The sequence below is a fragment of the Anabrus simplex genome, chromosome 13, assembly GCF_040414725.1.
Source record: "Anabrus simplex isolate iqAnaSimp1 chromosome 13, ASM4041472v1, whole genome shotgun sequence".
Lineage (NCBI taxonomy): Eukaryota > Metazoa > Arthropoda > Insecta > Orthoptera > Tettigoniidae > Anabrus > Anabrus simplex.
Window position 1 is genome coordinate 91,658,599 of NC_090277.1, and position 144,179 is coordinate 91,802,777.

Here is a 144,179-nt window from a genome sequence, read left to right on the forward strand (position 1 = left end):
AGTAATCGCCTCTTTTCGAGGATCTTTATATCAATTTTATAATCACATCTGTATTAACAGTAGTTTCCTTTAATGTTCTAAAGGTATTGTTCTTTAATGTTTTGTATTTCGCAATGTTTAATGCTATATATTGTGCTATTAATTATTGAAATTTATTTTTTGATCTGCCGGTAATTAAACTGTGTCCTTGTGGCCATCCAGAATGACTGTAAAGTACAATAGTTGAGTTTCTCAATAAATATACGAGCTGTTACCGGCGGCCTTTCTCGCGTGGAATTCGTAATTTATTAAAAGTAATCGTTCCTCAGCACTGCAATAAGACATTATATGAAAATTCCCAAAGGTATAAAAACTATGAATACAATGAGTTTTATTTACTCCAGAACCCCATGAAAAGCATTCAAGGCCAATTTCGGCCCTCCCCCCTTTCGCCTTAAATGGATTTTATAAACATAAAAATATAGATTTTTCTTTATTCTTAAAGGAGATTACAAATACCAGTTTTTACGTCTATAACATATAAAGTTTTTGAGATATACTCATTTTAAAAATTCACGCCGCTTTCCACGTCTGTCGCAAGTTTGGTCTTAGAGATATACGTATTTTCATAAAGAGTATTCAACCCCCTTTTCACTTGTTTTTACCCCCCTACCCCATACGTGGATTTTCCGAAAACAAAAAGTACGTGTTTATTACTTTTAAGGAGATTGCAAATACCAATTTTTACGCCTCGCAGCTGTTCAGTTTTAGAGATATAGACATACACATTTTAAAAATTAACCCCGTTTCTCACCCCCTTAGCGACGGAACATAAAAAAAAAAATCGTTCCTTAGTGAGCACCTGCACTCTGGTATGAATGTATCCCCAAAATGTAACATCTTTATGTCCTGTAGTTTTGGCTTGGCGATGATAAATCAGTCAGTCAGTCAGGACATGCTATTTTATATATATATAAACATATAAACCACATCATACTCCCTTTTCATTCATTCATTCATTCTCTGTTCTACCTTAATCACTTTCTACTTATCTCTTCCGTAGCTCTTTCTTTACATCAGTTTCACCCTACTTCCTTCCCTCTCTGTCTTCCCCCATCTATCTGACCTACCCCACTCCTTATCTCCAGACCCCAACTTCTCTCAATTCCCGACCTCCATCACCTGTTTCCTTTTAAGAACGATCTGTGCTCGCGGTAGCACTTTAAGACCGGACAAATGTCTTCTTACTCCGAGTTGACAAGTCGATTTCTTGGTCCATTAGCTGGTCCACTCAATCACTGATGCTTCGTAATCGGAAATACCTTGGTCGCTGCTATTTACTTCGACAACTTACAGCCAATGACTTACTCAAGAAAGTTCACAGAAATCTGCCACCGTCACGTGAAAGAGACAGAAATAAATGCTCTTGGTATCGCTCTCCTTTTCAGCATCTCTTACAACTTGGACAGACACCTCCAAAACACTCAGCTGGCCATTATTTCGTCTGTTATATCGAGCTTCTCTTCTGTTAATATTGAACTCGGAAAGAAGTTAACATAGAAGAATGAGGTGTATTAAACATTTTTTCGCACCAATGGAAATGAATAATGAAAGGAAACATAGTACCAGAAACAATTTTTCCTTAACAATATGTCTAAATATTTAGAAATAATATAAACCTATGCTATTATATAATTAATTATTCAATATGGCGATGTATCATGACCACCATTTAGCCGTTTCCCTGATAATTTCCAAACACATGAATATTTTTCTATGATTCGTCCTCTATTACGATTAGTAATGTTGTAGTTAAAAAATGTACTAGAATCAGAAAAGTCCATCAAGTACAAATATTTATTTCATGAAGTTATTTTCTAGTAGTCAATATTTTAATTAATTTTCATTTTCAAATCTGTTTAAAACTTAATAAATGAAGCTAGCCCAATAATTCTAGTACATCTTCCCTATGAAGTATACACACATGAAATATTTCATCTTAGTGTCTTAAAAACTTTCAGTGTTATCAGGAAAATGGTTCTGAAAAGCAAAAGTTACGAGAAACGAACACAAACGTACAGATAAACGTTGACAGGGCTTCACGTGTTTGGTCATAACTCCCAAAGTATTGGAGGTATCAACCAAAATTTTGCACTGTCATAAAGAGAAAAGTTACATTACAAATGAAAAAATTAACTGAAAAATCGTATTTTTGGCTGGTAAAAGGTGTTGGTCCCCCCCTTAATGCAATTGGCAGACATTATCAGTATAATTCAGGACGACCCAAGTAGGACGCTATTACTTTATACAGATAACAATGTGGTAGGATCCTCAAACGAACTCAACATTGATAGAACTAGAAAAATAGATGCACGAAAATCACTTTGAACTAGCTTTTTAAGGTTAATTTCAAACGACATTTAGGAAAGGCGGAAAATCAACTCTTAAATATATCTTCACGTTGTACAACGAACCATTGAAATGAAAGGGCGTATGGCTTTTAGTGCCGGGAGTGTTCGGGGAAAAGTTCGGCTCGCCAGATCCAGGTCTTTTGATTTGATTCTCGTAGGTGACTTGCGCGTCATGATGAGGATGAAATGATGATGAATACGACACATACCCCAGCCCCCGTGCCAGCTAAATTAACCAATTATGGTTAAAATTCTCGACCCTGCTGGTAATTGAACCCGGGAACCATGTGACCAAAGGCCAGCGAGCTAACCATTTATCCATGGAGCCGGACAACGAACCACTACTCGTAGTGATGAAATTCAATTACCAGGGTATATTATCCTAGACTTCAGCAAGATCATTCAACTATCATATACAAGAGAAGTCAGGCAAAGCCACCAGAGTCATCAATAAGATCAAAAATATAACGGCCCTATATCGTACTATAGCTTTGACACTGTTCCATGTGTCCATTTCACCCATCGTGACATATGATTTAGACATAATATGGGATCACTTCACAATCAATTATCTCTAACGAATAGTGTGTGTGTGTCAAGTCGCGATTCTAAAAATATGCCCTAAGAGTTGGAAAAAGGGCTCCTAGAAGATTAGTTTACGAGCTAGCGAAAGAATCTTTCTAAGCAGACAACTTAGGGCGAAATTATCATTGCCAGCTACAGGACCATCTATACACCTCCTAGAGTGTATACAAGCAAAGAGGAGTGGGATCGATAAACACTTTTATATTACTGACGCCATGGTGGACAGAACGTGGACAATAAGATGCGTTCAATCAGGTCATTCCACTGGCCGGTTGACAAATGTGTGTGAGTACGAAGCATCATCTAACGACGCGCCAAGAAAGAACAAAATCTGTCAGTGAATACATTAAGAATTAATGTCCATTCGGGGATTCGTTTTCTTTTGAATTTCAATAAAGGATGTATATTATTATTAACAAGCTGTTACTTTCAAGAATAAACTATCATTCCGTACAATGAAAAAAAATGAAATGGCGTATTGCTTTTAGTGCCGGGAGTGTCCGAGGACAAGTTCGGCTCGCCAAGTGCGGGTCTTTCGATTCGACACCCGTAGGCGACCTGCGCGTCGTGGTGACGATGACATGATGGTGAAGACAACACATACACCCAGCCCCCGTGCCAGCAAAATTAACCAATGATGGTTAAAATTCCCGACCCTACCGGGAGTCGAACCCGGGACTCCTGTGACCAAAGGCCAGCACGCTAACCATTTAGCCATGGAGCCGCACATTCCGTACAATATGATCAGCTAAAATATCTACAAAGTTATACAGTACCGGGAGTAAACGGATGGAATTTTCGAGTTAGAGTTTTGATTGTCCTTATCCCGCTCATAAGGGTTTTATTATTGGGGTGTCACCTTCTGTTACGCTGTTCCAGAAAATCTACTTACTTTACTGTAGCGATTCAGCGAAAGGGAAGTTAATGGTTAGTGAAAACGCAAGAATCAACAGAGACTATCGTCAGCAATTGTATAACACAAAATATATTACGTATTTCACACAAACAGTACCTAAAAACTAGTAGCGAAAAAAGGTTAGTGAACTCCTGGTCTTACGTGTCTTGTACGAACTGGTCAGCAAAATATTTTGTGGCTTATATATGCATTATTATAAAGAACCGCTGAGATATCGAATTAAGTTTAAGAGTTATAATTTTTCATTTTGAGAATCTATAAAAAAAACACCCCACTTTTGAGTGTAAAGGCCATCCTGTCCACTAAAGTACAGAAATATATGCTACTTTATTTTTTCTAAATAACCATTCAATAGAGTGTATATTTGCATAAAAGTGCCTAGAAGTAAAATAAAATTCTGAATGTTGTTTAAATCAGAAGAGTATCTTCATTTAGGTACAATGAACTTAGAAAAGCTTCCAAAACATCACTATTCATTAAACATTCTAAGTACACAGGTTCGAAATGTACAAGGACATAAATGTGGCAGTTTTAACATTGATGGGAAGGGACAGTCCAGTACCCGTTAAATATATGAAGTGAATTTCCCGCCAATTGATACTTAATCACATATTTTAGATAATGCATCGATATTTTAAACGACTATTGTAATGCTTATAACTTACCACTTTTGAGAACTGCTTGTTAGGCATTCACAGAGTCCTGAAACAATGAAAAAATAAGTTAGACTCTCCAACATTTTTCAAGACGGACAAAATATAAGCCAGGGTTAACGCTAAATATGAGAAACAAATGAATGAATGAAAAATCACTGTGCCTCAGTCCTAAAAAGCATGAATGAAATACAGTTAGATTGATGCTTTCACGGCCCGCGTTAATAGATATGATTAGGGCTCGGTATTCTAGGTAGAAATATACATAGTGTAACATGCGTTTTTGGGGTGCTAATAGGTCATACCCCTAACATTTATGCAAACCTCACAGCAGGACCGTTGTGCGGTTGGAGTATACTTGTTACTGGCCTCAGTAGGATTGTATTCTAACCTATTACTGCCTACAAATCCGGGCTCTAAATATGATAATCTGCGAAAACCTACTGGGGACTTCATTTATACTGTTGAGAGTGCTAAGCTATGCTTGAGAATTGCTGTGGGCTGTAGTTAATTTATTCAGCCATTTTCATATCGTTATCGGAACTTATTATACAGTCGAAACCGTTTATTGCGACATCCCTTTAACAGACGTATTGGATATAACGGCGAAATCTAACGTTCCCGTCTAAATCCTATACAAACACTGTATCTTAAAAATCACTTAGTACGATGTCGCTTATTACGACATATCTTATAAAACGACCTATTTTGATCACAGTAGGTTTTCGCAGATTATCATAGAGCCCGAATTTGTAGGCAGTAATAGGTTAGAATACAATCCTACTGAGGCCAGTAACAAGTATACTCCAACTGCACAACGGTCCTGCTGTGAGGTTTGCATAAAAGTTAGGGGTACGGACTATTAGGACCCCTACACAGAGAAGTGTAGCGGCCATAACGTCCAATATTGATTTTTGCTGTGAAGACGTCACAAAATAAAAGGAAGGTATTTAATATCGAAGAAATTCACACATAATATGGCGATTAGAAAATAGGGAATCAAGTGTCAGCATCGCGAAGGATTTGGATGTGTATCACACTTAATGATTTCTACCACTTGGAAGGACAGAAAGAAAATACAGGCTCTTTTCGAAAAAAAATTCTTTAAGCATCAAGCATGTCAGAATATCTACGCACAACGATATTGAAGAATATTCACTTAGACGGATTAAATAGCAAAGAACAAATAATAAATCAATCACTACTGATCTCTAGTTAGGGCAGTCGCACAGGTTGCAGATTCCCTATGTGTTGTTTACCTATTCTTTCCTTAAATAAATAGTATTATTATTACTAATATACTAATATTAAAGCGGAAGACAATGAATTTCCTCTCAGTGCAATCCCACAAATACCGTGAATGTATTTCAGTTACGTTTTTTGAAGTTTTAACTTAAATCTATTAATTAACCATTAGAGATATGACACTTTTGCAACAAAACAAACAATTTTGAGCGGTTGTTGGCTATAACGATCGGTGATTGGCGGTCCCTTGTGAGCCATTATAACCGATTTTGACTATTTATATTCCGTGTTCTTATCTTTTTAATATTGTGTACATAGGTGATGATTCATATTTAGTAAGTTTTTATTTCATATGTCATTTTACATCATTAACCACCATAATCCTTGCTCATAAATTCACTCAAAGAACAGGTATTTTAGCTAGCTACCTATAAATCAGACGAGGAACAATCTTCCTCTTCATACTGTGAGTATTGTTCACTAATATCATCATCGACAATAATCACGTGATTTATGTAGGCTGTTTCATGTAATTTGTTTGTTTGCTCCACTTGCCATTTTGATGAAGTGGGTTACATTGATTAGTGACAGAACACTGTGAGGTGTCGACGAACGCACACAAAAATACGTCGCTCAAATACAAAGTACTTCATTGTGTGACTTTTCTTTTCAGTACAAACCCTATCAATGTTAATTCAAATGGTGACAGCACATTATAACACGCTCCCAGCTCACAAATATTGCCACCGTAAAATGCTTCAATTCATCTCCTTTCAGGGAATGAGAGCGCTGCACGCTTTTTTCCCATAAAACAGGAATTAATGCTGATGCACCATCTGGCGGCCATGGTCGTTAAGTCGTGGAAATCTATACGCCGTGGACAGCCAGCTCTCTCAAGCTTGAGTATCAGCCCATCGTTTCTTAGTTCGATGACTGGGTGTCCTTTCAACCCCCTTGCAACACAGGTTGAAACTAACATAGCCGACTTCCACTCGTTCACTGTCAAATTCCACGCAACGCTCGAAATAGTTTTAATGCTGTACGAGATTTCAACGCTTGGTGAAGCGTGAAGCTGTAATCGATAGCTAATTCTCCATGGCATATAATTTATCGCTTTGGCTGCACCTTACCCGATAGCCGTGTTCAATTCGTCGCCAAGTCAGAAATTTTTATCTAGATCTGAGGGCTGGTTCGAGGTTCACTAAGCCTATGTGAATACAATTGAGCAGCTAACTGAGGGTGAGGTAGCGGCCCCGGTCTATAAAACAAGAATAACGGCCGAGGGGATTCGTCGTGCTGACCATACGACACTTCATAATTTACAGGACTTCGGGCTGAGAAGCGGTCGCTTGGTAGGCCATGCCCCTTCGGGGCTGTTACGCCATGGGGTTTGGTTTTGATTTTTAAATATCACTCGCGTTACTGCGAAGTACAACAGTGCTCCAAAAATTGTTCACCTAAAATTCCCTTTGGGGAAATCAAATGGTCATAAATATGCTGCCGAGCAACCATGCAGACTGTGATGTGAAGTACTGATGGATAGCCACGACATACAGATCCACGGCCTGTGCAGCCTTCAGGTAACAACATGTGACATATTTTGTCACATGACATTATTACGTTACACAAATTTTCGAATGACCCCCTCCCCCCAGCTCTAAGACATATTTATGTCAAAGAAAGATAACAAGAGCCCTCATTGTTGTCGTATTCCCCCTCGTGTTGGATTTTTAATACTATGGCCGTTATAGAGTTACGGTGACGTCTTTTAGGGACCACAACGGCGTACATCAGGTTGATTACCTCAACAGGTCAGCGGTAATGAATGCTGCCAGTTTTTGTAACACGCTGGAGCGTTAGCGGGTAGCAATTCGCAGATAACAAGCTGGGCTTCTTTCAACACGTTTCGTGTTGCTCCACGACAATGCCCGGCCACACGCAGCCAACATCAGGCGTGAACTGTTACGGCGCTTTCGACGAGGTACTGAACAATCCTTCTTAGAGTCCGGATATGACACCCACTGATTTCCTTCTCTTGGTAGTATTGAATAAACAACCTTAGTCGTAATCGATTGAATGATGATACGGCTGTTCAACATGTCGTCATCACCAGGCAACAGGGGCTGGACGTACAGTTCTTACCTTTCACCATCAATTGGTGTTCCTTAGGAACATATGCTTCGAGCAGAATATTTATTATATTAAACAGTAATATGCAGACACCGGATTTTTAGGCAGTAATAGGTTAGAAAGCAGAGTAATTTGGTTATTGGGAAGTGTTGACTAGTCCATTCTTCCATTATGTAGCGAGAGTAACATAAATCCTAGGGGTTTTGATGGGCCATACTCCTAACGTTTATGTAAAACTCATAGCATAACAGTGGTGCAATGTACACTATACTTGTTTCCTGTTTCAGTAAGTTTAGATTCTATCCCGTTAGTGCCTAAAAATGCGTGCCATGTTATTATTTTTCAGTGCCCTGCTGCTGTTTAGTCTTATATCTACCTTCCAAATGAAGGGTTTTTTGAAGCTATCTTGTATTAACAATTCACATCGACCGATATAAAAGGACGACGTACGAAAAATCTTTCAATTTCTTTTCAAATATTGTACGAGAGCTCAACGCTTGGTCATGCGCGAAGCTCTAATCAGTACCTAATTCTCCATCGTATAAATATCTCTCTGCCTGCCTCGAACAAGACTCTCTCTCTCTCTCTCTCTTTCTCTCTGAGTATCGCATTGCAAAGAACTTTCTAGTTTCTTTCATAAATGATGCAATTTTGTGCGATTTTGGTCTTCCAGACGATAGTTCTCCATGGCAACGTACTGATTTTTCTTATTTTATCAACACCCATATTTTTTCAACTTGTCCTCGATACCTTTTGCCATAAACGTTTCCTCCGAAAATTAGTCTTTCCAGGCTGTCATCATTCCTCCTTTCCCTGGCGATCCAACACAGTTCCTATTTAAGACGAAGGGATCAACAGATTACATTCGTGGCCTGAATATTAGTTTGTAATTCGAGATCATTGTAAATATTATTTTTAGCTATGTAGCCATACCAAACCAAACCATTCCCCGTGGCACTACAGCCCTTGAAGGGCCTTGGCCTACGAAGCGACAGCTGCTCAGCCCGAAGGCATGCAGATTACGAGGTGTCGTGTGGTCAATGTAGCCATACGCTAAATAAATAAATAAATAAATAAATAAATAAATAAATAAATAAATAAATAAATAAATAAATAAATAAATAAATAAATAAATAAATAAATAAATAAATAAATAAATAAATAAATAAATAAATCTTCGTTATCCTTCACCAAAGAATTACAGGGTTCTGTGGCATAGACTGTCTTGTATTACAATTTCCTGGAGGAAGGAATCATTTGTTCGCCATGCTATTCGCAACATCCTTCTCCAGCTCCACATTTCGAAGGCATTGAATCTGTTTCTATCCTCAGATTTTATGGTCCATTTTCCACGTGAAGATCGAGAAGTGAGTGACTAGTCTTTCCTTCGTATTGACTGTAATAGCTCTATCTTGCCGTATCTTTAATTTTGTCGTATCCATACGTCCCAGAAAGATGGGACGCTTGATTTCTCTCTCACAGCTGCCAGTATACGTGAGTTGGATAAGTATATTCTCGTGCCGTGACCAATCGCCCATCAGTGACATCGGAAGAGTACCTCGTTTCCATGATGCTCAGACAACTTTCTGGCTATCGTCTGTATGCCATCTCTTCCACGATTTTTGCCGTTCATATCTTCTAAATGTTGCCCATTGTAGATTTTCTACTCTTCAAATTTACAATACCAATAAAAGGGAAGTGCAAGCCATGCTATTGATGACCGACGTTCTTGGAGGGCATGCCACTTGAAAAATAAAACGAAGCTCAACATATAAAACTGAATTTACTTAAAGTAATCTGTAATGGATTTTTAATTCCATTTTGTATCCAATTTCTACATGAACATACCGGACTATTATCACTGCTGTTCAGATCGGAAGGGTCACTAATCACCGACGAGCAGTTAAGAGAGTGTTGAAAGTACTTCTACACCAGTTCTTCTCCAATTCATTCAATAAAATGTACTTCCGTTTGGTTTTCTATACACCATAGGTATATACAGGTGTGAAATAATGGGCACTATGTTATAATTAGAGCTCGAATTTGCAGGTAGTAAAAGGTTAGAACGCAATCTTACTGAGAGTAGTAACAAGAGTACTCCAAACGCATAACAGTCCTGCTATGAGATTTGCATAAACGTAATGCGGTATGGCCAATTACAGTAGAACCCCTAGAATTTATGTTATTCTTGGTACATTTCGGAACAACGGGCTAGCCGACGCTTCCCACTAGACAAATTAGTTTCATTCTAACCTACTGAAAATCCACAGCCTGTTTTTAGTCATGCGACCGGCTCAAGAATGGAATGACTGACTGACTGACTGACTGACTGACTGACTGACTGAATGAATGAATGAAGCTCCATCTAGTGGCGGGTACAGGAGGGTTATAGCAACTGAGGCTTTCACTGGCGGCGTTACAAATCATACCATTGTTTTCCGGGCTTGTAGGCCGTGGTCTAGGAGGATGTGATGGTTCCGGCATTATATCAAAGGCTGCGTTCGGCGTTATCAAGGGTTCCGACCGACTTCGATATCAGGGAAGCTCATAGTGGAATGAAGTGGTGATGCAATTCCATCTCATATAAGGCAAGCTACGGGCCTGTGCTCGTCTATTGCCCCGCCATGCTTGAGGAGCGGTCGCTGATTGGCTTTTCTTCGGCCAATGATTAAAGCATTGAGGAGCCCGATGTACGTCGACCTGTCTTGGAGGAGGCAGGCAACTGATCACCCGTTGCTTTATCTGGTCCGTCACGACCATTATGTCGGCTGCCGAAGCCTGTCGCACTCCGCTGGGGCAATGATTAATAACTGGTAGATTAAATGAAATGAGAGTGGAACGTATTGTTGGAATGAAAGATGACAGGAAAACCGGAGTACCCGCATAAAATCCTGTCCCGCCTCCGCTTTGTCCAGCACAATCCCATATGGAGTGACCGAAATACGAACCTCGTAACACAGCAGTTGGAGGCTGGCGCGCTGCCGCCTGAGCCACAGAGTCAACTGCATTCTAACCTATTACCACATAAAATGCAAGCCCCAGTTACAACCCTGTGGCACTCCCAACTTGAACTTTACTGTGTGTTCATTTAACTGGCCTTGTTTTACCACTTTGTTTCGACTTCATAAATAAAACTACCCATCATCCTATTTCTCATTCTTATACGTTTATAGGATTCTGTTATTACTCGATATGTTATTCAGAAAGTTGCCGTTGTTGTCGTGCAGATGACATTCCCGAATATATTGTGGAATTAAACTTGAAAAGTAAATTGATATGTACGGAGTAAATAACACTGCAGAGGTTCATAAACGTATTTAGGATTGCTTAATAACGTTAAACAGCATAGAGACAAGTAATATGAATTAATTACGAAAGACAACTGAATTTGTGCCATGCACTTGTTATGGTTCCTTTGCGCTGGGGTAAACTTTACAGACTTGGCTATAAAGTACTTTAATATACCCTCAGCTATTTAACCATCCACTTAGTGTCTTCATGTACCACAGAAATGGAGAGAGTATTTCAATGGGGAGCAGTTTAAGAGGGCTCACAGGATTTCATTATCTTCAGGAATAGTGTTAATGCAAGAAACTCATAAATGTGGTAGCTTTCATGGTTTTTTTTGTTACTGTTCCTTTGAACATAATATTTACAAGATCTGATATATCTTAAAATATAAGGGCCCATCTTGTCCAGGTAGCTAGGATCTAATTCATTCATTCGGAAATTCAATTCAGAAATTAAATTAAAACATGTGATGAGGCACATACCACTGATATTTCCAGTAACATCTGAAAGGACTACCTGGAAAGATCTGAATGAAAAAAGGAACTGTCTAACCAAGGGGTGCGAAAATAAAAAAATAATTCTAAGAGCCACTAAAATTTCTTAGGCACCAGACATAAATTTTTAAAAACAATTTGCTTACCTCTATAATATTAACCACTTCAATCTCTCACTTCACTCTTAAATCACGTAAACCACTCTAGACACTTCATTTAATGGGCACAAATATAGTAAACTCCCAATCAGTGCTTAGACCTACTATATAACTGAGAAAATCTGCCGCCAGGACCGAAGATTTAGCTTGCCGATGTAATGTTTACCATTTGTCACGAGATACATCGAACGCCCATATCGGTTCAAGTCAATCTTCAGTTAAGGCCAATGCTCATAACCGATTCTAAACCTTATAATACGCTTGAAAGACGACAGTAACAACAACAAAAATAAAATAAAAAAACTTAGGAACGAATTTTCCTGTCGAGATTTTTTAAATGCCATAAAATTAACTTCTTATGCGTTATTTCCAGAGTGGAAATAAATTAAGAAAATATTACGTTGCCCTCATATTGGAATTTAGTAGTTACAATAAGAAAATTTGAACATTTCAGACGGCTATACATTTATTTTCGTCCACATGGCGAGAGAGCGACTAGGATTTGTCCAGCCCTGGTCCAACTATTACAATCTACAAATTCCTTGCATAACGTTTCATGTCGATTTCCTATAAATTAGTTTGTAAATGCTTTGGAAAAATATGTATCAATTTCAAACATTCTGATCGGTAATCGATTTGCAGGAGAGTCGACAATCGAATTATTGCCCTCTTTCCAGACATCCACTTGCTAGAGAGCGACCACCACTGGCTGGTCGGTCATAACTTCAATCACTAAATAGAACTTTGACTTTCACTGCAAAGTGGCTAACTTATACAGACTCAGGGGACACAAACTAATAATGACTTTCCCCGGTGTGTTAATATTTAACTCGCCCAAACAGCAGGCTATTAATTTGCTAGGTCAAGAGTTATATCCAGCGGTACAATTTAGATAATGAACGAAAGTTACATTAACAGGAGCGGGAGAACTGTGTATTTCATGCACAATGTATTAACTAACTTACAAATAACAAAACTAACATTAAATTTACAACACCGCCCAGCATTGTGTGAACTACCAACCAATTAAATTTCAGTTCGGAAATGAGAAATAGGTGATTAAATAGACCCAGGATTTTTGTGAAGTAATAGGTTAGAATGCAAACTAATTGCATTATTAGGAAGTATCATCTAAGCCGTTCCTCCGTAATATAGTGAGAGGAACACGAATTGTAGGGCTTCTAATATAGCAAACCCCTAAGGTTTATGCATACCTCATAGCATAACTGTTGTGCGGTTGGAGTATACTTGTTGCTCGCCTCAGTAAGTTTGCATTCTGACCTATCGCTGCATAAAAATTCGGGCTCTATTGATTACATTTTCCAGAAGGCAGCGAAATACGTTCTTTTACCGAAGAAGACACTTGAGTATTGACCCAGGCGGTGGAAAATCCACCAAGCGGCGTGATAGCCCAGTGACAATCACTTGCTTATCAGCAGGACAGTAGTGGTTCGAATACCGGCAAAAGCTCGTGAGATTTTTGAGGTATGAAATAACGTACCAGTAGATCGAAAACCCTAATGGTCCTTGTCTTACCAAGCTTAAAATCCTGCAGATTATGAGCTGTCACGTGATCAGCGTAAGGAGTCCTCTCACCCATTATTCCTGGCTTTCCAAACCGGGGCTGCTATCCCACCGTCAGAAAGCTTTTCAATTATAATCACGTAGCCTGAATGGAATCCGAACCAGCCCTCAAGCCCAGGTAAAAATCCCTGACGGAAGGGAATCGAATCGGGGGCACCTCCTTGGCTATGACCATGATATTAATGGTCAAAAAAGTGGAAGTCCCTTGACTAAAATCACTTCAACAGTCGAATAATATTGGAGGTCTTCTGCCCATAATCATGATATCAACAATATGGAACAAAATCAATGTCTAGTGGGTAAAATCACTATATCAACAGTAGATTAAAACAATAAGTGTTATGGATGAAATCAAGATATCAACAGCATAATATAACTCGAGATCTTCTGCCCTTAATCACGATATAAACAGTCGAAAATCCTGGAGGTCTTGTGGATAAAATTGCGATATGAAAAGTAGAATAAAATTGGAGGTCTTGTGACTATAATCACGAAATCACCACTCGAATAAATCTCGACTTCTTGTGGATAAAATGACGATATTCGAACAAAACTGGAATCTCTGTGGTTAAAATCACAATATCAACAGTCAAATATAACTGTTTATCCTGTGGTTACAATTTCGGTATGAACCATCACATGAAACTATAAGCGTGCTTTACAGAATATATCCACATCGAGGTCAATCCAATTCTTAATTATGAATATGGATAACCAGAAAATAAACTAATTCGGAAAGTCTATTAGAACATAATATATCGCATGAAACAAGTCGAGACAATTGTCTTCACGAGGATCGAAAATGTAAATTCTGGAACTGGGTAGGAGCTAAGACGACAAGGAGCTTGAGTGAAGTACTCGAGGTAAAAGAAATGTGATGTGGATTACCATATTGAGAAGATCGGGGGGCTGGACCTCACAAAAAGTAAAAGATAAAAATGTGTTCCGACGAGTGTTCGCAAGTGGCAGCACTTACCATCCTTCTGCTATCCAAGGGCGTCGGTTAACCTACTGCAAGTAAACAGAAAGAGAATATAGGTTAGAAGACAAAAAATGAGGCAGGCTGTGTCGGAACGCGGCCGTAAGTTTTTCTTTCACTACCCTCGAATACATCGTGTGAACAGAGAGAGTTCAAATAAAGACAGAAGTTAAAATAAACTATGTATAATTTCGTTATCACAACATTAATTTTTTCCAGTCTTACTTTTTACAATTTGCTTTAAATAATTTATGCGGGAAGAATTAAGGAGGACATAAAATGCCAACTAGGACAAGCACAAGAAATTTTCTCACTTCGAAGATTGATGTAGGAATTAGAAAGATGTTTTGAAGGGTTTCGTCTGGAGTACGCATTGTATAGAAGTGAAACGTGGACAATAACTCGTTCAGAAATAAGGAGAATAGAAGACTTCGAAATGTGGTGTTACAGAATAATGCTGAAGCTGAGAAGGGTAGATCGGGTTACGAATTACTGAATCGAATTGGTGATAGGAGATCGATTTGGTTAAATTTGAAGAGAAGGACAGATAGAATGATGGGACACACCTTAAGACACAAGGACTTGTGCAATTGATTTTTGAGGGAACTGTAGGTGGTAAGAACGGTAGGGGTGGACCAAGGTATGAATAGTACAAGGATATTAGAGCAGATGTAGGATCTAGGAGTTACGTAGAAAAAACAGTTTAGCACAGGATAGGGTGACATGAAGCGCTCAATCAAACCAGCCTGTGGAATGACGACTCAAATATAACAAAAACATTTTGCTTTACGTCGCACCGGCGATGGGATAGGAAAGGGCAAGGAGAGGGAAGGAAGCTGCCATGACCTTAATCAAGGTACAGCACTTTCATTTTCCTTTTGTGACAATGAGTAACCATGGAAAACTATCTTTAGGCTTGCAAAAAGTAGGATCCGAACCCGCCGTCTTGGCGGAGAAATCATGTTTTTCATTACTAACAATCAGTGCTATTATATCACGTACCATTATTAATACCAATACACGGATCCTGCATAATAGAAGAGGAATCTAAGCAGGACATACCTGTCAAACACCGCGTGGTGCCAAATTGACACCGGCACGAAGTCCAAAACACAAAATATGAAATTTCCTTCGACTCACCAAATACAAGAAAATTGTTCGGAATTAATTTTTCTGCAAATCAGAATTATATTTCTTCGTCACAATGTAAACATCAAATGAGCAAACCACGTCGTATTGTAACTAAAAGGGCTCGGACTTTTAGGCAGTACTAGGTTAGAATGCAAACTAATTTAGCTAGTGGGAAGCGTACACTTGCCTGTTGTTCCGTAATGTACTTAGAGTAACATAAATTCCAAAGGTTCTAATAGGCCGTACCCCGAACGTTTATGCAAACCTCATTGCAGGAGCGCTGTGCAGTTGGTGTACACTAGTTACTCGCCTCTGTAAGAGTGCATTCTAATCTTTCACCATCTTCAGTTCCGGCTCGAGTAATTATAACCAATACGCTAAACTAAATTCTTACAGATAAAGCAGCATTTTCTCTGGCTCGATCACGTGAACAAACACTTCAAAACATTCACGCCACACTGATCAACCCCTTGAACATAACATTTATGATCACAGCAAACAAAAACAAAATTGAACACAAGGGTGAAAAATACTCCAGCGGCTGATCACCTGGACGTTCACCGTTGATTTGTCCGACTCGTTGGCTGAACGGACAGCGTATTAGCCTTCGGTTCAGAGGGTCCTGGGTTCGATTCCCGGTCGGGTTAATTGGTTAATTCCAATGGCACGGTGGCTGGGTGTATGTGTAGTCTTCATCATCATTTCATCCTCATCACGACGCGCAGGTCGCCTACGGGAGTCAAATAGAAAGACCTGAACCGGGAGAGCCGAACCCGTCCTGGGATATCCCGGAACTAGAAGCCATAAGACATTTCATTTTATTTCACCGTTTATTTTGAAGTCGACAGTGAGAAAAAGGCTCCACCCGCACGGCAGTTAAGAGACGCATCTCTTGCATATCATAACGACCAGTAAGAGAAGAACCATCAGGCTTAGAAGGAACACTCTAAAACGGCAGGAGATTCAATGCATTTTCAAGTTCTGCAGTCATTGACTAAAAACAGGGATAAAGAATTTAATGATCGGGAGTTCAGGAAGATATGTAAAAAAAAAATCGTCAGTCTGCCACGTAAATCGGGAGAGCTGGCACGTATGACAGGATAAACCGAGCAGGAAGCTAATATGCTAAAACAGTAAACCACGACGTTCGGGTAATGACTCAGAGAGAGTTAAATATCCGACAGTAGCATGGGTTTCAGTGCCGACCACCCCGCTAAAATTCTTTAATGTCTTTGTCATCAGAACTAACATCGTTCCAGCAATCTCGGAAGTTTATTTCGTCCCCCCACCCCCAAACACAAGCAGATTTGGCAGACTTCCAGAATTGTTCCTTGTAACCTACGAAGCTACACGCACAACAAAACTTTCTGATGATACACACAGATTACCATCCGAGAAAAGAAAAAATGATAAACAAAAGGTAGTCCAGAATAGACAATAAGTGACTGAATTTGATAACCACACAAGTTTTTTATAGATTCCCACCTTTGCCAACAAACTAAGTCTTCACTTTGTAGTTGTGTAAAACATCTTGTATGAATAGTAGTAATACTTAAAATTTCTAAGGGCGATTTGCCCCTGCAACTTATTCATTCTTTGCTACAGTAGTACAGTGCGTATAGCAGCCACTGATGTTTGTTGCGGAAAGAAAAACTGTAGGCCTATTCATATTACGAGGGTTCATATAAATGACGGACTGGTTCTTTTCACAGATTTTTTAAAATTCCATTTCAACGTTTACATGATCTTTTTCAAAGTAGTCCCCTCCTACATCAATGCACACTTTATAGCGTTTCTGCCAGTCCTTGAACACATGCCTCAGGTCCCTGTCAGGTCCTTGATAATCGTCTCACTTTTCTTAATAACTGCTTCAGAGTTCTCTAATAGAATGCCCCTAAGCTGTGCTTTTATTGATGGGAATGAAAATAAATCACAGGTTGCAAGATCAGGAATATAAGGTGGATGCGGTACACAGGTAATGTTGAATCGAGCTAGAAACTGCATGACTTCATTTGCGACGTGAGTCCGTGCAGTGTCATGATGAAGTCACCACCCAGTCCGAGGAAGCTCTGGTCGTTCGTTTGCAATGTGCTTCCTCAGTGTAGCCAGTACTGACGTGTAGTAACAGTAGTGTGAGTCCAGCTCCGCGGGGTAGGGGGCAACGCGTCCGCCTGTCACCCGGCGGCCCCAGGTTCGATTCCCGGCCGGGTCAGGGGTTTTTAATTGTAAAATGATTAATATCCCTGGCCTGGGGACTGGGTGTGTGTGTCGTCCTTATTTTTCCTTCCCTCACATTTCCAAATGCAAGCACGACCCTAATATATGGTGCAAGTAGGGGCAAAAAATATTTTTAGGTCGACCCCCCGAAAAAAAATAGCATTTAAAAAAGAACAGTAGTGTGAGGGGGAACTGCACGCTGGTAAATCATTCCATCACAGTCAAAAAAAGTGATTACTTTCCATGTAGACGGAACAACGTTTCCCTTTTTAGGCGATTTCCACACTGTTCTGGCTTGTTTTCCTTCAGGATCATAATGATGCTTCAGCTTTTCGTAAGTTTCAGTGGCTGAGTGGTTTAAACGAAAACAGAACTTGATGGCGATATACTGCTCCTCTCGCGCCATCTCCATTGTCTGGTATGCGAAATTCTCGTAGCCTTCGGACATTATACGTAAAATCCCACTCTTTTCAAATATTGATGTTACAGATAGGAAACTATCACGGAAGCTACAGGAAGAAGTCAAATCTCAGTCTTTGTTGATCAGCCTTCGTGCATGCCATAACACCTCCATCATAGTCGTTAAATTCCCTGAAATACATCGGTGATTAGAAAAAAGTTAAAGCATTTTTTGTTTTTAAGACTTGGAAACAGAACATCACGATCTTGTTCGAAGAAAAGTAGTCTTTCAGAGACTCATTGAAAAGTGATCGATTTCATACGTATTAATACGTTAAATTGTCTATCTTACCTATTAGCAAGTATAATAATAAATAATAATAATAATAATAATAATAATAATAATAATAATAATAATAATAATAATAATAATATTATCTATAAAATCAAAAGCAAGGTTTTTTATCCACTATACAAATCTATACGCCTCCACTGATCAGTAGAAAAAATTGCACAAAGACTGACGTGGTACTGGTAGTTATTTCATCAAAGATTTTATAAAAATAAAATTGATAATAACAAGTGATACACGGGTAATGGATTTTATGTGTTGACGCCATTTTTATACCAAAATTCTTAATGGATTAACTAGACAAACGAAAGGCACTGAACTTAAATTTAGATTTATTTTCTGGAAAATTGACCTCAATTCCAATTGCTTATACGCATCATACTTTTAAATGTATAAAATTACGAATTGATATCAATTATTATTTATACCGTTTGCCCTCCTACCTCTACCACCTCGAGGGAAATGTCGCGGAGCGTGAGATACAACTGGGAAGGAGGACCAGTCCCTCACCAGGGCAGCCTCACCTGTTATTCTAGACAAGGAAGAGGGAAGGAAGGGCCCGTTGCCTTAAGTTAGGTACCATCCGGGCATTTACTTGGAGAAGAATTGGGAAGCCACGAAAAACCACTTCGAGGATGGTTGATTTGGGTATCGAACCTCCTATATTCATTTCAAAATCAAATCAAAATCAAAAATCAAAATCTCTTTATTTGCAAATGAGGTGTCTTCCTCGGTGGCAAATGGTACACTAAAATACATTATTGTCAAGCACTAAATTTTAAATTAACAGGAGACGAAGAAAATTTTCCTAGAATACAATATTATACAATTTACGCTAATATTTTTTTCTATTAAACACATACATCATCCTTAATAAATTTATATTGTTTACAAAATTCTACTTATATCTTACAAACATAGTCAACTCATATACAGTACGGTATGCGAAATTCTAATAATACTATACAACTGGTATAAGATTAAAATTAACATTGAATTTATTTACATATTTATATTTTACCCATTTTGGAACCTAAGGAGCATAACGACCTGCTGCGTCTTAACCAGAGCCCCTCTTGCCACCACTTTTCAGAGTTCCTGAAGGGCCTTCACAGCTACCGTAGCGGTCCCAGGGCCCTCGAAGTCCCCACTGTACTTCACCTCTACAGGCAGTCCCTTACTTGGGCTGTCCAAACTCCTTAGACCAGGGGATGGAATTAATTTAATCACACACATTTTTTATTTACAATATCCTGCACTGGTCGAATGCCCTCTAACATTTAATTTATTATTTCTCTTGTTGTTTATTCTCTTCTTGAATATCTGTACAGATTTTGGAAAAGGATCAAACACTACCCCTGGTAAAATGTTCCACTCCTTCACGCCCTTCCCAATGAAAGAAAATTTACCCCAATCGCTTCTGCTAAAATTCCTTCTAATTTGGTACTTGTGGTCAGTTCTAACAATATAATTATTTTCCAACTGAAGCCTCTCACGGATATCTCTCCATGCTTCTTCTCCTGTATAGACTCTGTATAATCCTATAAGTCTAGTTTTCTCCCTTCTCTTACTCTTACTTGGCCTCATGGCGCTGAGTGGACCCCGTTCCAGTCGTCGCACAACCTTTCAGGTTTTTTGGCATAGCTGGGTATCAAACGCGGAACTCCGGGGGTGGCAGGTAATCACACTAACCACTATACCACAGAGGCGGACATCGATATCAAGAAATATTCTCAAAATCGCTCATTTCACTGGTACCACAACCAGTAAATAAATCTTCTGGCGTATTGTATTTCTGGTACAAACAGAAATATTGGTTAGTAATCGAACTGGCAGTGCAGTAGAACTAGATTAAAGGTTTGATTATCTTTGTGGATGGAAGTGCTGTCTTATCTCGGGTGAAGAAAGAGCTAATACCAGAGATTATCATCGTTTCATTTCCGGAACAGCGGCCCCACTTAATGGAGCAATCGTAACGCCGGAGTGATATTATCAGACTCGATCTGGGAACAGTAGCAGACGGGTTATTCTCCTCACTTGGAGGGAAAAAGTGAGACTGAAGTGTCTAGACAAATACCTACGAAGCGTACTACAACAGGTGCATGGCTATATAAGACGATAATCAAGTTATTAGAATACATAGCATAAATGAAGTTATATTCGTGATAAATTATTGAGTAAGTACCATGAACTTCCCTATTGTAGACTAAGCACTTCAACTTGACTACTAATTCCCTGTGTTCTCAATAGATGTCTAGCTACTTGCATTTGTCTTTATCGATCTAGGGGACACATGACAATTAATCAAAGCATTATCACGAAATTATCTGTATCACCGACATGCCTCCCTTTACCCTAACTGTTATTTCATACTATGAAGTAATTGCCTTCCTTCCGTACTGAAAAGTATACGGAAAATGGCACTTTCAGTAAATCTGTCCTTAGACAGGTATCAACTGGATGTTCTCCATTTCTCTCTGTCCTGGGCATCTTCCTTCATTTGCTTGTAACTTCTTCCTCTCTTCATATCTGTCAGCATTCCAAACTTTCTTCTTCCTCTCTATCTCTTTTCCTTCAACTTTCCCCTCCATGATTCTCTGTAGTATGCAATTTCTATGTAATATGGGACCAATCTAAGACGTTTTCCTCTTCTGTATCATGATCATGAATTTTTCTCTCCTCTCCTCTCCTACCCTGCTCGGTTCCTCCTCATTTCTCACTCCATCAGTCCATTTTACTTTCTGCGTTCCTTTTTTATGTCCCATGAACTACTTTGACGGTTTTAGGAAACACCGAGGTGCCGGAATTTTGTCGTTCAGGAGTTCTTTTACGAGCCAGTAAATCTACCGACACTAGGCTGACATATTTCAGCACTTTCATATACCATTGGACTGAGCCAGGATCGAACCTGCCAAGTTGGTGTTAGAAGGCCAGCGTCTCAACCTTCTGAGCCACTCAGCCCGGCTATCATATACAGTATAAGTCCGCTATAGCGAGTACGGCATACAACGAGCACCCCGCTATAGCGCCAGTTTTTGTCTGTCCCTTCATAATTCCTATATTAAAATATGTATTAATTTTTACGAACTCTTTTATAAGAAATCCCCCTTCAATGGTTGAACTCCGCTTCACAGTAGTTCAAACACAGGCAGTGAGTGAGATTATGAATCAGCGAAAACCAAACTTAACCTTGTTGAATTGTGAGCACTGTGGTTCCTCACCAGCCTATATGAAAAATGGCGTCTCTACATTCCCAGCTCGAGTAATCTTTCTCCATCACAATACTGACTAATGTATAGGTGTATCCATTTCCAACAGATAAATATCGCATGACCATGTGTACGAATCTGTTAGCTTACATGACTGTCCATTGCTTCAAATAATATTAATTTTTATATTTTATTGCCACATAACTCCCATGTACACACCTCTCATACCTTTCTTAGCAACACACACATAAACAAAAGTTACTGCGGCATCAAATATGTGTAATTGTCATAGTGAGGTTCCAAATTATGTACAATTCAAAATTTAACTTACAATAAGTCAATTCACCATTATATGAAATAATACTTATATATGCAGCAGCCACAGAAAGTAATCTATTACGTAACGATCTGAAATTTTGCGAGATTTCTAAACCAGTAACGTAAACGTATCACAGAAAAATATCAAATTAATAACTGGAGAATGTATCTACTAACTAGCTTGAAGGTAATCTTATTCGAAGAGGCAAAATAAAGTTAACTCTACTCTGTTACAATCTGAGTTCACTGTTATTTATTTTTATAGCGCATTCCGCGTTAAGGAAACAGTACGGCTCTTATAGACTTACAAGGAGTGAACACACCCCCTCTAAGACACACATAATTCCTCGTGATTAAGGGATATTATAATGTACCTTGTAATGTATTATGAAAGACAGATAAAAAGGATGAGGCATATTTTCCCCGAGTTATTAAAATACCTACATAACATTTTCTTTTTCATAAATAAATTTGTAGGGAGGAAGCTCAATGGCGGTAACAGCCATCGCTTCGTTGCCATTCTTCATTTCCCTCCTGCTCTGGCAGTCCCTCACTCTGAACGGCCGGCAGCTCACTTCTGTAGTGAATCCATCTACAGTTTTTATTTGTTGGGTGTGTATTTCTAGGCTTTAAATTAGTGCGTAATCGTCTTTCGTTGAGTTGAGAGTTATGCGATAAGCCTACGTGTGTGTGATTTATTTCTTTAATTTTAATACTGTGATCTTTTGTAGAGTCATCTACAGTATTTATTTTCTTGCCTGGAGAAATTTATTTAATACATTTAAGTGCATTCGTCACACTTCGAGCCAATAAAAATTATTTGTCTGTTTTCTCCACCAATGTTCCTTACACATTCAATGCTGAGGTTTTTTATGAGCCGTAATTTACCTCCGATTAGGTATAAACAAAATATAGCTCCAGTAAACCCCCCTCCCCTATAGTTCATCAAAATAATTTGTAGGTTAGTTTCTTCCGCTTTTTGTCTTGAACCAAAAACTGAATTTTACAGATTTATGTGCCACTGTTCTTCCGTGATGGTATTGGCAACCCTGAGCTATAGGAACAATGCATAGTCCTAAATGAGAAGAGTAGGAACGTGAATGGAATAACCTGAGATATTTAAATTTAATTTGTAATGTTTGGTTTCATTCACGCATCATTTATTCTTACATTCACTTAAGTCAACTGTACGTACTCTGGAGATTTCACTGTTCTAATAATTTCTAAACAGGACTTCTCATATAATTTTGATGTTCACTTGATCCGTACAGAATTATCTTCAGTTGATTCTGCGTGTTCCACTTTTAAACAAAGGAACCTCTGCGTGTGTAGTTCAGCTCGTTACGTACGTATTTCCCTCTTCACCTTAGCGGTTGTAATCAACAAAACATCCCTCTCCTTCCAAATCTGCGGATCCACAATTTTACTCTACCGGGGGCTAAGCAGTCAGCCATTCTTACTCCTTTAAACACGTGTTTAATTTAAAATATGTATGTGGAAGTTCCCCCGTTTCTCTCTAGACTAATGAGGAAAGAGGAGTCTGGCTGGTGCTCGTACATTCAGACTGCATAATACCTCCCTTATTACTTTTTAAAAGTCTACCTTCGTTGTGAGAAACAGCCCATTGTCTAGTCCATTATTCCAAACTGGTATTACCTTTATCACACTCCGAACAAATCGTCAACAGCTAATTTTATACATTTTTCATTGTCCAGGATAAGACACAGAGTGTGTGCCACTTTGTTTTGTGTAAAGGTAATGACATCTATTTATAGTTTCCTACCCAGCGTGATCTCTGACGATATTTCAGATCAGAACTTAGAATACTAGAGTCTGGACTAATGAGACAGTTGAGTTGTGGCGTTCTTGCCCGTCATAATCCTCCTCCTAATCTCTATATCACAGCTGTTATTATCATTCCACGTTACAAAACTTGAGAAACAATTCCTATTCCTCTGGAGACAATGAGTTTGCTAACCTTACAAACACACTGCCATTTTCAGGACAAGAACCACGCCCTGGAGTCACAGTTGTCTCACCCGAAACCATAATTTAGGCAACTAATTAAGCATGTCTACATGTTATTTCCCATTTTGTCCATCCAGAGTAGAACATTAATTTTCCCTATTAAATATCACTTTGTATGGTATTTTTTTGTAATCAAATTGTTCGTAAAATAGGATTCGTAATTACCGTGTTTCCCATTAGAACGATTTGCTAAATATATGATTTTCAAATTATTCCCCTTAAATATGAAAATCAACAGAAAATTATATGTCGATGTTTAATGACTCCTCGATATCGGTATATTATTTTCTCAATCTTCAACGGAAAGGATTAATAAGCCACTAGGGAAAATACTTATCGCAGATTACTTTCGAGAAACAGATTTTTCGTCATCAATCAACAATTCATGAATCATCAAAGATCTTCATATTTGGCTGTCGGCCAGGTGGCAGATTACTTACTAGCTGTTCATCTAGCCTTTCTTTAAACATTTCTAAACAACTTGGAAAAGTATCTAACATTTCCCTTGGTAAATTATATCACTACCTCACTTCTTGTAATACAAATTAAATTTACCCTACGTCATCCTTTTGATCTTTCTTACTTTTCTTACGTTTGAAAGCTCCACTCAACTGTCTTCATCTACCAATTCCATTCCACGCCATCTGTCCATTGTCAACTCGGAACATACACCTTGGTTGAGCATCTCGTCACCTTACTCACAAGTCTTCCCAGCCCAAAGTTTGCAATATTTTTGTAACACTACTTCTTTGTTGTAAATCACCCAGAACAAATCGTTCTACTTTCCATCGGATTTTTTCCACTTCTCGTATCAAGTAAGCATGGTATATGTCCAATACACTGACGAAACAATACTCTAAATGGGGTCCTACCAGAGACTTACACAACTTCTCATTTACAACCTTACTATAACCTCTACATATCTCCATTAATATATTATTACCTCTATGATAGTCATTCCTTATATTACCACCTAGGTCATTACAGTCATCGCTATGAGGCACTAATACCCCCATAAACACAGTAATTAAAACAGAGAGGACTTTTCCCCTTGCTGAAACTCACAACCTGACTTTTCACCACTTTTTTCATCATATCATTTTCCGCTTTCCCTTTTACAACATTGTACGGATCCCCATGCGTTTGGTCACTACCCTGCAACTCTTATACTACTCTATAGAATATAACATCATCCCCAAATAGCCTTAACTGTGATTCTAGAATTTTACCGATACCATTTGTACATATACGAAAACGAAGGTCCAATCATAGAGCCCTGTGGGAACCCCTGTCAATTATTGCAGGATCAGATAACAATCTTCATTTACTCAAATTCCTTGAGTTCTATTTTCAATGGACTCTCCTTCAAAGTTATCCTTGACATCTTCAACTGTCACATCTCTAGCATCACTATCACCTACTTGGTTACTGCATTCCAGACAATCATTCAACTCAGTGTACTGTGTGGTTTGATGTTCCACTTCACTACTCATTACGTTAGACTTGTCTTCCGAAGGACCACAGCTTGAACACGCCATCTCTGCAGTTCAGTATCGCAAATTACGTTCAAATAATCTATCGTTTTACTTTCAACAGTTTTAAATGGCATTTACATTATCAGTAAAGAAAAATGTTTTCCCTCGAAGCGTATAGTGGAGTTATATGACACACACATAATTCAGAATAAACAAAGAAAAATGTCCGTCTGGCTCTCCAACTCTCACTCAAACACGGAATGTACAGTGAATGTTTTTTACGCGTGCGCACACATGGTCTTAGAATAGCAGGATCACCGGGTGAGTTGGCTGTGTGGTTAGGGGCGCGCAGCAGTCAGCTTGCATCTGGGATATAGTGGGTTCGAATCCCACTGTCGGCAGCCCTGAAAATGGTTTCCCGTGGTTTCCCATTTTCACAGCAGGCAAATGCTGGGGCTGTACCTTAATTAAGGCTACGGCCGCTTCCTTTCCACTCCTAGACCTTTCCTATCTCATCGTCTGCTCGGTGCGACAAAAATTGTATTGAAGTGAATTGAATAGCAGGATCAAGGGCGACCCCACAGTGTGGTACTAGGATCCATCCCAACCCATCATCCAATTCCCTCCGTCCGTCCATCCGAGCTCTTATGCTATGTTCGCCATAGATATCTAGGTATATACTGAAAAGCACTGGTGATATTACACACCCTTGTGGTACACCGCTGTGAGTCTTGAAGTCTTCAGATACGTTACAATGAATCGTAACACTTATGATATTCAATTCATAGAGGCAATTTATCAGCGAGGCAATATGTATTGCAACTCCTATAGTACATTTTCCCAAATGAAATAATCATGAATAAATATTCGCATTATCGAAAATCTTATTTTCCATGTAATAATTCACTTTTGTAGTTCATAGTAAAATTGTATTATGTACTGAAAAGTAAATAATGGCATGGAGGGATTCAGTGTGGGGAATTTTTTTTTTTGCTAGTTGCTTTACGTCGCACCGGCACAGATAGGTCTTATGGCGACGATGGGACAGGGAAGGGCTAGGAGTGGGAAGGAAGCGGCCGTGGCCTAAATTAAGGCACAGCCCCAGCATTTGCCTGGTGTGAAAATGGGAAACCACGGAAAACCATTTTCAGGGCTGCCGACAGTGGGGTTCGAACCTAATATCTCCCGAATACTGGATACTGACTGCACTTAAGCGACTGCAGCTATCGAGCTCGGTATGGGGAAATTTAGTACGCATTTCCCAGCCGATAACATTGACTTAACGTCAGCTATCTGCCAACGGCCGCTATCTCACCGTCAGCTACCTCCTCAATTGTAATCACCTAAGCTGAGTGGACCTTGAAAGTGCCCTGATATAGAAATAAAATTCATTTAGCTGGCCGGGAATCGAACCACGGGCGTCCGGTTAAAAATCAGACATGTTATACCTAAACCGCTTGGCCGGCTGAAAACCGCATGCTTCTTACGTTTTCAGGAACAATAATACATAAACACTAAAATAATACTCACGAAATATATTACAGCACTCTAATCGTGGTTGATGTTATTTATTTTCTTTATTACACTTTTAAACTGCTTCTTCTCTAATGGTAGAACTTTAGTGTCCATAAATATTGAATGCCATATTTGACGATTACAGTCATTTTATAGTTGAAATCGAAATGTTCAGAATAGTTTCTCGTAACGACATATTCTAGCTATAAGCGTACCATTTCAAAATAATGTCCTCTTAAAAAGTTTGAGCCGGAAGCTATGAGACAAAGTCATTTCGCTCGATTTAGAATTTGTCTAAAATAAAAAGGGCAAGCTAATAGCAATCTGGTGAGAAAGTTGTTTTATGTTACTGCTGTAAAGTTTCTGACGTGAATTTTATTATTTCTTCACGACGATTCACGTTTCTCTGTGACGTAAGAAATGGAAGAACCTCACTGAATGGATACAAAGCACAAGAGGACGGGTCATAAGCCGAAAGTTGGAGACGAGACATTTGATGAGTGGTAATCAAGAAAGCCTTGTGGAAGAGAAGAAAACTGTACTGATATAGGCCTAGAATTTTTAAGCAGTAATAGATTTGAATGCAAACTGATCCGGCTATTAGGAAGTGTCGCCTAGCCCGTCATTCGGTAATGTAGCAAAAGTAACATAAATTCAAGGCGTTCTGATGGATGAGCCCCTTATGTTTTAGCAAAACTCATAGCATAAAAGTTGTGCCGACTAAAGTATACTTCTTAATCGCTTCAGTAAATTTCATTTGTAACCTATCACTGCCTATGTATCAGGGTTCTAGTTATCACTGGGGATGGGAGTTCGAACACCGAACGCAATATTTAGTGAACTAACAAGTACAACTGCATAACATTCCTTCAATGTAGTCGCAAGTAAAGTCTATTACCTTTTTCCAAAAGTCGGGGAGCCATTGGGGACCGTTGGCGAGGGGTTCTCTGTCCCTACTGTGTGACGTACAGATGCCACGTCAGGGAATCGGCGTCCTCGGAGGGATTGTTTTAACTTTGGAAAAAGATCGGAGTCACAAGGACTCATGTCCGGTGAGTACGGAGGGTGTTCCGAGACCCGCACGAAACGCCTTGACCTGTCGTGCAACCATCCTATTCTCGCCGCAGGATTCACTTAATCCCCGATAATATTCCGATGCACTTTTGCCACGGGCAACCGTGATTTTAATCCACGAACGCTGATCCCCTTCTGAAAACATATCTGAGAACGGTGAAATCGGCACTCTTCACTTCACTACCACACAGCAACAACACTTCCAACTGGATGCCCGTCAAATGCACACTGTACACCGACATTTACATATCCTATTTGCGCATGCCCGAGTGTCTGGACTATATTACTTACAGCCCTAGTATTAACCTGACTTTCGCTTGAGGCGCTGGCCTTGTGACCCCAACTTGGCAGGATCGATCCTGGCTCAGTCCGGTGGTATCTGAAGATGCTCAAATACGTCAGCTTCGTGTCGACAGATTTACTGGCAAGTAAAATAACTCCTGCGGGACTAAATTACGGCATCTCGGCGCCTCCAGAAACCGTAAATGTAGTTAGTGGGACGTAAAGAAATTATTATTATTATTATTATTATTATTATTATTATTATTATTATTAAATTATGAATTATTGTCCCTTTGCTACAACATGGATTGGTAAAATTTTACGAAACATTGTATTCGATTTGATGATAAGAGAGATTATAATCTTAACTGTAAGTGTTCGAAAAAGAATAGTGTCAAATATCCGTTTGGAAAAATCAAATAATCGTAAAGTATTTTAATAAATTAGAACTCAAATTAATAACGATTAAGTTTTTTCATCTAACGTATCGTATTCGACCTAGATCTGTGTGGAATATAGGGTCAACGAGTGTAAGATTGCCTGGTGTGAAAATGGGAAACCACGGAAAAACATCTTCAGGGCTGCCGACAGTGGTGTCGAACTCACTAACTCCCGAATACTGGATACTGGCCGCACTTAAGCGACTGCAGCTATCGATCTCGGTCCAAGTGTACCATGTTCTGTTGAATAACGTGTGTTATCCACATATGATTGTCTTATTTCTCATAATTATGTCTACGAAATCCTCAAAGTTCTGCGGCCGTTACAACTGTAGTGACAGCCTACCGTCAGTTAGGTACCATCCCGGCATTTGCCTGGGGGAGAAGTGGGAAACCACGGAAAACCATTTCCAGGATGGATGAGGTGGGAATCGAACCCAACTCTACTCAGTTGACCTCCCGAGGCTGAGTGGACCCCGTTCCAGCCCGCGTGCCAATTTTCAAATTTCGTGGCAGAGCCGGGAATCGAACCTGGGCCTCAGGGGTTGGCAGTTAATCACACTAACCACTACACCACAGAGGCGGACCGCTTGCCTTGTCTTTTCTTAAATAATTGAAAGAAGTTGGAAATTTATCGAACATCTTCTTTGCTAAATTATTCAAATCCAATTTAAATTAATATAAAGGAATACTTGCCCCGATTTCTCCTTGTGAATTCTATCTTATTCTTCGTACTTTGCTACTTTAAAGAACCACCATTCAAATTTATTCGTCTGATAATATCATCCTCGCCATCTCTCCACTGAGACCTCGGAACATACCGCTTTGTCGAGCAGCTCTTCTCCTTACTCCCAAGTCTTCCCAGTGCAGCCCAAAGTTTGAAACAGTTTCGTAACACTGCTCCCTTCTTGGTAAAACATTCGGAAAATTTCTTACTGCTTTTCTGTGCATAGCCGGCCTCGTGGTGTAGGGGTAGCGAGCCTGTATCTTAGCCGGAGGTCCCGGGTTCGATTCCCGGCCAGGTCAGGGATTTTTACCTGGACCTGAGGGCTGGTTCGAGGTCCACTCAGCCTACGTGATCAGAATTGAGGAGCTATCTGACGGTGAGATAGCGGCCCCGATCTAGAAAGCCAAGAATAATGGCCGAGAGGATTCGTTGTGTTGACCGCATGACACCTCGTAATCTGCAGGCCTTCGGGCTGAGCAGCTGTCGCTTGGTAGGCCAAGGCCCTTCAAGGGTTGTAATGCCATGGGGAGATTTTTTTTGCATCTTTTCAGTTCTCGTGTCAGGTAATCCTCGTGAGCTGGCCATACACCGGAACCATACTCTAATTACGGTCTTACTGGAGGTTTAGACGCCCTCTCCTTTATATCCTTACTATAACTCCTGAATAATCGCATAACCATATCAAGGGATCTGTAAACTTTAAATAAAGTTGATTTTTTTGCTATTTGCTTTACGTCGCAGCGACACAGATAGGTCTTACCGCGATGATGGGATAGGAAAGGCCTAGGAGTTGGAAGGAAGCGGCCGTGGCCTTAATGAAGTTAATGAAGGTGTGAAGATGGGAAACCAAGGAAAACCGTCTTCAGGGCTGTCGCCGACAGTAGAATTCGAACCCACTATATCCCGGATGCAAGCTCACAGCAGCGCACCTCTAACCGCACGACCAACTCGCCCGGTGTTTATTTATTTATGGTTCATCCGTTGGTTTAGAGGAAAGACTCTGTAGGTAACATTGTCATGGTCTTGAGATGAATGAACTTTTTCTTGGCCATAACTGAATCAGAAATCAGTTTGTGATTTCTTCCAAAGTAAATATTGCAATGGAGCTTTCCTAAGGATATGAGACAGAAAAAGAATATTTTGCACTGAAGCCACACATAACTCAACTTCAGCCAAGAGTGCACCCCTAAACCCACTACATTATGAATGGATGTCATTATACTAGCCGTTATGAGGTGATCCTACTTTGTAAGTCGTAGAAATAATAACTTAGTTTATTTCATTATTCTACAAAAATAGTCCTTAAAACATACAGATTGAACGTTTAAATGCTCCTAGAAAGGCTCACTGTAGCGCAGTCTCTCGACCCCTTGAGTTAGGCAGACCACTTTGCTGGTGCGCTACTCATAACTATACGATGTGAATACGAACAGAACTTGTGTGTTACTTAATCAGTCGCGTTATGTGCGAGACGACTGCGTGCAAGGTCTGCCTGTCTGCTCGTGAGATAAGTACCTGCCTCTGTGTTGTAGATGTGGCGGAAATGAAGTGCACTCAAGCGTACAGGTCTGTGGACTCTCACACTTCAGAGGACTACGACACCATGAACAAAGGAAAGTACATAAAGATGCAAAGGTTGCTTGATCTTCCATATTATAAAGCAGAATTTTTGTACGTCCATATGCCTGTTCCTTATACAAATCCATACCTTTCCACTAACCTGAATCAGATTTGGTTTACTTACCTTTAAGGAACCTTCGGGTAACACCAATCAACAAAAAATGTGAAGAGCCCTCTCAATTCCCTCCCTTGGGCACAATAACATAGGCTAATATAGACCTAGACGAAATATTGTATTTGTCGTACAAGGACGAGACTAAGCTCAATTTAAGTCTCATAACGCGCAGAACAAAGCTCAGAGAGACACTACTGGCCCAGAAAATCAAGCTTTAAGAGCCTAAAACCATCCGTTATGGAGATATTGGCATCAAACTACCCCGCTCTAGGAATAGTATGAGAAATGACCAGCCGTAACCCGACAACGTCAACTCAAGGATTCTATAGTAGAATACAGGTGTGAATGTAGGCTAGACCAAGGAGATATTCTGCTACACATGCTGTATGACTGTCTGAAAAGAAGCACTGTGGGGGTAAACCACCCTAGGGGTGAGGGTGGGGAGGGAGTTGCGGAGTTCGGCAGATGTGAGTAGTGGTGATGAAGAAAATTGTCCAATCTCTCCTAGATTCGTTTAATTAACGAGAAACAAAATCATATTTAATTAAAAGTTGAAATTAAACACATAAGAATAAGTCTAAAGCAACAAAACAGTTATTAAGATATCAGTTAACCTGACACAAAAATCTAAAAAAATCGCTTCACACATAATTACCTTGTAATGAAAAAGAAAATTCACAGCCTGTTTCCAGTCATTCGACCGGGTCAGGAAGGTACTGAACGAAGCCTCCATCTAGCGGCTAGGATAGAAATTGTGCCGGCTGCAGAAGCCTGTCGCTCTCCTCTGAGGCAAAGATTAATGACTGACACATGAAATGATATTGGAGTGTGTTGTTCGAATGAAAAATGACAGGGAAACCCGGAGTACCCGTATAAAAACCTGTCCCGCCTCCGCTTTGTTCAACACAAATTTCACATGGAGTGACCAGGATTCGAACCACGGAACCCAGCGGTGAGAGGCCGGTGCGCAGCCGCCTGAGTCACGGAGTCTAACTAATAGGTAATAAAATACCTAAAAGTAAACAATCGAAGTGCCCGGGCAGCTCCGGGTAATATAGCTCTAGTATTGATCTAAACTGGAGGTAGCCATTAATTTATACAGCATTCTAGTTTCATACTAGGGATCGGATTTTGTGACAGAAATAGGTTAGAATGCAAAGTAATTATCCTAGTGAGAAGCGTCGGCTAGCCCGTTGTTCCGAAATGTACCTAGAGTAAGATAAATTTTAGGGGTTCTAGTAGGCCGTACCCCTAACGTTTATGCAAACCTCACAATAGGACCGTTGTGCGGTTGGAGTAAACGTGTTACTCGTCCCATTAAGATTACATTTTATCCTATTATTGCCTTAAATTCGGGCTCTATACATGACGTGCCCAAACATATATGTAGTTTAGGAATATATTTCTGGCTGGCTTCAAAATTCCCGCTACCCTGTACAAACGTGTGCAACACGTTTGTGTAGACTTCGTTGTCTTTTTTCAACTGGTTAATGACCCAAGGAGCTGTACCACTTGTTCCTGGAATGTCAAAGTGTATCTCTCCTCATAAAGCGATAAAAGAATTAGGATATTTTCATGAAGTGGCGTTTGCAATTCTGGAAAGTTAGAGTATTTTTAAAATGTGAATCGACCACTTAGGACAACCCTATAACTTCATTTCTTTCTTTTTTCTGTGTGTAGTTCCCTCTGTGTTCAATGTTCTTTCGTGCGTTCTTTTTCTGTCCAGACCTTAACCTCTTGAGTCCAGAAGTGTACATATGTACACCTTCAATTTTTATTTTATTTCGACACATTTAGGTTAGATTTTTATGTTTGTGCCGTGTGCCACACGTATGTTTACCTTATTAGTTCCAAATAAAACCACTAGGAGCCCTATATACCGGTTCAGCTGTGAGCCAGACCACATGGAATTTTACATTTGGCCAAGATGGCTGCTAGAGAGCACAGCAAGAGAAGTAAGTACCGGTAAAAATTATATTTAACGGCATATAAATGAAATAACTATTGGAATACGTTCAGTTATATTTAATAATTGAAAACACATAGTATTTAATGTGTTGAAGTTAATATTTTGGTATGTTTTTATCCGGTAAAAATGAGGTGTACATTTGTGCACCTCAGGTCCCTACAACAATATTCTCCCTCTTTGAGGTTATAATTTTTTCCTATGTTTTCTGCATCATTAACCAGTGTATTACATTTACAGGCATCCTTACTACAGATGCATTAGTAGATTTACTGAATAACAGTGATGCCGAACTGTCGGACACAGATGATGAGTTATTTGAGACAGCAATTATAGAAAACTCATCGACAGACTCTGAATCAGGAAATGAAGATAATGTACATTTAACAGCTGCTACTACACCACTGCAAGTAAACACCCATTTGATGAAGTGGAAAACAACAAGGTATGTTCAAAATATTCTATATTTTTATATTGAAGGAACTCTTCCCATTATGTAAAGCATGCGCATGTACTTGTAAATACAAAATGAGTGTAGGCCTAATTTACGTTTCATAAATGGATGTTAATTCACACTAATTTGGAATGCTTTTCAGAATGGAGAGAAAGGGGCCTGAACTTGAAGAGGAACTGGAGGTCCATGAAAATGGTCCTAAAGGAGTACAAGAGGCCTTTCATGAATATCTGCCAACTGCTTTTTGGGAATTGTTGGCTGAGCAAACAAACCTGTATTCAGTGCAAAAACGTGACTTGCGCTCTGTTCAGACCACAGCTGTAGAATTACTACAGTTTACAGGGATTCAGATTTTGATGGGTACTCTCAAGCTACCACAGGGAAAACTATACTGGAGCAGGGAATTAAAAGTGCCTTTAATTTCAGAATGTATGCCTCGAGATAGGTATTTTGAACTCAGGAATTACCTGCATTTCACAGACAACCTAGCTGAGCATGACCTGTCTGATGAACTGTGGAAAATTAGGCCAATGATAAATATTGTTAGGGATAAGTGTCTGACGTTGCCAAGGCCTGCACATCTGTCGATTGATGAACAGATGATACCCTTTTCAGGAAGGTGTAGTTTTCGCCAGTTCGTCCCCTCAAAACCTAACCCACTTGGACTAAAAACATTTTGTCTTGGGAGCTAGAGATGGATTAGTATTAGACTTTTGTATATATCAGGGGAGAGGAACTGTTTGTGAAAATGACATGAAAGAGCTTGTTTTGGGTGGCAGCATTGTGAAACTGTTAAGTGTAACAGTGCCAAAGGATGGACATCATGTCATTTACACTCACCGTTTCTTTACCAGTATGAAGTGTGCAGAGTTCTTGATGAGTAATGGCATTCATCAAACAGGAACTGTCTTGAAAAACAGAATTGGGCCTGTGGTTAGTAAGCTGAAAGGTGACAAACAGTTGCAAAGAGGGGAGTGGGATGAGAAAGTTAGGGAAGATGGAAAAGTTTGTGTTCTGAAATGGAAAGACAACAAATGTGTTACATTTTTGTCAACTTGTGTTGGAAGTGAGCCACAGGCCACATGCATGCGTTGGTCCAAACAGGAAAAAAAAGAAAATTGAGGTACCACAGCCAGCAGTAACAAGGAGTTATAATCCAAACATGGGGGGAACTGACCTCTGCGACAGATTGTTGGCATACTATAGATGTACTGTACGAACAAAAAGATGGACAGTACGAGTCTTCAACCATTTTGTAGACCTTGTCCTTGTCAACGGCTGGTTAATGTACAGAAGGGCCTGCTGGAAATCAGATATCCCTAAGAGAAAACAAATGAGTCTCTTACAATACCGTCTCCATGCAGCTAATGCCCTGATGAGATCTGAAACAATTTCACAGTCAGTCAGATACTCACCGAGAGGACTGCACACTGTTGGCATTGAGGATTGTGCACAAAGGGAACAGGAAGAACAAGAACCAGCCTCTAAATACCGTAAAGTGATATCACAGCCTATTCCGGAAGTCAGATTTGATATGTACGGACATTTTCCCAAGTATTCAAATGACAGCTTTCCATCCAAGTGTAGGTTCCCAGGATGCAAGTCCAAATCAAGAATCATGTGTGTAAAATGCAATATGTACTTGTGTGTCCTCAAGAACAACTGTTTCATGAAATACCATGTTAAGTAATGATGGAGCATGTAATTACAATGTAATATGTACAGTATGCTTGCATTTTTCAAGTATTTTTAGAATTATAGGTTGGTTTTGACACTGACGTCATGGTTATTGAGGAACATCTTGCTTGTTATTACATAAAGTCCTCATGTCAAATTTATACCTTCTATTTTTAGTTTAAGGCATTTATGTAATTTTGTGATTTAATCTGGGTGTAAATGTACCATACTTTTCAACATTAATAAGATATATGTATAATTTTGTTAAATATTTTTATGTAATAAAAACCTGAGGTGTACATATGTACACCATCAATTTTGGACACCCTATCAGTAGAATATTTTTTCTGGAATTTTTCTCAACATCTCTGATTCCCTATTATCCACTCTAGTGAATATCACTGTCAAAATCCAAATTTTTGTCTCCTGGGACTGAAGAGGTTAATGGTCTCCTTAGTTCTTCCTTCGGCTTGAAACCCAATTATTCAGCATGTTCCCAAATTTATTTTTAACATTTAGAACTCCGATAGGTCCATCTTCTTGGCTGAATGGTCAGCGTTCAGGCCTTTGGTTCAGAGTGGTCCCGTGTTCGATTCCCGGCTGGGTTGGGGTTTAATCGCGTCTGTTTAATACTTCTGGCTCCGGGACTGGATTTGTGTTTGCGCAACACTTTCATTTTCATGTTTAAAAACCGCCATACTACCAACTAGGAACACGCAATAGCGATTACATCCCTCCATATAGGGTTGGCGTCAGGAAGATCATCCGACCGCTAAACAGGGTCAAATCCACATCTGCGACACAGTTCGCACCCGCGGTGTGGGAAAAGCGGAAGAAGATGATTTGGAACTCCGATAAGTTTTAACCTTTCCATTTCCTTAATCCATTCTGTAGTAGTCTTAATTTCACCATAAGTATGTGTTTGATATGTCCTTTACCGTTAATTTGTGCAAATGTCCGAGATTACCATCTCCTTCTGGTGAAATTTCCATCCACCTTTAGTCTGCGCAGCGCCCATAATTTTCCTGAGGGTTATCTTTATCAAAGATCTCTTCTCCAAATTGTACGAGTTCATGAACAGGCATTCAGGAATTCTGCTTTGACCACGGCGCTGTGGTGTTTAATTTTGACACCCCAGGATATGCAATTCTCCTTGTATATGCTTTCTTGTTAATCTATATACTCTCTCTCCATTTTTTGAGTTCCGATCTTCCACTGCGGCTTCTTCTATTCAATTCTCCTGTATCGTCCCACCAAGGTACTTGAACTTCTTGTCGGTTTCGCGACGTTTGGTAGGCTGCGTTGAATTCCGTACATCTTTCTCTGAGGGAGGTGCCGTTTCTATCATTGGAATTAACCCATTTATCGAGATACTGGAAGCGATCAACTCACCAAATCGTTCGAAGAATGTTCATCGAAAGCCTTTCTTCCTGGTGCAAATTATCGAAGTACTTGTCCTTCATATACGATATCTGCAGTCCTGTCTTCACCGACCTTCACGTATAGAACTTGTACAGAATGTATTTGAACCTTTGAAAAACGCAAAATGATTTCAAATGTCTCACGAAGTTAAATTGTGTCACACTTAAAACGGAATATATTAAGCAACGTGTTTTAACAACCAAGTCACATACTGCTTAAGTTCGTCATTTTAAGGGTGTAATTACAGCTGAAAGTAATAAGTTATAAAGGAAAAGAAACAGAAAAATTATTAGTTATGAGAAAGTTCACACAAATTTTCAGGTCGTAAATTTATATGAAGGAACTGATAATTTTTATTTTCCCTTTAATCTGTCATTATATATCACAAAGAAAAATCGTAGAAATATTTTTTGTAAAAATGTGCCATTGGGTCTCGAAGGTATACAGTATGATTTCCAAATAAGTACTCTTTTTGAGATATGGTAGGTTGTGCCTAGGAGGTAACTTCTAACATAAAAAGCATGCCATCCCTGGTGAGATATGGTAATGCTACATGACGCCAATTTTTTTTCTCCGTAACCTGGTGGGCAAGCAACCTGTGATGCTGGGGTATCCATCTCGATAATATTGGATTCCCTCCCATGGTCACTCTCGATTTCCTCCAGAACAAAAACATTTAAATATTCCTGTTTTCTCCTCATTAGAAAGGATCAGAAATATTTAACTACGCCCATTCATATCCATGCCGCCTCTACGCAATGCGTTGTAGTCCGCAGTTAGTTCTTAGAAATCGGTATCACAGCATCTTTCGTTGCCAAGAACTTCCTCAATCTCACTTTTCATCGTTCTATGGCACGTTATTCTACTTTCTATGGCCATTCCTATGTTTACTTTCCTTTCATTTGAAACACAAAAAAGTAAGTAATCAGTAACTGGTAGAAAGATTATCACTCTGTCAATTTAACTCCCGTTTCCACAATTCAATATTCCGATCTAGCGTACCACTAAAAATAACAAGTTTTAAATCATTTTCGAATCTTATTATAGGCGATTTGGGACATTGATAATTAAGTATTGCCTTAATGAGTGTGTATGTGTGTGAATACTGTATTATTAAATCAATGTTTTCTCTCTCTGTCGTCAAAGGCTTCGTGAAGTACTTGGATGAACAACGTGTGAACATGAATTTACCGCACCCCTCTAACTCTTATCACACACATCACCTCAGACATATGAATCCTTGCAGGAGGAAAGTTGAGAAAATAAACGCTGACACTGTCATTTTAAGGTAATAACCTTGTCGGAGGAACGAATACCTTCATTGTGAGGCACATTAATTTTCGTATCAGATAGTTCCCAAACTGTCGTGGCGGTGTGGATCTCGAGTCAGAGCAATATCAGGGAAAAATCCGATAATACTTCACCTTGAACCTAGACCCACTGCTACTTTACTTCAGAGAGCTATTGACGATATAGACAACATAGCCACGAGAGGCGTTCAGCCACTTGCTACTGGTCAACCCAACTCCCCTATGTGATCCATTGTTGTACCGCACACAATTTCGTGCATTTATATGTGACTCTAGAGATGGATGGCGAGCACTGGATAATAGATTACCGCAAGGCTCGGTGCTTGGTCCTAAACTCTACACATTTTACGTGAGTAATGTACCTCCGGCAGAGTTAATGAAATTGCATTATGCGGATGACTTGTCGTCCCCGTTTAAGAGTGATGGACTTGGGGAAAGCGACCTGACGCTGAAATCTGTCTTCACCATTTTAACAGAGTTTAAATTGATTAGGATCCTATAAAATGGCTTTCACCGTAGAGGGATGGCATTTTAACGAGTGGAACTCCTGGGAAACCATTAGCCAATATAATAGTTGCCAACAATTTGTATAGTAATTCAATAAAAACAATTTTATTTTTAAAATATATGAATGCTTGGTATTTAATGAGTACTGAGATTTATTAGAAAGGGATTCCCAGCTGTTTGAAGGTTGCTTCTCGGATAGCTGAGTGGGTTCCTGAAAAAAAATTAGAGCAGTTTATACTCTGAAAGGAAGAGTACTTCCAAATCATACCGTCAATCAATTCTAGAGGGAGGTTTGCATGCTGCAAATCCCATGATTCTTGTACATATCCCCTCATTTCGTTAAACCTTCTCTTAAATAATAATAATAATAATAATAATAATAATAATAATAATAATAATAATAATAATAATAATAATAATAATAATAATAATAAAGGTCGGAATTTTATGCGGTAATAGGTTCGAAAGAAAATTTACTGAAGTCAGTAGCCAGTATACTCTAATCTGAACAACGGTTATGCTATGAGTTTTGCATAAACACTAAGGATTCGGCCCATCAGAACCACTAGAATTTATGTTACTCTCACTACATTACGCAAGAGCGGCCTAGATGGCAGCTCCTAATATCCAAATTAGTTTGTATTCTAACGTATTACTGCATAAAAATCCGGGGAATCACGATAATAGCAATAATAATAATAAGAGTAATAATAGTTGTACGTCTCGCAACATACTTTTATGATTTGTCGAGGAAGCCGAGGTGCTAGAATGTTGCTCCATAGGACGTATTTGCGTGCCAGTAAATTCGCCGACACGAAGATGACATTTGAGAAGCCTCAAATACCGCCGGCCTGAACCGGGATTGAACCCACTAACTTGAGCATAGGTGACCAGCGTTCTACCGTCTGAGCTACTCAGCCCGACAACTATAGTCTTCTTTCTTGTAATAATGTCCATACGTCTGTATATGAATTTTACCATGTTTGGTCAGCTGTGGAATTCTCTTGAATGCACTGAAGTGTGGAACTTTCTGAACGATCTATGCTTGGCTACGGGTTTTAGTTCAATTTACTGTGTTTTTACTCAAAGTAGGGTGCGGATGGAGTGCACATGCTATTAATAAAGCCATAAATACAGGCTTCCTTATCGCAGCCATAAGAATTCTACGCTACATAAAAGATTCATTACAGCAAACAACATTATTTTCCGCTGATATGTTTCAGAACTGGAGACACTTGGCTGAGATAAGTACTTCAAACGGGGAAAGAACACCGGAAAATGGCACCAAGATTGTTTCCTATGAATCATTAGTAGGACGCTCTGTCATAACGTGGTAATAAAGACGTCAGGATGCCATTAAAATGGATTTACCACCATCTAGATGTGGCATCCCACAATACAGGCCCAGGAGAAACTTATTCATAACCATGTTTGAGCAGTAATAGGTTAGAATGTAAAGTAATTTGGCTGTTAAGAAGTATCGTCTAGCCTCTACTTCTAGTAATGTACCAAGAGTAACATAATTTCCAGGGTTTCTAATAGGCCTGGCCCCTTATGTTTATGCAAGTCTCAAAGCAGAACTGTTATCCGGGCTAGCGTATACTTGTTATTCATTTTAGCAAGTTTTTCTTCTATTCTATGAATGCCTAAATATCCTCATATCTTTTAACATCGATTTGTTTATTTATATACTCCTGGATTACTGGTGAAGAGTCTATCTGCGAATCCTAAGAACGCGGTTTCATACCCGACAAGGACAGTCGAATGTTTGAAAGGTGAAAAAGAGTCCATACAACAATCCGTGTTGTACGATGACTGCTTGTAAAATAAGCCAGGTAACATAGTCGCTTTTTGCCCCGTCAAAATTAATGAAAATATCAGCAATAGGTCCGGTTTCTCTGCCATCTCGTGCAGTGCAACAGAACGTCGAAATTTATTTGTATGTAGACAAAATTGCAACAAATAAATATATATCTTCCCAACAGTAGCAGAGGCCGTAAGATGTTATTAATATTATCATTATTATTATTATTATTATTATTATTATTATTATTATCACCATCACCGCAACGTTGTCTCTAACTAAGCAGCACGATCGAAATTATTTAGCATATAAATTTACTCTCTTCTATTAGCAGAATCTCTTCTTCCTGTCACTGTCTTCTTCTGTTCCTCCATAAATGCAGTGGTGTTTCGAAACTTGGATTTGTCAGCAAAATGTTTGTTGAACAAACGTTCTAGAGCTAGGTTTGTCCCATAAATTTTCACCTGCTGTGCTGATTCCTTGAAGGTCCAATGTCGATTATCCAATTATTATTGACTTTTGGTGAGTAGACATAATAAAAATATATTTATTAAGTATTTCCTTGTCTTTTCATTGAATTTACAAATAAAACTTCAATAGTCATTTTTAATATTGTCTGATATTTTCTCAGAATGCTGGTATAATTCAGGAGACTTCCTTTTCATCCAGACTCCTGCTATGCATACTGGGCCAAAGGTTTTCCTTTCTGGTTATATTATTATTGCATTTTGTTAAAGGCGTTTAGTTGGATGTGAAGTACATGCTGAAGTAAATACGAATGAAAGAAGTGCCACAGTCAAAAAATCACTGGAATAAGCTGTAGATTAAAAATTATAAAGGATTGAAAATAATGGACCATGAGAACACGACAAATAGGAGATAAGAATCCTTCCCAACATAATGGGCCCAATAATTGTGTATGGGAAGTATAAGTAACGGGAAAGGGGAGAACTGCACCGGAAAAAACGAAGGACTGATGGATTCGGTAAAGAAATGAAGACTAAAATTCTACCGAAATCTCTTCAGAATGGATGAAACAGATTAACAAAAAATGTTTCGAAAATCTAGACAATATAAAATGTTCAAGATCAGTGGTTGGATGGGGTTTAGGAGGCCCTCGATAGGATTAGATTAAGGCAGGAAAATATTTCAAACCGTGGGTGACCCATTACTAACTTTCAAGTGTTTCGGTGGATGAACGGAAGAAAGGAAACAGACTGCCCGAGAACGTATTCAGCGACTTTGGGCTGCGTTAAAGGATGTGTGTAATATGCTATTTACTTAACGTGGTATAAATTGGGCTTTAAGCATTAACAACGAAATACATAAAAACACACAAACATAAAAAATGAATAAATAAATCGAAAGTTTAAAGAGGTGTTGGAAATGTGTAAGTTTCGAAGGGATTTATTGAAGGAGAAGGTGAATGCTGATACATGAGTATCGAAATAATCAGCGATATCAAAAGCTAAGAAAACAAATACTTGGCGCCTTTCTAAAAGAGACCAATTGGTTCATCTTGAATACAGATGCGAGTAAGAGAACCAAACCAAACCAAACTCCATGGCACCCCAGCCTTTGAAGGGCCTTGGCCTACCAAGCGACCGCTGCTCAGCCCGAAGGCCTGCAGATTACGAGGTGTCGTGTGAATCTTCTCGGCCGTTATTCTTGGCTTTCTAGACCAGGGCCGCTATCTCATCGTCAGATAGCTCCTCTATTCTAATCACGTAGGCTGAGTGGACCTGGAACCAGCCCTCAGGTCCAGGTAAAATTCCCTGACCTTGCCGGGAATCTAACCCGGGGCCTCCGGGTAAGAGGCAGACGCGCTACCCCTACACCACGGGGCCGGCTCGAGTAATAGAACGATATTCCTAAATACATACATGCGGACTTTGCCATCGATTACTAATTAAATACAGACAATAATTGGAGCAGAAAGAGAAGAAATGTTCGAAATACGATGTCGCAACAGAATGCACAAAGTGAAATTTGACACGAAAAAGGAAGAGATTCATAGGGTATATCTTGGGACACTCTCGACTTGTGCGGTTAATTTTGAAAAGGTATTGTAGGGATTAATAATTGCTTGTGGCTTCCGTAGAGCTCTAGTGTAGTTCTTTCGAGTTCACACTGCACATACATACGACCTGTGCGTCTTCACACACACGCACACACATCCCCCCGCGCCAGCGAAATTAACCATTGAAATGTAAGTTCCCTGACCCAGCCGGGAATCGCAACCGGGACTTCTAACTCAAAGGCCAGCACGCTAACCATTTAGTCATGGAGCCGCGCAGTGTAAGGAGAAAGGATTTAAAAGGGAGGTTGAGTCATTTAGTATGAGAAAGCCGATATATTCGATCTAAGCTGCACTAGTTTAATCAGTCGTGAAAATAAAAGGCATCAATGATTTGACGACGGAAAGAGAAGATTGAGAAGAAGACCTGTCGGAATCTTTTCCCGCAGAGGTTTCCTTCCGTGCCAAAATCTAAATCCAACAACATGACGCTGTCGTATTTGGGTACCTTCTTATACTACTGCAATGAGTTGGAATGTAACCCATCAACCTGGGCTCAAAAAGCCAGCGCACTACCGCCCGATCCTTTATTCCTGGTGAGAAGAATAGTAATGAAAAAGTATTATTATTGTTATTATTATTTTTACTATTATTCGCATCTATAAAGAAAGAACAACAAATTACCCATAACGTGGAACCAAGTCTACCAGTATTGTGACGACAGATGAGAGGATAATTGGGTTCCAATCCTACACTCATTTATCCTACAGTGGGCTTACCGTGATTCTACTCATCTCCAGTTTGTGCGGAATGCTGGGGCAGGATCTGTAAGTAGGTAGTCCCCAGTCAATACCCAATAGCAACGCCAATTAATAACAAAGAACCACCATGACACATCCAAGTCGAATAAATAGTCCGACGGAATTCAGCTGCACAAATTAAAGGTGAACATTGGTTATGATATCCAAAACAAAGTAAGTGAAGCATAATGACTAGAGCCCGGATTATAGTCTACCTTCACAACGATTATGCTATGGGGTTTGCATAAACATTAGGGGTACGGCCCATCAGAACTCCTGTAATTTATGTCACTCCTGCTACATTATAAAGAGCGGGTGGCCGACACTTCCTATTAACCAAATTTAGTCTGCAATCTAGCCTGTTACGGCATGAAAATCCGGGATTTATTTAATGACAATGAACAACATTCCTCTTTAAAGTAAAACTAGCTCACATGTTTTCACTATAGTATAATACCAGCTTTATGCCTCATTCGACAAGAGCGTTTCTCTCTCCACCACGCATTCATCTCTCCACGTTCCTCTTATTAAACTGCAGTCTTCCCAAGAGCCAGGAAATATTCCCAAGTCACGTTGCTCATAATTTTGCGATTTAGAATCTCTTAGCTATGGAAGCTTAGCTTAAATCCGCTCCGTTATCAGTCACGTTTCGAAGAGCGAGGCTCTATCCCTTAAAGGTTGGGAATTGAAAATATGACTGGCATATTTATACTCAAGGAATTTCAAGCAAGCTGACGGATGGCTTTTATAGTTCTGTAAACCAGTGCCATGAATGATGATGATGTTTGTTTAAAGGGGCGTAACATCTAGGTCATAGGCCGCTAATGGTACAACATAAGACGAAATATAATGACAATTTAAAAGTCAAATTTCATTCTCTGACCAGAATTCAAAACGTGATAATGAAGAATGAATGGATTAATATGAATTTAAAATAATCAGTGGATCATAAAATAATAGTATTTCTGACCAAGGGACTGCTTCTAAAGCACAGTCCGGAATCGATGATGCTTGTAGTCTAAAGGGGTCTAAAATACAGGTCAACGGCCCCTCATAATGGTACTTATCGCTAGTAATGTAGAAACATGGTATTTCTCATGTAGCGGAACTAATCAAACGTAGTATTTATACACATTATGGTACTACTCACAAGTATTGTACGTAATGCAGACATGTGGTGTTTCTCACGTAATGGCACCACTCATAGGCAACGTAAACCCATGGTGTTCCTCACCTAGTTGTACTAATCACGGGTGCCGGTATTCGCGTGGTGTTCCTCACAAGTGGGTACTAATCATAGGTAACGCAGACCCACGGTGCCGCTCATATAGCGATACTAATCACAGGCGACGCCCAGACTCGTGGTGTTTCTCACATAATAGTACTAATCACAAGTAACGTATGCCAGTGGTGTTCCGCGTGTAGTGGTATGAATCACAGGTGCTGTAAACCCATATTAAACAACCCATTCTTGCTACTAATCACAAATGGTTTCCTGGTTCTAATTCAATAATTCCGTGGTCACTCCTTGTGGTCGCCTCTTACGACAGGCAGGGGGATACCGTGGGTGTATTCTTCGTCTGCCTCCCCTACCCACAGGGGGTGAACCATACATGAAGGGCGAGTTATTTTCAGTTCTAGTGGGATGCAGTTTTATTCGGAATGTGGCCCTTTTATGGCCCGTACTTCGGTTTCATGGTCGAGTGAGCTTCTGTTCGTACGGGGCCCTGATTTGGATTCCCTGCTGAGACGAGGATATGAATTTTAAACGATTATTTCTCTAGCTCGAGTACTAGGCTTTTGTGTTTTCCCCAAGATCGCTAGATCTCAAACACCCTCCACAACACTACCGACATGAATAACGAGTCACCGCTCAAATCTGACGTGTTCGTCCAGCAGTGAAACCGCTAGCAAGCAGACCGACTTCATCCGTCCTCTGGACATCTGATGCATAAATCCATTCTGATATTGCGTGTTTAAAGGGAGCCTAACATCTAGGTCATGCGCCCCTAACTTTACGAGATGAAGCGAAATGGAATAATAATTAAAATTTAACTAGAATTTAACAGATGCTGAAAAAAATTATTACAAATTTAAAATAATTACTGGATCTAATTAGCAATGCTTAATTCTCTTATAAAATTAATTAAAATTTGATTAGAATGTATTTAAATGGAGTAAGGGATTGTCTTTGAAACGAAATCACACGCTTCATCAATTTAAAAGTTTAAAACGTAAAAAAATCACTTTAAAAGTGCACAGAGAGAGAGAGAGAGAGAGAGAGTCAATAGAATAAAAACGTAGTTAACAAAAAATAAGAATTTAAAACAATAGATATTTCACTTTTAAACACAATAAAACAAACCGGGCGAGTCGGCCGCGCAGTTAGGTGCGCGCAGCTGTGAACGTGCATCTGCGAGATAGTGGGTTCGAACCCCACTGTCGGCAGTCCGGAAGATGGTTTTCCGTGGTTTCTCATTTTCACACAAGGCAAATGCTGGGGCTGTGCTCTAATTTAGACTACCACCATTTGCTCCTACTCCTAGGTCTTTCCTATCCCATCGTCGCCATAACACCGATTTGTGTCAGTGCTGCGTAAAACAACTCGTAAAAAACAATAAAATAAACTACTATACCTCATGTCGAGGTCTGCTCGTCATCTCGGAGAATGAGGGAGATGGTACTCGTAAATATTTGTCTACGGCCAGGTTCACGCACTCCATAAGGTTGTGATCACGGTAAGATGACCGCTGCAAGTACACACCTGGGGAGTTTCACCCGTCAGTAAATAGGAATGCGTTACTAATTACTTCTCTCAGAGAAACACGAAGGGAAGTCTTCCATATTTAATCGTTCTCAGCTTTTTGGAAAGCAGCGTGGCCTGCCACTCCACAAATCCGTTCTAATGGCATGCGTACATTAAGTTCTGTAGCTGCATAGACTCCAACTGGTACGCGTATGAATGTTCCTTCAAACGAAACATTCACTTCTCAAGAAAACTGCTCCAATTCGAGGTTCATCATTTGCAATCAGTGGAAGGAAATTTCGAAGTGGTTGCAGCAGTCTTGCACATGGTAAATGAGAAAAACAAAATGCAATGAGTTTGAAACTGTGTATGTAACGGCACTAAGTTTCAACAAACCTATTTTGAAGAAATTGTCCAGTTTCTAGGCCTTTGATATAACGCTTCCTCGATAGTTTCATCTAACAATATCAGCTGCTTTTCCTTTAGAGACTGCTTTGTCTCTAAGCTTACTGTGTTGTAACCATGGATTATATTTATATCCGTTAAAGTGTAAATTAGTGTCGTAGCCAAGTCCAGTGACAGGATTCTCGGGTACCTGGACAATTTCGGGGTCCTGTTCCCTAAATTTCGGTATACATTACCCTACCCCAACCCTCACTTAACTTAGATCAGAACTGCGAATTTCCATGTTTTAATTATGTCATTTGCCTTACGTCCCAATAACTACTTTTACGGTTTTCTGAGACGCCGATTTGCCGGGATTTTGTCCCTCAGGAGTTGTTTTAGCCAGGATCGAACCTGCCAAGTTAGAGTCAGAAGGCCAACGCCTCAACCGTCTAAGCTACTCATCCCGGCACTTGCAGGTTTTTTCTTTCATAACCAATACTTACCTGATTATCAGACCGCGGGGGCGGAGTTTACACCAAAAAGTGGCGGTAATAATGGTTTAAAATTTGTCCAAAAGTTTTATCGATACAAACGTGGTGTATTTGTGATGCTAATTTGATGCAAAAGCGATAAAAATGGATGCACCGATTTAACACCAATGGAAAACTGCACCGTAATTACACCACAAATTTGTACCATTTGTATAACAATAAATTTGGTGCAAGAGAAGCGACATTTTACACCATAGTTACAGCAAAAATAAAGTATATTAGTCCGACAATTTTTGCACCAACTTCGTGCCTGAAGTACACCAAAATTGTCTTTTGAACTTCTTTACTTTCAACACCACGGTTGAACGAAATTTGCTTCAAGAATCCTCCGAAGTTACACCACCAAGAACAACGCCAACGTCATACTTTTCTGATACTTACACACTCCCTACCTTGTTTTTACTTTTTTAAACAACAATATGTTGTACCCTAATTGGCATTTAAATTTATTTAAACTTTAAGGCTGGACCTGCGCCTCTGAACATAGAAAAATGGGGTCATTAAACATTCGTTTCTGAAGCGATGGAAATGAACACTAAAAGGAAACTTAATACGACAAACACATTATTTCTAATATACCTACATATTTAGAAAACATATAAACCTTTGCCATTGTCTGTCTGTTAGGTCATCAGCCCAGAGGCTGGTTGGATCCTCAAATAGCACCACCAAAGGTTATGCTGTTATAAGGAAACCGCAAAAACCAATGGCAGCACCAAAATGAGGCGTACTAGGCAAGACGAGGAGTGAGGTAGTTTGCCATCCTTTGCCATTATATATAATTAATTAATTATTCAATATAGCGGTGTACCATGGCCACTATTTTCCCGTTTCCCTGATAATTTCCAAATACATGAATATTTTTCCATTATACTTTTTATTATGATTATTAACATTATAGCTACCATCTTTACTAGAATCAGTGAAGTTCATAAAGTATAAATATCTTTTTCATGAAATTATTTTCAAGTACCGGTACCCGGTAGTCAATTTTTTCATTAATTTTCATTTGAACGTATTTTTTTAAAACGTAACTAACGAAGCTACGTCAATGATTCTAGCAAATCCTCTTCTTCTCTATGAAGTATACAAGCATGCAAAATTTTACCTTAACACCTTAAAAACTTCCAGAGTTATCTGGGAAACTGTTTTGAAAAACAGAAGTTACGGGAAGCGAGCAACAAACTTACCGACAAAGGGCTTGCTTGGGGGACAGGACTTCACGTTTTTGGTCATAACTCCCAAAGTATTGGAGATACTAACAAGAATTTTGCACTGTTATAAACAGTTCCGTTTTAAAGAAAAAATAAATTGAGACATCGCATTTTTGGTCGGTGAAACGTGTTGGTCCCCTCTTAAATATTTAGTTTAAATTTTTTTTTAGGCCCGTGAGCCCTTGTCCGCTCTGCCCTTCACTGCCCCCAGCCCCCACCTATCGAAGTCCAACATGATACTGCCAGATCTATTGCTACCCGTTTGAAGCACCGCTTCTTCCTTTGTAAAATAAATGTTTGCATCTATTTGATCCAAAAAATTACAAACCATTACAAATATACATTACTCTCGGACCATGTTCATAATATTTTGAACTCTTGCCTCCGTGGTTTTTACTATGTAAGATAAAATCCACTTCGCGAGCGAGACCAAACCACGCTCCTCATCCCCCAGTTATGTTCAACGCGGGTCGGGTGTGCCAGGGGGACTCGCCTACGTCAAGACTGGCGGTACAAATTCGCTGCACTCGCCGGCCGAGAGGATCGAGTGGAAATGGATGGATTTTTATTCATCTCAACAGGACTACCATCTACCACATTTACACGCTGTTTCTCATTGATAAACAGATGCTGCCCATCCTTGTCGGGGGATCTATCTGTTAGAGTAAGCTAAATGTATGTCGAGGTCATGCGTCTCTTCAGAAGTGTATGTTTCCTTTATGAACTTCTCAACTTCCAGACGGGGGGATCGAATCCATGTAATTCGAAGAGAACTAAGCCGTTCTCATTCTCGGCAGATAATTGGCTTTACGTCTGGCTCAATCCAGCTCAGATACTCGATGTACACGGACCTGATAATTTTGGAGGTCCCTTATGTAAAGAAAGAGCAACAACAAAACAACAACAAAACAACAACAACATCCCCTTACAGACAACTGAAGTTCTTTATAGAGCGAAAGGGAAAGTCTTCTGTTGTCGCTGAGTCTGTTAAGTTCAATCCTAAAAGTAGTGTGACAAGTATGTTAGAGAAACTTGGGTGTGAGACGCTCGGGATTAGAGGGAAACTAACCCCGTCATGTGTCATGTATAATGCCTACCAGCTTGGAGGATAGTTGAGCAGTCTTCTAGAAAGGCCGTGTTACATACATAAGACACATCATCCACATAGAGTAAACGGTAGATCGCAGAAAATTATCTATGTTAAATATTCGTTTGTAAATCGGGAAATTGACGATTGGAACGCATTAGTTGCAGCTGCCTTAGACCCTTTTTCTAAAAATGTATCATGCTTCAAGGATAGACTCTAGCATTCTGTAAATTGCGTATAAATTTTTACGTGATGGTGTCATATTTCAATGCAATGCTCAATCCAATGTGAATTGTAGTATTCATGAACCTGAGCTATTTAACGTGTGTGTTAATTTGTATGGTACAACGTGGTGTATTTACTATGCGAAGATAATAGTTAGTAATTGGACCGTTCAATGTACTGTAAGACAGAGTGTAAAATTTTGAAATACTCAAGGCACGTGTGAATTTGTATATGACTGTGTTGTAATGTTGAGCTAGTAGTAAGCTTAACCTCTAGAACTGTCAAGCCGCAGTGTTGAGCAATGGAAAAGAGTTAAGTTGTGTGTGAATTTGTATATGATGATGCTGGATTTAGATTGTTAAACTATTATTATTCCTTCTAATATTTTCTTTCTATGGAATTGCTTGTTATCGTATTGTAGTTGTTGGTGGTGGGTAATTATTATTTTTATTATTATTATTATTATTATTATTATTATCATCTCACTGCTGTAAGAGTAATCATTGCCACTGGAATATTTCCCAATTGCGATGTATTTGTTAATAATAATAATAATAATAATAATAATAATATATATATATATATAAATATAATTTCGTGTGGCTATTTCTAGCCGAATGCGGCCCTTGTAAGGCAGACCCTCCGATGAGGGTGGGCGGAATCTGCCATGTGTAGGTAACTGCGTGTTATTGTGGTGGAGGATAGTGTTCTGTGTGGTGTGCGAGTTTCAGGGATGTAGGGGATAGCACAAACACCCAGCCCCCGGGCCATTGGAATTAACCAATGAAGGTTAAAATCCCCGACCCGGCCGCGAATCGAACCCGGGACCATCTGAACCGAAGGCCAGTACGCTGACCATTCAGCCAACGAGTCGGACATAATAATAATAATTATTTATTTCTGGCTGGCTGGCACTACAACTTCAATTTTTGTTCACATTGTAAAAGTCTCTTCTTCCTTGTTGTCTGATGCTGATCGATTGGCAAGAATCGAGTTCTACGGATAAGAAGCAAATATGTCAATAGAGGCGAAGCGTAGCTGCAGTTTCTCTCTCCGCCTCCTCTATATTTATACATAACAGACAGTAATGGAAATCAAAGAGGAATTTGGAAAATGAAGCGTACAGAAGTTTTAACGAGGGGAAGTTAAAACTTCGAGTTTTTCCGATAATATTGTTATTTTATGTGAGCCTGCAGAAGATCAGGAGATCTTGCGTAATTCTACGAACACAGATTATCTCGGCTTCAACATGTCCCTCCATTACTCGATCATAAGAATATTTTCGTACTGAATTATAATCAGATCACGAACTTTTATCAAGTAACATATTAGAATATGAACTAAAAAATTTGGTTAGACCGCACTTCCGTATTGCTGTAAGAGTAACATAAGTTCTAGGGGTTCTGATGGGCCCGAACCTGTTATGTATATGCAAAACTCATAGCACAACCGTTGTGCAGATTGGAGTATACTTGTTACTCGCTTTAGGAACTTTGCATTCTAACCTATCAATGCATAAGAATTCGGGCTCTAATTATAATACATCTTCAGCGAGCCAAAATTTAAAGGAAATGAACAGTAAATTTCCCTTCTTAATGAACAAATTGATCAAAGAAATATAAAATATCATAGTGAAGTAAAATTCAGTTCGGGAAGGTCATAACTATTTTCCTCTCTCCATTCATTTTGCTGCGAAATAACCTGAGTAGCAATGCTAAGGCTCAAAAAGCTACAGTATTTCTGGTATCTCCGATGTTCGAAAAGCCTGAACTGTTGTGTTATCAAGCGATGATGGTCCCAGCCAAGCCTCAGTTAAAAGTAGCGAGTCACGCCTCTCATTACTTCAGATTTACGGCCACGGTGATTTAAAAGCTTGCAGAGAAAAATTCATTCTTTGACTGCACGTCTGACGTACAGAACGAAAACGCGTGAGTGTGTGATGAAAGGATATCTGCACGGCGCGTTGCGGGAGATAATGGGACGAGAGAGCCAATAACTCTTAATGGAACTTTTCTCTAATGTTAAACTTAACTCAGTGTTTCTCTTCTTTCCTTTATGGTCTCTTCTTTCATCACATACGAGGCTTCAGCTGCTGCGCGGTTTCATCCGTTATAAAATGTTTCGGAACATCGTAATAAATAAGGTGATGCATTTCGCAGTTTTAAACCATTAAATGGCAGTCCGACTCATTAGCTGAATGTTCAGCATTGAGGCCTTCTATTCGGAGGGTCCCGGGTTCGATTCCAGGCCGGATCGAGGACTTTAATCGGGACTGGCTGTTTGTGTATGTCTCAACACTTTCCCCTTCATAATCAGACAACACACTACATTACCAACCACCACAGAAACACTCAATAGTAATTACATTCCTCCATGTACGGTTGGCGTCAGGATGGGCATCCGGCCGTAAAACAGGGCCACATCCACATGTGCTATACAGTTCACACCCGCGACCCCACAGATGTGGGAAGAGCGGTGGAAGAAGAACCCATTGAATTGCACCTTGTATTTTAATTTGAGCCGTTTTGTAAATTTGTTAGAGCATTTACTAACACGAAGAATCCAGCACCAAGGACGTATATAATAATAATAATAATAATAATAATAATAATAATAATAATAATAATAATAATAATAATAATAATAATAATAATCCAAGAAAATGGTTTGGAAAAATCTGCAGTAGAGGAGAGGGTACATAAAATGGAGAGGGCTTATGGTGTCACCAGAGATATCTACAATAAAAGATGCCTATCCAAAAATGCAGAAATAAGGCGTTACAACACAGTAGTGAAGCCAGAATGCCTATATGCAAGCGAATGTCTGGCATTAAACTATAATTTAGAAAAACTAGAAATACTAGAAAGGCGAATCATGAGGAAAATATTAGGCCCACAAAACACAGCAGAAGGTTGGAAATTACGAAGTAATGCTGAAATATATCAAAAAATAGAAAATATATCAGTTATAATGAGGAAAAGGAGACTTATGTTTTTTGGACATTTATATCGAATGCAAGATAGTAGATTAACCAGTAAGATTTTCAGATATTTGTGGAGTAAGAAATCAACGACAAGCTGGGTCAATGAAGTAAGAAATGATTTAGAAAAAAGCAATATAACAACAGAAGAAATAAATAATAGAGAAGGCTTTAGGGAAAAAGTATTGAAAATAGAAGCATTCCAAGGTAGGAAAGTAAAAAAGACTGGTTCAAAGTGGTCTGAAGACAGAAAGAAGAAACATAGTGAACAGATGAAAGCGTACTGGAAGAAAAGGAAAGAACAAAGAAGAAGGAATTGAAATTGGCACGTGGTCCTCTGGTGGCCCATTCGAAATAATAATAATAATAATAATAATAATAATAATAATAATAATAATAATAATATCTACTACTAGGACGACCACCAAACAAGAGTTTACGGCAAACTCAAGCGAGGCCCACGTAACGAGTTGACGGGAAGAACAGGCTTTATTCCCCCGCCAGCCTACCTCTCTTCCCGCTAGAGACAGCCGCTGTTGTCTTCAACATGAAGTAATTAAGAAACAGCATCATTAATAGAGCCTGGAATTCTGGGCATTAAAAATGAAATGGCGTATGCTTTTTGTGCCGGGATGTGTGGGAGGACTTCGGTTCGCCAGGTGCAGGTCTTTTGATTTAACTCCCGTAGGCGACTTGCGCGTCGTGATGAGGATGAAATGATGGTGAAGACTATACATACACCCAGTCCCCGTGACAGTGGAATTAGCCAATTATGGTTTAAATTCCCGACCCTGCCGGGAATCGAACCCGGCACCCTTGTGAACAAAGGCCAGCATGCTAACCATTTAGACATGGAGCCGGACTTTTGAGCAGTAATAGGCTAGAAATTTATCTTACTGACGCGAGTAACAAGTGTACTACAACCGCACAACGGTCCTGCTATGATGTTTACATAAACGTCAGGGGCACGTATTACTAGAACCCCCTGAAATTTATGTTACTCTATGTATATTTTTGAACAACGGGCTAGTCTAACCTATCATTGCCACAAATAGAAGTCCGAGCCCTACACATTACCAAGAAGAACAGGGAATGAATGAAAAGCAGGCGATGATTTACCTTTTCTTATATTAACATCAGAACAGCTGCTAAAAATTATCCCCATTTTAGGTAATGCAGAACTGGTATCTTCGAAGTTTCCAAACTCTTATGCTGAACGGGAAGTCGGTTTACAAAGACTAACCTAAAGTCTAGCTCGCTTATCTGCAAGTTTTTCGTCAGTTAAGACACAGTCCTCCAAACAAAACAAAACACCAAATTTATCTCTGGGGAATCAAATATTCATAAATATGTCTTGCAGCAAATGAAACTCAAATTTATAAGGATTAATTAGTTTGCATCTAAAGAATCGTTTTCAAGAGTCAGCAAGTGGAGGATTCAGTGCTTCAAAAAGGGAAACTGATTCACGGCCTATGAAATTACCATGAATTGAATAATCAAATGTCTAGAGTATCATGAGATCAGGCCTCTTTAATACAAGGGCCTTGTGTATGTTCCTAGGTCATGGCCATCCATCAATACTTCACAGCACAACCTGAGCTGTTGCTAGGCAACATCGCGTTACACATTTTGTAGTGCTCATTTCAAATCACACCCAAACATATTATTTATGTCATAAGCACGGCACGTGCTTTTTGTGGTAAAAAGCATTCCTAACGTTGTTTGCAATACTTCCGCACACATCTACCATATATCTTTTTTAATATATGTTACAACAATAAACACTTGTTGCAGGATTGTGTACGTCATAAACATATCTTCCATGCAATATCCAGAAGCAACACTTACACAAAATTGATTAATTATTGGTTTCTGTGTGTTCCTTAATTTATTTTTTCGTGGCAACATTCCTCATACCTCTCCTTCTCTTCGTAACTAATGTACCCTATTTTCACTCTAATCTGTTCATAGTATCCTCCATCTCCTTTCATAAAGAACATCTTAACAAATCATCGATGCCTCAAAATTTGCCGTACAAATCTTCTTTCTAATTCCTTTAGTACTTAAATGTCATCAAGATAATTTCGTGTTCATTTGTAAAGTAGGTACGACACATGCAAAAATAATGACCTTTAATTGTCGACAACAAAGCCAATATGGGGAGTAATTGCTTCAAATATATCTGCAGTTAATAACTAATAACTTTCGAAATCATAATTAAAATTCAAATACTTCATTCCTCATCTGAAATATGAAAATAGTTATGTACAAAAGTTTAATTTATTGTTTTAATAGAGCCACTTACTCTAATGGTATTGAAACTCTAAATAGTTAATAGTGATGATTACCACTAAAGTACGGCATATTAAATATTTACAAAGCGGACAAAATATTTAGTCATGCATTACTTTATGGATAATTTACACTCGCAAAATATTCAAAACGAAAAACGATTTTATTATTAACGAAACTTAAAATAACACTATTATTAAATAATTATAAATGTAAAATTAATTATGGATATTTAAGTAAATATTGTTCGGTACATATATTACAAGTTAATAATTATGCAATATTTTAACATTCTCGCTTCTAAGTTTCATTCACCGTTATGCATGATCCCTCGAAGTTTTCCTTCATCTTATGGTAGTAGCTGAAATAGGCCGATCTCATTTGTAATCATTTCTCAATAGTGAGGATTGTAATCGCCAAGGAGGTTGCTTTGTTATTTCCCCAACTTTTCTGATTCTGAGCCAGACGTAAAACCTTCGCATGGGATGTCGGTTATTTATTTCGTGGTGTTCGACCAACCTGTAAGAGTGTCTTCGTGTTCTCTTTTCTCAGGGATATAATTCGTGTGATGGTGAGTTTCCCTACACATCAGACTATATCGACAAAGAACTGTAGATTCCATCATATGCATTGTATCGGAACCCTGGTGTTGATGTTAAGCTCCTTCTGAATACAATTATTTGCGAGAAACGGAACGTCATCCTTCTCCAACTCCAAAAGGAGTTAATTCTCTTCCAATATTTAGCATGAAGTCCACATCAGTTAAGTATTGGTTAGTTAATCTGATTATATGTCCTGAAAAGAAATTTAAAACGTAGTACAAGCACTGGAACGGGTCCACTCAGCCTCGGGAGGTCAACTGAGTAGAGGGGGTATCGATTCCCACCTCAGCCATCCCCGAAATGGTTTTCCGTCGTCTTCCACTTGTCCTCCAGGCAAATGCCTGGATTGTACCTAACTTAAGGCCAGGGTCGCTTCCTTCCTTCTTCCTTGCCTATCCGTTCCGATCTTCCCATCCCCCACAAAGCCCATGTTCAGCATAGCAAATGAGGCCGTCTGGGCGAGGAACAGGCCTTCCTCCCCAGTTGTATCCCCGACCAAAAATATCACTCTCCAGGACACTACCCTTGATACGGTAGAGGTGGGTTCCCTCGCTGAATCCGGGGGGGGGGGGAACCAGATGTCGAGGGTAAACGGATGAAGAAAGGAGAAGAAAGAAAGACGTGTAACATGAAGAGTCTGCCCCGTACATGAATACTGAGAATCTAATAGACCTAACTATTCTCATTTATAGTTTTATACTGATGGATCAATCCCTCCACAAATGGGATAATTGCATCATAGTGTTATTAGCTACTGCAATTACTCTTCTGATTTCAGTATCGTAGTTCCCCTTGCTAGAGATGGCTGACCTAAGGTATACAATTTATGTAACGGACTACTGTATTTTATGGAACACATACATTCTGGTGAACAGATTTTCCCTTTCGATTACCATCGTTCTGGTTAATATTTCTTATATTGGCAAACACAGAGTGTTCTCAGACATGTCGGAAGCAATCGGAGAGTGAACAGTACACCCCAAAACAACACAAGTCCAATTAACATATGTCCTACGGTCGATTGTTTGCGAGATGGATTTTCTATTTTTCTTCTTGTTTCGTTTCGGCCAACTGAGGACCACGTCATTTCAACTCTTTCCTTTGAGCTTTAGTGTTCGTCCAGTATTCCTTCATTCGTATACGGTGTTGCTCTTTTTGCTCTTTTGTCCATGTCTTTCCAGTTTTCAGCTTCGACTTTGGTTGAAAACTCTGATGTTCTTGGGAGTTTTTCCTTAAGTTGTTCACGCTCCTGGATATCTTCAAATGAGATCCCAATCTCCTGCAGATCTTTCTTTATCTCACTGAAACATGACCCCTTGGCCCTTTTCTCTTGGAGGAAAGTGAAAATGCGGTTGGTTAACCGTGTTGACTTCATTCGGGCCATGTGTCCATAAAAACTAATCCTTCTTTTCCGCATCACGTCGGTTATTTTCTCCACATGCGAGTACAACTCCTGGTTGTTCTGTCTCCTAAACTCGCCATTGTGTTTGACTGGACCTAAGATTTTCCTCAAAATCTTTCTTTCTTTAGTCTCCAATTTCTCCATCATTTTTTTTTTCATAGAAAGATATTCCCTACATATAGAGCTTCTGGCCGGATGACAGTGCAATAGTGTTGTTATAGACATTTTTAGTCAGCTGTTAAGCCATTTCAATGTTATTCAGGCGTGATGCAAAGGCTTCCTTTTCGGACATGTTAGGTCCTATCCATCCACCAAGATACCAACATTTTTCAACCCGCTTGACTTTTCCGAGAGTCCCTTCTAGCTCACTTGGCACCAGTTTGATGATTGTAATGAATTTTCTTTTTCTGAAACGAGATTTGCAGGTCGGCCTTTGCAGCTTGTGCTTGAAGCTGGTTGATCTGCTTCGTGGCCACATCCAAGGAATCCGCTAAAACTGCGAGATCATCTGCAAATGCTAGACAGTCAATTGGCCTAGTCTGACTCCACTTTCGACTCCTTCATAACTCATTTCTCTGCCCCATTCACGGATCACTTTCTCAAGAACGCAGTTGAACACCAGAGGTCTGTATTTCAAAGGCATCTGAAGTCTCTCCTCCGAACTTCACTTTTGAGATGATGATGGTGAGAGTCTGTTGCATTATCGCTCTTATTTTACCGTCCAAGCCAAATTCCTTTAAGGTAGTACTATCAATTGAATCATAGGCCTTCTTAAAGTCGATGAACGAAAGGCTTGCTCCTTAGTTTAAGATATGAAAATACAGATTTCAGATTCATAATCTGCTCAGACAAAAATACTGTACAAGCAAAACCAAACCCCATGGTACTACAGGCCTTGAAGACCTTGGCCTACCAAGCGTCCGCTACTCAGCCCGAAGGCCTGCAGATTGCGAGGTGTCGTGTGGTCAGCACGACGAATCCTCTCCACCGTTAGTCTTGGCTTTAGAGACCGGGGCCGCTATCACCGTCAGATAGCTCCTCAATTCTAATCACGTAGGCTGAGTGGACCTCGAACCAGCCCTCAGGTCCAGGTAAAAATCCCTGAACTGGCCGGGAATCGAAACTGGGGCCTCCGGGTAAGAGGCAGGCACGCTACCCCTACACCACGGGGCCGGCAGTACAAGTAAAAATAATTGTTCGATCCGTATAAATCGGAGATCCAGATTAATGAGAGCCAGATAAACGAGGTTCTTCTGTATATGTATCACAGCTGTATTAGAAAACGTGTGTATGTAAATTTTGATTGCAGTTTTTTTTTTTGAAGTAGTAGGGATCTTTAAATACAATATTGTAGAACATATAAATTACACAAACTTTAGTACATTATATCTTCATATATAAATGATGTACCTATAGAAATATAAATGCACAAATTTGTATTAACATCTCAATTAAATTTCATGAAAAATGGAATTACAAATTTCCAGAAATATTTCCAATTTTTTTTGGAAAAACAATTAATTGTATATGAAATAAATTTTCGTGTTATCCCTACTTTTATTTAGTTGACATTCCCACGAATTTTCGTGAATATATATACACATTAGGTAAAAATATCTATCTCCAGACTGTCCCCTTGAGGCCATTGTGGGGATATGGGAATAGAATGTAGATATCTTTATTGCATCCGTAGATAATTTAACTGAATATTTAGGTCACTCTCCATGTATTTATGTCATGTAAACAGTTTAATTTAATATCGTGCAAGTGGCAAGCACCTTTATTAGCCTTATGAGGTGCCTTGAAAGACAAACATAGTAATGGAACTGCTTCAAGGATTTAGTCCCATAAACAAATCGAATTCAATTGAATTAATTGTCAGCTTAAATTGATACAAATTGAATGAGTGTCACTTAGTGCTACTACATAAGTTTCGCTTGCAAGATTAATGGCTTCCTTCGGGGAATCACTTTGCGTGAGTCACGTCCGTTACTACTGTCTTTACAGAGGTCTGTTCTGGGCGCAGGGGACGAGCAATACTATTGAGGATCAAATGCCACCTTCAAGGTGAGGTCATAAGCCAGTTTGGGTTGAAAACACCCATTTTACATTTTTAATGATGTTCATAGTTGAAAGTCCATTTTATCCTCTTCTGGCCCCACGTAACCTGTGGGTAGAGGCACGATATTTTCGCGTCATCCCCCGTGGGTGAGGGCGGTAAAACAACACTCATAGTACCACCTGTAGTAAAAGGTGACTAAAAGGGGCCCCAGCGGCTCTCAACTTGGGAGCTTGGGTTGGTGACCTCTGGGCTCTAAGGTGAGTCATGACAATGCTTCACTTACTTGTGCCAGGCTCCTCACTTTAATCTATCCTGTCCGACCTCCCTTGGTCAACACTTGTTTTTTTTCCGACCCCGGAGGTATTAGAGCACTCGAGGTCTAGGGAGTCTATCATTTTCAGGCCCTTCGTGGGCCTTGTCTTCCTTTGGCGTAGTTGTACTTCCTCTTAAAACAATAATCATCATTAACACCACCACCACTGGTATTTTCACGTTAACGATGAACGCGACAAAAGTATTTTGAAGCAATTTTGAGGTATCTTAGCGAATCATTTGATACTGGTTAAGAAATCAGTGAATTTGTTGTCGCGAATTACAGCGAATTAAAGCGACAAGGCCAGTTTAAAGCGAAATTTACTTATTTTGCGACAGGTGCGGAACTGTAGCGAAATTCGTGGAAATAACGATATTGAAATTGTATTGCATTATCACGTGTGTGAAGGGAAACAGAAGACAGAATATGGACTTCTCATTTCAACAAAAAATATCTTCGTATATATATATATATATATATATATATATATATATATATATATATATATATATATATTAATGGTTTGGCCATATAGACTGAAAGGGTCATTTTTCATGTAATTTTGATTCTAATCAAGATCACATAAGGAATAATGAAAGTTTACCAATATTGTTTCTCTTAAGTAATCTATATTTCTCATAAATAATGAATAATTTTAGGAAATGATTAACGCGAAATTAAAGCGTTAGGGTCAGCCCTACTTCGCGAAATAACGCGAAAAATTGTTTGTTTTCGCGAAATCGAACATAAATTAATGCGAAGAAAGTCATGCCCCTATCTATAGGTTACATAGGTTACTATATTTTACCCTCAGTTGCCAAGCAATTTAGCCCTCTATAAATGATACCAATACCATTTTAGAGAGTGCGGCACTGGCAACGTTGATTTTCAGAAATTTATCTCGCCACACTTGTTCACAATGAATGTTTATAAAATGGAGTCCCATGGTTATTGGCGGAAGTCGCGTCTCAGTGAAGGTAAGTACACTTATCTAATCATAATAATAATTTATGCTCAAAGACAGATATCAAGATTCTGAGAACAAAATATAGTACAATTGACAGAGTCCCTTACTTTAAATACCTCGGACGTTTTATCGAACCGACAGGCCTTGAAAATATTTCACATCTAACTCGTCTCCAAGAAATTAAAGAGCATTAGGGTTAGTCCAAAACATTTACAACAAAAAATCCATGTCAAGACATACGAAAATTCGGCATTACAACACAGTCATAAAACCAAGAGTCCTTTACGCGAAACAAGAACTTGAAGATATCAAAAAATAAGAGAGGAAAATCTTAGGAGCAAAATGCACCCAAGACGGTTACAAAAAATCAAAACAACAGAAACCTTCTCAAAACTGAGATATGAAAAGACGAATGAAATTCTTTGGTCATCTAACTAGGTTACCAGAAAATCAATTGAAAAAAGGATAATAGATTATATAACCTCGCTGAAGAACTCAACGCTCTGGTTTAAACTTCGAGAGGACCTAGATTTTTTATTTACAATTGGCTTTACGTCGCACCGACACAAATAGGTCTTATGGCGACGATGAGATACGAAATGGCTAGCATTGGGAAGGAAGCGGCCGTGGCCTTAATTAAGGTACAGTCCCAGCATTTGCCTGGTGTGAAAATGGGAAACCTCGGAAAACCACCTTCAGGACTGCCGACAGTGGGGTTCGAACCTACTATCTCCCGAATACTGGATACTGGCCGCACTTGAGCGACTGCAGCTATCGAGCTCGGCGAAAGGACCTAAAAAACGCAAATATATAAGTTCAACAAACATCTTAGACACAAAGTACACAAGTGGGAAGCTACATCAGAGCAAACACAACAAAAACAGTACAGATCAAAGTGGTCGGCAGAAAGTAAACAGGCCGTCTTGGAAAGAATGAAAACTTGTTGGAAAAACAAGAAGAACCTACAGAAGAACTGAATGACTTATTTTCTTAACGTCTTCTAATATTGAGAGAATTAGCTACTACTACTACTACTACTACTACTACTACTACTACTACTAATAATAATAATAATAATAATAATAATAATAATAATACAGTCATTGAACCAGAATCTCATTATGGATCAGAGACGCTAATTTTGAACAGGAAAGTAGACATTGAAAGTATTGAGGAAAAGGAACGTAAAAACACAAGAACAATTCTAGTCCCAAAACTCACCGACAGACAATACTGACTTAGAGACAGGCAAGAAATCAAACAATACACAAATATTCACAGTGACATTAGAAAACGCAAGCTAAGATGATATGGATATATTAAAAGAAGGCATCCAGAGTAGCTTACAAAACAAATTTTCGAATTCTACAAAAACAAGAGTAAAGCTAAAACTGACGCAATTAAAGGGATTGGTGGAATCAGAACCGATCTGAAACGGGCATGAATTACACCAGCAGATGTCCAAAACAAGGTAATCTTCAGATCCAAATTTCGCAAATGTAAGTTGACGAAGAGGAAAGACCATAGAAGAAGACTGGAACAACCTGATCTGAAGACAGAAAGGAAGCCCACAGTAAAGAGAATGAAAGAAATATGGGCACAGAAGAAGGGAAATGCACGCCTCTTGCGTAGTCTTAATCTTCTTATTCGCATCTATCATAATAATAATAATAATAATAATAATAATAAAAATAATCATATGGACTCGCCTACTTCGTTGGATAAATGGTCAGCGCACTGGCCTTCGGTTAAAAGAGTCCTGTGTTCGATTTTCAGTCGATTCTGGGATTTTAAATATGTTTAATTCGTCTATCTCGGCGACTAGGAGATTGTGTTATTCTTAACACATATCTCCATTTAACCATGCAATTTTGGACGTATGGATGGCGTCAGGAAGGGCATCCGGCATTAAAACTGGGATAATCCATAGTCAGTGTCTGTCCCAGGTTAGTGGAAAAACACCAGAAAGAGGAGAAAATGCAGGTATTTAGACCGTCAGCGTGTCAATTTCGATTTTCCATTTGTGTCCGCCAGACGGCAGAAGAAGCTATATTTCTTGAGCTATCTATGGCTGATTTTTAAATAATTTTATCAGGTAAACACAAAATATGTCAGCAGAGACCATTTAATGGCCGATCATCGTTCAACGTACAGTGTCGAGTGCTCAATTTCCCTCCTTCAAAAATATGAATGTTAGCTCTCTTCCATTGAGGCATAGAGGGAGTTACTGTAATCAGAAGGAACAAGGAATGTCCCCTCAAAGAATGAAGGTACTGCAGAACGACAAGTAAGGGACAAGAATGAAGGGCGTGAAAATAGGTTGCCTAGACCTTCCATCGTGAAAATCGGATGGGAACAAGAGATCAGGTGATAGGAAAAGTGAGCAGGATTCTGATACGAAGTGAAAGCAATGCAAGGCTGAGCTAAAAGCCTCTTGATCGCCACTACACACTTGCAAGTTCAGAGGTCCAGGCCACCAGTAGACCCCACATTTTTATGCAGAAATAGGTTAGAATGCAAACTAATTTGATATTAGGAAGCATCGTCTAGGCCGCTTTTTCCGTAATGTAGTGAGAATAACATAGATTTTAGAGATTGTGATGGGCCGTACCCCTAATGTTTATGCAAAACTCATAGCATAACCGTTGTGCAGTTCACGGTACTTATTGTTCGTTCAGTAAGTTTGAATTCTAACTATCGTCTAAAAACCCACGCTTTAACGATCAGCATTTCAACTTGCCTTTGTCAGCAGACAGGGATTGCCGTGAATGCATTGTATCCCTCGCGTATGGTGCTGGAGAAAAATTACGATTTGGGTCGGAAAATGAAGCACAACAAGACAGGAAGAAAAGCCAAATTTAGTTATGGAACGCCACCAGTTGCGAAGTACAATGGGATGGGCTACGGTAATATAAAGCAACAGCTGAAGTTGATGTTAAAACTGTACCGTGGGCAGCGCCTACGTAAATTCACATAACATGACTCTTTTATTAAGACATTCTTAAGACGAGAACAGTACCTACTTGAGATGTTTATCAAACTGATTTACAACCTGTTATGCAATGGGCGTTGTACTTCTCAAATACCTCACGTGTGTTGACATTGCCCACTGCATTGTCTCCAGGATAACGGGCGAGTTGTTGCAGTGACACCAATAATCAATGGATGTTTGCTAATTGGAGAAAGTTAGCGACTAGATATTCGCAAACTAAGATCGCAAAGTGTTAGAAATGAGGTAGGGCCCTATTATTATTAGCGTATGGCAAGGAAGTTATATACAATATATACAAAATAACAAAAAACATTGATTCACTTCAGGAGTTAGTGTTATCTGTTATCATATCTGAATGTCCAAATTTTCAGTCCACTGTGGTGCTGCCGCTGTTCGCGATAGGAAGTCTTCCAATCTGCCTGGATAAGCCCTTAGTTGACACTCGCTTACAATGTGGAGAATTGTCTGGCCAAGGGTTCCACTAACACATTCTAGAGATGGCACAATGTTCTGCACCTTCCATGACCTGTCCTGATCCTTTTCAGTCTGGACCAAGTTGCATGGGGCAGTTGGTACCCGTTAGCAATTTTCTCCCCTCCTAAGATGTTATGCAGGGGCAAGGGGCAAGTCAGTAGAGTTATACCAGCGGCCTTTCCACTCCAATGCAATGAAGTTGGCGGGCGTCTTCAGAGCAGCATCACAAAGGGGTGGATGTCATGATTTCAGTCTTTGGAGAATAAGAGCTGGTATGGCGTCTATAACAGATAGAGGATTCTTGCAGATCTTGTTGTACTCTCGAACAAGAGCACTGGATATTCGTAAGTCACGTGGCATTAATCCAGATAACAGTGAGAGCCAGTGGACTGGAGTTCATCTGATGGTGCTAGATATAAGACGCATGCTGATATTCAATTGTGGGTCAATATACTTCGTACACGGGTAGTACAGTCGGCAGTAGACAAAACCAGTGCTAATTCTGAAGAGCGCAGGATATTTGCAGTATATCTCCAACTAGTACCAGTTAGCTTCTGAATAATATTGTTTCAGATTTTCAGTTTCTTCGACAAGTTCAATAGATGTTGCTTGAATGATAAAGTTCGGTCCAAGGTAACACCGATACATTTTGGACACCTATTGTGATTAAGGGTAGGCCCCTGATCTTTACACACGAAAAATTCTTCAAATATGCACGCAAGTAGATACTATGAATGTGAAAAATAACACACAAAAAATCAAAGTGATATCGAACCAAAACAATGTAATTTTGTTCACCTATTTACGAGTATCATTCCCTACATTTCTATTGTAATCGAAGTAAAAGTGTCTTCCATACAATTCCCTACTGCAGAAAATGTGAGGAGTTTAATAATTTGGTATTAAAGGGCATAAACATTGATTATGATTTTATATTTACAAAATTTCTTGTTCGGATCAAAGCAATAACATTATTAACAAGTATACTCCAGCATGCACAACAGTTATGCTATGAGTTTTGCATTAACATTAGGAGTTTCAGCCCATCAGAACGCTTAGAATTTGTGTACTCTTGCTACATTACGGAAGTGCAAACTAGACGACAATTCTATTGGCGTGACTGGACAGCGTTAAATGCTGGCGCTAAAAGCTCTGAGCATTCATCTGGCAAAGATACAACTCAAATATTGACTGCCATTTCTGTCCCTCTACTTCCACTGAATACATTTATTATAATAATCGTAATAATAATCGGTGCATTTGAACTGAGCGCCTGTTAGAAGGCCATCTGTGATGTGAACCCTGAACTGTGTATTGGAAAAAGTTTTGAACTTTAATCTTCAGATGTCTCTACCGTCGACATATGTGCCCCCTCTGGTGGGACGACGGACAATTAACTTTCAAAGAAGTTTGTATTTTCTAAGTTAAATAACCTGAAGAGTTTGTAAAATTGTTTCTTTATGTGCTGAAGTTGTCAGCAGTACATAACCTTCTTCATGAAATAAGTAGCCAATCGGAAATTTTGATATTTATTCTGTTAGCCAATCAAAATTGTGGGTGTGTACAGGCCATCAGCCTAGAGAGTTCTGGAACTTTCCCCTGGGAGCTTCTTCATCGCTCCAGTCTAGGGGTCTAGAGTGCATTCTTAGTGGAGGCAGGGGCAAGCCTTACCCGCCGTCGGAAGGCTCACCAGCTCAAGGTAATGGCAGACATCTTTTAAATATGTAATAGTTTCATAAAGATGACTTGAGGAGAAGGTTTCGAAGTTCATTCTTAATATAAATTTCCAAGCAAGTCTTAGGACTTTATTCAAATCCCGGCTGGTAAAGATGTAACTCAGGAAATAGATAGTGTTCACCCTCTTTTAATTCCCATTCAACTTGTTAATGGGGTGACTATGATTTTGTAAAACGTTAAATTTTATCTCTACTTTGGAAGTTAATACTTTTCGCCATCTAGTCACCCTATGTAGGGTAGGCTTAGCCTCTGTCACTTCGGGCCATAAGTCCGGATAACAACTTAAATACTTCAAAGTATATTTCAAAAAGAGTGCAAGTGCTTCCGCATTTTGTTTATGGCTGATTTCCTAAACCTTCACTTTTGACCACTAAGGCCATGTTGAATGGGCACTTGTTGACTCTGTTTAATTTCTACTTACTCATAGTCTATTGTGGATCAGACTGTCGAGCAGAAAGGACAGTGAACTCTGTTTTCTAGGTTTATCTAGTGTTTGGATTAAAAAATTGTGCCTTCAGGAGGCTAGGTTGTAGTAAATTTTGGAGTTCAATGTCCAAGGGTGTAAATCTAGTGCAGCAAAGGCGCTCTTTGGAACAGTGGAGCTACAAGCTCATTCTGTAATTATAGTGTACCTGAAGTATGATCATTCCCGTTATCTGAGCCGTCGAGCTTCTGAATTGGTTTATCAAGGTTTAAAGTCAAAAGACACAGAGAATAAATAAAACTTCCAATTTCAGTGTTTTAAATTATGCCTTGATCGTTTCTCTGTCCCCTCCATTCATCCCAGCATCTTCTTACACCTCTGCAACCTACGGTATCCCCGTAACAATAATAATAATTTAAAACCATCAAAGAAATTTGCGTTGACAATTAGGCTGCAGCGAGTGTTGATAGTAGAATGAAAATAATAATGTTATTCATTATTCATTATTCATTATTATTTTTTACGGTTTTTAGAGACGCCAAGGTGCTGGAAATTTGTTCCGCAGGATTCTCTAACGTGCCAGTAAATCTAACGATGCGAGGCGGACGTATATTTGAGCGCCTTCAAATACCACCGGACTGAGCCAGGATTGAAATTGTCAAGTTGGGATCAGCGCTTTACCGTCTGAGTTACTTAGCCCAACATGGTGAACGAGTTCTTAATTCAAGGTGGTAGTTACAGGAGTTAGACAAGGCTGTAATCTTTTAGCTTTTTTTGTTCATAGTTTACTTGGATCATCTACTGAAAGGTATAAAGTGGCAGGGAGGGATTCAATTAGGCGGAAATGTAGTAAGCATTTTGGCCTATGCTGACGACTTGGTCTTAATGGAAGATTATGCTGAAAGTCTTCAACCTCATATCTTGGAACTTGAACATAGGTGCAGTGAGTACGATATTAAAATTTGCTTTTTCAAGACTAAAATGATGTCAACAGGAGAAAAAACCAGACATAACTGATTGTCAGGTTGGAAATACAGAGCTGGAACAGGCATTCTTTCTGATTATGTAAGACATGTTTGTGAAATTAATATCTGGTTTGATAGAAGGCAGTTTGGGTTTAGGAAAGGTTATTCCGCTGAAGCTCAACTTGTAGGATTCCAGCGAGCTATAGCAGATATCCTGGATTCAGGAGGTCAACTGAATTGTATCGTGATTGACCTATTTAAGGCATTTGATAGGGTAGATCACGGGAGACTACTGGCAAAAAATGGTGTAATTGGACTTGACAAAAGGGTGACTGAATGGGTAGTTAATTTCTAGAAAATAGAACTCAGAGAATTAAAGTAGGCGAAGCTTCATCTGTCCCTGTAATAATTAAGAGGGGAATTCCTCAAGGCAGTATTATGGGACCTCTATGTTTTCTTATATATATCAATGATATGTGTAAAGAAGTGGAATCAGAGATAAGGCTGTTTGCAGATGATGTTATTCTGTACAGAGTAATAAATAAGTTGCAAGATTGTGAGCAACTGAAAAATGACCTCGATAATGTTGTGAGATGGACAGATGATGATAAATAGGGTTAAAAGTCAGGTTGTGAGTTTCACAAATAGGAAAAGTCCTCTCAGTTTTAATTACTGTGCTGATGGGTTGAAAGATCCTTTTGGTGATCATTGTAAATACCTAGGTCTTAATGTAAGGAAAGATCATAATTGGGGTAATCACATAAATATGATTCTTAAAAAAGGGTACAGATCTCTGCACATGGTTATGAGGGTATTTACGGGTTGTAGTAAGACCCCAACTGGAGCATGGTTCCTGTGTATGGGACCCTCACCAGGATTACTTAATTCAGAAACTGGAAAAAAATCCAAAGGAAAGCAGCTTGATTTGTTCTAGGTGATTTCCGGCAAAAGAGTAGCGTTACAAAAATGTTGCAAAGTTTGGACTGGGAAGACTTGGGAGAAACGAAACAAGCTGCTCGACTAAGCGGTATGTTCCGATCTGTCAGTGGAGAGATGGCGTGGGAGGATATCAGTAGACGAATGATTTTGAGTGGTGTCTTTAAAAGTAGGAAAGATCACAATATGAAGAGAAAGTTCGAATTTAAGAGGACAAATTGGGGCAAATATTAGTTTATAGGGAGGGGATTAGGAATTGGAATAACTTACCAAGGGAGGTGCTCAATAAATTTCCATTTTCTTTGCGATCATGAAAGAAAAGACTAGCAAAACATCACATAGGGAATCTGCCACCTGGACAACTGCCCTATATGCAGATCAGTAGTGACTGATTCATTGATAGGATTGATAGATCATTTCAAGAATGAAGAATGTATATTCTTCCAGGATGGTAGCATAGTAAGTGAGACTGAATCAAGGTGCAGCACGGGCCTAGGGCAGGGATTAATTACGAATAGGTTAGAATACAAACGTATTTGAACAAGGCGCAAGTGTAATCTAGCCTCTCTACAGTTACGTCGGTGAGTTGCATAAATTTGAGGGGTTCTGATAGTTCAGATCGCTAATATTCTGCAAATCTCACTGCAGTAACGTTGTGCGGGTAGAAAACACTTGCACCTTGGTTAAATTAGTTTGCGTTCTAATTGCCAGTACAGTTGCGATCAACAGTATTCTGAAAGAAGAAGTCAGTTCCCGGACGAAAGTATCTTTATCTGTTCGTATCTGTGACCGATCCTGGCTACATCAGTGAAGACATGTCTTCCGTGTGGACGATAAACAGGAACATTTTCGCCCACCTTTTTTACTATACGGGTAAAACCGCCTCACAAACGAGTGAAAATATGTGCAGTTTATAGAGAGTTTACCGATTTCGATCGGGGAATTTCTCCCTAAAAGACTAACTGTGCACAGGCAGACTTGAAAAGAATAAACTTCCGGAAAAATTGATAACTACAATGGGACGTACTGTGTGAAGTAAGCTTTAGTTTAATACTACGTATTATTCTATTGTGTTATGTCCTTTATTTGGTGTGGATGACCTTGTGTGTCATGTTTCACGAAGTCCATATCGCCTCAGCAACTGCTCTATCACACCTATGCTGCGGGTGGTAGTGTGTGCAGGCGTTATGAGCGGTTGTAAGGGTAAAGAAGAAGCGAACGAAGTTATGGGCCAACCCAATACTAGATTTGCGTTATGCTCATGGTAGAATTAAAGAACAGTGGAAATTATACCAATATGTGGTCAGTAGCTTCTAACAAATCGTGTAGCGTGTAGACACACTCTCAGCAGTCCTCGGTCGGAAAGTCTGAACCAGGAGGATATGGATTTTAACCAATAGCTGCTCACACATGGCTCCATACAAACGTTATGAAGAGTTTGATTGTATGAGCATAGATGGTAGCAAGTGCGAAGGATGTAATTTCCTTAAACACCGCTTAATGGATAATACTGTTCGGAAATGCATATTGCAGCATATGTATCGCATATGTACAGGGCGGGAGATATAGCAAGAAGCAAACACGCGCAGAGGGGAAGGTACTTGCTTCCTCGACTGTCCGCACGACCCCCTGGCTCGACCTTGAAGATGCCTAGAGATGGGAATGAGGGAAGGAACCACGCAACTTGTTAACATGACTGCTACACATTCAGCAGTTGGTTTCCACACTATAGGCCCGTCAACATTCCCCTCCCACTATGGCCTTGAATTACTGAGCATCTCTTTGTTTGGTTCTTGCTACATCTCCCAACCAGAACATAGATCGTTATTAAATTTCTCGGTTACCGTGAGGCTCATTTTCATAAACCGTTCAAGGTAAATTTTTACCATATTAGTTCATACAGTTTGATATTCGATGTATCGTAATAGGAGTAACCATACAAGCACCTTATTGCGAATTCTCTGCTAAAGGTAAACACCTGCTGTCGTGAACTTTCTCGCAGATTTCACTAAGAACTATAAATGTTTATTACCCATTTAATTCTAATGTACCTATAATCATTTATGCAGCCTGTTTAACTTCAAACGTTCTATATATAAGATTCCGTCGTCTTGCTCATGTTTTGTTTAAATTATTTGCGTTCCATATATAAGCTAACATAATATATATAGTAATAAAAGGAAGTGTATGTCAGCCTCCGTGTGTATGTGTTCGCGATGCCCAACCAAATCTGCCGCACGCAGAGTTTTGAAATTTTTAACAAGGTGGACGGGAGGGTGTCCAAATGCATCTCGAAGCCGGATTTTTCATTTTTGCAATATTTTGGGAGTTACGAACGAAAAACCGGTGGAAAACGTGTGTCGAAATGTGGCAATCCAACGTGCTGTCGCCAAGATTAAGTGTATAGATAAACTGTCGCTAGACAACGTACGTAAGGTAGGTAATGCAAGTCTGGAGTCATTTTAAGTCCCTGATGTAGGAAGCCATTTTCGGTCCCCGGAACGAGGAGCTGTATTCAGTCCGTGATATCCGGAAGTGTCTGTGTGTATGTGTACGATGCCCAGTAAAATCGACGTCACGCAGAAATCTGAATTTTTTTAACATACGTGGGCACAGCATTTCACCGAATATGCAATGGCTGTGTCAAAGGGAAACTCTTGCTCCAAGAAATGAAGCTGTTAATTTTACGTGGGTTGTTCATTGTTTCGAAAGACAAATACACTATACATCTTACGTACAAACGGAAGGGCACTTAATATAATTTATCCGGAGGCTCTATAAGGAAAAAATACTTTAATATACGTTTAATATTAATAGTACTATACACCAACCCGGTATCTTAAGCACTGAAAGGAACAATATAATTACAAATAAAATAATGCAATTAACGAAATATGTGTTAATTAAACTGGAAAGTGAAATCATTCAATGTGTACGGGTATTTAAATACCAAAGGAATGTGATTTCAAACAGACGTTCTATAGAGAAAGAAATAGTAAACAGAATGGCTAGCAGTTCCAATTTCTACAACCTCGCAAGACATCCACTTTGGGATAACAAAGAGGCCGTGAGAACCATACCATATGTCATACTTTGTGCCCATTCAACAGTCTGAAAATATGTACACTGCAAGACAGAAAAGTTAGTAAATTGCAAGCATGTGAAATGGAGTTTCTACGAACTACCCTCCAAAAAGCACGCAAGGACCATGTACGGAACGATGACATCAGAATGGAACTGGAAGTGGACTCGACAAAAGAGGAGCTAAACACTTCGTGATTAACATGGTATGGACGTATAAAGCGAATGTCTGGTACAAGAACACCACATGAATGCCTAGAAAGAAGGGTTGAAGGAAGTAGGCCAGTGAGAATACCTAGGAAGAGATGGCTACATCAACTGAGAGACGATGTGGAGAGAAGAAGAGGGAACTGGGAATCGGGGGTGAGACAGAAGTTATTACTGGACACATAACGATGGCGAAGATGATTTTGCTTGAAATAAATGGCTGAACTAATCAACGCGGATGAAGCCGCGGATACGTGCTTGTCTACAATCATTTGGAAGAGGGGGGAAAGGAAATGGGGAAAGGATTACGAAAATCGGTCTAGTAGTTTCTGAGATTAGGCTCAATATATAAACAAACTCGAAAAGATCCTGTCTTCGTAATATCAGTATAGTTTTCCCGAAGATACTTCATCTCTGACGTGGTCACTATTTTTGATCTTCTCCAGCATGGTACATGTTTCAGCACTATATGTACGGGTAAGTAAGATTTCCGTGGGTTTCGATCTTGATTTCCCCTGGATAACTCCCAACGTAATATCGAAATCTACCTGGTCTTCAATCAATTTTTTCTGAACGACCACACTTTATCATCTGCATCGGTCAATGTTTTCCGAACGACTATTAACACTCCAGCATGTGACTATGAACAGACTCGCGAGTGACTACTAACACCTCAGTGGACTAGGCAGTTCCGTGAACGCATTAAGCTATTTGTAGTCTTCAACACAGCCGCTTCTCTCCACAGACGACTTTTGAGAGTACTCTTTTCCTGGAAGTATATTTTGGTTAAGTTCTCGGTACTTGTGGACGCTACACAAGAGCCTGAAAGCAATCAACTGTTAGCAGAAATAGATATAACTTTGCCTTCCTCACGCCTGTAACGACCACCTCCGCACTTAGGAGGTATCAACAGTGAGACAGGCACATACTCGTCAGACGAAGAGCATTTGGTTTCTCTGTTTTTCTGCCCACCTGAAATACCCTTTAATATTTGTTGTTGACAGTGTTTATCGTATTTGGAAACTGAGATACCCAGATAAAGAGGGTCATGTACTGAGCCCAGAGTTTCCGGCAGTAATACAAGATAGAAAGTCTTTATGATTGAGTGACTCCAACTTTATGCGAGACATCTTCAGCCAAAAATATTATGATAAACACAATATGATATTCTTAACACTGAGCCTCCGTGGTTCAGGTGGTAGCGCACCGGCCTCTCACCGCTGGATTCCGTGGTTCAAATCGCGGTCACTCCATATGAGATTTGTGCTGGTTAGAGCGGAGGAAGGACACGTTTTTCTCCGAATACTCCGGTTTTCCCTGTCATCTTTCATTCCAGCAGCACTCTCCAATCTCATTTCATTTCATCTGCCATTCAGGAGTGCGACAGGCTTAGGCAGTCGGCACAATTCCTATCGTCGCCGCTAGATGGGGGCTTCATTCAGTCCATTCCTGACCCGGTCGATTGACTGGAAACAGGCTGTGGATTTTCATTCTTAACACTAAAAACAATAACATATCCTTAAAGTGTTAAAAGAGTCAAGATGACTCAATCTGACAGATGTAAACGCAGTTTTAAAACAGCTCGTGTTGTTAAAAATTGTCTTAAGACCAATTACTAAATGGTGAAAACCCCATTGAGTTTTGATACTCAAAATAAAAATTACAGCGTTCTAAAATAGGAATTAAATCTGGAAATTAGGTCGATGTCATCTCAGATGTTTTAGTGTTAAGAATATCATGTGTTTATCATAAAATATAAGGCTGAAGATGTCCCACAAGAAGGAAGCGAAACCGGTCCATTTTTAAAATAAAGTGAAAAAGGAATAATATTTTACTGTGTTGTAAAGGTGGAGTTCCTCAATCATTAATACCTTCCATCTTGTTGAGGCTGACCATCCGTCATTACTTCACATAAGAGTCTGCAAGATCACATCGACCGTCTCTGCTCAGACGCCCTTTTTGATAAAATGCCTGTTAGACATGGCTATCCATCAACAGTTCACATCACAGCCTGCACGATTATTATCATAAATAAAGCGACTTCATTGTGGCTAAATTAGGGCTTCTGGCCCTTTCTTACACTTAACCACTTCGTGTATATAAACGAGTAAAAAAAAGCAAAGTCACCTCTCTACAGGTAACGAAGGCCCTTGGAGGAGTGGAAGATAAAGGCTTCCGCCATTGTTAACCTCGGCACGTAATGGGGTTGAGTGGTTAGCTCTACGCCCGGCCGCCTTTGCCCCCAGGAATTAACCTGGTACTCATTTTTGGTGTAGGCAGAGTGAACCTCAGGGCCATATGCACCTCCGGAAGTGAAAATCTCGTTTCTTAAATTTTACGACTTCCTGACGGGGATTCGAACCCACGTCCTTCCGGGCGAACCGAGCACGCCTTTACCGCCTCGTCCAGGCAGCCCCTGTATATAAACGAGTACTAATTTATAATATAATTTGTACAATTTTACAATTAGGAATTCCAACAATTTATATTTTCATTTATAATAACAGTATAAAAAAATTACCTAATGTGAGCATAATAAATCTTGGCAACTTACCGTCTTACTAATAACCGATGTATAACTTTTATACAAGGTTTATACACCGTTTACGTGAAATTCGTTACTAATAAACCGTGTATAAGCCTCCTGTGTATACATCTGTTATAGTTATTCATTGAATTGCTTATACAGACCAGGACCCTTGTATAAGCGCTGTATAGCAGCGAGTAGCGGAAAAAAGACACGAGTGAGCAGTTTATTTTCGTGGTATTTATTGTCTACAGTAATATAATCGTGGTGAAATATTCGACTTATCCATTTAACATCGAATACACATTGAAAGAATGGATGATAACGTTTATGATCTTCACGATATTTTAAACATAGAAGACATACACCATTCAGAGGTTATGGAGGCTAGACATCTTCGTAAAGTAAAGCACTTTGAATAACTATAAAAGAAATGATGGTTGGGCGTATTTTTGTGTAATAATGTGTTACTGCTTAATAGACTTTCGATATTGCGAGTATATTATACATTATCTGCTCCTACAAAGATCTTTCTCAAATATGAGTACCTATAAAATGGGACATATTCCTCGAGATAAAAAATGGCATAACTTGAAAACCATACGTAATATGATCTCCATACTTTGTAGTTGAATACGCAGAAATATGATGTACAAATACCTAATAGAAACTATTTTGATGAAACCTTTCGTTTAGCTACAAAACAGGTTTTCCTTTCTCCTGAAAAGGAAGGATTTTGGAATGTGTACCCTTTTCAACCCGCCGATTCAATTACAATTGCTTACGTTTTACGTACTATCCCAGTTAGGAGCTATTGATATTTTCTTATGCCTTTCCATTTTTTTTTGGTGTTCATTACACAAGCAAGCTGAAGAAATGTTGATATCAGTATAAGCCAATTTCCAGCTGTCTCACTTAGTGTTGCCACTGCCTTTTCGATATGCCGTGCTACTGTGCGACTTTCCGGAAAGTTTTGCTCGTAGATAACCAGCAGAAGCTATCATAAAGGCGGTGAACGTGCGAAATACGTCAGTGAACTGCAGGAAGAGCTTCCTACACCTTGGAACGAGTGTATACGTGCTGTATAGTAATACAATGTATATACCTCGTTTATTAGTAAGAAAACTGTAAAACGCTTATGCAGGGTTTATTCACTGTATAACTAAACAAGAGTTAAACAACTATATAAAGACTTTTTATTAGTAAGACGGTTAAGGTATAAACTAAACTAAAGTAACTAAAGTATCACTCACTGAACTGACTAAAGTAAGTAAAGTATAACTAAAGTATAAAGTGTGAACTGCAACACGTTATAATAAACAACCATATTCACTCTCATCCACGCATGCCATTCACACTCAAGAAAGACGGAGTGCTTATAAGATGACACTGGCAGAGAATTTTAATTTTTGTCTTGGATTTAGCTTCCTGATGTCATTGGGAAGTACATTCCAGCAACTCGTGGTGGTGGTTGTGAACAATCTGTTGTAGGTTGCGGTTCGATGTACAGGAATTTCTATCGTACACCCTAACCGGATACTGAACAGGTGTAGTGAACAAAGGTAGTGAAATCTGGTGGATAGGTAAGGGAGGAAATGTTTTCGAAAAGTAAACGATACACCAAAGTAGGCTCATGGAGTCTACGTCTGTTATTCAGTCGTAACCAAGATAACTGTATAATATGGGGATACGTGGGCATATGGACGTATGTCGAATGCCTGCCGTGATAGGTGCATTTTGGGTACCTTGGAGTCTCATGCCTCGGTTGATTGGTAACATCGCGTCACTCATATCGTATTGATAATTTAGTAACGCAAACTTTCAGATGACCGCCAACCATACGAGGTATTTATGCCAAAAGAATCACAGAAGAGGAACTTGCAGGTATTCAAACAAGAATGAATATCAGCCCGAGGAAACCTTCACAAAGTTCGGCATTACAGGGAGTGAAAATGGTACACCTTTCTACGGCGATACAAAGTTTGTAACCAGAAGGATGGACATCATTCTCAACAGCTGCTTCGATGAAAGGAAAGATCTCCATTACTTTTCAGCTTCATTTATTATTAACTCATCAGTAATAACGTAGGCCTACTGTAATGAAAATTAACACCCACCCACGCTGCTCCAGCATATCGGTGAGTCTAGCAATGGATTGAGGGCAGTCTGTTCCTCAGACATCCCCTGCATAATACTGTAACTTCTCGCTGCCTCTCCCTGTATTATCTCGAAGTCTTGAGACGTTCGGCAGAAAATATCAGGAGAAGATCTGACCTGCGAAAACTTAATCTCTAGAGCTTCCGTCATAACACATCGCTGTTGATTCGTTATCCTTTGACGAATGCGAAAGCAACTCAACTTTATCATCCGCCTTATTCACCTGACATAGCCACGGAAGACTTAACGTGCATATTTTGTAACCATGACAACCAGTGTTCATGCATGTATTCTAGGTCAGTAAGGTCATCTTCTCACTGTGCCCATCCTTCCTGTAACTAAAACCTTAAGGGAACCCCGTTCCGCTGCTGAGTACAGAATTAAAATTCTTTAACTGGCCAAAAACTAACTCAGGGCTTTGAAACAGGGGACGGACAAGCTACTTTTACGCCAAATGGCTGGCTAATAATAATTAGATTAGTATTATATTTACGATGTCTAAAGTCTCTTTTATTTTCTCACAATTCATGAGACCTACAATTCTTTTGTGGATAGTCTACACTCATTTTTCTTACTTTTGATCGGAACTCTATCTCTCCTGTGGCTTGAGTAAGGAGGGATACATTATATGTCCTCGCTGCAAAGAAACTGTACTCACTCCCCCTCGTCTTCTAAGTCCGCAAAAATCATATCAATGTTTATATGCTTTTCCCTGTAGCGGAGACATTTTTCTATTCCCCAAACACAAGTTCAGCCTGAAGGGCGGGTGACTGACGACCTCATGATATCGATTGACGATATCGTAAGCGGAACTGCGCGCGATCCCGCAAAATTACCTTCTAAGAGTGCTTTCATGAGGGGAAATTTCGTTGGCAGCGTTGCGTTAACAGAGGAGATGTGTCCTTAGAAGAAAGTTAACAGAATGCAGGTAAGCACCTGAGTGTTAGTTTCAAAAAGTGCGGTTACTTTCTGAACATGCTTCGTAATTAAAAGCTTACAGAAAAACCAACCAAATCCAATAAAAATTAAATTAGTGTCCTTGTCCCCAGGTGGTGCAGCTTTTTTCAGTCACACATCAAATGGCCTGTTGTCATTTTTATTTTTTTTAGCCGCACCGGGAATTGAACCCGGGCCACCGACAACGGCATCTAATGGCACTAACAGTACTCTACTGAGGCGGACACTAAATCCGCTAATAACTCATGACAAGAGATGCTGGTTAATTCTAACTAGGAGAGTCGATCCCAAATGAAACATGACAAAGGCTAGACAAAGAATAAAAGAAAAAGGATTAATAAGAAAAATAATTCGAATAACGAGAATAATAATAAAATACCTCAAATAAGAACACGAAGTCGAATAAGAAAACAAGAGAAAAAGAAAAATAATAACAGTACGAAGAAGGAGAAACAGAACAAGTTGGCCCTGAAGTTAGGGCAGCTCAGCTGCGAGTTTTCATTCGGTAGATAATGGGTTCGAACCTTAGTGAAGGCAGCCCTGAAGATTGATTTCCGTGGTTTCCCATTCCACACCAGGCAAATGCTGGAGCTGTACCTTAAGGCCACGGCCACTTCCTTCCCACTCATAGCCCTTTCCTGCCCCATCGTCGTCATAAGGCCTAGCTGTGTCTGTGTGACGTAGAGTAAGCTGTAAAAAAGGAGGAGGAGGAAGAAGAAGAAGAGAAAAGAATAAAAGTATAAAAATCATAAGAAGAATAAAAGAATAGTAAGAAGAAGACAAGTGAAGAAGGAAGGATAAAAATAATAATAAGAATACACATAAGATTAAGAAGACAAGGAATCAGAATCAGAATAACAAGAATGTCAGTACTTTTGTTCACGTTAATATTAATGGTACTATAATTGCTGTTATGGTTTTCGGAGAAGCCGAGGCGCCGGAATTTAGCGCCGCAAGAGTTCTTTGACGTGCCAGTAAATCTTTCGACACGGCGCCGACGTATTTGAACACCTTCAAATATCACCATACTGCGTCGGGACCAAACCTCGAAGGTGAGCTTAAAAGGCTAGCGTTCTACCACCTGAACTACTTAGTCCGGCTGTTTGGGTTAATGTCATCTTCTTCAGTTATCTAAGAAGCGCAATTTTCCATATTTGATCGTGAAATTACGATATCAACCCGGATATTTATGCAGTAATATGCTAGAATGCAAAATTAGTGAAACTAATAACAAGTATAGTCTCAACTGCACAACAGTTATGCTATGTGCTTTGCATAAACATAAGGGGTTCGGCCCATCAGAACCTCTAGCATGTATGTTACTCTCACTACATTATGGAAGAGCGGCCTAGACGACACTTTCTAATAACCCAATTAGTTTGCATTCTAACCAGTTACTGCATAAAAATCCGGAGTCTGGATATATGTAAACAATTTTACTTTCTCACACTGAAACAAGGCAATTACCAGCGCACACCACTAAAATTAATTATGGCAGTAGGCCTACTTAAACCTAGAGTTGCAGACTTCTTAACTAAGAGAAGTAGGTTATTTTAGATACCGTGCCACGCTGTTATCAATAATATTGCCTGGAAATCCTTGACGGGATGTAATAAAATTTATGACGTCATCACGTAGAAGCAATTAAATTCACCTGGCGTCATTTGATGGTGCGCACTAACTTCAAATGGCTGCACTTTCCAACTTGTTCCTTGACACGTCACGACGAGCGGAAACAATGCCTGGTCGCTGTAATTTACGACCCGTAATTCAATAAACAACACACTCAATGCCTCTTGACTTTCCAATTTTTTTTTGGTTTCACTAATGGGGCAGTTGTTCAAGGCGCCACTCTAGAACATACAGCATAAGCACCATTATACAACAACAAAGTAAGTTTACAGAAGTACATTTAAAGAGTTTACTAAAAACAGCTTTGGTCAATCCGTCCGTCCGTTCTTCTCAGTGGCAATAATGTAGCAAGAGTAACATAAATGTTTGGGGTTCTGATGGGCCGTACCCCTACAGTTTATGCAAACTCCATAGCATAATCGTTGGTTGGTAAGCCATGTGAGGATGTTCAGGCGATCGACGTCTGTCTTGGTTGGTGGAAATCAGGCACTTCAACAGACGAATTGCTGACAAGTTCGTTGCAACGTAGATCTAAATTCAGCCGTTCATACATTCTTTTCATCTTTGGGATGAAACTAATTTCCAGCAGTTTTGTTGCTTGAAATGTTCAAAATGGCCTCCGTTGTCACTGATAAATGCACGAACCCACCGTGGCATTGAATCTCGGATGCCCTGATGTATCCCTGAATGCCTGTATCAATGCTAACAGAGAGCAAATTTAAAATTTTGTGTAAAAAAGGGTTTTATGTGGTATGCTGGTACAGGTAGACGTCGCTGTACGCGATAGTTACGTTCCGCGGAATCGCCACGCATACCAAATTCGCGTAAATCGACAGTCATTTCATATGTAAAAATATATGGTTAGGTTTCCGTTTACTCACATATTAAGTTTAAAATAGCAGAGATTCTTAGTATTTTTACAAAAAAATTACCATTATCAAGTTTCTGAAACGCATTTTAATACAGACTTTATTAATTTAAAAATGTAACACTGAAAGACACAATAATAATCTGAACTCTGCATACAAACTCCTGGCAGTTCCAGACACAAAAATGTGTGGTTGGTTGTGAGGCTCAATCTAATCAATTCTTTCCATCGCTTCCGAGCGAGATTTGGTCACTCTAGTCACACTTAAGTTAGTAGAAGGTTGAGCAGTTTTTCGAATTGATTCCGCGTTGTCACGAATAGTTCTCACATTGGATTCACTAAGTCCCAAAGCACGCTGAATGTCAACAATACGCCCACCGGGCGAGTTGGCCGTGCGCGTAGAGGCGCGCGGCTGTGAGCTTGCATCCGGGAGATAGTAGGTTCGAATCCCACTATCGGCAGCCCTGAAAATGGTTTTCCGTGGTTTCCCATTTTCACACCAGGCAAATGCGGGGGCTGTACCTTAATTGAGGCCACGGCCGCTTCCTTCCAACTCCTAGGCCTTTCCTATCCCATCGTCGCCATAAGACCTATCTGTGTCGGCGCGACGTAAAGCCCCTAGCAAAAAAAAAAAATAAAAAAAAAATACGCACACCTTTCTCATAGCGATCCAAAACTTCTAACTTTGTTTCTAACGAATACGACTTTGGTACACGCTTCTGTCCTTTGACAGGCACACTTTCTATCGTTTTACTCGGCGTTTTAAATACGAAAAGTGCAACTTCACCGCTCTACTGACCGGAACTGACGATTCACGTCTCGACAAACGCGACAGAAGATGAGCGTAGATATGCGCCTGCCCCATTCAACCTTGGCGCGCAACGTAGTCTACATTACAGAGTTCGGCACGTATGTTCGTACCCGCCTTGAGGCATTACAGCTTGCACGCGCTGTTAACAGATGGCAGCACTATACTTAAAAACAAAATCGCGTATATGTGAAATCGCGGATTACGAACTAGCGTATACGGGGTTTACCTCTACGTTTTAATCCTGTGTGTGTTTCCCACTACTAACGTACTATGTAGAGCTGTAAAAAGTAAGTTCTGACATGGAAATAAAGTGTTTGCGGACCCATGTACATATAACATATTTTCTTCTTCTAGGTGTAAGGAATGTGTCCTTAAAGTTCGATCATGCTTAATTGTTACACCCGGTATCTGGGAGAAAAGTGATAATTTGGAAAATGGGTGTGAACATTTATTAGGCTTAATTATAATTTTAATGCAGTAATAGGTCAGTAAGGTAAGGTTGTATTCTGCCCGAAGGCAGGTCCGAACCTCCGCAGAGGAGTGCCTGAGCTGGAGTTTACGTACGGTAGGGTCGCCAGTTCCCCTCCGCTCCACCATTCCGTTATCCCCCACCAACAGCGCATGGCGGCCCATGCAAATCTTGATCACGCCCAATGTTGCTTAACTGCGGAGATCTCACTGGATCCAGTGTTTCAACACGGCTACGGCCGTTGGCTAATAGGTTAGAATGCAAACTAATTTGGTTATTAGGAGGTGTTGGCTAGCCCGTTCTTCCGTAACGTAGTGACAGTAACCTAATTTCTAGGGGTTCTGACAAGCAGAACTCATAGCATAACCGTTGTGCAGATTTTTTTTTTTTCAGATTAGAATAGTCTATAGTTGGTACTCGCTTCTAAGCCCGAATCGTTGGCTGAATGGTCAGCGTACTGGCCTTCGGTTCAGAGGGTCCCGGTTTCGATTCCCGGCCGGGTCGCGGATTTTAACCTTCATTGGGTAATTCCAATGGCCCGGGGCTAGGTGTTCGTGCTGTTCCCAACATACCTGCAACTCACACACCACACACACCAATATCCTCCACCACAATAACACGCAGTTACCTACACCGCCCACCCTCATCGCAGGGTCTGCCTTACAAGGGCTGCACTCGGCTAGAAATAGCCACACGAAATTAAAAAATCTCGCTTCTAATCTGTTACTGCATAACAATCTAGGGCTCTAGTGATGTTTAATGAAGCAATAGACAAAGTAACGGTAGTTTTATTGAATTGTGAAAAATAAATATTGTGCCGCCAGTTTCACTCAGTCCGGAACTGTGGAATTGGAGTGTTCTATTATATTCTAGAACTCGAAATAAAAGATATACTCTACACTGAAAAGGAAACTTTAACAGGGGCAATGCCCAGATTAATCAGGCGACTTGTCTCCTGTAAACCTGGCACTGACATTCTCACTCAGAGCTTGAACGCACTCACTCGTGTCACGAACATATATCAGAGAGAACATGACATTCCTCGTAAGAAAAACACGTTAGTCACTTTGAGACGCTCGTATAGTGAGCGGAAGTCAATTAGCAATTCCATACGTTACAGCTCCATTAGACAGTGTGTTAATCATGCAATTGTGCAGCCAAAAGAAGACGTTTATAAATTACCTTACGGAAAAAACACACACATATACTTCCTTTCTTTATTTCCCGTCTTACATTGAAATTTCCATGACGTCAATGATCGACAAGTAAGCTGGAAATGACTTGTACCCATTATTGGTGCAGTCTGAATGAGTCCCAGGGCTATATGCTGCCCAAGAAACGGAAATCTCTTTCCTTATCTTTTTCGATTTCGTGATAGAAAATTGTACCAGAGACCCCAGGGACCAAAGACCATACGCTAAACATTTAGCCATACAGACGGACAGTGGAGATGTTATTATTATTATTATTATTATTATTATTATTATTATTATTATGTGCGTATGGACCCAATGGATCACACAAAGCTCTAACGATTCTGCTTTCTGAGTTGCCAAACAGCTCTCATCCTTTCTCCGTGGATCCTTTTTCGTTCTTCTGTCCACTTTGCTCCAGTCTTCTTTTTCACTTCGTTCTCTGGTTGCACTTTCCATCCATTAATTTTTTTCCTATAAAGGTTTCTGTCCGCGGTGTCATTTGGGTTTATCTGGGCTTTTTCCAGATCCTTCTTCACTTCTAGTACCCATGGAATATTTTTTAGATGTTCTATGTAGGTGAGAATCTTGTGTGTCAGTCTACTTGCCGGCAATCTGTGGACGTGCCCATAGAATTTCAGACGTCTTTTACGGATGTCTGCTGCAATGTTGGAATGCTCTTCTGTCTCTCTGCGTAACCTCAGTCTATATCCATCTTCTGTTTTTCGGGGGCCGAGAATTTTCCTCAGGATTCTCCTTTCTTCTTTTAAAATATTTTCTAGGTCACCTTTACCGTTTAGTGTAAGGGTCTCACTGGCATATAAGACTTCGGGCTTTATTACTGTATTATAGTGTCTGATCTTTGCATGGCGGGACAAGCACTTTTTATTGTATATGTTGTGAACCCTACCGTAGGCTTTCCGAAATTTTTGTAGGCGAATTTTCTGGGCAACCTTCTCGCCTCCCGTTGGTTCAAGTATTTCTCCCAAGTACTTGAAGTGTGGTACTCGGTTGATTTGCCCATGTGTCGTGTTCAAAGTTTGGATGTCAAGTTTTGAGCAGAAGAACTTGGTCTTTTCAAAGGAAATTTGTAGGCCAACCTTTCCAGCACATTCGCTAAGGGTTTCAATTTGTTTAACGGCTGTGAATACATCATCTGTAAGTATGGCCAAGTCATCTGCAAAAGCGAGGCATGATATCTCAATACCGTCTTTGGGTCGTCCTAGTCGTATGGGGCGCCAGTATCCCATGTCTTTCAATACCTTTTCCCACTCGCGGATGACTTTGTCTAGGACGAGGTTGAAAAGAAGCGGAGATAAGCCGTCACCTTGTCGGACGCCAGTTTTAATCGGGAATGGTTCAGAGATCTCCCCCATGAATTTAACTTTGGAGATAGTGTCAGTGAGTGTTGCCTTGATGAGGTTGAGGGTCTTGGAATCAAGCCCCAGTTCCTCAAGAATAACGAAGAGAGACTGTCGATCAACCGAGTCGTACGCTTTCCTGAAGTCAACAAAAATGCAGATGACCGGTTTGTTCCTCAATGCTTTGTATTTAAGTGTTGCCTTCAAGTTGAATATTTGTTCTGCACACGAGCGACCAGGGCGGAAGCCTGCTTGATATTCGCCTATATTTTGTTCAAGTTGTTCTTGTGTTCTCTTCAAAAGGCAAGCTGAAAGAATTTTGTAAGTCACTTGGAGAAGAGAAATGCCCCTGTAATTGTTTACGTCGGTCTTATCTCCCTTTTTGTGTAATGGGTGGATGAGGGCGCACTTCCAGTCCTGAGGTAATTCTTCTGATTGCCAGATATCTGTGATGATTTGAGTGAGCTCCTTGAGGGAGTTAGGTCCAAGATTTTTCAGAAGTTCCGCAATGATGCCGTCTTCTCCGGAGGTCTTATTGTTTTTAAGTTTGAGGATGTGGCCGCGGATTTCTTCCTCTGTCGGTGGTGGAGATTCTGGCAAAGTGTGACTTGGGGGTTCTTGAGGGAATCTTGTGAGGGGCTCTGGACAGTTGAGGAGATCAGCGAAGTAAAGTGCTAATTCCTGACAATTATCCTGATTACTGAATGCAAGTTTTCCATCTGATCTTTTGAAAGCCAGGTTTTGAGGAGCATACCCACGGACTTGTCCTCCGAATTCCCTGTAGAAATCTCGTACATTGTAGTTACGAAAGTTGTCTTCAATCGAGTCCAGTTGTTGCTTCAAGTGTTTTCTCTTGACCTGCCTGATGATTTTGGCTACTCGTTTTCTAGTTTCATTGAAATATGTTTGGTTTTCTGGTGATTTCTTGCTGTTGTATTTCTGGAATGCTTCTTTTCGTTCCTGCAAGGCACGTTCACATTCAGAATTCCACCAAGGGTGTTTAGTATTCTTTTTCAGGGGAATATGCTCTCGAGCTTTCTGGATGATTTTGTTGCGGAATTTCTCCCAGGTGCCTGCATGTTCCCTTTCCCACACTTCTTGCAGATTAGTATTTCCAATCTGTGTCGTATCAAACTTCGGTATTTGTGACCTCTTATGATGAATTTTCTTCGGGGTGAATTTTACTTTTATTCTCACTAGGTAGTGATCGGAATCGACGTTTGCTCCTCGGCGTACCTGTACATCGTGTACCTCTCTCTGCATGGGATGAGAGATGGCAATGTGGTCGATTTGAAATTCACCGATCCCTGGAACGGGAGACCTCCAGGTCTTCTGTTTCCGTGGAGATTTTCTCAGAGAAGTTGATATGATTTTAAGATTGTTTTGTTGACACAGTTCAATGAGTCTCAACCCGTTTTTGTTAGTGAATTTGTGAGCAGGGAATTTGCCAACAGTTTTCTGATGTTCTTTTTCTTTACCAATTTGTGCGTTAAAGTCGCCCAGCAAAATTTTTGTATCCTCTTTTGGAATCTTCGCCATGATTTTCTCAAGTTTAGCCCAGAATGCATTAGTTTTTTGCGGTTCTTTTTTATTGTCCGCGTTAGTGGGTGCATGTACATTCACTATTGTATATTTCTTGTTAGCACATTGGATTCGCATTGTCATGAGCCGGTTACTTATGGGAGTAACTTCTTTTATTGAGTCTACAATACTTTTATGTACCATGAAGGCCATTCCTAGTAAGGGAGTTCCCTTACCAACTCTCCGCTCCGTTTTACTCTTGAAGATACGGTAGTTTCCATAATCAGCTGTGTCCTCATCAGTGAATCTCGTTTCCTGCAGGGCAAGTATCTGAATTTTCTGTTGATCTAGTTCTGTTGCAAGATTGTGCAATTTACCAGGTTGGATTAAGGTATTTACATTGAACATGCCAATGTATGTGAAGGTTTTGGATGTTAGTTTGCCAGAGAACTCCGACTTTCTCTGCGTTCGTGATTGCCTGGGTTCCCCAGAATCCGAATACCCAGTAGCCGTCTCATGACGGGTGGATTGGTTACCACCTGGGGTAATGCTGATTTTACTCTCACGAATCATCATAGCTTGTAATCAAAGATTGATCCAGTGTTTCCACTGGGAAATTAGGACCAGGGATTGCTAGTTCCTGGAACGTAACTATACAGCCGTACCTACTAGGTAAACAGACGCTGACCACTTCACCGCTCGATTCGAGTCAGACGCGAGGTGGATTTTATTTTTGGTTCTTCCGCCCTCTCAGCCATTGAGACATATGTCCTCTTCTGCCATCGAAGCCGTTGACCACAGTTCTAGTTTCCTCAGTCGATCCGCGAGTGCTTATTTGACTACGTCTTATTCACACTTGTCCTGTATATCTACAGGAGACTTCCCCTATTAGCCATTGGGACGCGCCGTGTCGGGGTTGAGAGCCCCATCCCAGTGTCTCACGCAGGGTTATGCTTAGTTCGTACTCAGTTCGGAACTAAACCCCCACGTGAGCTGACCAGGTAATAATGCATTATGCTGTCCATTACATCTGCGTCACATTGCCAGGCTTAAAAATGGCTGACAATATAGTGGCCGGCAGTGTGGCCTTGGCAACGCTGATAGTAAAAGGAATATTGCATATCTTATTCGTGGTTTCTATGGAATTGATGACAAAGGAAACAAAATGAGTGCAGTTATATCAAAAATGTTCACTAGATATATGAAGTGACCTCTAGATCGTGTTATCTATGGAATAATTGTCGTATTTACCAATATGGCGGACATTTACGGCATGAAATTCATTTTAAATATTAACCAAAAACCCTGTTATATAACAACAAAATCACAATACAGGAATCCTATTTTATAGGTTTATAATTTAAAATCACAACAAAGAAATGTTCTTATTAATTTAGTTTACAAAAAATTTTGTTAATGAATGTAAGAAACTGCACATAACAACATTGTTCCTTGAGTACATTATACAGTGCCTTAGAAAATTCCAGGTTACACCCATTCGGGTGACATTGCAAAAAATATCTTCCCATTTCAAACACTGGACACTAAAATATAAAATGATTCATTGTCTGAACTGATCAACAAAAGCATAAGTAGCCGTCTTTAACATTCAGTTTAAAGCGTTCTAAATACGATTTAAATTCTCCATGCCCAGTTAAAAATTGCGTTAAAACACAGTTCAGCACTAATGCTTTACATAATAGTCGATTTTGAACTTCCGAAAAAAAATATTTCTCGCGTAACTGATCCTTTAAAAAACTAAATGTCCATACAATATTCCAGTGATGTAAAATATATTGCCTGATTTGTCTTTGAAGATAACATATTGGAGATTTATGAAGTGCAATATCCAACAGAGACGTAGCAGCTGATTTAGCTATTGAGTCTGCTTCTTCATTACCAGTAAACCCAGTGGGAACTCCAATCCAAGTAGTATAGATCATAAAATGAAGTCGGAATTGAAAAGGACAACCTGGGACAAATACTTGTTTCTAGGAAAAGGAATAAGGGATTGGCATAATTTGTCAAGGGAGATGTTTGACAAATTTCCAACTTCTTCGAAAAGGTTTAAGAAAAGGCTAGGAAAACAACTGTGACCGAGGCGACAGCTCTAAATGCAGATCAATATTGACTCACAATCTACTGATTAGAAATTGTATTCCACCACCTCTCTTACTAAGCCGTCGAATATTCTGATGGTGAAAATTTCTACAAGTAACAGGACTCGATGATGATGATGATGATTGTTTAAAGGGGCTTAACATCTAAGTCATCAGCCCCTAATGGTACAAAATGAGACGAAATGTAATGATAATTTAAAAGTCCAAAATTCATCCACTGACTAGAATTGAAAACGTGATGATGAAGAATGAAACGATAAATATGAATTTAAAATAATCAGCGGAGCCAACTCGCTGAAAGTTGAAAATAGTTCCCAAATCGATCCACTGGCTAGAATTCAAAAAAGACGGCGATGATTATGAACTTAAAACAATCAGTGGATCCGACCCGCAATGCCCCACCTTCCCAGAAACTATATTGAAAAATTAGCATTACTCACCAAGGGACTGCTAACAAAGCACAATTCTGAATCGATTATGCTTGTTGTCTAAAGGGGTCCAAAATCCAGGTCAAGGGCCCTTCATAATGGTACTTATCGCTAGTAAAGTACAGTGGTGGCTCATGGCTGAAAAGTATGGTGAAGAGCTATAACCCGTTCTGTTTCGAGCGACAGATTTAGGAACTACGTCTTGTTTTTGGTTGTTTTGTACTCGTGCCTCGTACCTGTGACTGGCGCAGGGTCCAGCACGTGTCCAGAAATGTATACAGACCGGAGCGCTGTGTAACGTCATAGTGCGGCAACGATGTGACTGCCTTTGCTCTACAATGCAAAGCAGAGATAAGATCTGACCGAGACGCTAACAATTGTGGAAGTGCGGCACCCTCGGGAAGAGCTGGACATTTTGCCGTGTTTTCATTTACGACGCACAGCTGTTTACTGAAGCTAGAAACCGAAAAAGTTATATTACCAACTGAAGGAAAAGCCTATTTAAACGTACATTTTCATTGAACTTTACAATATACAGTCTACTGTAGCATGTTCCTCCAGGGCATCAGAGATTTTGGTTTCTTTCCAAAGTATTCACATCTAGCTGACATTTTACTGTATAATTATGTTCTGCAGAGTCTGAATGCTTATGTAAAGAACGTGTTGTGTTCAAAAGAGCTGAAAATCCCTCTTTATTCCATACGTTATTTTATTGCTAAAAAGCAAGCAGGGCCAACAAAACAACTTCTGTAGAGCTGGAGAGGAGCACAACCATGGAAATTCCTTCAACCACGATCGTTTGAAACTAAGATTGTAAGATTTACCGGAATGTTTCACTTCTTTTGTAGCACAAATTTGCAGTGATTCAGTATGGCGACCAAAACGTAGAACTTCATTCTGATCTTCGTTTCTACAACGTGAAAATGGTGTTTCTAATAAAATATACACTATGTTGTAAACAGGATACATGTTTAAATAAAACAGCACAACACAATGAATGAACCACGATACGTAAGTATTCGTACTTCACACAGGATGACGCAGGGAAGACGAAACATTCCGATATTCCGACTACTTCACTTGCACATTCCGCTATGAGTAAAGTACGCGGGTGACGTCACGGTTGTTATGGCAACCACCAAGGCCAAGCGGCACTTGGGAGGTGTAAGCCAGCTGCTGAATCTCTCGTCTTCACTCAAGCTCACGTAAAAACAACAAATGTCATAAGAAAAATGTTTTTTAAAAAAATTCATTCTGGTAAAAATAAATGGTGAAGTGGCACTTCACCTACTTCACCTGAAAAGCCGCCCCTGGCTAAAGTAGAACCATAGTGTTTCTCAAGTTGCGGTACTAATCAAGAGTAGCGTAGACTCACGGTATTTCAAACGTTATGGTACTACTAACAAGTATGGTACGTCGCACATGACACGCAGGCCTATGGTGTTCCTCACACAGGTGTACTAATCATAGTGACACGTATTATCCCATGGTGTTCGTCATATAGTGGTACTAATCACGGGAACTGTAAACCCATAGTGACCCACCCACTATTGCTACTAATCACAAGTAGTTTCATGGTTCTAATTATCTTGGTCGCCTCTTTCGACAGGCAGGGGATACCATGGGTTTATCCTTCGTCTGCATCCCCTATCCACAGGGGGTTAACAGGATTGGAATCGTGTAACTATGGTGTCAGGCCATATAAATTTGACGTGTTAACAAACATGGCCAGCAGGCTGGCGCAGTGGCTAATTCCTCTTTGAAACAGTTCGGACACCGGTGTGGAATTCTTACGTGTGTTCAACTAGCAATGGCAAGCGCGAGTTTCCGGTGAAATATGACACCGATGGCACTGAGGAATCTGCTGGCTTGTGTGATGTGTCACAAACGAATATGAGACGGCCGGCCACCCAATGGCGTGAAGCGAACTAGCACGGCGGTGTTGCCAAGGTTGAGCTGATACTAACAATATGGGTTCATGGTCCATTGAGCTTCCTTTCTGCGCCGCGCTCCGAGGTGCTAATGAAAGAGGAGCCTGAGGCGTCAACCATCTCCATAGCGGTGTTCACAGCTGATTGACTCAGGTGTGGGTGAACGCGATATCTTTTAGTCCGTGGCAGAAAAATAATTGACATACGCTTCAATAATTCTGACCTCGCTACGCTAAGGTTTAGAGAATTTACCTCGCTGGAACTCTTCCTGCGGAGAAGAAATTCATCTCTTGAAATTAAGGGAGTATATTTCAGAACTTCAGCTTCTACATACAGTATAAGCACTGAATCACAAGGCATAGCCTTCTAAATAAAGTGAAAAATCGTACTCGTGCATTTTCTCGGCCACATATGAAGGCTTTTGGGTTTAGAAGACAAAAGAGCGCGTACAGGTTCTGTCCCTCTTAGTAGCCTCTTACGACATGCAGTGGAAAAGGTAATGCATAAATGGAAAGAAAATGAGTGAATCAACAAACTGTCCAAGTTCATGTGTTGTGAGAAGATGAAAGCCATTCTAGAACTCGTGAATATATTATTATTATTATTATTATTATTATTATTATTATTATTATTATTATTATTATTATTAACTTGATTAGCTGCCACCCCCGGAGGTGTGGGTTCGATTCCCGGTTTTGCCACGAAATTTGAAAAGTGGTACCAGGGCTGGAACGGGGTCCGTTCAGCCCCGGGAAGTCAACTGAGTAGAGGGGGGTTCGATTCTATCCTCAACCATCGTCAAACTGGTTTTCCGTGGTTTCCCCCAGCTGTATTCCCCCGACCTAAAGTGTAAAGCTCGAGGACACAGCCCTTGAGGAGATAGAGGTGTGATCCCTCGCTGAGTCTGAGGGAAAAACCAACCCTGGAGGGTGAACAATTATTTATTTTTTCGCCTTCGTTTCAGCCGTCTATGGACCACGTTTGACAATATTTGTGATATTTTTAGTCTTCTCTGCCTCCACTCCCTGCCACTATCGTTTCTTTCTTCCTCCTACTTCCTTCTTCTGATCTTCTCACTAGAGTTTTCCCCAGTCTCCTGGAAAACCACGGAACTTTTTGACGAGTTGCCTAAATCGATGTCTGTCCGTGATGTAATCTTCTCGTCCGGGCTGAGTAGCTCGGACAGTGGAGCGCCGACCTTCTGAGCCCAACTTACCAGGTTCGATCCTGGCTCAGTCCGGTTGTATTTGAAGGTGCTCAGATACGTCAGCCTCATGTCGGTAGGTTTACTCCTGCGGAACAAAATTCCGGCACCTCGGCTTCTCTGTAAACCGTAAAAGAAGATAGAGGTACATAAAAATCAATTACATTATTATTGTTATTATTATTATTATTATTATTATTATTATTATTATTATTATTATTATTATTATTATTATTATATTTGTCCGACTCGTTGGCTGAAGGGTCAGCGTAATGCCTTCGGTTCAGAGGGTTCCGGCTTCGATTCCCGGGGATTTTAATAGCTTCTGGCTCGGGGACTGAATGTATGTGTCCGTCCCAACACTCTCCTCATCATATTCAGACAACATACCACACTACCAACCACAGAGAAACACGCACTAGTGATTACATCTCTCCATACAGGGTTAGCGTCAAGAAGGGCATACGGTCGTAAAACAGGGTCAAATTCACATATGCGACGCATTTCACACCCTCGACCCCACAGGTGTGGGAAAGGAGGTAGGAAAAGAAGAAGATGATATTATTATTATTATTATTATTATTATTATTATTATTATTATTATTATTATTATTATTATTCCTTTGAATAATGAATGGTGTGAAAATGTTGCTCATAGGGTCGGTTGGTGCTTGCATTTCGGTGGTCTTGGCAACTGCTGGTTCAGTGAGGAAAGCAACGGGAAACTACCTCACTCCTAATTTCCCCAGTACGCCTCTTCAGTGATGCCTAGGCCGTCTATGACAGCTAATAGCGGAGCTGTTGAGGATCAAATCAGCCTCCGGTCTTAGGACTGAACATACTTGCACGTTATTATTACTATTACCGGGCGAGATGGCCGTACGCTTAGGGGCGCGCGGCTGTGAGCTTGCATCCAAAAGATGTGGGTTCGAATCCCACTGTCGGCAGCCCTGAAGATGGTTTTCCGTAGTTTTCCATATTCACACCAGGCAAGCGCTGGGGTTGTACCTTAATTAAGGCCACGGCCGCTTCCTTCCCACTCCTAGGCCTTTTCTATCCCATCGTCGCCATAAGAACCTTCTGTATCAGTGCAAGTTATAAAAATAAAAATGTAGTAGAATAAAATGAATGAAGGCAAGGAAGGTGGACAGGATGAGTAAGAAAACTATGCAATAGGAGGAGAGAGAGAGAGAAATGAGGAGAAGGCGTTTGGGGAATGTTTGAAGGTCGTGACTAACAGATGATTCATTCATGTCTTCCGACTATTTTTACACGGACACGCTTGAAAGATTAGCTACCCGCCAGACATGCCTCAGACATCCCGCAAGCAGGAAATTCCATTGTCGGTCTGCGGTAACGGAAAAGGTTTTAGTGTAGGGTTCATAACTCGGTGAACATGAAGACAATCATACAGTCAAGATGCTGAAGGATCGGGTATATTTGCTATGGTCTCTGATGAGCAGTTTGAGACTATCACAGTGATAGACTGGTAAAGACGTTTTTAGGATTATTTCGTGAAAGGACTTTTTAATAATAGGCCTATTATTCCATTTTATCAGAAATTAGCAGTCATGTTCACCTACTTAGAACGCCTTACAGTACTCAGTGAATATATTGCCTGAATATTTCATTTTTATTTTATTTTTTACAATTTGATTTACGTTGCAGCGACGCAGATAGATTCTATGCCTACGATGGAACAGGGACTGGGAAGGAAGCGGCCGTGTTCTTAATTAAGGTACAGTGCCAACATTTGGCTGGTGCGAAAATGTGAAACCAGGGAAAACCATCTACAGGACTGCCGACAGTGGGGTTCGAACTCTATCTCCCCAATACTAGATACTGACCGCACTTATGCGAGTGCAACTATCGAGCTCAGTATAACTCGTATTTAGTCAATTATTTTGTAGCCTATGCAAATATTGTAAATAATATCTCATCTTAAGTTAGGTCTAGGGAACATTTTATATGTACAGAAGAACCTCGTTTATCCGGATTAAGTGCGATCGAAACTGATCCGGATAATCGATAATCCGAAGAAAACTAAAAAAAACAAAAACAAATACAGTACATGTTATATAATCTATTAACATAAGTTGTACAGTAATGTCTTTTTTCTTCAGTTGTACAAAAAATATAAGAACACTTTAATTACAATAATAATGTTATTTGTTTTACGTCCCACTAACTACTTTTTGAGGTCTTCGGAGACGCCGAGGTGCCGGAATTTAGTCCCGCAGGAGTTCTTTTTACGTGCCAGTAAATCTACCGACACGGGGCTGTCGTATTTGAGCACCTTCACATACCACCGGACTGAGCCAGGATCGAACCTGCCAAGTTGGGGTTAGAAGGCCAGCGCCTTAACCGTCTGAGCCACTCAGCCCGGCACATTAATTACATTTACGGCTCTTATTTATGCCCTAAAATAATGTGTGTGTTTTTTTTTTTGTTTTACATTTGTAGCCTATAGTGTTTGCGCGCACCACGATCTCGAAGACATTTTACTAACAACAGTTCTGCAGGTGTGGTTTCAGTCTGGGATTCTAAATAGGCCATCAGTTTGTGCAGCTGCATTGTTGCCTCTCCACGAGTCGTTGTTTCTTCTGATGGAGCGCCGATTTCATTTTCGAATTCACCATCGCTCTCGTCATGACCTGCCGAAGAACAAGAGGCAATCATTTCTTCATCTGTCATTATGCCGTAGCCTGAATTACGGTCATTTTTAAACCAGCCATTTAGGGTACGTCGTTCTCATCTACGTCTGAGCATCCGGAAATGCGTGCAAGTCCACAACTACACAAACCTCGGTGGTACATACACACATAGAAAACCATAGATGTTTCCAAGAGTTTTTAATACTCATTTCACTAACTTGATCCCATACAGATGTCATCATATAAATAATATCTTTCATATTTATTGTTTTCAATACGGTACCGAAATTACACCATATTGCCCCTCTTCTTTAATCAGCTTGCTGAGCAGCTGCTTCCTCTAAAACCGCTTGTTGCTTTCCAATACACCCTGGTCCATTCGTTGCAACAGAGCTGTTACATTAGGTCCTTAACTATCCTTGGTGGAAAAGACATTCAAGAAGAGTCGACCCCGTAAAAGATATACTGTACAAGTAAAAATGTTTATAATTTTCGATCCAGATAAACCGGAGATCCGGATTAATAAGGGCCGAATAAATGAGGTTCTTGTGTACATGGAGTTCACTCTTCTCTCTAGATATTCCACTTTTCTACACAGAATTGTGGTAAAAAATAGACTTAACACCAACATTCAGACCAGCATTCCATCCACAATAACTAGAGCAAATTAATAAAAAGGGCTTCATCACTGTCCATGAAGATACGAACGTAAGCGACGTATTGAGCATTCTGTTTATCTACCGAACAGTATAATTTGGGCTGCCTCAAAGGTCGTTTCGACAAACCAAGCAGAATCTCTCTGTTTCTGCTTACTTGGAAATTACATTAACCATATTAAATCTGTTGAAGCGAACTGAATATGAATTTACTAGAGCGTTCTAGTTATGGACAAGCGCGTCTCGTGAGCATGATAAGACATAATAAGACTTGTGTACAGTAGCTGTCCCTCAAGGCTGGAGAAGGGAGGCAGGCATAGAGTTCTACTTTGTTCACCATGGCGACAAGCACGGCCCCCAAGACCACTCACAAGAGGAAGAACATCTCGCAATAACTCACGGCAGACATAGACCAGATAACACGCCTAGCGTCTAGGTTTCGAGGGAATATATTCGAAAGACATGATACTGTATAGGCTTTTAGGCTTGTGCCGTGTCAAGAAAATAAGGTTAAATTCTTTATGTTTCGCAGAGAACTGTGCTCTGCGTCATCAGAAGAAAATTTCGACTGTCCACGAGAAAGGTTTCTTAAACAATGTTTAACATTAAACATCTTACAAATGTTAATGTTAAACAATGTTTCTCGTGGACAGTCGAGGTTTTCTTCTGATGAAGCGCAGAGCACAGTTCTCTGCGAAATATAAGGAATTTAACCTTATTTTCTTGACACGGCATAAGTCCAAAAGCCTGTACAGTATCATGTCTATAAGTACGGGCCGTGAAGCATCAATGGCTATATTTGAAAGGTTTCATCAAGCAGGCTGATGCGATTTTTTAATGAACATCCATTTCTGCAGTAATGATTGAAAAAGTACAAAATAAACATAATATGGATGAATAACAGTTACCTGAGAAACTTTTTACTAGCACGGGAGCAGTTTCGAAGCGATAGCTTACTTTTAACTAAGGACTTTTTAAGATTTCCTTGTATACGACATGATCACGAAGCGAGTTCGTTTTGATGTTACACCCGAAAAGGCCACGTAAAGCTGTCCATGAGAAAAAAAACATTCTCCACTGACAAGAGGAGGCTATGACAAATAGGTGACCGATTCGATTCATCTTTGGTACACGTATAGGGCATGACCAGGAGTACAGCAGGTGCAAGCATTAAGGCAAAATTCTCAGCTGTTTCCGAGAAATTCATTGATAAATATTTGCAGTGCACTTATGTGCAAGCTACGTTCGCAAAAAAGACAACGAGTTTGTGGCACATCGGCAAGACTCTGCTTCGAAAGCGTGGGATCGAATCCCGATAATGGACTATTTTTCAAATATGTCACATCTCTCTTAAATTAAGGAGTCTCCAATAATGTTCATTTTCAAAGAATCAATTCCAATAAATTATCTTTTTTGGCGGAAAAGGGGTTCTAAAAATCGTATAAAAATGCAAAAATACGGCATTTATCACTTGCGCAAGATGCCGTAATAATTATTGTTTATCCTGCTTCTATTTCATGCAGTAATTCGCCGCGCGAACAGGACGATAGTGAATAAAGATAGGGTAGAATAAGTTGCACAAAATACTGGGAATAAAAGTATTAATTTACCAAACAGCTCCTGTACGAATTTTTCAGAACCTTTTTCGCGCTAAAAATAATGTACTGGAATTATTTTGAAAATGAACATCATGGAAGACACCTTAATTTGTGAGAGATGTGAAATATTTGAAATATCTTACACCGTCGGGATTCGATCCAGCGATCCCACGGTTACATAGCATGCACAAAAGCGTACTGGAAATTTTTAATTAATTAATTTCTCGGAAACAGCTGAGAATTTCGCCTTACTACTTGCTCCTTTTATACTTCTGGTCATGCCCTACATGTATACCAAAGTTGGATCGAACCAGTCACCCATGCGGCATAGCCTCCATTTGTGAGATAAACTCCAGTCACGCTTAAATATCTCACCCCGTGCTTTGTTTATTGCCATGTCAACGTAGACTTTTACTGGGAACTGGACCCGTTTTAAATCAAAAGGCAAATCTGAAGGAATCACAGGGATTGTCGGTATTAAGACCACTTCTCCTCTGACACAGCCAGTTAAATTCGTAGCTTCAATCAAACAATTTTCCAAGATTTTCACTACCAATCGAGTCCCATTGCATAACTTTGACGGGTGTAGATTATGTAACAACATACGAGTAATAGGCTACCTCACTTGTGTGGTGGCAAGCCGGAAGGAGGTAAAGGATTAAGGAAATTCTGTAGAATAATAAACAGCTTCTTCTCTGTCGACCGCGGTGTATACTGAGTAATCAGTCACTACAATCACGGCAGCTCTGAAGATGGTTTTCCGTGGTTTCCCATTTTCACACCAGACAAATGCTGGGGCTGTACCTTAATTAAGGCCACGGCCGCTTCCTTCCAATTCCTAGGCCTTTTCTGTCCCGTCGTGGCCATAAAACCTGTCTGTGTCGGTGCTACGTAAAGCAACTAGCAAAAAAAAAAAAAAAAAAAAAAAAAGTAGCACTACAATCAATCACTACTGATCTGCATTTAGGGCAGTCGCCCAGGTGGCAGATTTCCTATCTGTTATTTTCCTAGCGTTTTATTAAATGATTGCAAAGAAATTGGAAATTTATTGAACATCTCCCTTGGTAAGTTATTCCAATCCCTAACTCCCCTTCCTATAAACGAATATTTGCCCCAATTTGTCCTCTTGAATTCCAACTTTATCTTCATATTGTGATCTTTCCTACTTTTAAAGACACGACCCAAACTTTTTAGTCTACTGATGTTCTCCCATGCCATCACTCCACTGACAGCTCGGAACATACCACTTAGTCGAGCAGCTCGTCTCCTTTCTCCAAGTCTTCCCAGCCCAAACATTGCAACAATTTTTTAACGCTACTCTTTTGTCGGAAATCGCCCAGAACAAATCGAGCTGCTTTCCTTTGAATTTTTTCCAGTTCTTGAATCAAGTAATCCTGGTGAGGGTCCCATACACTGGAATCATACTCTAGTTGGGGTCTTGCCAGAGACTTGTATGTCCTCTCGTTTACATCCTTACTATAACCCCTAAATACCCTCATAACCATGTGCAGAGATCTGTACCCTTTATTTACAATCATATTTATGTGATTACCACAATAAAAATCTTACCTTATATTAATACCTAGATACTTACAATGACCCAAAAAGGAAGCGTCCCGCCATCAACGCAGTAATTAAAATTGAGAGGACCGAGATCGATAGCTGCAGTCGCTTAAGTGCGGCCAGTATCCAGTATTCGGGAGAAAGTAGGTTCTAACCCCACTGCCGGCAGCCCTGAAGATGGTTTTCCGTGGTTTCCCATTTTCACACCAGACAAATGCTGGGGCTGTACCTTAATTAAGGCCACGGCCGCTTCATTCCCACTCCTAAGCCTTTCCTGCCCCGTCGTGGCCATGAAACCTGTCTGTGTCGGTGCGACGTAAAACAACTAGCAAAAAAAAAAAAAAAAACAAAAAAAAACTGAGAGGACTTTTCCTACTTGTGGAACTCACAACCTGACGTTTAACCCCATTTATCAACATATCATTGCCTACACAATCTTGTAACTTATTTATTACTCTGTACAGAATAAGATCATCTGCAAAAAAGCCTTACCTCTGATTCCACTTCTTTACACATATCATTGATAATATAAGAAAACAAAGGGCCAATAGTACATCCTTGAGGAATTCCCCTCTTAATAATTACAGAGACAGATAAATGAACGTAGGCAGTGAATTTTGGAGAAATGCGACTTCTTTTGTCTTTGTTAAGTAATTATTCCTCTGTCCTGTGACATTCGAGAATCATTTTGTTAATTCATAGGTTAATTCAGTTGGCACGGGGGCTGGGTGTATGTGTCGTCTTCATCATCATTTCATCCTCATCACGACGCGCAGGTCGCCTACGGGAGACAAATCAAAATGTCTGCATCAGGCGAGTCGAACATGTGCTCGGACACTCCCGGCAGTAAAAGCCATACCCTGTTTCACCAGAAACCGCAAAAGTGAAGGTTTTTTTTATAAATTTAAATGCATGATAGAGAATGTGTTTTATTTTAAACAAACCGAAAAACATTTTTAAATATGACGCAGTAACAGGTTAGATTGCAAACTAATTTGGTTAGTAGGAAGTGTCGGCCATCCGCTCTTCCATAATGTAGCAAGAGTAACATAAATTATAGGGGTTCTGATTACCGTACCCCTAACGTTTATGCAAACCCCATAGCATCTTCGTCGTGAAGGTAGACTATACTTGCTACTCGCTTCAGTAAGTTTGCATTCTAACCTATTAAAAGTTCAAAATCCGGGCTCTAATTATAACAATATCCTTGTAAGAAGGTTTTCAGTTGTTACTGAAAATAGACACTAACTAAAGTTGTTTCTAAAAAAACCGATTCATTTAAAAAGCGAGTCAGCTTAAGTTTCATGTATTAAATACGACTCCTTGCTCTCTCAGTGAGGTTTCTCATAACATGTGACACGTAAGCGCATTACAATAATTTCCCCCAGACAGAGCGTAATTAAGTCTAATTACAGACAAGACGCGCTGATAAAGTCTGAACTACTACTTCCGCTCGTGAACTGGCATCTTCTCTCATTCATGTCTGTCCACGGTCAAGGGAGCCGCTAATTGACACGGTAAATGTCCTCCGGAGAAAGCAATTAAAGTTAAGACCGTAACCGTGAAGTCGGCGTGAGGACTTCTCAAGAGACAAATGTCTCAAACGAAAAATATCGCAACAACACAAACATGTTGTAGTATACTGCTTGCGAACAAGGCTATACGAATTTCTGAACGGATGGCTCAGAAAGATATTACAACTTACTGCACAAACCAAACTTACTTTTACATCACACCTCGTAGTAAGGTTGACAAATGTAAATAGTTCGTTGCAAGATCTACATCCCATCAGACATAGATTTCTTCTGTAATAATAATAATAATAATAATAATAATAATAATAATAATAATAATAATAATAATAATAATAATAATTGTTACTTGTTTAACAAAGTTGTCACAGGAATATCGTAGTTTACAGAGGTGTAAGAAGGCGAATGGGTGGATAAAGAAAAGATCAATTTTAACTTAAAACTCTAAAATTCGAATTTTATTTCTTTCCTTGGTTTTTTGGGTTTCTTTTCAGAATTAAAACTTCGTTAAACACGTAACAGTTGGATAGTCAGAAGGGGAGCACTTCAAAAAGTCCAAAATTCATCCACTGACTGGAATTCAAAACGTGATGATGAAGGAAGAAAGGATAAATATGAACTTGAAACAATCAGTGGATCCGACCCGCAATGCCTCACATTCACAGAAACTATATTAAGACAATAGTATTACTGACCAAGAGACTGCTTACAAAGCACAATTCTGAATACATGATTTTTGTTGTGTAAAGAAGTCCAAAATCGAGGTATCCTGCCCCTCATATTGATACCTATTGCTAGTAAAGTAGAACGTTGGTATTTCTGAAACTGCGGTACTAATCAAAAGTAGCGTAAACTCACGGTGTTCCAAACATCATGGTACTACTCACTAGTAATTCGCAGGCAACGCAAACCCATGGTATTCCTCACATAGTGAGTACTAATCACAGATAACGCGGACCCACAGTGTCGCTCATATAGTGGTACCACAGTCTGATTAGCTGCCACCCCCGGATGCCCGGGTTCAACTCCCGGCTCTGCTACGAAATTTGAAAAGTTGTACGGGGGCTGGAACGGGGTCCACTCAGCCTCGGGAGGTAAACTGAGTAGAGAGGGGTTCGATTCCCACCTCAGCCATTCTGGGAGTAGTTTTCCGTGGTTTCCCATTTCTCCTCCAGGCAAATGACGGGATAGTACCTAACTTAAAGTCACGGCCGCTTCCTTCCCTCTTCCTTGTCTATCCCTTCCAATCTTCCCATCCTTCCACAAGGCCCCTGTTCAGCATAGCAGGCGAGGCCACCAGGGCGATGTACTGGTCATTCTCCCCAGTTGTATTCCCCGACCCGAAGTGTGAAGCTCAAGGACACTGCCCTTGAGGCGGTAGAGGTGGGATCCCTCGCTGAGTCCGAGGGAAAAACCGACCCTGGAGGGTAAACAGATAAAGAATAAAACCACCTGAGGGCATTGAACCAAGGAACACATTACAGAACGAATTATGTAAATAAGTTAATTTGGCTAGGATTTGAATCAAACAGAAACGAGCGATTTTAGGCTATATTTTTCCAAAACTGCATTTGATTTTTTAGTTTGATAGAGCTATCCAAGACTCACAATTTGAAACCCTTCCGCGTCCTTTCGCCCTTCAACTTTCAGCACAATTGAGGAAATTGCTTAATTTAGTATGAGGGCCCCTACATTGTCCTCTAAGAAATGTGTTTTAAATAAATAAATAAATAAATAAATAAATAAATAAATAAATAAATAAATACCCAAGGAAGACGTTCGACTAAAACTTTTCTACACTTACCCTCGCCCAGAACCGCCGTTTCAATAGTATGGATGGTACTGAGATACTGGCGGCACATACCCCAGCAACTATACTCATCAGTTCTAGCCCTGTTCCCCATCGGCTGATGGCGATAAACTTGGCACAAGTTGGAGAACAAGAAACGATTATAGAGTCACGTTTTACATTCAATACTCTCTTAAGCAATGAAAAAAAAAGAAATAAAAGAAGACTACTCCGGGCGAGTCGGAAATTCCTTGCATTCTATGACCCGCTTCTTGAGTGTCGTATCCAAGCACAGCTACCTCAGACAGGCAATTGCGGTGTCACGGCCCCCTACAAGACTGATGAGAACGGCCAGGATATTCGTTAGCGTGTACGGCACTTGCTAAGTATGCAGGAAGCCGTGGAACGTCTTGTGTAAGCAAACAAAAAAGAATAGGACGAGTTAGTGCGGTATTGAATTAACTGTTGAAAAAAGGCTCATTTATGCAGAATTTATTCCCGGAATGCCCACCTTTCATTAAATTGACCACATGGAGAGGAACATTTGTTCATTGTTCATTGAATCACATCAGAATGAGTTATTGGTTCAATGTTCTTACAGGTGTCACACAAGGCTCTAATCTTTCACCTTTGTTGTTCATAGTTTACATGGATTATCTACTGAAATGTATAAAGTAGTCGGGAGGGATTCAGTCAGGTGGAAATGTAGTAAGCCTATGCGGACAACTGGCAGATTGTGCTGAAAACCTGCAATCAAATATTTCTTAAGTTGAAAATAGGTGCAATGAGTATTGTACCGGGAGGTACACCTCTACGCCGCACATTTAAATCTTGCGCCAATTAGAACTCCTTTACAGGAGAAACACTGAACTTGGAACTAGACCTACTTAAACTTTTCCTCAGAAGATGTCAGTACCGTAATTTTGTGATTATGAAGTTGCCAGTACTGTGTGAATTTCAACTTGCTTTGTTTTCCAGTGTTCAAGAAGTGTAGACATTCTCTCATAGATGTCACTACACAAACTATGATCATGCACCCTGGTGCGAAGTGAAAGAACCTTTTTTGAAGAAATTTTGTATTCATAAGCTTTTTCTTTACTAAATTTTGTTCATTCATCTTTAGGTTGGCAATATTTATCTTTTCTTTCCGCCAGTTTTGAATTCAGCCAATCCTAATTTCTGTAATTAATTTTCAGCCTATCACGTATTTCTTCTTCGATTTTGAGTGAAACTTTTGATGTTAACCAATAAAACGCCGTGGGTGAGTTTTGATTATTCAGGAAAGCTCTCGAAACTTCCCCGAGGGTTTATAAACTGCGTATTTTCACGCCACTTGATCAACATCTAACTTAGTGTGTGTATGTAAAGCAGGAGGCGGGAGGTGCCTCTTTCATCAGGCAGCAGTACTTCGACAAGGTATGGCCACTTAACATCTTGACCTTTTGCTAGCTCCGCAGTTTAACCCGAGGGATAGGTCCGAAATTTTTCCATGTAACCTACCTTTCTAAATATGTAATTTTTGTCGGCTTATGTGAAACTTCATAAAATCTTTAACTGTAAATCGGGGATAGAGAGTGCTGTACCCTCTCGAGCTCCCCTTCATACTGGTTTGAGGTGACTACGTTTCGTAACTGGTTTTCTTCCTTTCTGTATTGTCTTAAATTATTCTTATACGAGTCACCTCCATAGTTTGGGAATAGCCCCTGTTTCATCGGCCTAGTGCCTTTTACGTTTTAGAATGAGTATTTAGGAGTGTAAGTACACGCCTACATTCATTCTGGTATTTCGGGCCATTTACTTAACCTGATCTTTTTCCGCTAAGGCCCGGTAGGTTGGGTACAAGATAACCCCGTGTCATTTTTGTAAGTTGTGCCTTGATGGCAATTAATTGTAAAGTCTGGTATTGCCTTTAAGAGGCTTGAAAAACCGAGAGGGGGTGTGCTCTTTTCAAGTGTTGTAAAGGTGCCTCTGGGAGGCTTGACATCGACATTTTGGGAGCATGTGCTCCAAGCATTAGGGGATTTCTGCCCTTGCATTAAAATTTGTGATTTGGTAAAATTGAGCTAAGAGCTCAAAATTGTAAAACTAGGGGCGCGTAGTCCAAGAGTGTAAAAATCACTAAAATTGGGATTTTTGTTGTCTTGTTTCTAGTTTGTCATTGTACCTGATATATTATTGTGTTCACTTAGTGAAAGATTGTTAAGTTTGAAATTCTAAAAAAGGAAAGGAAATATAACCTTGTTACAGTTTTAAAATTAACTTTGATTTGGTAGTTAGACCCATTCCCCCTGGCACCTTATTTCACCTCTACTGATCCACCAACCACGGTAACAAGTATAATACGAAAATTTGCCTTTCCAAGTCTAAAGTGGTGTCAGTACGTAAGAAGCCTAAGAGAAATGAATGTCAGGATGGGAACACAAAGCTGGAACAGTTAGATCATATCGAGTGTTTAGGCCGTGTATTCTCCCAGGATGGTAGTAATGTCAAGCGAGATTGAATCAAGGTGCAGCAAAATTAATATAGTGACCTCTCGGAAGAAACTATCTTTACATCGGTCTGTTTTCAGATAAACTTTGCTTTACGGGACTGAAAGCTGGGTGGACTCAGGACATCTTATTCAAAAGTTACAAGTAACAGACATAAAGGTAGCGAAAATGATTGCTGGTACAAACAAGACCGAGCTCGACAGCTGCAGTCGCTTAAGTGCGGCCAGTATCCAGTATTCGGGAGATAGTGGGTTCAAACTCCACTGTCGGCAACCCTAAAGATGGTTTTCCGTGGTTTCCCATTTTCACACCAGGCAAATGCTGGTGCTGTACCTTAATTATGGCCACGGCCTCTTCCTTCCCACTCCTAGCCCCTTCCTGTCCCATAGTCGCCATAAGACCTATCCGTGTCGGTGCGACGTAAAGCAACTTGTAAAAAAAAAGGGTACAAACAGGTGGGAACAATGGCAGGAGAGTACTCGAAATGAGGAGATAAAGGCTAAGTTAGGGACGAACCCAATGGATGAAGCTGTATGCATAAATCGGCTTGTCTGGATGCCAGGCGAATGCAGGAGAATAGGTTACTTAGGAGAATAATGGCCTGTGTTATGGAGGATAAGAGGAGTAGAGAGAGAACAAGACGATTTAAAGGTAAACGATATAGAGCTAAACAAGGCCATAGAACTAGTTAGAAATAGAGGCTTGTGGCGGCGTTTAGTAAATTGACAGAGGCTTGCAGACTGAACGCTGAAAGTCATAATGGTCTATAATGGAAATGTATGATTTCTGTATATTATTATTATTATTATTATTATTATTATTATTATTATTATTATTACTAGTTTTACGTCGCACCGACACAGGCAGGTTTTATGGCGACAACGTGACAGGACTGGGAAGGTAGCGACCTTGACCTTAATTGAAGTACGTTTCCCTGACGTGGAAAATGGAGAAATCACGAGGAGCCATCTTCAAGGTTTTCAACAGAGGAGTTCGAAGGCAGCAACTCTCAAGGTTTTCAATCGATGTGTTCAGAAAAAAAATAATAATTTCGTGTGACTATCTCCAGCAGAGTGCAGCCCTCGTAAGGTAGACCCTCCGATAAGTGTGGGTCATGTGTAGGTAACTGCGTGGTATTGTGGTGGAGGATAGTGTTGTGTGTGGTGTGTGAGTTGCAGGGATGTTGGGGACAGCACAAACACCCAGCCCCCGAGCCACTGGAATTAACCAATGAAGATTAAAATCCCCGACCAGGAAGGGAATGGAACCCGGGATCTTCTGCACCGAAGCCTAGTACGCTGACCATTCAGCCAACGAGTCGAACGATGTGTTCATACATACAGTACATCTCCTCTCAAGTTTAATCACAGAGTGCCTCTTAAACAAAACCAGCGAATTTCTCCAACGCTGCAAACTGAGATTTTACACATTGATCTATTATCTTGTTCTTGTACAATATCAGAATACATTGCATGTTAAATTGGGTGGGGCACTTCGAGTAGTTTCCTTGTTAATCAAACAATACCTGATAGCTTCTTTACATCTATGGCTCCGGTTATGACGCTCAACCATTGTTTCATGACAAAATGTCACAAGAAATAAACTGGGTGAAACTCTTATAGGGCCGTTAAATAGCACTCAGAATCCTACGAAACTATGACGTCAAATTAAGAAATCTTAGAGAAACAATGGCATTCCAACTTACGTATGTCTTGAATGGACTCACACTTAACTCTGTTACGCCTACACCATGTGTGGGCACTGTCCGATTAAGTGACAAGGCCGCTAAGAACAGGAGAGCATTGTCCTCGTACCAAGGGCAGCGCCCTGTCGCGTGCTGAAGTTGTGTTATGTCATAATAGTATCCCTTCAGTTCTCCCAAAATATCCCTAGGGGTACGCGTACCCCGGGCTGATAAATGTATTTTTATTTATTTATTTATTTTATTTACTAGCTGATGTGCCCGAGCTTCGCTACGGAATTTTCAGGAAGACTATCTTTGTGGTTTTCCCAACTGAAGTCAATATAGGTCATTACAATGACGCCAGTAGGAATGTAGCGATTAAGAGCAATGTTATTATAAAATACTTGATCAACTGAAAAATCGCACAGTTTCTCACTTTTAACGAACACTATTATGGTGCTGATCTAACATTCCAAGATTCCAGACCTGGAATGACCAGGCCGCAGGCAGCCGCGAACACTCCTGTGCCATTATTCCGTTAAATGTGCACAATGAAAATCCACAGCCTGTTTCCAGTCATTCGACCGGGTCAGGAATGGAATGAATGAAGCCTCCTTCGAGCGGTGTGGATAGGAATTGTGCCGGCTGCCGAAGTCTGTCGCACTGCTCTGGGGCAATGATTGAAAAGTCGTATGGCCTTTAGTGCCGGGATATCCCAGGACGGGTTCGGCTCGCCAGGTGTAGGTCTTTCTATTTGACTCCCCTAGGCGACCTGCGCGTCGTGATGAGGATGAAATGATGAAGAAGACAACACATACACCCAGCCCCCGTGCAATTGGAATTAACCAATTTAGGTTAATATCACCGACCCGGTCGGGAATCGAACCGGGACCCTCTGAACCGAAGGCGAGTACGCTGACCGTTCAGCCAACGAGTCGGACGGGGGCAATGTTTAATGAATGACAGATGAAATGATGCTGGAATGAAATATGACAGGAGAAAACCGAGTACCCGGAGAAAAACCCGCCTCCGCTTTGTCCAGCACAAATCTCACCTGGAGTGACCGGGATTTGAACCCAACGGTGAGAGGCCGGCGCGCTGCCGCCTGAGCCACGGAGGCTTTTCACCATAGCGTTGTCTTCTTCGCAAACATAGCTTGCATATAAGCTCCCTGCTATTTTTCATTAATTAATTTCTCGGAAACGGCTGAGAATCGCGCCTTACTACTTTCACCTCTACACGTGTACTAAATTTGAATCGAATCGGTTACCCATGCGCTTTGTTAGTGTACAGGCTTGCGTGCCAGGGGGATCAGTAGTGACGAGGATGGCATCTTGTCCGGGCCAGGCAAGAAACGGCCACAACCCGAGTCCCTGAAAGCAGAAATAGATTACTTAAATCGTCGGGTGATAAAAAGGTACAATTGAAAACTTTTATTTGCGGCAGAAGGTAAGCGGAGGAATGTTTTTAGTACCGATTAGTAGTGTACTGGCGGGTTTCCTCCCTCACCGCCAAGTGTTTGGCCGGCTATCTAGCCGCGCGCCCAGAGTAATGTTGAACAGCGGTCGTACCGTGGCAAGCAGAGCTCCGAGAAGTGTTCAGTGATACTGTTGAGAACTTGACCCTTAGACGCGTAGCAACTGTTGAACTGTTTGCGAGTGGACTCTTTCCGTTTCCGCTCACACAGAGGTGTCAGTAACAATAATCCAGTAGTGGTTAATACGTACTAGACAAGTGTTGCATTGTGCAGGAATTATCCACACATACGGGTAATTCCATAATAAGAATTTGACTTCAGGCTTTGTAGTTACACAAGGTTTGGGTGCATATTGAAGGCTGTGATGTGAAGTATTGATGAATGGGCATGACTAGGGTGAACAACTCTAAATTTTCAAATGGAGGACAGACACTTAATAAAATAATTTCATAAAAATGGACAACCGAGCGAGTTGGCCGTGCGGTTAGGGGCGCGCAGCTGTGAACTCGCATCCGGGAGCCCTGAAGACTGTTTTCCGTGGTTTCCCATTTTCGCACGAGGCAAATGCTGGAGCTGTACCTTAATTAAGACCACGGCTACTTCCTTGTCATTCCTAGGCCTTTCCTGCCCCATCGTCGCCATAAGACCTATATATGTCTGTGCGACGTAAAGCAAAAAAAAAACACATGTAATTATAATTTTTAAATGAAGAGTTTAGTGTTACATACCTAATTATTATTGTTATGTTGATGAAGATGCTGAAATTGTAGCTGGTATTATCAACTGCGTCCGCCTCTGTGGTGTAGTGGTTAGTGTGATTAGCTACCATCCCCGGAGGCCCGGGTTCGAATCCCGGCTCTGCCACGAAATTTGAAAAGTGGTACGACGGCTGGGACGGGGTCCACTCAGCCTCGGGAAGTCAACTGAGTAGAGGTGGGTTCGATTCCCACCTCAGCCATCCTGGAAGTGGTTTTCCGTGGTTTTCCACTTCTTCTCCAGGCAAATGCCGGGATGGTACCTAACTTACGGCCCCGGCCGCTTCCTTCCCTCTTCCTTGTCTATCCCTTCCATTCTTCCCAACCAAACCAAGGCCTCTGTTCAGCATAGCAGGTGAGGCTGCCTGGGCGAGGTGCTGGTCATTCTCCTCAGTTGTATCCTCCGACCCAATGTCTCACGCTCCAGGACACTGTCCTTGTGGCGGTAGAGGTGTGACCCCTTGCTTAGTCCGAGGGAAAAGCCAACCCTGGAGTGTACCTATACAGATTTTTTTTTTGCTATTTGCTTTACGTCGCACCGACACAGATAGGTCTTATGGCGACGATGGGATAGGAAAGGCCTAGGAGTTTGAAGGAAGCAGCCGTGGCCTTAATTAAGGTACAGCCCCAGCATTTGCCTGGTGTGAAAATGGGAAACGACGGAAAACCATCTTCAGGGCTGCCGATAGTGGGATTCGAACCTACTATCTCCCGGATGCAAGCTCACAGCCCTATACAGATTAAGAAAGAAAGATTATCAACTGCACGAACTTTCGACAGCCAAGATGAATTGTTTTCTTGTAATAAATAAATGTAAAACATCCACATGGCACGGTTTTAAAATTGTGCTTCATCATTAAAACACATTTAACCGACTCGATCAGCAAACGGTTTCTTTCTTCTGACTACTGTGTCCTTAATCAGCGAAAACAATCTTTCAACGGTTGCATTGCAACATGGAACAGCGTAATGAAAGAACTAATGCCCGGTTGCAGAAAGGTCTATCAAATCAATGCTTAATGGCAGACCAGCTGATTACCAAACAACTTTGATTTCAGAGTATGTTTCAGAAAACCTAAACCCCGATCGAATTTCTCCAATTTACTGGTTGAAGATCCGAGCAACAGCGCCTTGTTCATTCGTTAAGGATGGTGTATATGTTATCCTCTTCGGTGTCTAGCAAAGTCATCAAAGTGGCAGTGAATAAGGGAACAGCTGATCCTGATGGTGTTTGATAAAGGTGAAAGAAGAGCGGATTTTGAGGCTTTCGTTTGATTTAATGAATTTTCGACAACATATCCCCACTACGAAAGTGAGAGGTTCAAATTTTTATTGAATGATAGAGCAGGACATACAATGCAGACTAGCACAAGCAAGGAGGAGCTTTCTTAAGAAAAGATATTTGCTCACTTCAAACATTGATATAGGAAAGATGTTTTTGAAGACTTTCGTGTGGAGCGTGGCATTGTATGGAAGTGAAGCATGGACGATAACTAGCTCAGAAAGAAAGATAATAGAAGCTTTTGAAATGTGGTGTTACAAAAGAATGCTGAAGGCGAGATGGATAGATCGAATCACGAATGAAGAGATACTGAATCGAATTGGTGAGAGGAGATCGATTTGGCTAAATTTGACAAGAAGAAGTGATAGAATGATAGGACACATCTTAAGGCACCCAGTACTTGTGCAGTTGGTTTTTGAAGGAAGTGTAGGTGGTAAGAACGGTAGGGGTAGACCAATGTATGAATATGACAAGCAGATTAGAGCAGATGTAGGATGTAGTAGTTACGTAGAAATGAAAATATTAGCACAGGATAGGGTGGCATGGAGGGCTGCATCAAACCAGTCTATGGACTGATGACTCAAACAACAACACAGAGCCGTCTTATTTAATATAGTTGAGGGATACTTGCGTATAACTGTAGGGAAAGAAAACGAATGCTATGTGGGCAAAATTACAAAAGAGTAAACAACCATGCTGCGGATAGGTTGAAGTTTTGTCACGTTGGCTTATTAATTCTGAAATGTCTGGGTTTACGTAGATATTAATATGCCAGACATAAGTATTTATTTCAAGACTTGATTGATATAAATTAACTAGTTCCGTGTTCATGATTGAGGTTATATGTGAGAATACTGACTACGGAAAAACAAACGTCACTCAAATCGCACTTTCTACATGAACTTGATTTTATTTTTCAGTGAAACGTTTAATCAGATGTGTTTAATGAAAGAAAATCATCCTTTAGTTTAAAGACTGCAAGCACTAATTGGAGAATCAGTGCTTAATCAGCATGAACTTGCTGGTCAAATCTGATGGGAGATTGATCGTCGATCAAACACTGATTGCTGTTTCTGCAACTCACATAGGATGTTTGCCAATCAAACTCCAGTCAAACTTTGATTGGCTTTTCTGCACCCGGGCTTAAATGTTTCATTGTCAGGGCTACATTTGAAAAACTCACACCACTGCTTATCTAATGTTGTATCTTTATCAATTTCGGACCTCCTAGTGTAATACTCAACATTGCGAAATTGGTCAAAAAGTTTCGAATCGTCTATCTCCACACCTTTAGATCGCAAATACACGAGACAAGGAAGAATATCATCAAACTTAATGTATTTCGTACTATGAAGCTTCACTTAAAAACTTCCAAATTCTTCTGTCATAGGGTTACTCCACTTTAATAGACAGTGAATGCACATTTCATAAAAACCAGCAACATGTTCTGCAAATGCACTGCATTCTCTTTAGAAGCTATTTTCAGTGAGAGATTTCAGAAACTGCTTGACTGTAAGAGGTATACATTTATTTTCCATCCTATCATGAAAGTTTACTTTGGTGAATACCCGACTTTGTTCACGTGAAAGCCAGGGTAGAGAGGGAGAACATGGATGGACTGATGCAACTTGCGATTGCATAGCATTGCAAGACTTCATCACTGATTAAATCAGAGCGCATGCGCATCAAAAGCCAAGTGTGTAAATGACAGGGGAATCCAGAATATGGACTGAGATAGAGGAAGTTCATCAAAATAGCTCGACAGAGAAAACAATAGAAAACTGAATAACCAAGAACACAATATACAAAAAGCCGGAAATTTACCAGCAAATAATAAATGCCTGCCGGAAAGAGGACAAACATTAGAAAAAGACATGTCCGGCAAATGCCGGACGGTTGGTCACCCTAGCCATGACATGCATATTATCAAAGAGAGGCCTTTGAGTACAGGTATTCGGTGTGATCTTGCAGGCTGTGATGTGAAATATTGATCGATGGCCATGACAGAGACATGTTATGAAATATAGTAATGTTCATGTGATTTATTTCACATCCCGCTAACTACTTGCTGTGGGTTAATTATGTTTTAACCTTACATTATTATAACTTGTAACGTTAAGCTAAAGCTCAACCTATAGTTTTGTAAGCCAGAGTGTTAAGTGTTGGAAATAATTAAGTTGTATATGAAACGGAACATGATGCTGAATTTAGAATGTTGAACTAGTAGTAATTCTTGTACTATTTTCTTTCCAGGGATTTGCTTGTTGTACTCATGTTGTTTGTTTGTTTGTTTATCGTTGGGTAATTATGTTAACTTTATTTTAGTATTCCATTACTGTAAGTGACCATCTCCACCGCGATATTTCCTATTTGCAATGTATTTGTTAATTAAAAAGTAATAACTTCCGATTTTCGAGACGTCGTGGTGATCGGAACTTTGCCTCGCATGAGTTCTTTTACTTGCCTGTAAAGTTACCGACACGAGGCTGACTTATCTGAGTCCCTTCAAATACTACCGGACTGAGCCAGGATAGCACCTCAACAGTCTCAGTCACTCAGCCCGGCATTTTATAAAAGAGGTGTGCTAAGAGTGCATCTGTGTCGATGTGATCTTGCAGGCTGTGATGTGAACTATTGACGGATGACCATGGCAGACATATTATCAAAGAGGGACGTTAGAGTACAGATGGTCGATGTGATCTTGCAGGCTGTGAACTAACGCAGGGAACACTGTTCTACTCCTCAGTCCAGAATTAAAATCCTTGAACAGACCGGTAAACGAACGCAGAACCTTGGAATAAGGGACAAGCACGCAACCTGTATACAACAGGGCTGGCTAATAAAAATAATATCAGTGTTATATTTACGAGGTCTAAAATGCCATTTTCTCACAATTCATTTGTGGAAACACTATTTTTTTTTTCGATTTAGCGGAACGCTTTTTCTCTCCTCTGGGTGGAGTCAAAAGACTCATGTCGTAAGAGGCTGCTATGAGGGGAGAATCTGTACTCTCCCTTGTAGCGGGCAAAATGTTCGAATACGAAGATTTTTAGTGAATAATGAACCTGTAAAGTTTGTCCGACTCGTTGGCTGAATGGTCAACGTACTGACCTTCGGTTTAGAGTGTCCCGGGTTCGATTCCAGGCCGGGTCGGGGATTTTAATCGCTTCTGATTAATTCTTCTGGCTCGGGGACTGGGTATTTGTGTCCGTCCCAACACTCTCCTCTTCATATCCAGACAACATACCACACTACCATCCACCACAGAAACACGCAATAGTGATTACATCCTACCATATAGGGTTAGCGTCAAGAAGGGCATCCGGCCGTAAAACAGGGCCAAACCCACATGTACGACGCATTTCGCACCTGCGACCCCACACATGTGGGAAAAATCGGTAGGAAAAGAAGAAGAAGAACCTGTTAAGATTCGGCAATAATTTTTCGTTGGCTAGAAATTTAAGATGAACTCCTCCTTGCCCATACGAATTTGGTAAAATAATACGTCACGGACTCTCGTAGTTACCTCATTAAGAGGAAGTGGACGACATTACAGGGAAATGTGACATAAAAATAGGTAAGATTTCAACTAAAAAATCTTAGTCCATTGTTGCAATATAAATGAAAAACTCTTAGAACAGGTAAATTTTTACTTTTTTCTTAACTGTTAGCATCCTAAAAATGTTCAGTATTACTAGGAAACAGAGTTATCATATATTTTTTAACAATATAATTTTTAGTATTCATCCCAAATTCCAGGTACACTTTACCAAGGAAGTATGAAATACACAGAGCTGAAATTAATTTTTTTGTGTACTGTCATCTGTAGGATACAATTTAAAAACAACAAATTTATTCTTTAGTGGCACACAGGGCTTATTTATAAAAAATTGATTGTCATTTTCATGACCAGAAAATGAAAGAGTCTGAAAATAAAAAGTAAGTATCATTTTTCTTCTAACCAAAGTCTTATTACTAGGGCTCGGATGTTTTGGAGAAGTTGTAACTTTTTCTTTGCCTCTATTTCCTTGCCTGATTGGAATTTGGTGCAAATCAGGTGATTATCGTCACGATTAAGTGATTTTTATTTGTCATATAAATGCATATTTTGGCTATTTTTGTCATAAGGCCATATTTTGAGCAATTTGCGCAGATGCGTCATATTTCGGTCATATTTTGGCGGCTTGACGACAGCTGTAGCTATGCAAAATCATCTTCAACGTACCGACTCCGAAGTAGTGTTCATAAAACTGCTTCTCGGTATCACATCTGCAGTTAATACAAGCGGAATACTCTGCCTCTTCTATCAAGATTGGGTAGGAATTGTTTTCGAACAGTTTGTCAGAAAGTCTGGCATATATACGGTATATAGTCGAACTTTGGAATTATATCGAGCGCAATTACTCGTTTGGAAAGTGCTAGCTCAGAAATTCATGCAAGTATTGAAATCCAGTACAACAACCACATGGAATAGTTGTCGAGAGTGTAAAACGGAATTTTTAAAAAACATTCTCGCCAACTATTTTCGAGTCATATTTTGTAATTTTTACGTCATATTTCGTCACTTTTGAGGTCATATTTGCTTGCTTATTTGGGCTATTTTTAGGTCTTAAACATCCGAGCCCTACTTATCACACACCAAGCCTATTAGGCATGATTCTGAAACATTACTTCCTTAAGTACAGCCATTACTTAGAAAAGTGTACCTAAAATTTGGGACGAATACTAAAAATAAAATTGTACTATGTTTAAAAGATATGGAATAACACTATTTTCTAGAAACATTGAAAACTTTTAGAATGTTAACAGTTAAGAATAAGTATAATTTTACCTGTTCTGAGAGTTTTGAAGTTATATTGCAAAAATGGAGTAAGGTATTCTAGTTCAAATCTTATCTATTTTTATGTCACTTTTCTCCATAATGTCGTCCACCTCCCTTTAAGTCTTTTTTTCTGTTCTAGAGGATTAACGACGTGTTTGATAATAATTACTCTATTAAAGTACACCTTAATTTAAAAGAGAAGTGCTCAATACTGGCAGAAGAGTTTGAGGTCACCATCCTGCAACAAAACCTTGAGGGCACTGTTCTGTTGGCCGTGCAGTACGTGTCTTCCTCACTAACAATTTATCTCGTCTGGAACTTAACAAAATGAAAGATAAGCCAGTGACAGAAGTATGCGAGCAATATTTGACGTCTGTTAAATATCATCAAGCTCCAGCCGTGGTAGTGTAAGAAGGCCATACTGTGAAGTCAGTTGAAAAGCGATTTCTTTTTTTTTTTTGTCTACTGAGTATGTTCATTTCCGAAGGCGGTAAACTTGACAGATCCATATTTTAAAAGAACGCTGGAAATAATTTTTGTAACTCTAACGAACGGAGGACGCAGGCTGAATCTGAAATAAGGTCTTTGAAGAAGCAAAAGGATAAAGCTGCGCTAATATTCAGCAGCCTGTACAACCAGATAATGGGTAGACTGCGGCCATTGACTCTTTCGTAAGTCTGCGTCGGCATTTCGGAAAGGCTCCCGCGCATCGAATTACCAATCCACTGACATATTATTCGGAGAAAGATAATTCAAGTACCGGCATTAGTGACTTAACCGTATGGTATCTTTCTGTACAAGCAACATCCGTTTTGGCAGAGATAATATTTTCCAATGTTACTGAAATTATAACAACAACAAAAACCCTCTCTCCTGTCTAGAAAAAAACACTACATGGGAAGAAAGAATGTTGCTGGCAACAATACCTATGTACGGTATGTTGGTGCGTAAGAATGCTGCCTGTAACCTCCCGCACCCATGGCACTACTGCCCTGAAGGGCCTTGGCCTACCAAGCGACCGATGCTCAGCCCGAAGGCCTGGAGATTACGAGGTGTCGTGTGGTCAGCACGACGAATCCTCTCGGCCGTTATTCTTGGCTTTCTAGACAGGTTTATTATCCCGCCGTCGGATAGCTGCTCAATTCTAATCACGTAGGCTGAGTGAACTTCGAACCAGCCCTCAGATCCAGGTACAAATCCCTGACCTGGTCGGGAATCGAACTCGGGGCCTCGGGGTAAAGAGGCAGGCACGCTTCCTCTTAAAATTTAAAGAAGAGGCTTCTGTTCACGCAGTATTAGCAATAAGTAATACACTTCCTGCAAAAGTGCTCGTTCAGTTTTCCCGTACCAAGTTCAAACAAAGCGCTCGTCATTTAATTGGAGGTACTTCGGAGGCACGCGGAGCCTCCGCTCCGTAAACAGCGCTCTAACAAATGAATTCAATATGTTAACGATTGAAATTAGAGTGTTTTAGTAGAGTATGTCTTTCGTGAAAATAGGTCTCCAGAAAAAGTACAAAATAAAAATTAATCTATATATATAAAAGCAAGTCGGGCTGGAGCGATGTATATATAAATATTTAAAAATGAAAAAAGACGTGAATTAATGAGGCACTTCCAGAAATCTCATAAATTTGAAACTTGGTACGAGGGAAACTGATGACCCCAGGATCCCTAGAAAAATCAGAAATTCTCAAAATTCCCTGAAGGGGGCACGCTGGGGGGGCTCAAATTTTGGGCTCAGCATAAGAACACAGTCGTATAGTATATCCAAAACGATAACCTATAGGTTTCGTGGGCTTAAAAATTTTCGGGAATTTCCTCATTTTTATCCCCTATCCCCCCAAATCAAGATGGCGGCACAACCTGCCAGACGAGGTAGACAATTGAAATTTGGTGAATATATAGCTTTTGGTCCCTAATGGACGGGAAATTCCAAGATGTTCAAATTTTTCACTTTTTACCCCCAAAGATATCGAAATATGGAGGCAATTTTAATGACTGTGCAGACATTCCTTTTGAGCTATTTTTTAGCTAAACGGTAAGTCGTATCACAAAACGGATGGCACAATGTCCCTTCAATTCGGAGTGATCTACAACTTTGGTCCTGTGACATTTTGTCGTATCTCTCTCCCTTATACGTTAAATTTGGCCGTATTTCTGGATTGTTCGTAAATTTGGTGATTTTTACAAGTATATTTCATTGTTTGACACACTTATAAGAATGATAGGATCATCGCGTTAGGTGCGCACATTGGCACGATTAAGGGACATATGTGTACCAAATTTCATGATTCTAGCTTATGCGTACGTAGGCTAAATGTAATGTAAAATGTTAAAAATGCACCCAAATTTCACCCTATTCAAAATTTGAACTCAATTTACCTCCTTAATATGGGAGATACGAGGATATGGTTTAGAAACAAACATTTAGAGCGATAAATGAGGCGTCTGATGGCGCAAACCGTTTCTTAATATCATAAACCGTTTAGGAGATATGAATCTCGAAGTGGAAGTCTGCACTTTTCAACGTGCTCATGCTTATCCGTCATCTATATAAATAAAATTGTAGGGGGTCCGCTATCTGTAATTTCTTTTGTTTTGCCAATTTTTCAGATATTTATCCGTTTTAGGTCAACTCAAGACCGAATCGGTGGTTTTTACGTTTCGTGTCTGTTTGTCTGTTTGTCTGTCTGTTTGTTTGTCTGTTCCAACATCACGTCGAAACGGCTGGATAGATTTCAACCAAACTTCATATTTAGAGCATACCCATCCCGAGGAAGGTTTCGATATGCATATCATTTTAAAATCTTTGAATAGACGGGGGTTTATAGGAAAACCAGAATGGTTTTTCCACCATCATGTCGAAACGGCTGGATAGATCTCGACCAAACTTAATATTTAGAATATACTCGTCCCGTGGAAGGTTTTGATACGCATACCATTTTAAAATCTTTGAATATACGGGGGGTTTATAGGAAAACCAGAGTGGTTTTTCCACCATCACGTCGAAACGGCTAGATAGATCTCAACCAAACTTCATATTTAGAGTATACTCATCCCGTGGAAGGTTCGACATGCATATCATTTTAAAATCTTTGAATAGACGGGGGGTTTATAGGAAAACCAGAGTGGTTTTTCCACCATCACGTCGAAACGGCTGGGTAGATCTCAACCAAACTGCACATTTAGAGTATACTCATCCCGGGGAAGGTTTTGATATGCATATCATTTTAAAATCTTTGAAAAGACGGGGGGTTTATAGGAAAACCAGAATGGTTTTCCTCCATTGTCTCTTATACTATTGATTTTCTGTAAACTTCGTTCACCGTACGGGAAACGTCTCTTCATTATAAACAACTTTCGTTATGTTCATAATTTACCTTACTCTTCACATGACGGAGAAATTTACAATTGTCCGCTGGTATCATGCTCTGCATTGAGTGACAGACAGACCGACAACGAACCTACAGGTTACCATGGCAAAGTTTCTGACTGCATGCCAGCAGGGAAGTAACGTATTGCCATTTTTCTCATCATGCTTTTAAATTCGTGGTTGTTCCTTGGGTAGAAGACAAGATAGGCGTCAATCGGCCTACCTGCGGGATATTGGCGGAATATCGTTGGTTGTTATAACCGCCCTCGAATAGATTAAGTAATAACACCATTAGTCATCTTATTATTATTTGTTTACCTGGGAATCACTGGACCTAAATTTCTCCTCTGTCACCGCTTTATTATATCCATAACTCACACTAGCATAATTTATTGAGGGGCATTTGATTTTCCAATACATTCACTTGGCATTTACATATTTGTCGTTATCCGGCTGTCCTCAGTTATAATACATTTTCTATTAGTTTCAACTTTCTTAACTGTATTATTTTCTTCCTTAATTACGCCGTATGTACGCGAGTGCTACAAACTACTGGATGTATTTCCACCAAGACTCATATTTAGAATACGCCTGTCCTTGACAGGTTTTAGGGCAAATATTGTTTCCAAATCCCTGAACTGACTGGGGGTTTATACGAAACAGAATCTGGATTTTGCACTTCCACAAAATATACACAACCAACGTTAATTTAAATCTACCTGCCTTGGTAGAAATTAATTTCTAAACCTTTTTTCTCATGTGCATCATTTCGATACGAGGATTAATAAGGGAGATATCATTAACGGACCGTTTTTCTGTACAAGTCCCATCGGACTTAACTCACGACCGGGTGCGTGTAAAGCGTATTCCTTACAACTGGAAAACTACTGAAGACATTCGAACCAAAATTTATATTTAGCATCCACCTGTCCAAAGGTAGGTATTAAACGTAAATAACATTTCATGTTCCGGAATGGACTGGCGGTTTATAGGGAACCGAAATGGTGATTTTACTCTTCCACAATATATACAGAACAAGACCAACCTGACTGGAAATCGACCAAACGTGATGGAATTCCACCTCTAAACCATTTTTTCATGTGCATTTTTTCGTCAGGAGGATTAATAAGGGAGATACCATGAATGGTCAGTTTTGCAGGTTAAGTCCAGCGGACATAGCCACAAAGGTGTTTTACATGGAGCAGATTCCTTATTTATATAAATCAAATCGTAACGACTGTGTGCCACTACACTGACTATTTTGGCGAAATTTTCGTACAGCTTTCCATTAAAGGGGTAATAATGACCATCTGCACAATTTTTTGTTTAGTTTCCTGAAAGTCCTAATTTTTAACCGCCTTGCCCAAAATCCAGATTGCGGCATAATCTGCCAGAAGAAAAAAAGAAGATAATTGAAATTTGACAAAATTATACGTTTTAGCCTGTAACGAACGGAAAACATCCTAGATTATTACATTTTTCACTTTTTATCCCCGAAGAATATCAAAATATGCAGGCAATTTTAATGATGGTGCAGACCTTCGGAAATTCCTATCACATAACAGATTGCATAATCTCCGTTCAATTTGGAATGATCTACAACCTTGGTCTTATGACTTTTTGCCATATCAGTATCCCTTTTACGCTTGATTTTTCTCTATTAATCGATGTTAAGTCAGTTTGGAATTTTCACAAGCATAATTCATACTTTCGATTACTTACATGAAATACAGAATCTTCAAACTCTTCACGAAAATTGGCCCACCCAGTAGCCATATGTGAGCCAAATGCTATGTATGTAGCTGTCACATAATTATCCGAAAAGTAATGTAATGTGAGATAATCTTACAAAAACGTTACCCTGTTCCACGTTTCTAACTCAGTCTGACCCTAGAATAGATGACATATCATAGGACCAGCCATTTAGGGCACCAAATCCGGCGTGTCTTATAGTATAATTCTTTGTCGATATGACGTACGTTTAGTAGCAGTTAATCTGTAAATCAAGGTCTTCAATATTGTAACCACGCATATACTTTCGTATGTCGATCTATATATATTCACTGATGTCGATTTGTAGCGATCGAGAAAGGGTGGGTCTGCTAATGTAATCAGTACCTCCCACACCGACTTTGACTGGCTGTATAAAAGGGCCCTTCTCCAATTCCTGTGTAACCGTCATTAGTAAGGAAGGTCTACAATTGTAATGAATAGTTCGCTTCTCGATTTGACTTGCAGAAGGCAAGTGAGCATGCAGTTTTGTGTAAAACTTCCCTACCCGATTGTGTTTGGCAGAAGGCAAGGTTGCCCGCCATTATAAACAAATGTCCTCATCTAAAATGTGACTAGCATTAGGCATAGTGGCCTGCTATTTTGATGGAAACTCACCAACTTGGTGTGACTGGCAGTAAGCTGGCTGGCAGTAGGAAAATCGGCCTGACATTATAATGATAACGGCACAACTCAATTTTGAATGGCGGTAGGGAATTTGCCTGCCATTATAATAAAATCTCCTCGACTGTAATCTGTTTGGGAGTAGGAAATGGGGCCTGCCATTGTAACGAACACTCCCAACTTGATTGTGACCGCGCAGTAGGCAATGGGGCCTCCAATTATAATGTAAACTTCCCAACTCGATTGTGAATGGCAGTAGGCAAGTGAGCCTGCCGTTATATCACAAATCCGTAACAAACACTTTACATTGGAAACAACGTATGGGGATATCCCCATGCTCTTTCTCGCATAACGCTAAGAGAGATGCAATTTTAAAACAATCTTATTTACTGCATGTACACTGTTTACTTCGATATTCGAATACAATGTTGAACGCCGTAGCGAAGCACGGGTACATTTGCTAGTAATAATCTAAATTTGCCTACGTTGCACTGACACAGATAGCTCTTATAGCGACGATGGGATGGAGAAGGGCTAGGAGTAGGAAAGAAGCGACCGTGGCCTTAATTAAAGTACAGCCCCAGCATTTGCCTAGTGTGAAAATAGGAAACCACGGAAACCCATCTTCTCGCCAGCCGACAGGGGGGGGAGGGAGCGCAAATGCGCTGCCAGCGGGCGAGTTGGCCGTGCGGTTAGCGCCGCGCAGCTATGAGCTTGCATCCGGGAGATAGTGGGTTCGAATCGCTCTGCCGGCAGTTCTGAAGATGATTTTCCGTGGTTTCTCATTTTCACACCAGGCAAATGCCGTAGGTGTATCTTAATTAAGGTCACGGTCACTTCGTTCCCACTCCTAGCCCTTTCCTATCCCATCGTCACCATAAGACCTAACTGTATCGATGCGACGTAAAGCAAATTGTAATTTTGAGTACACGTAGCGGGTTGGTACGGATCGCAACAATTCATCAGTGTTGATGGTTTTTCATAGGAGTTCGAAGAAAAGGAGGAGAAATAGACTGCAATGGGTTCATCCTATCAATTTTAAAAGAGACGAGTTTGGGGCATTCTCAGTACTTCTTGAAGAAATAATGGGGTACTGAAATTCAAGTTAAGAGCTTAGGAAAAGTATCCTTCCGCATGTGAGCACGTCCCCTGTTCCCCCTTCCCGTCTCGTCGCGGTTCTCCATCTCCGCCACAACCAGCTTATCATTAACGCCGTGCGTCCATCTGACAAGTACAGTACTTCATTTTGAAATAGTGAAGCATCAAACGAAATCACTGCCTTTCACATAGCTGTACTTTGATTACGTACCATACCTATTTATTCCTTTATTGACCATGTAAAACCTACAGATAACTGACGAATTCCGAGGCAAGAGAAGCAAGAATTATTTTTGTTTCATAATGCGATTTGTGTGAGGCACATGGAGACTTACAACATACGTATACGATTCCGCTCTCGTGCAGTGGCAGTTTCTCATAGTTAAAAAAGCTGAAAAACCCACCGGTGAGCGGAATTGCAAAATACAATGCTTCCAGGAATGTTGTAAATATTGTAGTCTCGTCATTCGGAAGGTAAAAACGAACTCATGATCCTCTCATGACAACATTTCTGTAGGTAGAGGGCGGTTGCGAATATAAAGTAAAGTACACATTGTTGTATGTCCGGCGCTCCCTTTCTCGCTCCACCAGCCAGCTGCACGCGCGCCTGTGTATCATTCTGCTAGCTTCGACGCGCAGCCCTCAGTGCGCGTGCCCGACCATCGAGTGTACTATAAATAGGAGCTCCCGGCCTGCTCACTAGCCCACTTGCCCCGGTGTCCAGCTCCAGAATACACCCTACGTCGAGCACGGAGGCTACTCCTCTTGAAAATGTGCTTCGACCAGGTGGACTGAATTTCTGGCAGTACGAGGTTTCACCTCTGGTCACCGCTCCCTTACCTGTTTCCGCTGCCTAAGTCCCGTAATTCTTTTACAAGCCATTGTCATTCCCTAACTTATGCAAGCTCCCTTAGTTTCGCTAGGTGGAATTTCTTCAATCAATTGAACTTGCTTTTTAGGAATTCATGCACTTCAACAAACAAGGACTCTCATGAACATTTATGTTAGTGTGCCAGATAGTTCTCGACTATCAAAGTGTCAATTCACAAAGACTATCTTTTCAAGATAGAAGTGTATATAAAGACTGCAAACCTGTACATATTGTATAAAGACAGACTTTTCTCAAGATTCAATATTCCTTTTTGCTTCAAAATAAATTTCAGTTATTTGTGTAAATATTATAAAGTGAAGCAATAAAAGTTGTGTTCTGTAAACTTCAACCTTGGTTACAACACACATTATTATTATTATTATTATTATTATTATTATTATTATTATCATCATCATCATCATCATCATCATCATCGAATACGCCAAGGATCCTATTCCCATACCATGTTATGGCCCTTCCTGTTTTATTTACGGCGAGTGCTGAGCTGACACATCGTTCTTTCCCTGGAGACTTGGATTATCCATTCCAAGCGAGCGGCGTAAACACTGTACACAGAAACGCCGATCAGCTGCGCGGACTTTTTCACGTCTTCCACAGTCCACAGTGGATTCTAATCTCGTAGGCTACTGTAAACGTTTAAAACAAGTTGGTTTAGATTTTCTACTTTATTTTCCTCTACTTTTGTTAGCTTTAAAGTATTTCACAGGGGACTCAAGCGTCACAGCATCACACACGTCTTGCTCACAGCTGGCAGCCATTATGAATACTGAACAGTGAACACGCTGTTGCAGCCAGTATTGCCAACAGTTTTCTTGGATCCATCTTCAACGTCCCACCTATTATGCGAACTTATCAACAGTGGAATGAACTCGAACAAACTTACCAAGTACACAGTGCAATAAGATATCAAGATCATATTAAATTATTATTATTTTGCTACATACACCACTGAGAACAATAACTATTCACAGCCATCTACGTATGAAATATAAGAGTTGGTAACGAATCCGAATAACATACAACCTGTGATATATTTTCCATATTTATACAGGGCAAAAATTTTAATTCATCAAGTCAGTTCACCAGAATATCTAACCAAACTGAAGGAAGCTCCTGACTACAGGAACAAGTAACAAACCTAGGGAACTATTTGGCGCTGCGGAAGCCTTTTCACCGACCAGAAGTCTGACTAACATCAAAGGGACCGCTAAGGTCTTGAGTTGACTCTCAGTATAGTTTCGCTGTAGGATTCGTTTCCACCTGACAAGTGAAGGTTGCTCGTGGCGGCTGTACACAAACAATAGATTCTTGGCGCTGGTAGAATAAATTCTGACAATAAAATCCCAATTTCTTTACCTTTTCAATGCCTTTTGCTTATAAATAAAATGAATTACGTATATTCACCTCTTTGCTTAATTGGAAAATGAATACTATATAAGTGTACAGGAAATACAGCCTCCACACCGGGAGTCGAACCCACGACCATCGAATTACCAGTCCGAGGTCTTACCGCTACGCCAACAACTGCTCGGCGTGCGTACTAACGTAAGTGGCTTATACAGTGCGAGAGCCGCATCAACATTTTTATTTTTATTTTCTATATGCTTGGCCATCTGGAGTTCCCACTTCGTGTGGTCAGCACGACGAATCCTCTCGGCCATTATTCTCTGCTTTCTAGACCGGAGTCGCCATCTCACCGTTAGATAGCTCCTAAATTGTAATCACGTAGGCTGAGTGGACATCGAACCAGCCATCAGGTCCAGGCAAAAATCCCTGAACCCTGGGCCTCCGGAGAAGAGGTAGACACGCTACCCCAATACAGCGGGGCCGGCTAATGTATACTAATTAATATACACCGTATTTATCATTTTCTGTAATTGTACAGTATAACCAATCACCGCAAGCAAGACCAGAATTTATCTTATTCAACCAAATATTTGTATCCTACAGTGCTCTTTACTGCAATATTGCCACCAATCTTGACCCCAGAGAAAAATAATTTGAGACCGTTGGCCTGGAATAAAGTACACCGAAACTTGACAAGACTCAGTTGCGCTACAAGCGAGCGTGCAGGTGTTTCATCAGGCTGCAGTTTGACCTTGGCTGGTCACCAAAGTAGTCGCAGTGAACGGCAGATAACAATGGCTTTTAATGTGCTACAAAAACAGTTTGTTGTGGGGCACTCTCGTACGGAAGTGGTCGATTAGGGAGTTCAAGTGTGAGGATTGTGCTGTAACATTTACAAGAGGAATGAAATAACGTCCCTCCCACGAAACGAACAGTGCTACAGCTGGTGCAAAGAAAGAGATGTAGCTATGTAATTGCGCTGTGGCTTTGATGTTCCTTGCCTTGTGTCGCGCTAATGACAGTTTCAGTAGACTAGGGGGCTTTGACTCAATGCGCACCAGTAAGAGTTCTGCTGTATCCAAAGAAAACTTGAGAATGATGGATGAAAGTTTGTTGTCAACTCCACGAGGAGTGATATGCTGGCTTGCCATATCTTGCCATCTTGTTTCATATTATGGTAGTTCGCCTGAGAACTTGTGTGTTACGCTTATTAAAATTAAAGCAGGCTATATCAGTACACATTATCCCCCTGTGGGTGAGGGTGGTAGAATAACACCCACGGTTTCCCCTGCCTGTTGTAAGAGGCGACTAACCCCAGGGGCACGTAACTTAGGAGAGTGGGTTGGCGACTACGGGACCCTTAGCTGAGCCCTGGCATTGCTTCCACTTACTTATGCCAGACTCTTCACTTTCATGTATACCGAGCTCGATTGCTGCAGTCACTTAAGTGCGTTCAGTATCCAGTATTCCGGAGATAGTGGGTTCGAACCCCACTGCCGGCAGCCCTTAAGATGGTTTTCCGTGGTTTCCCATTTTCACACCAGGCAAATGCTGGGGCTGTACCCTAATTAAGGCCACGGACGCTTCCTTCCCAGTCCTAGACCTTTCCTGTCCCATCGTCGCCGTAAGACCTATCTGTGTCAGTGCGACGTAAAGCCAATAGAAAAAAGAACTTTCATGTATCCTATCCGACCTCCCTTGTTTTTTTGCGACCCCGTCGGTATTAAGAGCATTCGAGGTCTAGGGAGTCTTTCGCTTTACGCCCTTCGTGGTCCTTTTCTTTCTTTGGCAGATACCTTCATTTTTCGAAGTGGTGGATGTCTTCTATCTTTATATCTCTATCTCTCCGGTTAGTGTTATATAGAGGAAGGATGGTTGTCCATTTGTACTTCCTCTTAAAACAATAATCCCCACCACCATCAGCCCACATTCATTTAATTTAGTCCATAACCGGTTTTTGGAATCCATAATCAGTGGATCACTAAAATTAAAGCATTCAAATTCACATAATTATGTCGTCTTGATTTTCATGTGATTTTATATTATTATTATTATTATTATTATTATTGTTGTCCGCCTCTATGGTGTAGTGGTTAGCATGATTATCTGCCACCCCCGGAGTCCAAGGTTCGATTCCCGATTCTGCCACGAAATTTGAAAAGTGGGACGAGGGCTGGAACGGGGTCCACTCAGCCTCGGGAGGTCAACTGAGTAGAGGTGGGTTCGATTCCCACCTCAGCCATCCTGGAAGTGGTTTTCCGTGGTTTCCCACTTCTCCTCCAGGCAAAATGCCGGGATGGTACCTAACTTAAGGCCACGGTCTCTTCCCTCTTCCTTGTCTATCCCTTCCAATCGTCCCATCCCCCCGCAAGGCTCCTGTTCAGCATAACAGGTGAGGCCCCCTGGGCGAGGTACTGGTTATACCCCAGTTGTCTCCCCCGATCCAGAGTCTGAAGCTCCAGGACACTGACCTTGAGGCGGTAGAGGTGGGATCCCTCGCTGAGTCCGAGGGTAAAACCGACCCTGGCGGGTAAACGGATGAAGAAGAAAACGAGTTCCTTGTCAGTTGAAATACGATTTCCACTTTTCTCGCCCGCTCCGTAATGGAATTCCTTTCCGACCCATTATTATTATTATTATTATTATTATTATTATTATTATTATTATTATTACCAGCTGTAGAAAACAAACTCTGATGTTGCGGAATTTCACCCCAAAGACATCTGACTCGTTGGCTGAATCGTCGGCGTACTGGCCTTCCGTTCAGAGGTTCCCGGGTTCGATTCCCGGCCAGGTCGGGGATTTTAACCTTCATTGGTTAATTCCAGTGGCCCGGGGGCTGGGTATTTGTTCTGTCGCCTACATCCCTGCAACTCACACAACACAACAACACGCAGTTAATACACATGGAAGATGCCGCCCACCCTCATCGGAGGGTCTGCCCTACAAGGGCTGCACTCGGCTAGAAACAGCCACACGAAATTATTAATACGCCAAAGGATCTTTAGGTTGACAGTAAATAATGTGGCTCATTAATGATCCAACCTTCGCCGGGATTTGAACTCGTTCTTACCGACTGACCTATTCAACTATTTAGTCACTTCACGAGGGGTTGATGTGCCTGCACTTTGCTTCTTATAGTACCGGTAACAATAAACGATAACATTATTACCTGGAGGTTCGTTGGATCCTCAAATATCAGCAATAGAGATCAAGTGGTTGCGGGAAACTGATAAACGCGATGGCGGAACCAAAATGAGGCATAGGAGGCAACATGAACAGCGAGGTAATATGCCGTTGCTTTCCTCATAATAGCATACTTACTAAAATAAAATTATGGCAATACATGAAATATAAGTCGTTCACGCAGTGTAAGGTTACTGCCGCAGGTTTGATTCCCAGCCAGGTCAGGGATTTTTACCTTGATCCGAACCCACGTTCGAGGTCCACTCAGCCTACGTGATTACAATTTAGAAGCTATCTAAGGGCTCCAGTTTAGAAAATCAAGATAGGCTGTGATGATTCATCGTGTCGACCATACGTTACGTCGTAATCTGCGGGCCTTCGGTTTGAGGAGCGGTCGTTTGGTAGGCCATGGTCCTTCGGGGCTCTTGCACCATGTGTTTTGTTGTTGACATGAAATATAATAATGTAAAGCGTAGGTCAAGAATGTTGGTAATTCAGTCTTACAGTTCATCTGCCTTCTCACTTCGTTTCTTAAGTCCAGGCATCGATGTAAATCCCGAAATAGGGAGAAGGTGAGTCTTTTATTTATATATATTTAAAAATTTGCTTTATGTCACAGCGACACAGGTAGCTTTTATGACGACGATGGGATAGGGAAGGGTTGGGAGTGGGAAGGAATAGACCGTAGCCTTAATCAAGTACAGCCCCAGCATTTGCCTGGTGTGAACATGGGAAACCACGGAAAACCCTCTTCAGGGCTGCCGACAGTGGGGTTCAGACCCACTATCTCCCGAATTGAACCTAACCGCAACGCCACTTGCTCCGAGATGGCGAGATCTTCGAATACTAATGTGCAAGGCTAGCAAGATGCAGATGGTTGAACATTAAGAGAATCATCCTAGTTCACAGACACACTAATAAGACTGGCAGCTGTGGGGGAGATTATGACTAAGGCCAGGTGAAACGCGGAATGAGTCAATGGATGTCACACTATGCTCAGAGCTCCTTTTAACTAGCACGTGTCAATCCCTGAGGGCTAGAGCACACACTGATCGAGACACGAACTCCTTTGGAAGTTGGAAGGTGGAGAACACCTGTTCTAGGAATGTCTGAAGGAAATACAACATTTCTGCAATCTAATATAAAAATACAACAATATTTATTAAAATGTTATAAACACCTTGAATGTAAATCTTCTGAAAGAACAAGATTGAACCTTTCTTTAAGATCGACAGACCTGTGGTTTGTTTGTAAGAATGATGGTTCCGACAGAGCTAACGTCAAATGCATCTAATCCTACCTAACCCTCAACACGTTACCACGAACAAGATACAAGTTGCTTTACGTCCCACCGACACAGATAGATGTTATGACGGCGATGGGACAGGGAAGAGCTAGGAGTGGGAAGGAAGCGGCCATGGCCTTAAGGTACATCCCCAGCATTTACCTGGTGTGAAAATGGGAAACCACGGAAAACCATCTTCAGCGCTGTCGTCGGTGTGGGTTCTAACCCATTTTAGCAGCGCGCCCCCACCACGTAGGAGTGCAATAAAACACTGCCGTTTTATTTTTCTAACCATACTTATCTAGAAATAACATTTTCTATCTGAGTCTATCATTTCTTCAGTGTCTGAATCTGGTCTCATAGATGTTAGCCTTGTAATAGTTTTCCGTGATTTCCTGAATTCACACGCTAATAAAGACCATGACCGCTACCTGCCCAATTCAATTATTCCCCATCATTGCAGCGTCGAAAATTTCGATATGTCAGTGCGCACAATATACTACTATTAAAAAGAAACACCACATTGACCGAGACACTACATAATACCACTAGTTAAGGAAACAGAACAGGCACTATGATCGAAAGACTAACGTCAAATCGGAAATTGAAAAGCCTGTCCCCTATGAATATTTCAAATACACATCACATTTTTTCCGATAAGACGAGATAAATTTAACAATATTTACTGCAATATTATAAAAACTTTGAATAACGGTTTCACCTATCAAATGACTCGCAAAGAAACTACAACACAAAATTACTGAAAAATTTGAAATTGTGTAAATAATATGTCCGGATGCCCCGGGTTCGATTCCCGGCCAGGTCAGGGATTTTTACCTGGACCTGAAGGCTGGTTCGATGTCCACTCAGCCTACGTGATTAGAATTGAGGAGCTATCTGACGGTGAGATAGCGGCCCCGGTCTAGAAATCGTGCTGACCACACGACACCTCGTAATCTGCAGGCCTTCGGGCTGAGCAGCGGTCACTTGGTAGGCCAAGGCCCTTCATGGGCTGTAGTGCCCTGGTGGGGGGGTGAGTAAATAATATGTTAAACTGAGAATGAATTTCATCCCTACACTCTTGTTAGGTTATTGGAGAAAGCATGGAAGAAGCCAGGAGAATCAGCAAAACTATGTAATATTACGATAGGAATGACTCGTTGGCTGAACGGTCAGCGTACTGGCCCTCGGTTCAGAGGGTTCCGGGTTCGATTCCCGGTCGGGTCGGGGGATTTTAACCTTAATTGGTTAATTCCAATGGCACGGGGGCTGGGTGTATGTGTTGTCTTCATCATCATTTCATCCTCATCACGACGCGCAGGTCACCTGCGGGTGTCAAATAGAAAGATCTGCACCTGGCGAGCCGAACCCGTCCTGGGATATCCCGGCACTAAAAGCCATACAGATTTCATTTCATTACGATAGGAATGTTGGGGAAAATATGGCGTGACCACATTTAAATGCATAAAAGTAGAGGAAAAAAGTATTTAAAAAGAAGAACAATCCCGGAGGAAAAGGACACAAAATCCTCCATTGAGAGTCTGAATTTAAATATTTATATATTCTGATTTTCACATACATTAAGAAATGTATCAATTCACATATTATAGAGTAAATTTCTGCAAAATTTAAACAATGAAACCAATTTACATGCCTTGCTGGTACTTTTCTGAAGATTCAGTTGTCTTCGCGAGTTTTGGCGTGTCTAACATACAAAAATATATTTCTTTCTTTCTTTCTTTCTTTCTTTCTTTCTTAATCTGTTTACCCTCCAGGGTTGGTTTTTCCATCGGACTCAGCGAGCGACCCCCCTCTACCGCTTCAAGGGCAGTGTCCTGGAGCGTCAGACATTGGGTCACGAGAATGAAACTGGGGAGAAGGAACAGTACCCCGCCCAGGCGGTCTCACCTGCTATGCTGAACACGGACCTTGCGGGGGGATGAGAAGATTGGAAGGGTTAGACAAGGAAGAGGAAAGGAAGTGGCAGTAGCCCTAAGTTACAGTAGGTACCATCCCGCCATTTGCCTGGAGGAGACGTGGGAAACCATGGGAAACCACTTCTAGGATGGCTCAGGAGGGAATCGAACCCCTTTCTATTCACTTTACCTCCCGAGGCATTGTGGACCCCGTTCCAGGCCTCGTACCACTTTTCAAATTTCGTAGCAGAGCCCGGAATCGAACCCGGGCCTCCGGGGGTGGCAGTTAATCATGCTAACCACTACACTACAGAGACGTTCCTTATAAAAATACGCTTGTAAATTCCTTTACATTATATTGAACCATTAAAATAATTTTCAGAGATTCTACTTCGAAACCGTTCCTGTTATCAGCATATTGTGGTAAGATTTATGAAAATAGTCTTTCTACATTTCCATTGTGTCCAGCTATAGAAAAATTGTATTCTCCAACTTTTAATAACTCTGAGCTACAAAACTACAATCAACGGACTTACGTTAACTGAAATACTTTACCCATTTTGGAATATAAGGTAACTTGTTAAATTCAGAGTCATTAATACTCTCATTCAGAAATTGTTTGAAATTGTAGAACTGATCAGAAGATTTCACATCATTAATTTGAATTTGAATATAGCTTGCAAATCATCATAATCATCGTCATCATCTGTTTACTCTCCAGGGTCGGCTTTTCCCTCGGACGCAGCGAGGGATCACACCTCTACCGCCTCAAGGGCAGTGTCCTGGAGCTTCAGACTCTTGGTCGGGGATACAACTGGGGAGAATGACCAGTACCTCGCCCAGGCGGCCTCACCTGCTATGCTGAACAGGGACCTTGTGGAGGGATGGGAAGATTGGAAGGGATAGAGACAAGGAAGAGGGGAGGAAGCGGCCGTGGCCTTATGTTAGGTACCATCCCGGCATTCGTCTGGAGGAGAAGTGGGAAACCACGGAAAACCACTTCCAGGATGGCTGAGGAGGGAATCGAACCCACCTCTACTCAGTTGACCTCCCGAGGCTGAGTGGACCCCGTTCCAGCCCTCATACCACTTTCCAAATTTTCGTGGCAGAGCCGGGAATCGAACCCGGGCCTCCGGGGGTGGCAGCTAATCACGCTAACCACTACACCACAGAGGCGGACATAGCTTGCAAATACAGAATATATTTTTTAGCTTCACAATGATCAATGTCACTTTTCAGCGCCATCCATTCCTTCAAATTCCAGTTATCTCCTGTTGCTTTCCACGTTAACACAGCTGTGTTCTGACGGAGTATTGCTAAGAGAGAAGCATTCAAAGTACAGAGTGGTAAATAGCGTCTAAATTCACAATACAAGGCATGAATAGAATAATCGTATGTACTGTGTATATCCTTAGTCACATCAATGATGCCGTCGCGTAATGAAGAATACTTGTAAAAACGAATTAGTAAAACCAATTGCCCCACAAAAAACCGAGGGCATTTAGTTTTTAAAATAATCTATCTGGACCCCGAACAGTGGTCTAAAAAGGAGGATATGTCCAGATTAAAGAGGAAAGAAAATCTAAGACACGGGAAAACACGATACGTGTAGCTAGTCATAACCAGGTATCCTAGACTTTATGACTAAGTTAAAATATAAGACATACGTAAAATTCTTCTTTATTTTGTTTTTTAATATCTCCTTTATGTCGCACTGACACAGGTAGGTCTTATGGCGACGATGGGATAGGAAACGGCTAGAAGAGGGCCCAGCATTTGCGTGGTGTGAAAATGGGAAACCGCGGAAAATCATCTTCAGAGCTGCCGACAGTGGAGTTCGAAGCCACTACCTCCCGAATGCAAGCTCACAGCTCACAGTACGGCCAACTCGCTTGGTTATATCTCAAATATCTAAGTTTATATAACTGTTAGATACGTTCAAGAAGGTTTTATGGGGCAAATATGTTCTATTGTAATTATTTTGTATAACATTGTGTTGGTTTGAATATCTTTAGCTTCGTGGATTATAATTTTGTATTACCGAGCTCGATAGCTGCAGTCACTTAAGTGCGTCCAGTATCCAGTATCCAGTATTCGGGGGATCGTGGGTTCGAACCCCACTGTCGGCAGCCCTGAAGATGGTTTTCTGTGGCTTCCCATTTTCACACCAGGCCACGGCTGCTTCCTTACCACTCCTAGCCCTTCCTCCCTCATCGTCGCTATAAGACCTATCTGTGTCTGTGCGACGTAAAGCAAATAACAAAAAAAAAGTATTAATAGTAATTTCAATTAATACTCTCTCCCGACTTGCTGGAATGCACTCATTAATTGAATTTACTGACAAAGACAGATTACATCTTACCTTACAATCTGCATTGGTTTGTTGGAAAGAATGAGAGTATCCGTCAGTTCAACGTCAAATACACGGTATTTCTACGTAGCCATTCACACATCACCACGAACATTTATTCACACGCAAAATAACACATGTTTCTTAATTATCTAGAATGTCGTCACTCGCGATTAAATACACTTTAAAATAAATTAGATTTCTTCTTCCCAATACTGCGATGGAAGAAAAAACGAGGTAACAGATGATAGTGTCAAATTCATGGCCTTATAAACACAGACACGCGTGAAAATAAAAATTAAAAAACAGGTGAACAGCGGCCGTGCGAACCTCACATTTCCCGCGCCATTGTACTATACAATGGGCTGTGAAGCGTATCGGGCAAAGCCCCCTTTCTGACGCTTACCGTTGCACTCCGAGAACGTCACACGCACACACAGCAATGACGCGATGGTGGTCTAGTCCAGACTGCAAGACAGCAGGCGAGGAGGTTCAGTGCAGGCATGACGTACCGTAAATTTTACACCTAGCGTGGACTGCCGGATGGTGGGGGAAAGTAAAAACGAAATTAGCGCGCTTCCAGCTACTTGCGTAGGAGAGAGGGGGAACAACGCCGTCGTATTGTGCTAGGAACGAACTTAGTAGAGTTGAGATCCAACTGATATCACAATAATAAGCCTGGAGACAGCATCAAACTTTTAGACTGCCATTCGTCCGGCATTAATCAAATCATTAATAATTGATTTGCATTGGTGTCTGTCGCCCAGTTGACAAATTCCGTACCAATTCTTACGTACTCTTTTCGTAAATGACTTTTTTTATTTACAATTTGTTTTACGACACACCGACACAGATAGGTCTTATGGCGACGAAAGGCTGGGAAAGGCCTAGGGGTGGGAAGGAAGCTTTCTTGTTCTTTTTTTGGTAGTTGCTTTATGTCGCACCGACACAGATAGGTCTTATGGCGACGATAGGACAGGAAAGGGCTAGGAGTGGGAAGGAAGCGGCCGAGACCTTAATTAAGGTACAGCCTGGTGTGAAAATGGGAAACCACGGAAAACCATTTTCAGGGCTGCCGATAGTGGGGTTCGAACCTACTATCTCCCGAATACTGGATACTGGCCTCACTTAAGCGACTGCAGCTATCGAGCTCGGTAGGATTGGGGGGGGGGGGAGGAAGCGGCGGTGACCTTAATTAAGATACAGCCCCTGCATTTGCCTGGTGTAAAAAAAAGGGAAACCACGGAAAAAATCTTCAAGGCTGCGGACAGTGGGATCCGAACCCACTATATCTCGGATTCAAGCTCACAGCTGCCCACCCCTAACCGCACGGCCTACTCACCCGGTTGTAAATGATTTCAAACAACTTTGAAAGTTATAGAACATTTCCCTTAATAATAATAACAATAATAATAATAATAATAGTAATAATAATAATAATAATAATAATAATAATAATCATCATCATCATCTGTTTACCCTCCAGGGTCGGCTTTTCCCTCGGCCACAGCGAGGGATCCCACCTCTACCGCCTCAAGGGCAGTGTCCTGGAGCTTCAGACTCTTGGTCGGGGGATACAACTGGGGAGTATGACCAGTACCTCGCCCAGGCGGCCTCACCTGCTATGCTGAACAGGGGCCTTGTGGAGGGATGGGAAGATTGGAAGGGATAGGCAAGGAAGAGGGAAGGAAGTGGCCGTGGCCTTAAGTTAGGTACCATCCCGGCATTCGCCTGGAGGAGAAGTGGGAAACCACGGAAAACCACTTCCAGGATGGCTGAGGTGGGAATCGAACCCACCTCTACTCAGTTGACCTCCCGAGGCTGAGTGGACCCCGTTCCAGCCCACGTACCACTTTTCAAATTTCGTGGCAGAGCCGGGAATCGAACCCGGGCCTCCGGGGATGGCAGCTAATCACGCCAACCACTACACCACAGAGGCGGACAATAATAATAATAATAATAATAATAATAATAATAATAATAACAACAACAAAAGAGTCATATCGCGTAATGCAAAATTACGACACTACAAGGCAGTTGTTTTGCCAGAAGCTTTATCGCCTCAGAAACCATTTCGCCCACCTCTGTGGTGTAGTGATTGGTGTGATTAGCTGCCATCCCCGGAGGCCTGGCTTCGATTCCCGGCTGTGCTATGAAATTTCAAAAGTTGTACGAGGGCTATAACGGGGTCCACTCAGCCTCGAGAGGTCAACTGACTAGACGTTGGGGGGGGGGGGGGTTCTATTCCAACCTCAGCCATCCTCGAGTAGCTTTCCACGGATTAAGAAAGAAACCACATCCCTTGGAGGTCACTTTAATGTTATAGAAACAAGAAAGGAAAATTCTCCGAATGTTTGGTCCCACGAGAGAAAATGGAATGTGGATTAAGAGGAAAAAAGTTGACCTCTTCTCATTAACTGACAGGTTTACTGATGCCGTACGCAAGGGACGCCTGAAAATCTGTGATCATATCTATAGAATGGACAGCGGCAGACTCACGAAAAGATTATTTATAGTAATCAACTCAAGGAAGGTCAAAATAAAGTGGCTAGAAGAAACATTTTTTTTTTTTTGCTAGGGGCTTTATGTCGCACCGACACAGATAGGTCTTATGGCGACGATGGGATAGGAAAGGCGTAGGAGTTGGAAGGAAGCGGCCGTGGCCTTAATTAAGGTACAGCCCCAGCATTTGCCTGGTGTGAAAATGGGAAACCACGGAAAACCATCTTCAGGGCTGCCGATAGTGGGATTCGAACCTACTATCTCCCGGATGCAAGCTCACAGCCGCGCGCCTCTACGCGCACGGCCAACTCGCCCGGTCTAGAAGAAACTAAGGCGGAACTCCAAGAAATGAATATCACTTACGACATCATAGAAGACCGTGGAGCCTTTAGTATAACAGTAGCCAAGCACGAATTCGTGGAGAAATTTAAGAAGAAAACTGGTGGGAAGAGGTCCACTGAACGCAAGATGCAACACAAGGCATTCATGAAGAGATTTTGGGAGGATATGAAGGCGAAAACCATCAGGCCAGCTAGCACGTTTAAACACGCTCTTTAAATGGGCATAACGAGGAAGGAAAGAATTTAATAATAATAATAATAATAATAATAATAATAATAATAATAATAATAATAATAATAATAATAATAATAATAATCCTTGGCTTTACGTCGCACCGACACAGATAAGTCTTATGGCGACGATGGGAGAGGAAAGGTGTAGGAGTGGGAAGGAAGCGGCCTGAATTAAGGTTTGAAAATGGGAAGTCACGGAAATCCATTTCATGGCTGCCGACAGTGTGGTTGGAACCCACTATCTCCCGGATGCAGTAATAATACTATTGGCGTTACGTCCCACTAACTTCTTTTACGGTTTAGGAGATGCTGAGGTGTCGGAATTTAGTCCCGCTGGAGTTCTTTACGTGCCAGTAAATCTCCCGACACGAGACTGACATATTTGAGCACTTTCAAAAGTTCAGATACCACCGGACTGAGCCAGGATCGGACCTGGCAAGTTAGGGTCAGGAGGAGCGCCTCTCAATCATCTGAGCCACTCAGGCAAGCCTTGGTAATTTATTCCATTCCCTAATTCCTCTGCCTATTAAAGAATACTTGCCCAATTGTTTCCTTTTGAATTCCAACTGTATAAATGCCTCACGTCCATTGATAACATTCAGCATCATTTTTCTACTGACAGTAGGAAACATCCTGCTAAGTCGAATACTCCCAAGTCTTCCCTGTACAAAGCTGGCAGCATTTTCTTAACACTTCTCTTTTGTCGAATATCACCATGAAAAAGTGTGTGCTGCTTTCTTTATCATATTCTTTCTTTATTTTCTTACTTTCTTTCTTGCTCAATCCGTTTACCATCGAAGGTTGGCTTTTCTCTCGGACTGAGCGAGGGATTACACTTCTACCGCCTCCAGGGCAGTGTCGTGGATCGTGAGACTTTGGTTCGGGTAGGAGGATAAGTACCTCACCCAGGCGGCCTCACCTGCTATGTTGAACAGGGGCGTTGTGGGGGATGGGAAGATTGCATGGGATAGACAAGGAAGAGGGAAGGAAAGGGTCGTGGCGTTAAGTTAGGTATCGTCCCAGCATTTGCCTGGAGAAGAAGTGCGAAACCACGGAAAACCACTTCGAGGATGGCTGAGGTGGGAATCGAACACTTCTCTACTAGGTTGACCTCTCGAGACTGAGCGGACCCCGTACCAGCCCTCATGCAACTTTTCAAATTTCGTGGCAGAGCCGGGAATCGAACGCGGACCTCCGGGGATGCAGTTAATCACACTAACCACTACACCACGGAATCATCTTCCTGTTGAATAATATTTGCCCAATACTTCCTCTGGAATTTCTACTTAATAAGTATTATGATCTTTCCTACCTTTAAAAGCTTCACGTCTACTGATATCATTCCACGCCATTCCTCCACTGACAGCTGGGAACATCCGGCATTAGTGGAATACTCCCAAGTCTTCCCAGTCCGAAGTTTGAAAAATTTTCGAAACACTACTTTTATGACGGAAATCACCCAGAAAAATGTCATACGTCTTTCCTTTGCATCATTTGAAGCATTAAGTAATCCTGGCGAGGGTTCAACACACTGGAGCCATTCTCTAACTGGGGTCTTACCAGACACTTATCCTTACTACAGCTCCTGGTGTTCTTGGAGGACGTATCAGTAACGAAAAAAACCCTCTTATTTTAAATAATTAAGTCCACAGCTGTGCTTCGAACATTGATTACTAGGCATACGCATTAGTTTTTGCGGGACCGGGCGAGTTGGCTGTGCGCGTAGAGGCGTGCGGCAGTGAGGTTTCTTCCGGGAGATCGTGGGTTCGAATCCCACTGTCGGCAGCCCTGAAGATGGTTTTTCGTGGTTTCCCATTTTCACACCAGGCAAATGCTGGTGCTGTACCTTAATTAAGACCGGTTTTTGTGGTGAAGGAAACACGTAATTTTCTAGGGAAATTCATTTTTTGTTTATTCAAAATATTGGCCATCGGCTTCTATACACTTCGCCCATCTTTCAGGTAAGTTAGGAATACCACGCCAGAAAAATCGCTTGTCTTTTGCGGCAAAACATTCGTCGAGCCTTTTTCCAACTTGGGCCGATGACCTTCGATGTTAGGCCCCTTAAAACAACAAGCAAGCATTTTCCAACTTCCTCGAAATTGCTGAAGTGCTGCTCTGCGAGGGCGTGCCCCATTGATGCGGAGAGGTGATAGTCAGATGGCGCCAGGTCGGGGCAGTACGGCGCCGGATGTGGATGGGACATCATTCCCACCTTCGGCAGCCCTGAAGATCGTTTTCCGTGGTTTCCCAGATCACACAAGGCAAATGCTGAGATATGTTAATTAAGACCACAACCGCTTCCTTCCCAGTCTTACCCCTTTTTAATCCCATTGTCGCCATAAGATTTATCTGTGTCGGTACGACGTAAAGCGAAATGGTAAAATATTGTGAATTAACTTTCTTCTTTCTTTCTTTCTTTCTTTCTTTCTTTCTTTCTTTCTTTCTTTTTTAATCTGCTTACCCTCCAGGGTTGGTTTTTCCCGCAGACTCGGTGAGGGATGCCACATCTACCGTTTCAAGGGCAGTGTCCTGGAGCGGGAGACTTTGGGGAGAGGACCAGTACCTCGTCCAGGCGGCCTCACCTGCTATGTTGAACAGGCGCCTTGTGGGAGGATGGAAATATTGGAAGGTATAAACAAGGAAGAGGGAAGGAAGCGACTGTGGCTTAAGTTAGGTACCATCCCGGCATTTGCCTGGAGGAGAAGTGGGAAACCACGGAAAACCACTTCAAGGATGGCTGAGGTGGGAATCGAACCCACGTCTATTCAAATGACCTTCTGAGGCTGAGTGGATCCCGTTCCAGCCTTCGTACCGTTTCGCGGCAGAGACGAGAATCTAAGCCGGGCCTCCACGGGTGGCAGCTAATCACGTTAACCACTACACCGCAGAGGCGGCTTGTGTGTTTACACCTAGGTAATTACAGTTAAACCCCACGAGTTACTGTCATCCCATCAACACATACAGAACTTTTCCTCTTAGAGAAACTTGTAACCTGACGTTTCGCCCCGTTTACTGTCACACCATTGGCTGCTGTCTATCTGAGAAATATTGTCGAGGACACTTTGCAGTCGCTCATCACAATCCTGTAAGTAACTCAGAACAACCCAAAGAGCTATGGAACGGTTTACGCTAGGCTTTGCGAAGAAAGACAGGAAGAGAGTAGATTATATAGCTAGTTGCTTTACGTCGCGCCGACACAGATAAGTCTTATGGCGACGATGGGACAGGAAAGGCCTAGGAATGGGAAGGAAGCGGCCGTGGCCTTAATTAAGGTACAGCCCCAGCATTTGCCTGTTGTGAAAATGGGAAACCACGGTAAACCATCTTCAGGGCTGCCGACAGTGGGGTTTGAACCTACTATCTCCCGAATACTGGATACTGGCCGCACTTAAGCGACTGCAGCTATCGAGCTCGGTGCAAATTATATAAGGTCAGTCACAAAGGTCAGTGACATTTTAGAAAGGGTCATCATCATCATCATTATCTGTTTACCCTCCAGGTTCGGTTTTTCCCTCGGACTTAGCGAGGGATCCCACCTCTACCACCTCAAGGGCAGTGTCCTGGAGCTTCAGACTCTTGGTCGGGGATACAACTGGGGAGTATGGCCAGTACCTCGCCCAGGCGGCCTCACCTGCTATGCTGAACAGGGGCCTTGTGGAGGGATGGGAAGATTGGAAGGGATAGGCAAGGAAGAGGGAAGGAAGCGGCCGTGGCCTTAAGTTAGGTACCATCCCGGCATTCGCCTGGAGGAGAAGTGGGAAACCACAGAAAACCACTTCCAGGATGGCTGAGGTGGGAATCGAACCCACCTCTACTCAGTTGACCTCCCGAGGCTGAGTGGACCCCGTTCCAGCCCTCGTACCACTTTTCAAATTTCGTGGCAGAGCCGGGAATCGAACCCGGGCCTCTGGGGGTGGCAGCTAATCACGCTAACCACTACACCACAGAGGCGGCTTAGAAAGGGTGTTTACCCTAAAATGGCAGTGGGCAGGCCATGTTGCTCGGAGAACTGATGGTAGGTGGACAAAGCTTGTGCTTGAGTGGTGTCCGAAAGATTATCTGAGTTCTAAGGGAAGACCACCGGACGGATTGGATAAAGACATCCGGAAGATTACTGGGATCAATTGGCATAATATCGCTCAAGACCGTCCCAGATGGAGAGACCTCATGAAAACCTACCTTGCTTCGGACTTAAAGAGGCCACATCGTAAAAACTGTTGAATATGGCTGATGGTGATTGTATAAAATCATGCGCAAACAGCTTTATCTGTAAGCTCAGCTTCTTACTGTTATCATTTATATAGGCTACAAAAAGAAATAAAGGTCCAGTAATACTGCTGTTACCGGGCGAGTTGGCCGTGCGCGTAGAGGCGCGCGGCTGTGAGCTTGCATCCGGGAGATAGTAGGTTCGAATCCCACTATCGGCAGCCCTGAAGATGGTTTTCCGTGGTTTCCCATTTTCACACCAGGCAAATGCTGGGGCTGTACCTTAATTAAGGCCACGGCCGCTTCCTTCCAACTCCTAGGTCTTTCCTATCCCATCGTCGCCATAAGACCTATCTGTGTCGGTGCGACGTAAAGCCGCTAGCAAAAAAAAAAAAAAAAAAAAAAAAAAAAAATACTGCTGTTAAGCTGGTGAGAATTTAGCTGCGATTTTTCAGTAAGGTGAAGCCTCTGTGGCTCAGGCAGCAGCGTGGTGGCCTCTCACCGTTGGATGCCGTGGTTCAAATCCCGGTCGCTTCATGTGAGATTTGTACTAGGCAAAGCGGGGGTAGGACAGTTTTTTTCTCCGGGTACTCCATTTTTCCCTGTCATATTTCATTCCAGCAACACTCTCCAATATCATTTCATTTCATCAGTCAGTCATTATTCATTGCCCCAGAGGAGTGTGACAAGCTTCGGCAGCCGGCACAGTTCCTATCCTCGCCGCTAGATGGGAACCACATTCATTCCATTCCTGACCCGACTTTCCCTTTCCCTTTTTTCACCAAAGTATCACGCACGCCAATAGAACTGGAAACGACCAAGAAAGGTCGGATAAGAAAAATGATTGGGTAAGGCTTGGACGACTAAATGGAAGCAATTTCAAACTAAGGCGTGTGACTTCGTACTGACCACTCCATGTATGAAGGGAGGAATCAGCTTTACGAAAAGGTAATTAGCCACGATATTTCATTTCATTAAACAAAGATTTTAGCAGCTGTGCTCTGAAATCTCTAAAGCAATCTGTGGTTACAGAAATAAAGAAACACCTGAATTTAGAGGAAGTGCAGAACACCAGCCATTCTTTGATGCCTGTCTGTGTCTGTTAGGTCATCAGCCCAGAGGCTGGTTGGATCCTCAAATAGCACCACCAAAGGCTATGCAGTTATAGGGAAACTGCAAAAACCAATGGCAGAGCCCACATGAGGCTTACTAGGCAAGATGAGGAGTGAGGTAGTTTGCCATTGCTTTTCTCGCTGGACCAGAAGGTGCCACTGCAGCACGATTGATCCTATGAGCAACACCTTTCATAACACTCAGACACTAGTTGTGCTCCAAATGTCATTACTCAGCACCACCCATACCCCAGCAGCTTCCATATTGTTACAGCCATGGATGAGACTGGGACTTCGGTGGAAGCTACACTTTGCTCTGGCCTGTGCCAAGAGACAGATACAAAAATACTGCATCCATCAAGAAATGGCAACAGGCGGACTTTGATGCCTATTATACGAAAATTACCAGTGTACAGGAAAGGCCATGAAAACACAGGATTCTCCAAGTTACGGAACAGCGCCAGAAATTTCCCATGTGACCGCCGAAAGGGAAAACTTCCGAGAGTGAAGAAATTCCTGCTGGCCTTTCGAGGGTTGAAAAGACAAATTCCTGAAGAATGTGCGTTCTGCGGAACGTGGAAATTGCGATTTTGAAGGATAGCTCGCTGAAAATAATTTGATTGCTTCAGCACTTCAGCGATATTAGTTGTGAATATTATTGCGGCGTTTCATTTTGAGCCTTCGTGGCTCAGGAGGCAGCGCACCGCCCTGTCACAGCTAGGATCCCTGGTTCAAATACCGGTCCCTCCATGTGTGAGATTTGTATTGGACAAAGCGCAGGAGGGACTGGATTTTTCTTCGGAAATTCCGGTTTTCCCTGTCATCTTCCATTCCAGCGACACTCTTCAATATGATTTCCTTTCATCTGTCAGTCATTAATCATTGGCCCAGGAATACGATAGGCTTCGGCAGCCAGCACAATTCCTTTTCTCGCCGCTAGATGGGGGTTTCTTTAATTCTATTCCCGACCCGGTTCAATGACTGGAAACAGGCTGTGGATTTTAATTTTATTCCGGTGTCGTATTTCATGGTCACACACATGAGAAGAATTGTATCCCTTTCCCCATATACATTATTCTCTATACAATACCACGTAATATTTCCGTTTTAAAGTATGTTTTGAAAATAATATTGGATATTAAACAAGATGCGCACGTCTATGGTATAGTGGTGATTGTGATTAGCTGCCAACCCCAGAGGCCCGGGTTCAATTCCCGGCTCGGCCACGAAATTTGAAAAGTGTACGAGGGCTGGAAAGGGATCCAGTCAGCCTCGGGAGGTCAACTGTGTATAAGGGGGTTCCGATTATTGCCGCCCAAGAGAGATTCTGTCTCGTCCGTCATCTGGTATCCCTACAGTAAAACGGAACTTTGCAATTGACGAACAAGCAGTCAGGTGCTGTCAAATTACAATGCTTGCACACGGTAGTTGAGTCCGTACGATTATTATTATTATTATTATTATTATTATTATTATTATTATTATTATTATTATTATTATTATTACTTTATAATTTGCTTTACGTCGCACCGACACTGATAGGTCTTATGGCGACGATCGGAGAGGAAAGGGCTAGGAGTGGGAAGGATGTGGCCGTGGCCTTAATTAAGGTACAGCCCCTGCATTTTCCTGGTGTGAAAATGGGAAACCACGGAACAAAATTTTCAGGGCTGCCGAGAGTGGGGTTCGAACACACTATCTCCCGAACGCAAGCTCACAGCTGAGCGCCCCTGACCGCACGGCAAATTCGCTTGTATTATTATTTTTCTTTCTTTCTTTCTTTCTTTCTTTCTTTCTTTCTTTCTTTCTTTCTTAATCTGGTTACCTCCAGGGTCGGTTTTTCCTTCGGACTCAGCGAGGGATCCCACCACTACCGCTTCTAGGGCAGTGTTCTGGAACGTGAGATTTTGAATCGCGGGTATACGTCTGGGAAGGAGGACCAATACATCACCCAGACGACCTCACCTGCTATACTCAACAAGGGACTTGTTGGGGAATGGGGAGATTGAAAGGGATCGACAAGGGAGAGGGAAGGAAGCGGCCGTGGCCTTAGCTTAGGTGTCACCTCGGCATTTGCCTGGAGGAGAAGTGGAAAACCACGCAAAACCAATTCGAGGATGGCTGAGGTTGGAATCGAACCCGGGCCTCCGGGAGTGATAGATAATCACACTCACCACTACACCACAGAGGCGGACTATTATTATTATTATTATTATTATTATTATTATTATTATTATTATTATTATTATTATTATTATTATTATTATTATTCAGTTACGTACAGATGTAGGCTACTTGGTGGTGCATTGATATCGAAAAAAACAGGCGGATGTATATTTGCTGGTGGTTTAACGTCGCACTAATACATCGAGGATTTTTGGGGACGGAACGATGGTGTGAAAATGGAAAACCACGAAAAACCATCTTCAGGGCTGCCAACACATTCAGTAGGAATTTTCTCTGCCTAGGGGCACCAAGTAGGTAAATACGCCCCGGTAGAGGTACATCAATCGCCTTGATAAATAATACTACAATGTACTGTAATTCTTGGCAAGTACATAAGACTATAACATTGTACAGTGTAGCAGAATAAGTTAACAGTTGTTTTCCAGTCGTTTACAATTCTGGGTGGGGATAATGGGGAGCGAGTGTTTGTTATCTTCTCCGTACGATAACTGTCAGACCGAATGAATGGTTACGAAGCCTCGAAAGCGCCACGTACTAAATGATGCCTATAAATACCGCACGGGCGCTTTGGAACCGATGCCAAGACCCACTTTCATGAAATAAAATCTGGTTGGCCTTCACGTCTACTGTGCAGTGCATTTCCGCTACGCCTACCACGTGCGGAATGCCAGTAAGTTAATACAGGATTGTACAATAAATACTATGTTTTAGCGTAACATGAAGGAAGGTCGTATGATCGTTATTTATTAAGGAGAAATAAGGTGGCGAATGGCTTTAGTGCTGGGAGTGTCCGAGGGCAAGTTCGGCTCGCCAGATGCAGGTCTTTTGATGTGACTCCCGTAGGCGACCCGCGCGGCGTGATGATGGTGATGATGATGATGATGAAATGATGATGAGGACGTCACATACACCCAGCCCTCATGCCAGCGAAATTAACCAATTATGGTTAAAATTTCCGACCCTGACGGGAATCGAACCCGGAAAAAGGAGAAATTAAGGAAGAATATCATGGAACTTCAAGCTTTAATGGAATACAAAATAAAGGAATGTGAAACTTCATTTCGAAAACTTCAAGTGCATTACACGGACGGAATCAGAGAAGAGCTGCATTGTGTGGAAATTAAATGTATTTTCAGATCATGTGCGAGCCGCGTAACACATTTAATGAGCCCACCTCCCAAATAAAAATTCGGGCCCCTCTCAAATAAAATATAAACTCTACGAATAACGAATAAAAATTTAATTACAGAAGGTAGATAATGTGGTGTAGTGGTTAGTGTGATTATCTGACCCCCCCCCCCCCCCCCGAGGCCCGCGTTCGATTCCCGGCTCTGTCACGAAATTTGAAAATTGTACGAGGGCTGGAACGGGGTCCACTCAGCTTCGGGAGGTTAACTGAGTAGAGGTGGGTTCGATTCCCATCTCAGCCGTCCTGTAGGTGGTTTTCTGTGGTTTCCCACTTCTCCTCCAGATAAATGCCGGGATGGTACCTAACTTAATGCCACGGCCGCTTCGTTCCCTCTTCCTTGTCTACCCCTTCCAACCTTCCCATCCCCCACCACGGTCCCTGTTCAGCATAGCAGGTGAGGCCGCCTGGGCGAGGTACTTGTCATCCTCCCCAGTTGTATCCACGACCCAATGTCTCGCGTTCCAGGACACTGCCCTTGAGGTGGTAGAGGTGGGATCCTTCGCTGAGTCCGAGGGGAAAACCAACCCTGGAGGGTAAACAGATTAAGAACGAATAATAATAATGATAATAATAATAATAATAATAATAATAATAATAATAATAATAATAATAATAATAATAATAATAATAATAATAATAATAATAATAATAATAATAATAATAATTTGTACACATTCCAGAGGTCAGGTGGAAACCTTGAAGTTTGCGCTCGCCTAGGACCTTGAACAGCTGCACCTCGTTCTGCGTAGACATTGATTTCAGCGAGTTCTTTCACACCATTACATGCTATCATGTCAAATATATCTCGGGTTTCCCCGGTGTCCGGTTACATTAGGTAGAATTGCCATCCAAGTCTACTAAAACACTGTTGACCTTTTAGCGTTCCTTAGAAAGTACGCTGCAGTTTGTTATTCAGCAAATTCCTCATAACGCTGCAGGTTTCTTAAGACTAGTAACGTCTGCAGCTTAATGTATTAAGATTCAGCAGGTGAAGTGCGTCCTGCAAATGGTGAGGAATTTGTCCCAGTGATCACAACATAATCAGAATCAATCAATCAATCAATCAATCAATCAATCAATCAATCAATCAATCAATCAATCAATCAATCAATCAATCAATCAATCATTGATCTGCCCAGGTTGCAGATTCCCCCTATCTATTGTATATCTGGTCTTTTCTTAAGTGAATTAAAAGAACTTGGAAATTTATCATACATGATTCTAGTCCTTAGCTCCTCTTCCTATAAATGATTATTTGCCCCAAGTATTATTATTATTATTATTATTATTATTATTATTATTATTATTATTATTATTATTATTTACGATGAGGCTTGCTAAGGACCACGTGCCAATGTCAGTTCAGTTCTTCATACTTTGTTGATTTCTCTTACGCTACTTCCAATATTCTTTCATCCTTTCTCTATGTTGTTACATTCTGTCCTCGGGCACTTCGCACCAGGCTTCTTGTTCAACCCTCCTTGGTCTCTTCCATACTTACTACCCTCCTTCTAAAAATTTCTCTGTCCATAGTTTCTTCTTCTCTTATATTATTTCTTTCTAAATCTTTCTTTACTTCTTGAATCCAGCTAGTTGTTGCCTTTATTTGTTCCAAAGGTACTTGAAAATCCTTTCTGTTAATCTGGAATCATCCATTCTGTAAGTATGTCCGAAAAATTGCAATCTTCTTTTTCTTATGGTTTGTGTTATCTTTTCTATGTTACTGCATATTTTATCATTAGATATTTCGGCGTCTCCGAAGACCTTAAAAAGTAGTTAGTGGGACGTAAAACAAATAACATTATTATTAGATATTAATTTCCATACTTCTGTTGTTTTCACAGGGCCTAAGATTTTTCTTATGATTCTCCTTTCTAGTACCTCAAGTTTATCTAATCTACAGTTTATAACCAGGCATTCACTTGCATATAAGCATTCCTGTTTCACCATTATTATTATTATTATTATTATTATTATTATTATTAACAAATACATCGCAATTGGGAAATATATCGGTGACAGTGGTCACAACAACAACAACAGCAAAACAAAAGCACAACAAGCACTTCCATAGAAAGATAATGTTACAAGAAATATTACTCGATTCACATTCTTAAGTATATCCAATGCATAACATTACGGCTTACAATGCTA